The 142,222-nt window shown below is 38.8% G+C and overlaps 11 protein-coding genes and 1 long non-coding RNA gene across 17 annotated transcripts; 2 read left to right on the plus strand and 10 right to left on the minus strand.

Moving 5' to 3' along the window:
• Nucleotides 1–6,477: 6,477 nt before the first annotated feature.
• LOC134811289 (carbohydrate sulfotransferase 3-like) lies at nucleotides 6,478–10,505 on the minus strand. The gene is made up of 8 exons (XM_063818066.1): nucleotides 10,181–10,505; nucleotides 9,857–10,003; nucleotides 9,546–9,686; nucleotides 8,962–9,070; nucleotides 8,630–8,790; nucleotides 7,777–7,944; nucleotides 7,367–7,492; nucleotides 6,478–7,116 (listed from the first exon to the last, which is right to left on the minus strand). Exons 1-8 carry the CDS (start codon nucleotides 10,343–10,345, stop codon nucleotides 6,994–6,996), a joined length of 1,140 nt encoding a protein of 379 aa, XP_063674136.1. The 5' UTR covers nucleotides 10,346–10,505; the 3' UTR covers nucleotides 6,478–6,993.
• Nucleotides 10,506–29,656: 19,151 nt separating this feature from the next.
• On the minus strand, nucleotides 29,657–36,655 carry LOC134826417 (carbohydrate sulfotransferase 3-like). Its single transcript, XM_063838778.1, has 8 exons — nucleotides 36,179–36,655; nucleotides 35,855–36,001; nucleotides 35,558–35,698; nucleotides 34,977–35,085; nucleotides 34,645–34,805; nucleotides 30,798–30,965; nucleotides 30,388–30,513; nucleotides 29,657–30,138 (listed from the first exon to the last, which is right to left on the minus strand). The coding sequence occupies exons 1-8, from the start codon at nucleotides 36,341–36,343 to the stop codon at nucleotides 30,016–30,018; spliced, it is 1,140 nt and encodes a 379-aa protein (XP_063694848.1). The 5' UTR covers nucleotides 36,344–36,655; the 3' UTR covers nucleotides 29,657–30,015.
• An 89-nt stretch (nucleotides 36,656–36,744) lies between these two features.
• LOC134826414 (N6-adenosine-methyltransferase non-catalytic subunit-like) lies at nucleotides 36,745–45,329 on the minus strand. Its single transcript, XM_063838776.1, has 8 exons — nucleotides 45,207–45,329; nucleotides 44,815–45,016; nucleotides 44,096–44,199; nucleotides 43,006–43,194; nucleotides 42,257–42,466; nucleotides 39,586–39,713; nucleotides 39,180–39,308; nucleotides 36,745–38,207 (listed from the first exon to the last, which is right to left on the minus strand). Exons 1-8 carry the CDS (start codon nucleotides 45,315–45,317, stop codon nucleotides 37,919–37,921), a joined length of 1,362 nt encoding a protein of 453 aa, XP_063694846.1. The 5' UTR covers nucleotides 45,318–45,329; the 3' UTR covers nucleotides 36,745–37,918.
• A 398-nt stretch (nucleotides 45,330–45,727) lies between these two features.
• On the minus strand, nucleotides 45,728–50,759 carry LOC134826412 (glutamate--cysteine ligase catalytic subunit-like). The gene is made up of 10 exons (XM_063838773.1): nucleotides 50,534–50,759; nucleotides 50,209–50,373; nucleotides 49,835–50,047; nucleotides 49,378–49,527; nucleotides 49,013–49,177; nucleotides 48,610–48,827; nucleotides 47,987–48,289; nucleotides 47,703–47,832; nucleotides 47,292–47,444; nucleotides 45,728–47,061 (listed from the first exon to the last, which is right to left on the minus strand). The coding sequence occupies exons 1-10, from the start codon at nucleotides 50,747–50,749 to the stop codon at nucleotides 46,873–46,875; spliced, it is 1,902 nt and encodes a 633-aa protein (XP_063694843.1). The 5' UTR covers nucleotides 50,750–50,759; the 3' UTR covers nucleotides 45,728–46,872.
• Nucleotides 50,760–50,912: 153 nt separating this feature from the next.
• LOC134826413 (U3 small nucleolar ribonucleoprotein protein MPP10-like) lies at nucleotides 50,913–88,325 on the minus strand. Of its 2 annotated transcripts, XM_063838775.1 has the most exons (3): nucleotides 88,315–88,325; nucleotides 52,350–52,987; nucleotides 50,913–52,156 (listed from the first exon to the last, which is right to left on the minus strand). In XM_063838775.1, exons 2-3 carry the CDS (start codon nucleotides 52,983–52,985, stop codon nucleotides 51,224–51,226), a joined length of 1,569 nt encoding a protein of 522 aa, XP_063694845.1. In that variant the 5' UTR covers nucleotides 52,986–52,987; nucleotides 88,315–88,325; the 3' UTR covers nucleotides 50,913–51,223. The 2 variants fall into 2 exon arrangements, with proteins under 2 accessions (XP_063694845.1, XP_063694844.1); XM_063838774.1 differs by lacking the exon at nucleotides 88,315–88,325 and having other exon boundaries at nucleotides 52,350–52,988.
• LOC134826416 (KICSTOR complex protein ITFG2-like) lies at nucleotides 54,002–55,473 on the minus strand. Its single transcript, XM_063838777.1, has one exon. The coding sequence runs from the start codon at nucleotides 55,438–55,440 to the stop codon at nucleotides 54,241–54,243; it is 1,200 nt and encodes a 399-aa protein (XP_063694847.1). The 5' UTR covers nucleotides 55,441–55,473; the 3' UTR covers nucleotides 54,002–54,240.
• LOC134826418 (glutathione S-transferase Mu 2-like) lies at nucleotides 78,229–79,182 on the minus strand. The gene has a single exon (XM_063838779.1). It carries the CDS (start codon nucleotides 79,170–79,172, stop codon nucleotides 78,522–78,524), a length of 651 nt encoding a protein of 216 aa, XP_063694849.1. The 5' UTR covers nucleotides 79,173–79,182; the 3' UTR covers nucleotides 78,229–78,521.
• Nucleotides 80,512–81,302, minus strand: LOC134826419 (glutathione S-transferase Mu 2-like). Its single transcript, XM_063838781.1, has one exon. It carries the CDS (start codon nucleotides 81,198–81,200, stop codon nucleotides 80,646–80,648), a length of 555 nt encoding a protein of 184 aa, XP_063694851.1. The 5' UTR covers nucleotides 81,201–81,302; the 3' UTR covers nucleotides 80,512–80,645.
• Nucleotides 81,540–82,603, minus strand: LOC134811036 (glutathione S-transferase-like). The gene has a single exon (XM_063817743.1). It carries the CDS (start codon nucleotides 82,596–82,598, stop codon nucleotides 81,948–81,950), a length of 651 nt encoding a protein of 216 aa, XP_063673813.1. The 5' UTR covers nucleotides 82,599–82,603; the 3' UTR covers nucleotides 81,540–81,947.
• A 9,036-nt stretch (nucleotides 88,326–97,361) lies between the features above and the next one.
• On the plus strand, nucleotides 97,362–134,734 carry LOC134826420 (oxysterol-binding protein 1-like). Of its 5 annotated transcripts, XM_063838782.1 has the most exons (16): nucleotides 97,362–97,485; nucleotides 97,676–97,871; nucleotides 101,273–101,384; nucleotides 102,487–102,597; nucleotides 102,813–102,906; nucleotides 109,610–109,745; nucleotides 119,763–119,871; nucleotides 120,136–120,232; nucleotides 125,935–126,056; nucleotides 126,483–126,768; nucleotides 130,673–130,860; nucleotides 131,168–131,281; nucleotides 132,583–132,828; nucleotides 133,070–133,240; nucleotides 133,373–133,895; nucleotides 134,041–134,734. In XM_063838782.1, the coding sequence occupies exons 1-16, from the start codon at nucleotides 97,383–97,385 to the stop codon at nucleotides 134,199–134,201; spliced, it is 2,769 nt and encodes a 922-aa protein (XP_063694852.1). In that variant the 5' UTR covers nucleotides 97,362–97,382; the 3' UTR covers nucleotides 134,202–134,734. The 5 variants fall into 5 exon arrangements, with proteins under 5 accessions (XP_063694852.1, XP_063694856.1, XP_063694853.1 ...); XM_063838786.1 differs by lacking the exons at nucleotides 97,362–97,485; nucleotides 97,676–97,871 and adding an exon at nucleotides 98,443–98,454; XM_063838783.1 differs by lacking the exons at nucleotides 97,362–97,485; nucleotides 97,676–97,871; nucleotides 101,273–101,384 and adding an exon at nucleotides 101,778–102,090.
• LOC134826421 (centrosomal protein of 44 kDa-like) lies at nucleotides 103,981–105,711 on the plus strand. Its single transcript, XM_063838787.1, has one exon. The coding sequence runs from the start codon at nucleotides 104,015–104,017 to the stop codon at nucleotides 105,284–105,286; it is 1,272 nt and encodes a 423-aa protein (XP_063694857.1). The 5' UTR covers nucleotides 103,981–104,014; the 3' UTR covers nucleotides 105,287–105,711.
• A 3,649-nt stretch (nucleotides 134,735–138,383) lies between the features above and the next one.
• LOC134811980 (uncharacterized) lies at nucleotides 138,384–139,826 on the minus strand. The gene is made up of 3 exons (XR_010159878.1): nucleotides 139,740–139,826; nucleotides 139,499–139,580; nucleotides 138,384–138,844 (listed from the first exon to the last, which is right to left on the minus strand). It is a non-coding gene; the product is annotated as an uncharacterized LOC134811980 (long non-coding RNA).
• Nucleotides 139,827–142,222: the final 2,396 nt, after the last annotated feature.

Here is a 142,222-nt window from a genome sequence, read left to right on the forward strand (position 1 = left end):
ATTAATACGGGGCTAATTTTGCCTATGAGAGCTGGAAATTTGAAATTTAAACCTTACAAGTTACACCTGTTAAGTACTTGTACCCATAATTTAACCAACAGCTGTTTACTATGACTTGAAATTTTCCCACTACCCAGGAGTTTTCAGATTATGGGGCGCTCTCTTATTCTTAATTGTTTTTGATTGTTCGGTACAGAAACGTTTGTTCGCTGGCTCTCCTGAACTTGCTCACATTCAACTTGTTGAGTTTTTTCTTTGTCAAACACGTGAGTTCACTATAAATATATTTTTACGACCATTTAGGTCCATTTACGATAATTTACAACCATTTACAACCATCTGTCCGAAATTTTCTCTTAGAATTTTCTCTTAGAAAAAACAATTATAAGCGCGCGGTTGGTCGGTATTATATCTGTCGTTAGTCTTAAAGGGCATTCATAAACATCTGTTCAGCTCAGGACGAACTTTTCAAAAATCGATTTATCATTGACCACGATGGAGGTAACCGTTTACCGTAAAGCATGTTAAAACAATGCAATCGTTAGGTAGAGCTTTTTCTGTTCGTGAATTATCTGATGAAATATATATGAATTTTTCTATTTGCTCATTCAAATTCCAAGTTAGTCTTTTACAGTTTAAAGGTTTTTATAATTAACTTTATAGTTGGTGAACTATTTTTCAATTCGACGGGAACGGGGAAGGGAAGCTCAAGCATACCAGTTAAACTTAATCTTTGAAACCGTGATATCGACAATTGCGTTGCATTAATTTTCGGTATTCACCTACGGTAACTATTTTATTATCATTTATTGGCTTGAAATTAATTTAAAGCTTTTTAATTTTTATTAATTTATAATTTTCAGAAAATTGCGTCATGACTAACCAGAGCACAGCGTTTTCTAATACTGACGTTCAGAGTACTTTTTTGTATTCGCCTACGGATGAGTTTACCTTACTTTCAACCCACCTGGAGCCCTACCTCATCACCAGCGTACCAAGTATCCTACTCAGCATCATGACCATCACCCTCAACAGCTTCATTATCAACTACTATCGGAAAAGTGAACTCTCTCTAGTCCCCTTTCTCTACACAATGATAGCATCAGCTGATATCCTGACTGCAGTCGGGGTTATACATCAGTCTGTAGCTTTTCCATTGTTCATTAAAGAAGTCATCGGTACAAACTCCATAAATATGCACACAGTTATTTTCTACACGGTCATTCAAATAAGTTACAGATCGTCTGTATTCTACAACTTAGTGCTGGCTGTTTCAAGGACTGTCATGATCTTAAGACCCTTTCTCCAGATTAAGATAGGTGCTGTAAAAGTTGCATGTATCTTGCACATTGTGCCGTGGCTAATCCTAACTGCTTCAGATATACATCAGTTTTATTTTGTTGAAAACGCTTTTGTTATTAGAGTGTATATGGATTTGAATTTGCAAATGGGCGCCAGTATATATTTAAATATGGGCGCCAGAATAATAGGATTTAGGTCGGCAATAGGTTTGCTTTTTCTATCTCTACCTCAGATGATAGCCTTTCTAATACCGGTCTTCATAATCTGTATCACGTGTATTATCCAACTGGTATCACTGCACAGATCAAGTGAGTTTCCAGCCAGCAACAATCAACGTCACGTGACCATTACAATAGTCCTTATGTCAATCCTATTTGTCGTGTGTAACTCTGCCCTCGCTGGATTAGTATTATATAGCATTATCACCGATAATTATGAAGTCTTATATAACTATAGCTACTACTTCTTACCGGTGCTCGGAACTTTGCTGCCAATACTGAACGCAGCACTCAACCCTGTCATCATCATTACGAGAAGTAACGGATTGAGAGTAAAGTTCGTGGAGACAATGCGGCAAATAAAGAGCTTGGTGAGATGGCAAAGGTAAATGGACGATGTTTCAGACAAACCAGGAACTTGAAGAGTGGAAGACGTTTGTGAATGGAGCATTGCTTGGGTTGAACATTTTTATCAGCAATACTCAAATGGACGATTGTTCAGCTGAAAAGTATGCTACGCGAGTGGTGAGCCATTTAAAAAATAACTTCCCTGTTAAAATATGTTGACTGTATAGAGTTTGTAGTTATTACGCTGTATTGATTGATAGTGATATACGATTTCTGTTTTAGAGGACCTATTTCAGCTATATCTCCACAGAAACTGCACATTTAAATTGTCACCTATGAAAATAGTTTTATAACTTGATCTTGCTCTAACCAGAGCCCTCTCGCTAATGCAGTAGCGCGCGACAACAAGCGCGTCACGCAGTATAGTACGCGTAGACTCATGGCTAGGCTAGGTGAAAATACTTGATCAAAACTACTATTGGTATAGCCATAGGCACTGAGTTGACGTGTTGAACGTGGAATCGCGTTTAGGATAAATTTTGAGGAACTTCAACAAAAGCTGCTCACGCTAAATTATGTATTGTGCTTTTCATGACATGTGACACTGATCACAGTAGCACTAGCGTTACAGTAGCGTTATGTTTTTTACATCGTCATTATCTAGTTCAAAATTATTCAAAGAGATTTATATTTTACAGCATACAAATTACAAATGCATATACAAACTCTAAATACAATTTGTATTATTATTCTTTTGTATTACAAAAGATTTTATTTCGATTCATAAAGTTTTGATTCACGATGTCAATCCTTCGCATTTCGCCGATCTATGGTTGCGATAAGCATTATTGGATGCGCGCGCGACCCAATAGTGCATCGCGCTACAATGTCAATTGTACATTATAGTTATACATATTATATTTGATTTAGGACCGGACGCGCAATTGGCAATGATCAATTTCTGTGGAAATATAACATATAAATGAAATAATAAACTGCGCCTTACTTTATATTATACTTAATATTATACTAATTAATAACTTAAGCTTATAAATCAATATTAGTATTTAATAATATTATCAATATCATTAGCTTGCTTGTTTCTCTTCGTTGTACAAGAATTTAGAATTTATAGCTCGAAGTCGAATTAACGGGTGATACTCATAAAATTTATGAGTATCACCCGTTAATTCGACTTCGATATTTTACTAAAATATCTGTTCAATATATTGGACCGTCGACGAGTCCAACTCGGCGCGCGTCCTGGTAGGTTGTAACCTACAACTACAAGAAAGTCCGAAAAGATCGCTGCTGGCTGCGCAAAGCCAAAGCCAAAGCGTTTAATTTGGTCATGTGCCAAGTAAATTTGATCATTGATCACCGCGACCGCACCATAAAATTACTCAGGCTATTATATAATATTTATGTTCATAATCACAAATCATAAATTGTAGGTTTATAACCTACCAGTGACCAGGACGCGCGACGCGAGTATCACCCGCGCCTGTTAAAATCATAAACCGAATCGGAATAGCGAGATTAGGCGGAATGACAGGCTGAGCGAGGCCCGGGGGGGTGGGTAGGGGGTAGTCTAGGCTGGAATTTAAACTGCTCGCCTCCTCTCATGTATGCCATGCGAGAAGCTAGCGAAATTGTAATAAAATTGTATTGGGATTCAGATTGGGCATTGTATTACCATTGGGGTTGGCGTGCCAGGTAATAAAATTACTAATACTTATTTGAACGGACATTGATTGAATGCTGGAAGTCCTTAGCGGTTGCCCAAGCGTTCATTTTAATGCTCGTTCAAATAACAAATAATGTCTGTCCGTTGAAATTTGTCCCCAAAAGTATTCCAAGTTCCATTACACATTACGAAATTTAATTATTGTCAAGGATAATGATTTGTAGCGCGATGCACTATTGACCATTGTTAATGATCTGGCCCGGCGCGCGCTACTTCGTAACTCGTGCCGTCGGCCATTTCGAGAAGGAAAGCGGCGCGCGCTACTTCGAAGAAATTTAGACGAGTACCATCCGTCAAGATGCTCTAAACTAATACTATTACTGGCCGCACCGCGCATTAAATAATCTTCTCGCAATCAAAATAATTTTATCCCGGTAGATCGGACGAGAATGAAAGCAACCAAGCCATGGGCCTCCTGAGCTGCAATGATTGACATCGTGAATCAAATATGAAAATATAATATAATAAATCATAATGATGACTATTGTAGGACTTCGCCGCTTCGCCGCGCCGCGCGAACTAGCATTCTTGCTTCGCATCGTCGATCGTCGATCGTTGCTCTGCTTCGCAGAGCAACGATCTCGATGGGTTGACATCGTCAACCAATGATGACTACTTTTTTATCTCGGTAAATTAATCCAATAATTTCTGGATGATGATTAATCACTCTACACTCGACTGTCACGTGACTTTTTCAACCCGTTCTCTAGTTGTCATACGTTGTATGACCCGCCGCGCACGAAGTGCGCGGCTCCCCCTGTATCGTCAGGACGATAAAACGATAGTGAAATGACCGTGGGGGTCGCAACGTGATACAATTTTCTAGCTGGTCCTGAACGACTATTCGAAACCCTAACCCTCCAATCTGATCCCAACCGTAACCCTAACCCAATTCTTAACAAAAGCAAATGCTGAAACCCTAACTAGGGGGTGCACCATATATAATAAAAATAAACTTGCTCGGATTTTAAAATTTTTTGTACCATTGTTTTCTAGAGACTGTGAGAATTTTCACAATACTAAATTTGTCATACCTTTTTTGAAAAGATCAGTGAGTTTCGCCTAGGTGCCATATTTGATGGTGCGCGGCTTTTGGAGCAAAATTAGCGGTAAATGGTAAAACTCGCGTAATTTGATTCACGATGTCAATCCTTCGCATCTCGCCGATCTGCATACGTGGTTGCGAGAAGCATTATTTGATGCGCGCGCGACCCAGTAGTGCATCGCGCTACAATCGCGTAATTTGACCAAATTTTTGACCATTGTTAATGATCTGGCCCGGCGCGCGCTACTTCGTAGCTCGTGCCATCAGGCCATAACATTTCGAGAAGAAAGCGGCGCGCGTTGTAGCGCGATGCGTTACTGTGCCGCGCCGCGCACTCAATGAGGCTTCTCACATCGACTAGATCGGCGAGATACGCTACTGTGCCGCGCCGAGCTGCCATGAATTGACATTGTCAATTAACAATTAAGGCGCGCGCTACTTCGAAGAAATTTAGACGAGTAACATCCGTCAACCAAATTTGACCAAATTTGTTGATTTTTGTCGTATTATTTGGATATATCTTCAGTTCTTTGAATGAGATCATTTTGAAAATTGGTGGCGAAGACCTTCCAATATATAGGGCTTTCACAACTGTCCGAAAAATTTGGTGGATATCGGAGTTGATATAGTGATCAAAATGGAGCAAAATACGCTGCTTTTAGCTGTAACATAATGTCTGATGGTTGGATATGCTTTAAACTTTTCGGACACTTTCCTTGTAAGTCTATGAGTAAGCTTACCAATTTTTGTTGCAATCGAAGGTGGGGAAGGATACTTAATATCTATTTGTTTGAAGAAAATGGTGCTGGCCGAAATTAGCGCTAAAATGTAAAAAACCATCCTACAGTCGGCACGCGCGGCTCACTGTCGATGGCGCACTACCTACCCTGACCTAACGAGAAACTAGACTAACTTCCTTATTATAGTTACTAGCAGGAACCCGTATAACCCTAAAATAGTGTCAAGATTCAAGAGACTAAAATAATTATTACCTATTAATTCGCGTTTTTGACACCACTTTGGGGTTCAAATTTTGTGCTCTAACATCTAAAACTCCTATTCCTTGGCCAATTTTTTATTTTTTCATGCCGACTTGGAGGCGATTAAAGCATTTGACCCAGTCAAAAAAGTATCAGTTGTATATCTTTTACGGTTTTTGCGGAAAGTTGCGTTAAAGTTGATGCCGTGGTGTCAGTAAAATGGTACGGATAAACACATCCATATATATCGTCTCGCTTTATATATAGTAAGATACGATCATATCACGTGATCGAGACAGTTTTTCGCCAATATCTCGTCAGAGGAGCATTTTAACCCTATGTCATGGGGGGTGATTCGGAATCAGCGTCCGAAAATACATCGATTGATGAAATTGGTTTCAACTGTAGGGGCCCCTTTTAGAACAATCTCGAATATCGACTGTAGAGTGATTTAGCACGCTCGATTATTTCTACCATTGGACTAAATAACTTATATCAACATTTTTAGTTTTAATGTTTAACGACTGCTTTTTGATTCTTCATGTTGCTCACGCCTCACTGTATTCAAAATTGATTGGAAAATTAATATTTGCTAAAATTGAAAATAATTCCCCAAAAGATGCACAAATTTCAAAACGTGGTTTTAAATGCCTTCGATTGTTTATTTTAATCTCCGTTCAAATATAGAGTATGTCCGTTTACGGTCAGCTGAAGTTAAATGAGACCAAAATTGCTTATCGTTACATTTACACGATCATCAGATTTTATGTTTGATGTTTAAGCAGCCATCTAAACTAACCTAAACCATTATATCGGGAGCAGGGTAGAAATGAAATATTTACTTGATGGCGATAAAAATATTAATAAAATGAATTCTGGGAAGAAAGTTTTATCAAGAATATAATCTGAATATTACTTAATTTCAATAATCGAACTAGCATCTGATTCTGTTTATCGAAATGAAATTGTATTAAATTCAAACTGAAAGTCACAATAAAAACAGATAAGTTTAAAAATTGCTTTAATACACTGAAAATAACAACTAAAACTTTCTGCCAAATCAACCAGTTTTGTTATGGTGTTCAAGATAAAAGTCACCCCTCAACGATCTACACCTACGCCGGAATATTTGTGCATAAATATAAAAATGAAGAGATATCTACGTTTTTACAATAACCGTCGTTTCCAGACTCTGACAAAATATTAAAAACAATCCCAGTTCCGCTCAACAAAACATTCAAGCTTCATATCAATGAAATTTAAGCTATCAATGAAATGGCTGTTCCAAATCTTTGAGCTGTATTTTAAGAGTCCAGTCCCCTAATTGATTGAGAATCCCCTCTTATAAACCCATCACAAGTTTTTGTATCCGAACGTTTTAAACATTTTCTGGCACTGAAACTCGACCAGTTTGGCGTGAACTGGGTCCATAACGTTCTTCCAGTTGTCGACTACTTCAGCTGTATTTCTAACAACCTGAACAAAGAAGCTGTTAAGGAGACAACGTACACACAAAAAAAAACCAACTTAAAATACTACATCATATTATTATGTAGACAAATCAGAGACAAAGAATCTACAATATTGACACAGCTTGTGAGCTTGCGGTTTCTGTCTTTTAGGAAACACGAAGCGCAGCGTTTAGATAGTTTGAGCGAATCCCGGCTAATTCTCACTCAGAAACCCGGACAAATCTATAAAAATGGACCTAACAATTAAAACAAACCTCGTATTTTCCCTGTACCACAGCTCCAGTGGAACTAGCTATGATATAATCCTGCACAGATTTAGTGAGCTCCAGTCCGGTGAACTTGTAGAGTAACTTAGCGTACTCAATAGGAGCAGTGGCAATCTGAGTGGTATTATGAGGGGTGTTAGGAAAGATAATATGTATTATCATAACTCACTCATGATTATGAGCTCCACAATTTCTGTGTTCATTGATTGAATGAGTTCTAAGGAAAATAGCCAATTCTCAGCAACCCTTTCCACTTTCCAGTAGTAATTTCACAAATTATACCAACGAAAAGCTGTCCTGAAGCTTTTAGTTGAGTTCTATAGAAGTTTTGCGTTTTTAGCGGTCAGCTTTTCGCTACAGTGTTATTAGGTGGTGGTTTAAATGGAAATTATACTCACATCCTCATATTTGACGACCCTGTAACGATGCTTGAACTCCTCACTGAGTCCAACCTTGAGATTTTGCAAGTAAGTGGAACACATCTCAGCTGCCACTGCTGTTATGTCGTTCTCAGAGAACTTGGCGCTTTTCTCGGAGTTCCCCGTGTGAAGCTCCCCGAATGTGCTCTGCAAAATAACACTTTAGATTTACAGTTTGGTGAGTCTGACACGTGCAAAATGACACTTAGATTTAAAGTTTGGTGAGTCTGACACGTGCAAAATGACACTTTAGATTTAAAGTTTGGTGAGTCTGACACGAAGTTAAACTGCTGCTCGACTGTCTATTTATATAGTCCGACTATACTTTAACTTATACAAAATTACGTGGTAACTCTTCACTCTTCAGCGCAGTCTTAATCAGATTTACAAAATATTTATTATTCCGTCTATTGGAGAGTGTGAATTGAAACTATTTACACGTATCGAATTCAATTATACCCGAAACAAGGCCTAACTCAAAATTCCACTCCAAAACTTAAGGTCATCATGCACAATGGTGCACAATGGTTTTTCCATGGGACCAAGATTAAAAGCAGCTGATAGATTTCACTCCCCTCTATCAGAAACAACTAAACAATTGATTTTGAGAGAATTTTGATAAAGACCCCACCGGCCCCCTTAATGTGATTAGTTACGCAGGATCGAGCTGGACGATGAGAATGACACGTACCACTTTGAGAGTCTACATTCCCCCGGCCCAGCCCCCTTAAGGAATGGGAAGAATTGTGAGATTCCATCCCACTATAGCAGGGTTCCTGTGAGTTATTGAATCAAAGAATTCATATCTAAAATTAACATCTTGGTAACTTACTATTCTAGACTGTACGATAGGTCGTGGATCTCTGACAAGATGGAGAATTTTGTAGTTTTTGCATCCCATTTCAGGTAATTTGGACAACACTGATAGATCAGTGAGTCTGATTACTTTGGCAGATATCATGTCCATGGTTCTGCACATGATTTCCACCGCTCCTGGGTGATTTAGCACGGTTACAGTTGGAACTGCAAAAATATATTTGAACTTATGATACCCGATCGCGATGAAACAGGTACAAACGCTGTCCTCTCAAAACATCTTTCCTCCGAAATGACACCTCATTCGCAGATTTAAGTTATTTAAAAATTACCTCATTACTTCCCTACCTAAATCTTTAGGAGTAGCTGCTTTGAGAGTTGCTTTCAGCTCCGTGCCCCCCGACTTTCTGTAGGGCGGTAACACCTCACCATATTTGTCCAAGTAACCTTGCAACCTCTGGGGAGAAAATATAATTTAACTACATATATAATAATAATGAGGTTATAGATCTTGCAAGGCCAGGCTGAGCGTGAGTTTTTAAAACTATAAGTATATATAATATAGATATCAAGGGTAAGGTATCAGTAGTTTTAATTTTCACCAGTTATTTGCCTTGTCTGCTCCCTACTAAACACTACAACATAATAAGGTTAACAATGATGGCGGTATAGTAAATTGCAATAATAAATTTAAGATTTCCAGGCTTTTAGTAATACTGCAGCGGAAAGTGGGATTATAAATATTTGGCGACAGGCAGACGTATACACCATATTATTTTTATAAAGATCATTAGAACCACCGAATCAACAACAGTCACTGTTAACTAAAGGAGTTGCAGACCTAATTTAGCGAAATTCTTAAACTTAATTTTGTTAAATGTTTACTTCTGCTATAATATAATAACCAATAGTACATAAGTAGAGAGACTTACATGGAGTGACTTGCTCCAAGAAGCTCGTTCCCCCATAGAAGGGTACTTGACGTCATCAAACTGACACTGACACTCGTTACTCAGAATCTGTAGCTTGATATCCGTGTACTCGTCTTCTGTTAGTTTACTAGCGTCCACTACCTGGAAATAGGTAAAGTTTAGACTTTAGATGGACAACATTTGGATCAGGTCACAGTGGGTCTCCTACTTTGCCGGGCAATTTAAATGTCAAATTATTGGATTTAAAGCGTCAGCTTACCCAACCGCTCAAAACTGGGATAGGAATTCATAAATAAAGAGTAAAGACTCACGGAAGAAAAAGCTCTGGCGTCGAGCGGTTCGAAGAAGTCTAGAACATTCTCGTTCTCCTTGAAGAAGCTTTCTAACCAAGTGCTCCCCGACCTGGCCTCCGCTACTATTATCAGGAATGGGACACTCTGATTAGTTGCTGTCAGGTCCTGGAGAGTGGGGTTGGTTAGGACGGCTACACAATTAGTCTATAATCAACAATGTAAAATATGTGGATATTATTAGACAACCGGTTAAAGATCTGTAACATACAATCCCGCAATTTAATCTTTAAAAGTCGCCCTTTGTGAGTATGATGAGAAACCTAATTATAAAGCACGACCTACCTTAGTCATCTCAGCAGAAACTTGGCAACCAGGTCCTTCGTTGTGCACCACCATGCTTACAACAGTACATGAAACGACGAGGAGCGTCATCACCGCCACAACGATGGCCACCTGCTGCCTGGAGTTTGTCGTGGAGAGGAGACGAGACAGCTGCTGCAGCATCATCCCTCCTGACCTCCACCTTATAGTAGACACTGTGATGGTAGGGGTGGGGGACTATACCCAGAGTGGGCGGGTACAGAGCGGGAGTTACTGAGATAGGGAGAGAGAGAGGTTGTGGGGCGAGCTAACTGCTACTTCATATCATCTCTCCCTGCCATCACCTTAACAGGGGGGTTATCGTTACAGGGAGGTTTATCAGCACAAATATATTCAGAATATATTACTAATTAGATTATATTTCAAAATATTATTTACTATCCAAGTCGTATATTTAATTCAAATCAAACAATCTAACGATTTAATTCACAAAGGTTCCCTTTTGCAGAAGATTTAACATTCAAGGGGCGTCACTGGTAATGGCAGCTTGAATTTCAACAGAGCAGAGAAAGTAATCACACGAAAAACCTGGTCTCATCAACAAAACAAGATTACAAATACATGAAATAATGTGAAATAGATCATCGACACAAATAAGAGCAGAGATAAAACGTCTGTCCACAGCACAGACAGAACAAGATTATACAGATCATCGACACAAATAATAAAGCAACCTAAAGATAAAGGTGACACGGCGTGGTGTACACAATGCTCTCTATTACATCAGATGTAAACACATTAGCGGTCAACCAGACAATAACGATGTAGAACTTGTACAATAGGAACTCGAACAGTAGGAACAAGTGATGTTACAAATGACACGTGTACGACGTACGTAGCAACACTACATAAAGAGAGCGTCTTTTATTATTTACACAGCGGCAAAGCCTTAATGGAAAGAAGATTGTTAATCGAATGAAATCGAGTATTCCTGCAAAACTCAATTTGACGAGTAATTCTGATCGGTCATAACTCTGCAATAATACACAGCAGATCGGGAGTAAAACTAATTCCCGTAACTAGGTAACTACCATTCAACTCTGTAGGGAGTGTCTAGAGTTTCCTGTCACAGACCTAACTGAGAAAGGTCGATTACTTAACACGTACCACAAGTCTTCCCCTGTCCTGGTGATTTGTCACGTGATCAGAGATTAAAGGAGGTACTTAAATCTAACTCGTCTGGCAAAAAGAAAAATTACTCTGCGGCACAGTCTCCTCTGTGGCACAGTCTCCCCTGCGGCACAGTCTCCTCTGCGGCACAGTCTCCGTGGTGAGGGATAGTTTTTCAATATTCAATGCCATCTTCTAAAAATCCACATATTGGTACATTCTAGGCTATCCATTATCGGTATGAAATTTTTTATCTAGATAAACAGATAAAGATTTAGGTTTTATCTAGATAAAACCGATAAAACCGATAATTTTTCTGCTGAAGGCCAAAGCCAAAATATTTTCCAAATTTCGCAAAAACTAATTGTCGACTTTTATTACTGTTTACCAGTAATCTTGCTAAAGTACCACTTCCTTTCTTTTGAAAATATTAGAGCATTAGCTTTCTTCTCCGGGGAGCAGAAGTGCACCAGTTTTCTTCAAAACAGTAGACCAACGGTTTTCTTCTCCTAAGAACAGTAGTGTACCAGTTCTCTTCAAAACAGTAGACCAACGGTTTCCTTCTCCTGAGAACAGTAACGCACTATTTCTCCTTAAAACAGTAGACCACCGGTTTCCTTCTCCTGAGAACAGTAGTGCACCAGTTGTCTTCAAAACAGTAGACCAAGGGTTTCCTTCTCCTGAGATTTGAGAACAGTAGTGTACTAGTTATCTTCAAAACAGTAGACCACCGGTTTTCTTCTGAAAACAGTAACGCAATAGTTCTCTTCAAAACAGTAGACCACCGGTTTCCTTCTCCTGAGAACAGTAGTGCACCAGTTGTCTTCAAAACAGTAGACCACCGGTTTCCTTCTCCTGAGAACAGTAGTGCACCAGTTGTCTTTAAAACAGTAGACCAAGGGTTTCCTTCTCCTGAGAACAGTAGTGTACTAGTTCTCTTCAAAACAGTAGACCAACGGTTTCCTTCTCCTGAGATTTGAGAACAGTAGTGTACTAGTTATCTTCAAAACAGTAGACCACCGGTTTTCTTCTGAAAACAGTAACGCAATAGTTCTCTTCAAAACAGTAGACCACCGGTTTCCTTCTCCTGAGAACAGTGGTGCACCAGTTGTCTTCAAAACAGTAGACCAAGGGTTTCCTTCTCCTGAGAACAGTAGTGCACCAAATACCAATTCTCCTCGAAACAGTAAAGCATTTAAAGTGATTCAGTGAACCGTTTTCTTATCCTGTTGATAACTTGGAGCAACAGATTCCTTCTCCTGAAGACAATGTTTCACGCCCAGAACACTTACGAAATTCAATTGAGTGCCCTGCCGGTATTTTTGACTCTTGTTAACAGTAACATGCTCGTTCCCGTCTCCAGAATGGTTGTAAGGTAAAACGCCAGCACCCTCAAGAGAACAATGTCAATAACCTTCTCTAGATTTCTACAGTTCATACAGTTCTACAGTTCCATAGGTATACAAATGTAAATAAACCTCTTAAGCTCACTTCTAAGTAAACTACCTCATCTATCATACTAGAAGACGTTTGGGACTGTTTCTTGGATTACTTGGAAAGGCAAAAACACTAATATTTCTTTACAATTTTACGGTATTGTGGCAGTATTTTCGGTAATATCTAGTGAATTTTTATACCGATAAAAATATGTTTTATCTAGATAAACAGATAACTTTTTTTAACGAATTATCGGAGATAATTATCGGTTACGATTATCGGAGTGGATAGCCTAGTACATTCGATACCGGATATCGCAGAGTAGGCAGACAGTCGGTAAAATGTTTATTTTAAGCAGCATCTCTTTAAACTTTTAAAAGACGCTAGAATATTGTAGCAGCACTTGCCAAATAATATTTACTCACGCCCTAGATCAATGAAATTAACCGGAATCATATATAATTAACCGGAATCATATATATGAGGGATATATAAGCTCTTCTGCTGGAGGAATTTATCCTTAAATCGTCAGGATTTCTTGCAACCATACGTATTACATTTGATGTTTCCATTCTCACGACTTCGTTCTCATTGATCAAAACTTCTCAACTCTGATAGTCTGTCTCAACACATCATCAGGAAACTCATATTCATTTGAACTGACAGGGATTTGGAGTCCCATTTTCCAGGAAGTTCAGTGTCCTCCTCTGAAGCCACCACCTCCTCGACCACCCCTCATTCCTCCTGCACCCCTCATTCCCCCTCCTCCCCTCATTCCACCAGCCCCTCTCATTCCACCGCCTCCTCGCATTCCACCGCCTCCTCGCATACCTCCTCCGCCACGCATTCCTCCACCCCGCATTCCTCCACCACGACCACCACGGCCACCACGTCCGCCTCCTCGTCCTCGTCCACCCCATGATTTGGGGGATTTCGGACGCAGACTCTCAATGTCCTGTCTTTGTGGCAACAGTCTCGATTCTCTGAAGGTATAGGTTATGTTACATGGCGTGGTTAAATCTTACTTTTTATCATAAAAATAAGTTAATAAAGTAAATATAGTTCCCCATAATATCTTCCCATAATATCTAACCTCGATTTGGGAGAAGGCACGTCCATCCAGCCAACCCCATCGATGCCCAATCCCCATGCCCATTTGACCAAAAATTGAGGAATAAATGTGCACAAATATTATCAGTACTCCAGTAGACATAGATATTATCAGTACTCCAGTAGACATAGTCTAGTACATGGTGCCACCGGGTTTTAAAGTTCTAAAATAATTAACTTTAATTTCACGTCGAAAAGATACGCAAATCAAATGAACGTCTAGAAAATCTGCCGCTAGACACCTTAAAATCGACTCGAAATCACAGCAATCTTTTAAAAAAGCAACGGTAAAGCAAGTACTATAATTCTTGTAAGGCTGAGCGTGATTATTTAACGTTATGGTGTTTAGTAGGGAGCATTACGGCTAAGGTACCAAAACCGTAATTGAGTTTCAAGATGGTTACCCTAACTGCTGTAACCTCAAGGAAACAATACTGAGAAATGTGTTTTAAAATGAAAGCACTGTTTGTCACCTTGGTAATTTGAAATTGTTGCTAATCTGTCATAATCTCAAATTTTTCGTCTTAAAAGAAGAGCCGCAAATTCGAGACAAAATAATTAGGTAGGATATGCTTTCAGAAACTAACAATTATGCGGCAGTGGTTGAATTGTTCTATTCCCCAATATCTTATCAAATTACTGACAAATAACAGTGCAGTGGCTGGATTCTCCTTAGTCCTCGAAACATTGTGACCCTGAATCTGTGAATCTGCTTATACAACATGTGGACAATTTTACCTACAATCTGACCCTGAATCTGCCTCTGCTTATACAACATGTGGACAAGTTTCCCTACATTCTGACCCTGAATCTGCCTCTGCTTATACAACATGTGGACAAGTTTCCCTACATTCTGACCCTGAATCTGCCTCTGCTTATACAACATGTGGACAAGTTTCCCTACAATCTGACCCTGAATCTGCCTCTGATTATACAACATGTGGACAAGTTTCCCTACAATCTGACCCTGAATCTGCCTCTGATTATACAACATGTGGACAAGTTTCCCTACATTCTGACCCTGAATCTGCCTCTGCTTATACAACATGTGGACAAGTTTCCCTACAATCTGACCCTGAATCTGCCTCTGATTATACAACATGTGGACAAGTTTCCCTACATTCTGACCCTGAATCTGCCTCTGATTATACAACATGTGGACAAGTTTCCCTACAATCTGACCCTGAATCTGCCTCTGATTATACAACATGTGGACAAGTTTCCCTACAATGAGTTAGAATGCTTGCTTCTACGAATTTGCTCTTCTACGCCCCTACGTTTAATAAAATAGTTGAAGAAGATACTAACTTGAAGTAACTGAGGTACTGGTCAGGATTGTAGTTGCTGGCAGATATCTCTGGTCCTACTGTCACCCAGCCTGCCCTTAAATTAGCATCTGATCCGAACAGGTGTATCCTTCTCCTGCCCAGACAGAACCTGAACCAGAGACGTGTGTCAGAGCTAGACACGTGTGTCAGAGCTAGACACGTGTGTCAGAGCTAGACACGTGTGTCAGAGCTAGACACGTGTGTCAGAGCTAGACACGTGTGTCAGAGCTAGACTTTAGTAACACGTTACAATAAGTTAACATAGTAACCGTCGCGTGGTGACTATGATAAGTATTTTAAAATCAATTTATACAGTAGTTTATAATATGTAGTTGAAGTAGTAGTATTAAGCCCTGTATTCAGCTACAGAAAATATTATAATCAGTCCTATTTCCTAATTAGACAGAATGATAATACAAAAAGTTAGTATTTGACGTACCGCTCCATGATTTTGAAGATCTCCTCTGGTTTTTGAGTACTGCCGTATGGTTTCTCCTCCTCTATGATGATGTCAATATCAATGTTTGCGTGTATGATGTGCCCGTCCGTGCTTCTCCTCACCGTGCCCTGCAGTTGTTTATAGTTAATTAATGAATATATTTCAATAGCGAAGTGAGGTTTTCCACAAAGCAACTAAGGAAAAATTCAAATACTCTGAACAAATTGTAACATGTTAGGATTAGCCGCACATAGACAAGGTCATTAGAACAAAGCAATTCAGGAGTTCGCACTTTCCTATTTAAACACAAAAGTAATAGGCTCTTGAATTGAAACCATCAAACAATTTAAGCCCCGATATCGTAAAAATGAGTCATAGAATGCTCTCACGGCTTTCAGCAAACGATTTGTGAAGGCGATACAGACCACAGACATTGCCGACAATCAGGCTCGGGTCAAGATATCGGCTAATTCGATTGGGATCGAGGATTCACTCCTTAATTTGACTTGGTGATATGGTGATATATCTCGCCCCGCCTATCTGATATAATGGACTATGGTACATCTTTGCAGTGAGGAATTTCATCATGGATATTCTGTACACGTGTGTGGGTGCCTACATTAACGTGTGTGGTACGTGGTGCCACCATTCTTTAAGCTCCTACAGTCTCTCCTCTTTCTATAAAATAAGTTATTAAAACACGGTCCCCTGTACAACGCGGATATGTTACGATAAATCCTCCATCCGAATAACATTATATAGGGGATCACTGTACGTATAACTGTGAGACGGAAGCACAGTCTGCAGGAGCAAGTGCAGACACCACGGTAATGCTTTTGATGTTTATGTTGTTCCTATGTTTATGTAAAGTGTAAACTACAACTATTATTGACAGTTATCCCGAAACTCGTTCCAAACGCTATCACGCTCTACACGACCGACTGTCAAAACTCTAAAACAGGTCTAATACAAGCTGCAGAGTGCAGGGAGGATCTACCAAGTACCAGCTACCTATGTGACTTATGTTGAGTTTCGTCAAGACTTGACGGATCCATCACATCTTCTGACCACCCCATATTACGGAGTAAAGTCTCGCTCGTTGCGCCAGCACAGCAGAGAGTTCATATTTGGAGGAGTATATCCCCTGAACGGCGGCTTATTGGGGAGAGACAACATTGATTTTGTGAGCTTATCTTTGAAGTGCTCCAGATCTTGAAGGACATTCAGATGGTAGGGATTGCATTCCACAATTTAGGTCCCTGGACTGCAAATGAGTTGTCAAACATGGTGAGGTTTGCCGTTGAACTGGTTCTACGTTTTGATGGAATTACTGGCTACTGCAAGGTTTTCAAGCCTTGGGCGTAAAACAAATAGAACGTTCAGATCATTGCTGGTGTTTCCGTGGAGGATTTTCCACATAATATGGAGAATGATCAATCACTCCCGCCTTCGTTGAAGAGACATCAGAGATAGATAGACCAGGCGATCCCAGTAGTGGATATCGCGCATTCCTGATATTCTGGCGGTGAATGCTTTCTGTACACTCTCCAGTTCTTGGATATCGCTGATTTTTGAGGGATGCCATAATGCAAATGGCCAGCAATATTCAATCAGACTTCGAACCATTGATTTGTATACCTTTTTGGATGACCCACTGGATTCTTGCACGGATTGACCAGAATGACAACTTACAAACACTTCGGAACCGGGAGAGTTGAGGTGCAGCAGACTAGAATCTCGGGAACACAAACCCGGAATATGGTAGTCGTGTATGGCCCGGTTATTAAACCCCGGTATGTGTAAACAAAATCTGTGCAAGATAAACAGCTAGAATTAAGAGGGGTCGTGGTGCGCGCGGCATGGTTCACAGAGCGCGCACGAAATTTGTGTGCTTATTCGATACAAAATTGTACTTTGGACATTAAAACAACGTTTAGATCTAGCGCGCGCTGTACTTCAGGGAATAATTGCCCATGGCCGAATTGATTTCTATATTATTGATGTTTTGACTTTTAAGTGAACCCCTAAACAACTATTTGATAAACACGGAATAGAAATCAGTTCTAAAGCATCAAATTTATGTTATCGAATCGAAGTCAGCTCTCTTTACTATTAGCCTAATTTTGCATGGTGGCATGACAGCGGTGTGTTGATTGTTGGAAGTCGAACCTTATCTGATATCTCTTAACATAATATATCACGATTTTGAGCTGAATGTCGAACATAAATTGGGGGCATAATCTGTCGTACACAGTTGCGTTAAGGTTACACGTTGTACATCTTACGGTAGTGTACAATGTGTGGATTAACTGATGTTAGAATAATTTTAATACTGATAACAAAGAAAGTGCTCAAGATTCCCGAAACTCACAGCGTCCCAGAGGACAATTTTATACATTTTATAGGACATATTATACCACCATATTTAAGGGTGTGCAGTTTAAACAGGAACTTTTAACGTATGTGAATGAGTCACAGGTATTAATTCACATGAACATTTATCCATTATAGTCGAAAATATAAGTAGACGTTTTGTAAGTCTTAATTTTGTAAGTCTAGCAAAAGGGCAGTTAGTCCTATAAGTAGACAAAGCCCACAACAAGTTACTTGATACCCGTTTCCCTGACATGGTAACTGCAAAAAGTATTAAAGTCAAATCTCGTTAAAAATATTAACGAGGTAACCTTACCTTGATTCCCATAAGACAGTGCTCCTTGGTATGTTGAAACAGTGCTTTCGGCTCTAAATACGACGTATTTCCAGGTTTGTTCTTGTTGGTTTTAATCCAACATATATCTTCACACCTCCTGTAGCCCCACCTTCTCAGACACTCCCGGCCCTCGTCTAGTCCCTCCGCAGAACCACACCAGATAAAAACAAAGGACGGGTTCCCAGCCAGCTGAAATATGGAAAATATGTGGTTGAAAATATGAGGAGGATTGTAAATATGTCTTAGAGAAAGTTAACGTACGGTTGGGTAACATGTTTTTCTTATCAAAAAATAATATTGATAAAACTTTCCTTCCCATAATTCATTTTAATAATATTTTTTATCGCCATCAGTACATATTTCATTTCTAACCCTGCTCCCGATATAAAGGTTTAGGTTAGATTAAGACGGCTTGCGTATAAACAGTCCACCCTAAAATCTGAAGCAATCGATTAAATGGAAACAGACAAAATCAATATTCTGTATATCTCAAGATAACTTGCTAATCAGAACCGCAACGGACCTACTCTAAAATTGAACGGAGAAAAGAAATAAACAATCAGCAGGTCATTTAAAACCACGGTTTTGGTGTGACCTTAGTTCATCCATTGTGGGGAAATTATTTTTCAATTGTTAAATGCAAATATTACTTTTTACCAATCAATTTGAATACGAAGTGTGAGTAGCGTGGAAGCAACATGTAAGAAACAAAAAGTGCAGTCGTTATAAACATTAAAACTAAAAATGTTGATATAAGGTTTATTATGAGTCCAATGGACTTCCATAATCGAGCTTCTAAATCACTCTACAGTCGATATTCGGAGATTGTTACAAAAAGGGCCCCTACAGTTGAAAGCCAAGGTTGTCATCATCGATGTGATTTACCGGACAGCTGAAAATCCGTGAATCAAACCCCCCATTACATAGGGGTATAGAGAATGCACCTCTAGACTAGATATTGGCGAAAAACAGTCTCGATCTACGTGATAATGACGCTATCTTACTAAAAAAGAAAAGTCGAGACAGAATGCTAATCTTCTGCGGATGTGTATCTAACCGTCACTCATTTTTACAAGACAACACTTACGCGGCTCAACCCATTAACTAGCAGCCTAATTCCGCAAAAACATCCCGAAAAAAGACCATAATACACCCCGCTTGTATACTCTTTTTGCGACTGGGTTTCCCAGTGCTTTTAAATCTCTCCAAGTCGGCAGAAAACATACTAAAAATTGGCCACGGAATAGGAACAGAGTAGTGATGTTAAGAGCCAAAATTATGGACCCCAGAGTGGTGTCAAAAACGCAATTAATAGGGAATAATTATTTATTAGTCTCTTGAATCATGACAACTATTTTATGGTATACGGGTACCTGCAAGTAACTAAAATAGGAAGTTGAGTCAGATTTCTCCGTTAGGTCAAGGGAGAAGTTAGTTGCGCCATCGACAGTGATCCGCGCGTGCCTACTACGTAGTAAGGTTTTTTACAATTTTAGCGCTAATTTCGCCAGCACCATTTTCTTTCCAACAAATAGATATTAAGTATCCCTTCCCCACATCGATTGCAACAAAAATTGGTAATGCTTACTCAAAGACTTACAGGAAAGTGTCGCCGAAGAATTTTCAATGCTATCCAACCATCAGACATTATGTACACAGCTAAAAGGCCAGCGTAATTTGCTCCATTTTTGATCACTAAATCACTCCGATATCCACCAAAATTTTCGGCGGGGGGGGGGTGGGGGGGGGGGGGGGGGAGGGGGGGGGGGGGGGGGGGGGGGGGGGGGGGGGGGGGGGTGGGGGGGGGGGGGGGGGGGGGAGGGGGGGGGGTGAGTGGGACAGTTGTGAAATGCCTATAATTGGATAGGTCTTTCGCCCACCAATTTTTGTCAAAATTATGCTCATTCAAAGAACGAAGAATATATCCAATAATACGACTAAAAATCAACAAATTCTTGGTCAAATTTGGTTGACGGATGTTACTCGATCTAAATTTCATCGAAGATAGCGCGCCGCCCTTAATTGTTAATCTTGAGACATGTCAATTCATGGCACTCGGCGCGGCACAGTAGCGAAATCACGTCGATCTAGTCGGATGTGAGTAGGCCTCATTGATTGCGCGGCGCGGCACAGTAACGCATCGCGCTACAACGCACGCGCGCGCTGTTCTTCTCGATAATGTTATGGCCTTATGGCACGAGCTACGAAGTAGCGCCCGCCGGAGCCAGATCATGTAACAATGGTCAAAAATTTGGTCAAATAACGCGATTGTCAAGCGCGATGCACTACTGTGGTCGCAGCGCGCATCAAATAATTGCTTGACTACGCAACCACGTATGCGAATCGGTCGAGATTCGAAGATGACATCGTGAATCAAATTACGCGAGTTTTACCATTGTACTCGTGCTTAGATGGTTAGTACTTCAATTAAGCCGTCAGCACCCAATTCAAATATGGCAACCTATGCTAGAAAGCTCACTTTTATTAGCTTTTCAAAGAAGGGCGTATGGACAAATTTAGATCTAAGTGTGAAAATTCTCCCACAGTCTCCTAGAAAACAATGGATACATGTAAAAAAATTTGACCCAGTCCGTGCATGTATTTATTATTATAAATGCATTTGCATTACCCCCTAAGGTATAGGGATCGAGCGCAATTTGCTTTTCTATGAGTTAATAATTGGGTAGTGTTTACGGATTTGGTATCAGATTGGAGGAGTTAGTGGGTTTCTTCGAATAGTCGATTCAGGACGCAGGCTAGAAAATTCTTTGTATCGTGACTGTTTGCGACCCCCACGTCATTTCTCGACTGATCGATAATATATCGAACCTGACGATTACAGGTGGAGCCGCGCGCCCTTGTTCGTAGTGCGCGCGGGGTCATACAACGTACTGATGAGCCATTCCTATAGCACTTGTATGAAAGAAAATTCACGTGACAGTTCTAGTGTAGAGTGATTCATCATCATCCAGAAATTATTGGATAAGTTTACCGGAGAGTAAAAAAATTATTCATCAATGGTTTACGATGTCAACCCATCGAGATCGTTGCTCTTCGAAGCAGAGCGACGATCGACGTGATCGACGAAGCGAAGCAAGAATTGCTCAGACAGATATCGCCGCTGCTCGTGCGCCGGATGCCGCGTCCGAAGCGCGCGAATTCCTGCCAATAGTCATCTGCATTATGATAATTAAATATTAATAAAATTCTTAACACCTTCTAGTAACTACACAGACTCAATACAATCTCATTCGCAAGTAACCTACCACATTCCCCCGCGCACACGGGCCGCCAAGTGTGTCGCCTGTCAACACAAAATAAACCTCATATTTGGCATCGCTCGACCGCCAACCGGAAGGCAGATTATCATTAATCGAGCGCGGGTGTACGGACCCCAGCATAAAATTACAAACCCCTCACCTACTGATTACTCCCGCGTGACAGCCATCTTCTGACGGATATTATGCCCGTCATAAACTTATGCTTCTAAGTAGCCGCGCCCTTTCTTCTCGAAATGGCCCGACGGCCACGAGCTCGAAGTAGCGCGGCTGCCGGGCCATATTCAAAATTAATCAATGGTCAATAGTGCATCGCGCTTACAAGACTTCATTATCCTTGAGCAATACATTAAATTTCGTGAATGTGTAATGATGTAAAACCTAATAGCGAATATTTAATCTTATCTATTGGTCCAAAGTTTAATTCAAACGAAGACAGACAATATATTTATCTCTCTCTGCTGTCTGTTCAAAACTCTAATAGACAAACGCAATAGCAAAATGAACGTCTCTGGTGCATCACCCGCGTAAGTGTAACGTTACCACGCATTACAATCAATGTCCGATTCTCAAAGTAAGCTCCTTAGTAAATTTTTTAATTACAACATGGCGGCATTCACTTACCCAAAACCCAACTCACAGCGATAATAACAATGAGCATACCCATTATTAAATATCATCGATCTCACACTACCACACCAAACATCTGGTCTCTCTCAATTTCGCTACTTCTCTCGCGCACTGCATACAAACTGGATGAAGAAAAGTACAGCATTGCAAGACACACTTACACATATCATGACAAGACCTTAGCTTATATATCTCTAGCGTGGCCTCTCGCACAGAACCTGTCATTCCTGCGGACTAAGTCTCTAGCTATTCCTATTCGGATTTTAGATTTTAACATGCGCCGGGTGCAACATCACGAGTCGTCGCAGCGTCCTTGTTCCACTGTTGTTATTAAAACCTCACAAATTCCTGATTTTGTGCGATTAAATGAACAAAAACAATTATATAATAACGTGGCCTGATGTCATTATAATTGTGACGTCGCGGTGAATCAATTGTGTGCGATCATAATTTACTGGCACAATTGACCAAATTAAAACGGCTATGATTTTTGGAGCTTAAGGCGCGTTTGCGACAGCCAGCTAGCGATCTTTTGACTTCTTGTAGTTGTCTAAGGTGTTACAACCTAACCAGGACGCGCGCCGATGAGGTTGGACTCGATCTGCCGGGTCCCCACTTATTCAACAATATTTTCGACAATATCTCGAAGGTCGAAATTTAACGGGGTGAAACTCATAAATTCTTATGAATAATCACCCGTGAAATCACTTCGATCTATGACACCAATTCTAAAGTTCTTGTACAACGAGAGAAACAAGCAAGCTAGAATATAATGAAAATATGAAGTATAAAAATACTCGAATATTGATTAAAGCCATACATTTTATATAATTAGTATACTATCAAGAATAATAAAAAGTAATGCCGCGAGTTTATATATCTACTACAACTCACCACCATCCTATCAAGCTGTATATGAAATTCTTCCACATAAACATTGATCATTGCAATTTGTCGCGATCCGGTCCTTAAATCCCAAGTCTAAAATCCTTGTATATAACTATAATGTACAATATGACATTATCGTAGCGCGATTAGCCAATAACTACAAAGAGTGGTTACTCGCGCTACGAGCGCCATCCAAAATAAGCTTACCGCAACCTACTTATATCCAGTAGCGAAGACAATGAGCTAGAGCTTCAAAAGAGACATATCAAGTTTAACCCATCGCGAGAGCGAAGCGTCGTGAAACAAAACTTTCTGAAGTCGAAATAAATACTCATTTCTGGCTCATACAAAAGAGCGTAATCAAGTAATACAAACTTGATACACTTAGGCAGTTTTTTAGTTCCACATAGTTAGCATATTGTTAATTTTGTGAAGGCGTCTTAGTTTAAAAATAAAAACTCATTTGTAAAAATTTTGAACTAGATAATGACGATGTAAACAAAACACATAACACCATACTATTTTGTTCACAACTCTATCTCTAGGCATAACTTCAAATAGATAGCATCAAACTAACTGTCACTACAATGATAATCAGAATAGCAAATACGCTCAACACTACATAATATTTCTAGTCAGTCTACTCCAGATACTAGTTCTCAGTTGGAAAGTACTTCACTCAAAGATTTATCCAAAACGGCGATATACCTACCGTTAGTTCAATACACAGCATCACCATCATGTGCGCTTAGGCTATACCCAAGCAGAACAGTAGTTTATCTGAGCGAATCAAGTATTTTCACCTAGCATAGCCCAGTTGAGATAGTCCTACGCGTAACAATACTGCGTGACGCGCTTGTTGTCGCTCGCTTACTGGTAGATGCATAATTAGCGAAGAGCTGGCTACATGCGTGCTTCTTGACCGAAAGCACAAAATGCAAGTCTCGTTTATCCAACACTCTATTATCAAAAATAGGTGACAATGTTAAAAGTGCAGTTTTACTAGTGCGGAGAACTATCACATTTCATCAAAGCTTGGCAGAAATAACTTAGCCCCCTATCTTAGAACAAAGCATAAATCGTATATCACTACAAATAAATCAATACCGCCTGTAAACAAACCATAACAGCAAAAACCCCTATACACGATTCAACATTATTTCTTAATCAGGGTCGTCTCTGCAAAAACCAAAACACACAACCTGTCACGTTGAGCGGCGCGCTCTGAATAAAAAGTTAAGATGAACGCTACCAAAACCTTCTATTTGAAAATAATGGCGTTTGACTAAGCTTAAAATGCGAAGATTGATTATCGGAGATGCGCGTCGTCGTAGGATGCCAATACAATGGCTTTGTAGTCTATATTTACAGTAATATATAAAACGCCTAGATACCTTGGATTGATAGTAAGTATCAATTTTTACTGCGATTATTATAAGGACCATATTTTCCAGCTACTATCTCCACAGCAACTAGCACATCTTGAATGATCATAATGTGTCGTACTTTTCCAAACAAAAATATTAAATAACTTTAAATCTTTCTATGTCAAGACTAAAAATACAAATATGCCGCAGAAGCATCTCGCCTACAAGCGCCGTCACGCAGTATATAAACACACTTAACTCAGAGGCTAGCTAGGTTAAACTCAAAAACTGATTCTGCGCCACAAAAAAAACTCATACCCACTCCCTTGGATAGCCATAGGCAACTCGTCTTGATGACGATTGTTGAAAGTCGTCCAATCATCTAAAGAGTCGTTTAGGCTATACAAGAAATTTCTGTTTTATCGCCGAAACATGCACAAAGCTGCAATCTATCACAGATACGCAAAAGCATAAGTCTGAAACATGTTCTAACAAGCGCTTATACATATTCTAATTATTTGAGAGCATCTTTTATCATAGACACATCCTTGATGACACCACTGATCACACAAAAGTCTATGCACTTCTAGAATGCGTCTTAACAGAATAGCTGTTTAAGTTTATTTTTACATCGTCATATATCTTATATCAAAATTAATTCAAAGATTTAATTTTAACATCATCCAAATATACAAATGGAATTAACAAACTCTAAATACAATTTGGTATAATTATTCTTTGTATTACTAAAGAATTTATTTCGAGACTCATAAAGTTTTGATTCCACGATGTCAAAATACTTCGCAAATCGCACTAAATCAATTACACGGTAGACGAATAATCAGCAAATATTGGATGCGCGCGCGACCCTAGGTAGGTTCCGTCGCCTGACAATGTCATGGTTAGTACAGTTATTAGTTATACATATAATATTGCCTTTGAGTGACAGGACCGCGAAATTGGGCGCAAATTGATTCATTTTCTGTCGGAAAATAAACATATAAATGAAATAATAAACTGCGCCCTTACTTTACTATATACTTAACTATTATACTAATAGGATAACTTAAGCTTATAAATCTATATTAAGTAAATTTAATAATATTATCAAATCATTACTTGCTTGTTTCTCCTTCTTTGTAACAAGCAAATTAGAATTTATAAGCTCGATGTCGAATATAACAGGGTGATAACACCATAAAATTTAATAGTTATCAAAGACCCGTTATTTCAGACTTCGATATTTTACTAAAATTCATCTAGTTTCAATATTTTATTGGACCGTCCGTACGAGTTCAAACTCGGCCGCGCGTCCTGTAAGGTTGTAAACGCAACAGCAACTACAAGATAGGTCGAAGAACGAATGCCGCTGACTGCCCTGTCTGCAACAATCCAAAGCCAAAGCGTTTAATTTGGTCATGTGCCAAGTAAATTTGATCATTGATCACCGGACGCGACGCTTGGCACCATAAAATTACTCAGGGCGCTATTATATAATATTTAGTTCATAGATCACAAATCAAAAAGTTGTAGGTTTATAACCTACCGTGACCAGACGCGCGAACGCGAGTATCACCCCGGCTCCCTTTAAAACAATGAAACCGAATCGTAATAGCGAGATTTAGAGGTCGTAATTCGACATGCTGAGGCTGAGGCCGCCGTAAGCTAGTTCTATAGAATTGTACTGCTCGAGCTCCCACGTCAATGTATGCCATAGGTCGAGAGAGCTATTCGCGAAAGTTGTAAATCAAGAATTGTTAATTATTGTACTTTCAGCACTTGTTGCAATGTTTACTTACCATTGGGGTTGGCGTCCAGTAATAAAATTACTACTACTTATTTGAACGGACATTGAATTGAATTCTGTAAAGTCCTTAGCGGTTCCGCCAAAGCGTTTCCATTTTAATGCTCGTTCAAATACCAAATAATGTCTGTCCGTTGAAATTTGTCCCCAAAAGTATTCCAAGTTCCATTACACATTACGAAATTTAATTATTGTCAAGGATAATGATTTGTAGCGCGATGCACTATTGACCCATTTGTTAGAGATCTGGCCCGGTCGGCTCGCTACTTCGTGATGCTCGTGCCGTCTGGCCATTTCGAGAAGAATGCGGCGCGCGCTACATTCGAAGAAATTAAGACGAGTAACTCCTTCAATATTCACTAGCTATACTATTACTGGGCCGCACCGCGCATAAATAATTCTTCTCGCATCAAATATAAATTTTTCGGTAGATCGGCGAGAATGAGATGCACCACTGGGCCTCGCTGAGCTGCGAATGATTGACATCGTGAATCAAAATTGAAAATATAATATTAATAATCAATAATGATGACTATTGGAGGACTTCGCCGCTTCGACGCGCCGCGCGAACTAGCATTCTTGCTTCGCATCGTCGATCGTCGATCGTGCTGCTTCTTCGCATAGCAACGATCCTCGATGGGGTTTACATCGTCAACCAATGATGGCTTCCTTTTTAACTGTAAATTGACGTCCAATAATTTTCTGGATGATGAATCATCGCACTCTACACTCGACTGTCACGGTGGACTTGGTTCCAACCGTTTCTCTGAGTTGTCGCATAACGTTTGTTTGATGAGCCCTCCGCTCACGAAGTTGCGCGCTCCCCCTGTATCGTCAGTTGGGACGATAAAAACGATAGTGAAATGACCGTGGGGTCGCCAAACGTTATACAATTTTCTAGCTGGTCCTGAACGACTATTCGAAACCCTCACCCTCCAAACTGATCCCAACCGTAACCCAAACCCAGATCTTAACAAAAGATGCCAATGCTTGAAAAGTAGTCCCTAACTAGGGGTTTTGCACCAAATATAATTAAAATAAACTTGCTTCGAATTTAAAATATATCAGGGTTATGGAGGGGTACGCGACGATTGATGTAGGATCCTAGAACTGGTGAGATTTTTCACAATTGACTGAAATTTTTAGCATAGGTTAGGCAGACCCCATCTTTATGAAAATGATCAGTGAGTTTCGCCTAGTTGAGCACTATATTTGAGAAGGTGCGCGTCTATTTGAGAGCAAATAATAGCGGTAAATTGTTAAAAAACTCTCGCGTATTTGATTCACGATGTCAATACCAAGTCAGCAACTCGCCTATCTGCATACGTGTGATGCGAGAAGCCATTAATTTATTCGCGCGCGGACCCATAAGTGCATACGCGCTAAGCAATCGCGTAATTTGAACGCAAATTTTTGCCATTGTTAATGATCTTGCCCGGTGTCGCGCGCTAACTGTCGAAGCTCGTGCCATCATCCATACCAATTTCGAGAAGAAAGCGCGCGCGTTGTGAGCCGGGCCGGATGCTTACTGGTGCCGCGCCGCGCACAATTTGTCAATGGGCTTCTCACATCGACGTTAGATCGGCGAGATACGCTCCTTTTTTTCCATTGGCGTCCCGCACGCTGCCATGAATTGTACAGTTGTCAATTAACAATTAAGGCGCAGCGTTCGTACTACTCTCGCTGAATAAATTTAGTCACGAGTAACAGCCGTCAGTACCCTAACTTTTCCATCCAAATTTTTTTGATTTTTGTCCGTATTATGTTTGGATATATCTATCATTCATAGAACTGATATCATTTTGAAAAGATGATGCGCCTGCAAAGACCTTCCAAAATATGTGTCGTTTCACACTGTCCGAAAAATTTAGTGGATATCGGTAGATATATTGGATCAAAATGGGACAAAATTACGCTGCCTTTTTAGCTGTAACATAATGTCAGATTGTTGGAATATGTTATAACATTTTCGAGCACTTTCCTTTGTAACGTCTATTATTAAGCTAACCATTTTTTTTGCAATCGAAGGGGGAAGGATACTTAAATATCTATATGATTGAAGAAAATGTTGGCTCGGCCGAAATTAGCGCTAAAATGTAAAAAAACCGATCCAATCATGACCGCACGCGCTGGCTCACAGTCGAAGGCTCCCTAGCATACCTACCCTGACCTCGGTGTACGGGCGAGGAGAAGCTAGGTGTCGCACGACTCGCGAGAGGCCATAGGCACTACAGTTACTAGCAGGAACCCGTATAACCCTAAAAATAGTGCCAAGTCATTCAAGAGTACTACAATGAATTTATTACCTATTAATTTCGCGTTATAAGACACCATCATGAACGAAGATTCCCTAAAGCGTCCTCCAAACAAATTCCTAACATTAACAATATTGCCAAATTATAATCTATGACTCGGAACACTTTCAGAAAAGTTCAGTTAAATTATTAAGTATTTTGAATCTCACTCTTAAGATTTACAGGGTTCATTGTATATATTATATATTTTATGACTTTTGGGTAAATTTAATTTTTTATATCTGGTCAGACATTACCATTGTAATTTGACTTTTGAATCGTTTAATCCGTTTAATCCGTTTAATCCGTTTATAGTAAGATACGATCATATCACGTGATCGAGACAGTTTTTCGCCAATATCTCGTCAGAGGAGCGTTTTAACCCTATGTCATGGGGGGTGATTCGGAATCAGCGTCCGAAAATACATCGATTGATGAAATTGGTTTCAACTGTAGGGGCCCCTTTTAGAACAATCTCGAATATCGACTGTAGAGTGATTTAGCACGCTCGATTATTTCTACCATTGGACTAAATAACTTATATCAACATTTTTAGTTTTAATGTTTAACGACTGCTTTTTGATTCTTCATGTTGCTCACGCCTCACTGTATTCAAAATTGATTGGAAAATTAATATTTGCTAAAATTGAAAATAATTCCCCAAAAGATGCACAAATTTCAAAACGTGGTTTTAAATGCCTTCGATTGTTTATTTTAATCTCCGTTCAAATATAGAGTATGTCCGTTTACGGTCAGCTGAAGTTAAATGAGACCAAAATTGCTTATCGTTACATTTACACGATCATCAGATTTTATGTTTGATGTTTAAGCAGCCATCTAAACTAACCTAAACCATTATATCGGGAGCAGGGTAGAAATGAAATATTTACTTGATGACGATAAAAATATTAATAAAATGAATTCTGGGAAGAAAGTTTTATCAAGAATATAATCTGAATATTACTTAATTTCAATAATCGAACTAGCATCTGATTCTGTTTATCGAAATGAAATTGTATTAAATTCAAACTGAAAGTCACAATAAAAACAGATAAGTTTAAAAATTGCTTTAATACACTGAAAATAACAACTAAAACTTTCTGCCAAATCAACCAGTTTTGTTATGGTGTTCAAGATAAAAGTCACCCCTCAACGATCTACACCTACGCCGGAATATTTGTGCATAAATATAAAAATGAAGAGATATCTACGTTTTTACAATAACCGTCGTTTCCAGACTCTGACAAAATATTAAAAACAATCCCAGTTCCGCTCAACAAAACATTCAAGCTTCATATCAATGAAATTTAAGCTATCAATGAAATGGCTGTTCCAAATCTTTGAGCTGTATTTTAAGAGTCCAGTCCCCTAATTGATTGAGAATCCCCTCTTATAAACCCATCACAAGTTTTTGTATCCGAACGTTTTAAACATTTTCTGGCACTGAAACTCGACCAGTTTGGCGTGAACTGGGTCCATAACGTTCTTCCAGTTGTCGACTACTTCAGCTGTATTTCTAACAACCTGAACAAAGAAGCTGTTAAGGAGACAACGTACACACAAAAAAAACCAACTTAAAATACTACATCATATTATTATGTAGACAAATCAGAGACAAAGAATCTACAATATTGACACAGCTTGTGAGCTTGCGGTTTCTGTCTTTTAGGAAACACGAAGCGCAGCGTTTAGATAGTTTGAGCGAATCCCGGCTAATTCTCACTCAGAAACCCGGACAAATCTATAAAAATGGACCTAACAATTAAAACAAACCTCGTATTTTCCCTGTACCACAGCTCCAGTGGAACTAGCTATGATGTAATCCTGCACCGATTTAGTGAGCTCCAGTCCGGTGAACTTGTAGAGTAACTTAGCGTACTCAATAGGAGCAGTGGCAATCTGAGTGGTATTATGAGGGGTGTTAGGAAAGATAATATATATTATCATAACTTACTCATGATTATGAGCTCCACAATTTCTGTGTTCATTGATTGAGTGAGTTCTAAGAAAAATAGCCAATTCTCAGCAACCCTTTCCACTTTCCAGTAGTAAATTCACAAATTGTACCAACGAAAAGCTGTCCTGAAGCTTTTAGTTGAGTTCTATAGAAGTTTTGCGTTTTCAGCGGTCAGCTTTTCGCTACAGTGTTATTAGGTGGTGGTTTAAATGGAAATTATACTCACATCCTCATATTTGACGACCCTGTAACGATGCTTGAACTCCTCGCTGAGTCCAACCTTGAGATTTTGCAAGTAAGTGGAACACATCTCAGCTGCCACTGCTGTTATATCGTTCTCAGAGAACTTGGCGCTTTTCTCGGAGTTCCCCGTGTGAAGCTCCCCGAATGTGCTCTGCAAAATAACACTTTAGATTTACAGTTTGGTGAGTCTGACACGTGCAAGATGACACTTTAGATTTACAGTTTGGTGAGTCTGACACGTGCAAGATGACACTTTAGATTTAAAGTTTGGTGAGTCTGACACGTGCAAAATGACACTTTAGATTTAAAGTTTGGTGAGTCTGACACGAAATTAAACTGCTGCTCGACTGTCTATTTATATAGTCCGACTATACTTTAACTTATACAAAATTACGTGGTAACTCTTCATAGTACAGACAGATCCGTCTAAAAAAATCGATCTGCTGACACTCAAAGCTTTCAGAGGTTTTTTGACGTTTTTGAGTCCCATTAGGTGCCCTTTATGGCTGACCAACTTTTCCAAACTTTTCCACTTGTCTTAAGGCCACTTTTTGCCACTTTACCACTTTTTACCACCTTTTTTGTTTGACGAATATCTTTAGTTGTGAACATCGTAAAATGTTGCGGATCAATCGAGTGTGTTCATATTATCAGGAAGAAAAACTTTTGTTCAAACAATTTTTACGTCAGATAATAAGTTAATTGGATAATTATCAATTAACTAATTAGCAAAATTCTAAAAAATTTTTATTGGCTAAAAATGATCGAAATAGCTTAAAACACGGAGAAAAGTAGTTTTTAGAAAAAATTTTAAAATTTTTCACTTACATTTTTTTTTCGAGACTAAGAAAAAATTTCGAAAATTTAAAAAAATTTTTCCGCCAAAAGTGATCAAATCGCATGAAACACGGATAAAAATGCCTTTCTAAAAAACGTAGTGAATTTTTCGTTTCAAGAATACTTAAATCGCCAATATTTGTAGTTGGAGTTCAGTAAATCTCGGCAGATTTTAGTAATCAGGAATTAGTATTACTAAGTGAAGAGGTCTGAAACTGAAAAACGTTAACCATACGATCGCGCGGCGATATAAGAGTTTCATAAACTAATTTTCACAGAAACTGCACCAATGGCACAGTCAAGATCGAAACGATAGCCTGCTGTACTGTCATTTTATTGATTTCAATGATGAATCAGTGGGGTTAAGATAATCACATTTGTAATAAAATATAAATAAAACATCTCTGTACCGTCAATTGTGCTAGTCTAAACCAGCCTACCTGTATTACCAGACCTCTTCTTTTCCTCGACAATCAAACCAAGTTGCTCATATCGCATTTGGTGGGTGATGTAAGTAGTAATGCGCTTAGTCAATAAAGACACCGTGATTTTTATTAAAAGGAGATGATGAAGCAAGTATTCATGACACAAAGAAGAATGGTCGGTGGGGATTGGGACCCACTTAAATCACCTTAACACAGTGCCCTCGGTAATCCATCCTGTCATTCAAATCACCTTAACACAGTGCCCTCAGTAATCCATCCTGTCATTCAAATTATTTGTTATATAGTAGTGTTGTAGGTATTGAAACTTATACATAACGAGCTGTATTCAATCAGAATACGACACAATACGTGTATATTATATGGCTCTTAATGAGAAACCCGGTATAGAGACGTTTTAATGTTTATCACGAAAAAGTATACTTGGCCTCATTACATGGCTCATTTACAGTTCGAAGAAGGCAAGAACAGATCAAGGAAACTAAGGAACAGCCAGATCCAGAAAGCAAGTGTAAATACACCTTCCAACATCAACTGTGACTTGTTTTGTATTGTTCTGCATACCGCTTCATTTGCTATGCTGGATACCTCAAATCACCCCCATATGTCAGGGTCGGCTAAACGTAAAATCAGCAAGGGTAACATACTGGCAAGGGTAAGATGTAGATACGAGTGACGGGCAAGGGGTAGTAAAGAACCGGTAATAAATAATTCAGTGAAATATTCCACGAGAGTCAGGATATTTTGGAAATTGCTAATAGAGACAGATTCTGATCAGGAAGGATTGTTAATGTTATTGAGGGTGTTGATTTGAAATCCGGACGTCGTGAGGTAAAAATACAGGTTCTTCCCGTAGGATATTCGGGGCTATGATGATCAGCTCAGGATTAATGTGGGACAGATGGACGGGCATTGAAAAGAGCGAGTTGAAAGCTTTCTGGTCTTTTCTTGCCTTCTTTGAGCCATGAGGCCAAGTAGACGTTTTCGTGATAAACTGTAAAACCTCTCCATACTGGGCCTCTCACGGGAGAAACGAGAAGTGTACGATATAGAACGTTTCATATACCTCATTAAGGGCCATAATATAATATACACGTATTGCATTGTGTCGTTTTGTGATTGATTACAGCTCGATATGTATTACTACTTACATCACCCACCAAATGCGATATGAGCAACTTGGTTTGATTGTCGAGGAAAAGAAGAGGTCTGGTAATACAAGTAGGCTGGTTTAGACTAGCACAATTGACGGTACAGAGATGTTTCATTTATATTTTATTACAAATGTGATTATCTTAACCCCACTGATTCATCATTGAAATCAATAAAATGACAGTACAGCAGGCTATCGTTTCGATCTTGACTGTGCCATTGGTGCAGTTTCTGTGAAAATTAGTTTATGAAACTCTTATATCGCCGCGCGATCGTATGGTTAGACCTCTTCACTTAGTAATACTAATTCCTGATTACTAAAATCTGCCGAGATTTACTGAACTCCAACTACAAATATTGGCGATTTAAGTATTCTTGAAACGAAAAATTCACTACGTTTTTTAGAAAGGCATTTTTATCCGTGTTTCATGCGATTTGATCACTTTTGGCGGAAAAATTTTTTTAAATTTTCGAAATTTTTTCCAAGTCTCGAAAAAAAAATGTAAGTGAAAAATTTTAAAATTTTTTCTAAAAACTACTTTTCTCCGTGTTTTAAGCTATTCCGATCATTTTTAGCCAATAAAAATTTTTTAGAATTTTGCTAATTAGTTAATTGATAATTATCCAATTAACTTATTATCTGACGTAAAAATTGTTTGAACAAAAGTTTTTCTTCCTGATAATATGAACACACTCGATTGATCCGCAACCTTTTACGATGTTCACAACTAAAGATATTCGACAAACAAAAAAGGTGGTAAAAAGTGGTAAAGTGGCAAAAAGTGGCCTTAAGACAAGTGGAAAAGTTTGGAAAAGTTGGTCAGCCATAAAGGGCACCTAATGGCACTCAAAAACGTCAAAAAACCTCTGAAAGCTTTGAGTGTCAGCAGATCGATTTTTTTAGACGGATCTGTCTGTACTATCACTCTTCAGCGCAGTCTTAATCAGATTTACAAAATATTTATTATTCCGTCTATTGGAGAGTGTGAATTGAAACTATTTACACGTATCGAATTCAATTATACCCGAAACAAGGCCTAACTCAAAATTCCACTCCAAAACTTAAGGTCATCATGCACAATGGTGCACAATGGTTTTTCCATGGGACCAAGATTAAAAGCAGCTGATAGATTTCACTCCCCTCTATCAGAAACAACTAAAAAATTGATTTTGAGAGAATTTTGATAAAGACCCCACCGGCCCCCTTAATGTGATTAGTTACGCAGGATCGAGCTGGACGATGAGAATGACACGTACCACTTTGAGAGTCTACATTCCCCCGGCCCAGCCCCCTTAAGGAATGGGAAGAATTGTGAGATTCCATCCCACTATAGCAGGGTTCCTGTGAGTTATTGAATCAAAGAATTCATATCTAAAATTAACATCTTGGTAACTTACTATTCTAGACTGTACGATAGGTCGTGGATCTCTGACAAGATGGAGAATTTTGTAGTTTTTGCATCCCATTTCAGGTAATTTGGACAACACTGATAGATCAGTGAGTCTGATTACTTTGGCAGATATCATGTCCATGGTTCTGCACATGATTTCCACCGCTCCTGGGTGATTTAGCACGGTTACAGTTGGAACTGCAAAAATATACTTGAACTTATGATACCCGATCGCGATGAAACAGATACAAACGCTGTCCTCTCAAAACATATTTCCTCCGAAATGACACCTCATTCGCAGATTTAAGTTATTTAAAAATTACCTCATTAATTCCCTACCTAAATCTTTAGGAGTAGCTGCTTTGAGAGTTGCTTTCAGCTCCGTGCCCCCCGACTTTCTGTAGGGCGGTAACACCTCACCATATTTGTCCAAGTAACCTTGCAACCTCTGGGGAGAAAATATAATTAAACTATATAATAATAATGAGGTTATAGATCTTGCAAGGCCAGGCTGAGCGTGAGTTTTTAAAACTATAAGTATATATAATATAGATATCAAGGGTAAGGTATCAGTAGTTTTAATTTTCACCAGTTATTTGCCTTGTCTGCTCCCTACTAAACACTACAACATAATAAGGTTAACAATGATGGCGGTATAGTAAATTGCAATAATAAATATAAGATTTCCAGGCTTTTAGTAATACTGCAGCGGAAAGTGGGATTATAAATATTTGGCGACAGGCAGACGTATACACCATATTATTTTTATAAAGATCATTAGAACCACCGAATCAACAACAGTCACTGTTAACTAAAGGAGTTGCAGACCTAATTTAGCGAAATTCTTAAAATTTAATTTTGTTAAATGTTTACTTCTGCTATAATATAATAACCAATAGTACATTAGTAGAGAGACTTACATGGAGTGACTTGCTCCAAGAAGCTCGTTCCCCCATAGAAGGGTACTTGACGTCATCAAACTGACACTGACACTCGTTACTCAGAATCTGTAGCTTGATATCCGTGTACTCGTCTTCTGTTAGTTTACTAGCGTCCACTACCTGGAAATAGGTAAAGTTTAGATGGACAACATTTGGATCAGGTCACAGTGGGTCTCCTACTTTGCCGGGCAATTTAAATGTCAAATTATTGGATTTAAAACGTCAGCTTACCCAACCGCTCAAAACTGGGATAGGACATTATAAATAAATACTTACGGAAGAAAAAGCTCTGGCGTCGAGCGGTTCGAAGAAGTCTAGAACATTCTCGTTCTCCTTGAAGAAGCTTTCTAACCAAGTGCTCCCCGACCTGGCCTCCGCTACTATTATCAGGAATGGGACACTCTGATTAGTCGCTGTCAGGTCCTGGAGAGTGGGGTTGGTTAGGACGGCTACACAATTAGTCTATAATCAACAATGTAAAATATGTGGATATTATTAGACAACCGGTTAAAGATCTGTAACATACAATCCCGCAATTTAATCTTACAAAGTCGCCCTTTGTGAGTATGATGAGAAACCTAATTATAAAGCACGACCTACCTTAGTCATCTCAGCAGAAACCTGGCAGCCAGGTCCCTCGTTGTGCACCACCATGCTCACAACAGTACATGAAACGACGAGGAGCGTCATCACCGCCACAACGATGGCCACCTGCTGCCTGGAGTTTGTCGTGGAGAGGAGACGAGACAGCTGCTGCAGCATCATCCCTCCTGACCTCCACCTTATAGTAGACACTGTGATGGTAGGGGTGGGGGGACTATACCCAGAGGGGGCAGGTACAGAGCGGGAGTTACTGAGATAGGGAGAGAGAGAGGTTGTGGGGCGAGCTAACTGCTACTTCATATCATCTCTCCCTGCCATCACCTTAACAGGGGGGTTATCGTTACAGGGAGGTTTATCAGCACAAATATATTCAGAATATATTACTAATTAGATTATATTTCAAAATATTATTTACTATCCAAGTCGTAAATTTAATTCAAATCAAACAATCTAACGATTTAATTCACAAAGGTTCCCTTTTGCAGAAGATTTAACATTCAAGGGGCGTCACTGGTAATGGCAGCTTGAATTTCAACAGAGCAGAGAAAGTAATCACATGAAAAACCTGGTCTCATCAAACAAAACAAGATTACAAATACATGAAATAATGTGAAATAGATCATCGACACAAATAAGAGCAGAGATAAAACGTCTGTCCACAGCACAGACAGAACAAGATTATACAGATCATCGACACAAATAATAAAGCAACCTAAAGATAAAGGTGACACGGTGAGGTGTACACAATGCTCTCTAGTCTCTATATCAGATGTAAACACATTAGCGGTCAACCAGACAATAACGATGTAGAACTTGTACAATAGGAACTCGAACAGTAGGAACAAGTGATGTTACAAATGACACGTGTACGACGTACGTAGCAACACTACATAAAGAGAGCGTGTTTTATTATTTACACAGCGGCAAAGCCTTAATGGAAAGAAGATTGTTAATCGAATGAAATCGAGTATTCCTGCAAAACTCAATTTGACGAGTAATTCTGATCGGTCATAACTCTGCAATAATACACAGCAGATCGGGAGTAAAACTAATTCCCGTAACTAGGTAACTACCATTCAACTCTGTACGGAGTGTCTAGAGTTTCCCGTCACAGACCTAACTCAGAAAGGTCGATTACTTAACACGTACCACAAGTCTTCCCCTGTTCTGCTGATTTGTCACGTGATCAGAGATTTAAGGAGGTTAACTCGTCTGGCAAAAAGAAAAGTTACTCTGCGGCACAGTCTCCTCTGCGGCACAGTCTCCGCGGTGAGGGATAGTTTTTCAATATTCAATACCATCTTCTAAAAATCCACATATTGGTACATTCGATACCGGATATCGCGGAGTAGGCAGACAGTCGGTAGAATGTTTATTTTACGCAGTATCTCTTTAAAAGACGCTAGAATATTGTAGCAGCACTTGCCAAATAATATTTACTCACGCCCTAGATCAATGAAATTAACCGGAATTATATATAATTAACCGGAATCATATATATGAGGGATATATAAGCTCTTCTGCTGGAGGAATTTATCCTTAAATCTTCAGGATTTCTTGCAACCATAAATATTCCATATATGTTTCCGTTCTCACGACTTCGTTCTCACTGATCAAAACTTCTCAACTCTGATAGTCTGTCTCAACGCGGCTCAGCTCCCCTGATACCAGCTCATCATCAGGAAACTCATATTCATTTGCACTGACAGGGATTTAGAGTCCCATTTTCCAGGAAGTTCAGTGTCCTCCTCTAAAGCCACCACCTCCTCGACCACCCCTCATTCCTCCTGCACCCCTCATTCCCCCTCCTCCCCTCATTCCACCAGCCCCTCTCATACCACCACCTCCTCGCATTCCACCGCCTCCTCGCATACCTCCGCCGCCACGCATTCCTCCACCTCGCATTCCTCCACCACGACCACCACGGCCACCACGTCCGCCTCCTCGTCCTCGTCCACCCCATGATTTGGGGGATTTCGGACGCAGACTCTCAATGTCCTGTCTTTGTGGCAACAGTCTCGATTCTCTGAAGGTATAGGTTATGTTACATGGCGTGGTTAAATCTTACTTTTTATCATAAAAATAAGTTAATAAAGTAAATATAGTTCCCCATAATATCTTCCCATAATATCTAACCTCGATTTGGGAGAAGGCACGTCCATCCAGCCAACCCCATCGATGCCCAATCCCCATGCCCATTTGACCAAAAATTGAGGAATAAATGTGCATATCAGTACTCCAGTAGACAAGCGACCATAGTCTAATATATGGTGCCACCGGGTTTTAAAGTTCTAAAATAATTAACTATAATTTCACGTCGAAAAGATACGCAAATCAAATGAACGTCTAGAAAATCTGCCGCTAGACATCTTAAAATCGACTCGAAATCACAGCAATCTTTTAAAAAAGCAACGGTAAAGCAAGTACTATAAATCTTGTAAGGCTGAGCGTGAGTTTTTAACGTTATGGTGTTTAGTAGGGAGCATTACGGCTAAGGTACCAAAACCGTAATTGAGTTTCAAGATGGTTACCCTAACTGCTGTAACCTCAAGGAAACAATACTGAGAAATGTGTTTTAAAATGAAAGTACTGTTTGTCACCTTGGTAATTTGAAATTGTTGCTAATCTGTCATAATCTCAAATTTGTCGTCTTAAAAGAAGAACCGCAAATTCGAGACAAAATAATTAGGTAGGATATCCTTTCAGAAACTAACAATTATGCGGCAGTGGTTGAATTGGTCTATTCCCCAATATCTTATCAAATTACTGACAAATCACAGTGCAGTGGCTGGATTCTCCTTAGTCCTCGGAACACTGTGACCCTGAATCTGTGAATCTGCTTATACAACATGTGGACAAATTATCCCTACAATCTGACCCTGAATCTGCCTATACAACATGTGGACAAGTTTCCCTATAATGAGTTAGAATGCTTGCTTCTACGAATTTGCTCTTCTACGCCCCTACGTTTAATAAAATAGTGGAAGAAGATACTAACTTGAAGTAACTGAGGTACTGGTCAGGATTGTAGTTGCTGGCAGATATCTCTGGTCCTACTGTCACCCAGCCTGCCCTCAAATTAGCATCTGATCCGAACAGGTGTATCCTTCTCCTGCCTAGACAGAACCTGAACCAGACACGTGTGTCAGAGCTAGACACGTGTGTCAGAGCTAGACACGTGTGTCAGAGCTAGACGTTAGTAACACGTTACAATAAGTTAACATAGTAACCGTCGCGTGGTGACTATAATAAGTATTTTAAAATCAATTTATACAGTAGTTTATATGTAGTTGAAGTAGTAGTATTAAGCCCTGCATTCAGCTACAGAAAATATTACAACCAGTTACCAGTCCTATTTCCTAATTAGACAGAATGATAATACAAAAAGTTAGTATTTGACGTACCGCTCCATGATTTTGAAGATCTCCTCTGGTTTTTGAGTACTGCCGTATGGTTTCTCCTCCTCTATGATGATATCAATATCAATGTTTGCGTGTATGATGTGCCCGTCCGTGCTTCTCCTCACCGTGCCCTGCAGTTGTTTATATTTAATTAATGAATATATTACAATAGCGAAGTGAGGTTTTCCACCAAGCAACTCAGGACAAATTCAAAGACTCTGAACAAATTGTAATATGTTAGGATTAGCCGCACATAGACAAGGTCATTAGAAAAGAGCAATTCAGGAGTTCCCACTTTCCTATTTAAACACAAAAGTAATAGGCTCTTGAATTGAAACCATCAAACAATTTAAGCCCCGATATCGTAAAAATGAGTCATAGAATGCTCTCACGGCTTTTAGCAAACGATTTGTGAAGGCGATACAGACCACAGACATTGCCGACAATCAGGCTCGGTCAAGATATCGGCTAATTCGATTGGGATCGAGGATTCACTCCTTAATTTGACTTGGTGATATGGTGATATATCTCGCCCCGCCTATCTGATATGGACTATGGTACAACTTTGCAGTGAGGAATTTCATCATGTATATTCTGTACACGTGTGTGGGAGCCTGCATTAACGTGTGTGGTACGTGGTGCCACCATTCTTTAAGCTCCTACAGTCTCTCCTCTTTCTATAAAATAGGTGATTATAACACGGTCCTTCTGTACAACGCGGATATGTTACGATAAATCCTCCATCCAAATAACATTATATAGGGGATCACTGAACGTATAACTTTGAGACGGGAGCACAGTCTGCAGGAGCAACTGCAGACAACACGGTAATGCTTTTAATGTTTATGTAAAGTGTAAACTACAACTATTATTGACAGTTATCCCGAAACTCGTTCCAAACGCTATTACGCTCTACACGACCGACTGTCAAAACTCTAAAACAGGTCTAATACAAGCTGCAGAGTGCAGGGAGGATCTACCAAGTACCAGCTACCTATGTGACCTATGTTGAGTTTCGTCAAGACTTGACGGATCCATCACATCTTCTGACCACCCCATATTACGGAGTAAAGTCTCGCTCGTTGCGCCAGCACAGCAGAGAGTTCATAGTTGGAGGAGTATATCCCCTGATCGGCGGCTTATTGGGGAGAGACAACATTAAGCTTGTGAGCTTATCTTTGAAGTGCTCCAGATCTTGAATGACATTCAGATGGTAGGGGATTGCATTCCACAATTTAGGTCCCTGGACTGCAAATGAGTTGTCAAACATGGTGAGGTTTGCTGTTGAACTGGTTCTACGTTTTGATGGAATTACTGGCTACTGCAAGGTTTTCAAGCCTTGGGCGTGAAACAAATAGAACGTTCAGATCATTGCTGGTCTTTCCGTGGAGGATTTTCCACATAATATGGAGAATGATCAATCACTCCCGCCTTCGTTGAAGAGACATCAGAGATAGATAGACCAGGCGATCCCAGTAGTGGATATCGCGCATTCCTGATATTCTGGCGGTGAATGCTTTCTGTACACTCTCCAGTTCTTGGATATTGCTGATTTTTGAGGGATCCCATAATGCAAATGGCCAGCAATATTCAATCAGACTTCGAACCATTGATTTGTATAGCTTTTTGGATGACCCACTGGATTCTTGCACGGATTGACCAGAATGACAACTTACAAACACTTCGGAACCGGGAGAGTTGCGGTGCAGCAGACTAGAACCTCGGGAACACAAACACGGAATATGGTAGTCGTGTATGGCCCGGTTATTAAACCCCGGTATGTGTAAACAAAATCTGTGCAAGATAAACAGCTAGAAGAGGCCAGGAGTCGTGGTGCGCGCGGCATGGTTCACAGAGCGCGCACGAAATTTGTGTGCTTATTCGATACAAAATTATACTTTGGACATTAAAACAACGTTTAGATCTCGCGCGCGCTGTACTTCAGGGAATAATTGCCCATGGCCGAATTGATTTCTATATTATTGATGTTTTGACTTTTAAGTGAACCCCTAAACAACTATTTAATAAACACGGAATAGAAATCAGTTCTAAAGCATCAAATTTATGTTATCGAATCGAAGTCAGCTCTCTTTACTATTCGCCTAATTTTGCATGGTGGCATGACAGCGGTGTGTTGATTGTTGGAAGTCGAACCTTATCTGATATCTCTTAACATAATATATCACGATTTTGAGCTGAATGCCGAACATAAATTGGGGGCATAATCTGTCGTACACAGTTGCGTTAAGGTTACACGTTGTACATCTTACGGTAGTGTACAATGTGTGGATTAACTGATGTTAGAATAATTTTAATACTGATAACAAAGAAAGTGCTCAAGATTCCCGAAACTCACAGCGTCCCAGAGGACAATTTTATATATTTTATAGGACATATTATACCACCATATTTAAAGGTGTGTAGTTTAAACAGGAATTTTTAACGTATGTGAATGAGTCACAGGTATTATTTCACATGAACATTTGTCCATTATAGTCGAAAATATAAGTAGACGTTCTGTAAGTCTTAATTTTGTAAGTCTAGCAAAAGGGCAGTTAGTCCTATAAGTAGACAAAGCCCACAACAAGTTACTTGATACCCGTTTCCCTGACATGGTAACTGCAAAAAGTATTAAAGTCAAATCTCGTTAAAAATATTAACGAGGTAACCTTACCTTGATTCCCATAAGACAGTGCTCCTTGGTATGTTGAAACAGTGCTTTCGGCTCTAAATACGACGTATTTCCAGGTTTGTTCTTGTTGGTTTTAATCCAACATATATCTTCACACCTCCTGTAGCCCCACCTTCTCAGACACTCCCGGCCCTCGTCTAGTCCCTCCGCAGAACCACACCAGATAAAAACAAAGGACGGGTTTCCAGCCAGCTGAAATATGGAAAATATGTGGTTGAAAATATGTGGAGGATTGTAAATATGTCTTAGAGAAAGTTAACGTATGGTTGGGTAACATGTTTTTTGTTCTATAATCGACATTATATGGTCGCCAAAGTGAACACATCCGTGATATGTTTCTTTAGAACTCTATACATGTGTTTTTGGGTCAGTTATAATGTTATTTGCACAAATAACATTTGAAACTCCACTTTGATCCGTAATAAGTTAATAATCTCCAGCAAACTTCAAACACTAACTCAATAAACTGGAAAGAGTTTCTCTAAATCTTATTACTTTTATCACATGGTGGTCAAATTCCAGTCGTATTCTACTAGCTGATGATTACTGTGATTAAATCAAATGCTCTGCAATTTAAAAGGGACACCGCACACCAAGTCAACAAAATGTTTCCTTGAAAATCAACAGATCTTCTCACCAATAGATTAGCCCTACAATGTGAGGACTGGGAACCTATACGGAACATTCACCGATACAAATTAATATTATGATTCACAACAAACACTTCTCACCTCATCAATTTTAAGTTTAGAAATGTCCTCCCAGTTCCAAGTTTTACTATTGTAAACACCAGGAGCCCTCCGCTCGTATTCCTCGAGAGGTGGGTCTATGTAGATAATATCGAAATCTGTCTTGAGAGTGGATCTCAAATCCAGGGTGTGGAGATCTCCGGGTAGATATTGTGGCGGTGTAGCAAATTCCTGGAAATTGTATTGTGTTGTCTGGTGTTGAAGTGAAACGTATTAATGGAATTTGGAATGTTCGGTTTTACAAACTTGTACGTGTGTTTAAGAGTCTAGAATCACGATTGCGGTTATGAAGAGAATGGCTGCAGATTGCAGATATTGATTGATGGAGAAATCTTCATTTCTGATACTGTGAAGATGGAATGGTTTTCTTTTTAATGGTAATACCACCATGTACGTGTGCATGGGTGTAGGGAATGATGATCCAATGAATTCCACGAAAACTTTAGTGCACTGATTTAGAATCGGCGGTTTTAATAGATTCTCAGAAAGGCAAGTCAGTCAAAATACACATAAAAATCAATCCAATCATAACCAGACCACTTTTATTCGATTCTACAGCCACAACTAAGTTAAGTATAGTATGCTGAGAGTTCCTAGAGTATTCAGTAGAAATACCACTCCGATATGATTAACTGAGATCTCAACCGCCAACTTTAAAATATAAATCGGTGCACTATTCGCAGGATTTTCCGAAGCTTAATATTGTGTCACGTACAGTTATCAGTATTTCATGACGTTTGTACATTAATGACAAATCGGAGAACTAAGACACATTCCACGCTATCTGAAGATTTATCGTATAGAATCTCTTCCCACAGCCGATCTACTGACTACTGCTAATGCAATCACCACAGTTTTTCCGTTAAAAATACTGAAGTCCTTCATAGTAATGAATAGAGTTTTAAATTTTAAACATAGACCAAACCAGACTTCTGAGTAGCGGTTAGAAACTAAGATTTAATTAAGATTACAAATCAAAATATCGCTACTAAGCTTGCAAGAAAGGACTAAGTAACCATTTAAACCTTTATAAATATGTGTAATAATAGCATTGTTAATTTATCACACATACCGTAATTTGCTCGTCTTTGAGTCTGATCAGTTCCTTAAGTTTAGGATACTCCTCAAATCGCTCCTGAATACCTGTGTCTCTTATGTAGTTCTGGGGCCTGTTTCCTGGGATCAAGATAAGGTTATAGAAGTAATTAACTGTAGAAATGTAATATTGTTATACAGCTCTCTTGTCGTACTACAGTACGTGTCGAACTAGAGGTAATTACATAATGTAAAGTAATATAACATAAACAATGCAAGATCATGTAACAAATTATGTTTAACAGGAAATTATATTACAAGCATTCCTGGACACTTTGGGCCTTATATTTTTGAATGTACTATTTTGCGGTAGTCCTACGGATAAAACCCCCCGAAGAAGATCATTCCAGAACCCATCGTTTTTAACTTTTAGGACATGAAGGTTTATTACTGTGCACTGTGCAGAAAAGTTATCAAATTACATGCCACATACAGTTCTATTAGATCTAGTAATCTAATCCTGTACTCTGGTGGTTTTTTTAAGAACTCTAATCGCAGATAATTAAATCAATGAACTAATCAAGTTCCTTTTCATGACCTTGACAACACAGTAACATATGCAAATCACTAACTGCCAGACTCTTTGAACTCTTAAAACATTTTTAATTTCAGTTATATAATATATAAATAAACTGACCCAGAAATTACAGGTTTAAGTCTGCACATGCTACTCAACCTAACCTACTATAATCTAACCTGTATCTACGAAATGTTGCTGGTAATCATTGTGAGGATTAGCTGACTGAGTCCCCTTCAGGAATATCTCACTCCCGATATAAAGTTTCTGGTCGTTGTCTTCATCGTCCTGTTCACCTCGCGAGCGCTTTCTACTGTTGCGCTCCCAGCGCATCTCACCCATCTTTCGGCGCGCAACCATCTCCATCTGAGTATTCAGTACCTGCAATGCATTTGTTATGTTAATACTAGTTGATAAAGATAAAAATATCAAATTGGTTAGACTGCTTAGTAAATGATAATAAATATTTTTAAAGCAAGAGATTCAAAAATGGAGATACAATTTTAGGGGAAAAACGTATGATCTGAACAGCATAATATAAATAATAAGATATAAAATAATTGACACTCACCACCCCGATCCTGCGGCCACTAGATACTCCCAGAACTTCAGCCAGCTTGTCTCTCCGTTTCCGGGATCTGACCTGCAGCTTGTGGAGGATCTCCATATTCTGAGATACCATCCTGACTAATAAAAGGTACACTTTTTAAAGCTAGTTTATTGCAATCTACAAGGGATGGATAACGATATAATAGAGAAGAGTTTGGATTATAATTTTATATATTAGTTATTATGTAAAGCACCGAAATTAAGCTTTCCTATGTTGATCGTTAAAATTGTTTTCTTATATTTTCTGTAATAATAGGTAACTTGTTATACACAACTTGTGTTATTTATCGGTATTCAGTCAAAATATTCTAAGGTCGACTCGGTATTAAGTCAAAATATTCTAAGGTCGACTCGGTATTAAGTCAAAATATTCTAAGGTCGACGCCATGTTGATATTTTTATACAACTAATATAATACTTCCCTTACATTATATTATTGCGGTAATTTTATAGTTCATCGCATTAGTCAGTAAAACAAAACAATAACTACATAGATTTTAAGCTATAATAAGCAAATTATTACTCTTTAATGCTTAATGCTAATATCAAGTATGTAATAACAAGTATGTAATAACATTTTCTAAGTTTTAATTGATAGCATTAGAGTTAATTGATAGCATTAGAAAACAATTAAGATACAATATCAATCTTTTTGTTACTTATAATAAATCTTACACCTCCTGAATAAATGGGTCACGCCAGCGTGAAAATATTAGAAGATCACTGATCAGAGGTTTAAAAAAAAGAAATTAGGGCAAGATGCAAATTGTAAAAATATCAAAAACGTAGATACAATATAATATCGAAACATATAAAACTCAAAGACAAGCGAACTATAAATCTCACGAAACTTGAAGTTCGCTAGTCTGTGTGTGTTATTTGTATATCTCTCCAACTTGTTCTGTACAATAATTCTCCAATCTAATTTTGTTATGGAATTAATATTTGTAATATCATGCAATATTGAATAATTGATAACCGAAATTCTCGAGATAACAACGGCTGTATCTCTGTATGAATTAATAATTATGTATCGAAATAATGCATTAAACTAATTAAATAATGCATTAAACTAATCGAAAAATCTTCTGTGGTCTTACCTTCCGACCAATTTACTGAAAAAATCATACTTTTAAAAATACACAAAACATCTTAGAAACCTCAAAGCAAATAAAGCGGTGAAAAAAGTTATATATAAACGTTATATAACACCAAAAACAGAACAAAGTGATAAAATGATAACAACACTATGACGCGAATGAGTGAAACAATTCCAAATTATTGTAGACTTAACAGTATCACGTACTAAAATACTCTGTATCAAAACACGCACTGCCAAAAAAATTAAACTCCAAAATATCATGTAATCTATACTGTATAATAACTTAATAAACCTAACGGCTAACGGTTAATAACCCATATATCATATTCTGGTACTCCATTAATTCAAATTACAAATTTCGTTTTCATTTGGATAGAATAGATATATAGGCAAACTAAAACAACTAAATACTACTAAAATGTCTCCTCCATTTCAAAGAAGTCAAAAACGATTCAGAAAAAAAGCACAGTATTTTGCACGTGCAGAAAAGTGCGCGCATTTACACGTGCAATATGCCACCAGCAGATTACCACACGTGATCACTGTTAGCATCAAACACGGGGCTGATAGGATCATCATTGTCATTGGTCTTATAGCTGTCTCGTCTGAAGTGCTTGTTGTTGTGGTCGCTGGTCTGACGTAGTGTACCAATCAGGTCTGGGCATTCCTTTCCGTTAGTTATAGCGTTACACTCCATCAGCATGTCGTATGTCATCTAGATGAGTAGATAATCATTATTATAAGTATAAGAGGTGTAGCCAAGTTCCTGTGTTGTTGATGATTATCAACCTAAGTATAATGTCCTTCTAATTTTCAGTAATTCCTGATCAATACAAGGACACAATTTAGCAATATTTACTATTTAGAAGCAATCGAAAATCCTCATAATCATATCAATCCAACAAGAACAACAAGTATTAATATAACGGCTGAAGTAAAGATTACCTCCTCAGATACCACAGAATCCTGCTTATAGAGAGGATGGTTATGTACAAACTCTCTCAACCACGCAGCTGTTGTCTTCAACTCTCCACTGGCTCTCTTCTGTATCAGACTGATGTATGAACAGATCCTTGTTGCTGTGACAAACTCCAAATCCTGAACAATAACAATATACTAGAAACACAGCGTATCTGACGATCTTAAAGTTTAAGCAAATTGAAGTAAAGGCAAAATTGAAGTTAAGACAAATTTCCAAGGATTTAAAAGTACTTATGTAAGACTGGTCAGCTGTGAAACATCAGGTCACTGTCTAAACTTCTGCAATCATACTTTCAGTGGTGGCCGCTATATACTATATACTAGTGACTAACATAGCAGTGATCTAGACTCTAGAGGTGAGCTGGTAAAACTAACCATGTTGTTAACGTATGCTCTGATAACTTTGCAGATTCCCGGAAAGTCGCCGTTTCCGTTGATAATCTCATCAATCGTCATCTCAACTATTTCCGGTTCGCACTCACACTTACAACACTGTATGTTCTTCCTGCCAGGGTTGCAGATGTTATCTAGCGCGTGCAAATTCACAAAATTTGAAGACTGAATCTGATGAGTATACTTATTTAAATATATATTTTATAAAACCGATATGTAATATTATGTAGGATACGTCAGACAAAACAGACAACTGTGAAATTAACCTGAAGTAGAACTTCTCATCAAGAACAGCGTTCCTCTTCTGGGCTCTCTCCATGTTGATCTGAACGAGGGAGAGCGGCATATAGAAGTTACATTTGAAACTGGCCATGGCCCTGCTCAGTAGAATGCAGAAGGACACAAATGCTGCATTCTCAAAGTCAGTTATCTGGGCCTCAATGGTCCTGAACTCCACTCTCCATCCGATGTCTGATCCAGGGGGAGGTGGTTTGAACCGCATGTTCTGCCAGTTGGTAGACTGTAGACTTTCAAAGTGGTCCGTGTCATTCTCATCGTCCAGCTCGATCCTGTGTAATTAATCAAATTAATATTATAGATTACACAGACTAAATTTAAAAATTTGGCAAGGTACTCGCGGCATGTTATGAATAATAGTGTAATGGCGTACGCATACCGCCATAAATATTTTGTAAAATATGGATAACTTAAAGAATCAAAGAGGATTATAAGATCTGTACTAAGTCTCTCGGAGTCTCTCGGAGCTGTAATTTTTTATGTCATTTACGAACTGATAATGACCAGGTGGAACCCCGATTTACCAAAAACCCGATTTACCGCGGCTGTTTCCTTCCCCCTAATTCCACAGTAAATCGGTGTGTTTCTGTACCTGTTGCTGAAGGCTGAGATGGGATCCCTAATAAAGAGATGAGCGATATGACGTGCCATCAGCGGGTCGATATTCTCCACATTAGCCTCTATAAGAGTCTTGTAAACCTCCTCATTGTAGGGTGGGTTCACATCACTGAACTTCTCGGAGCGCAGGAAGGAGTTTATAGTGGAGTAGCGGGAGGAGCGGGCTTTGTTCTTACCAGGATCTGCTATCTCCTGACAAATATTGTAGTTTGTAGATCACCTTTATACGAGGAAGGTTGACGAGAAGCTGATCTTCAAACAAGGGGTAATATTATGTAAAGTACGTTTTTCTGAACACTCAAACAACAGTGAGGGGGTTTATAATATTTTATTCTTAATGTGAAGAATAGCCTAAATTGATAAGACTTAAACCGTACATCATCAGTTCTGTCATCAACAGAAGCAGAGATAACATTCCACCTGCAGTCCACATCACACAAGTAGCCCCTGTAGATAGGGGCAGCTGCTGACAGAGCCATTACTATGGGGGTCACTACTGCTAGCTGGTCGTACAGCACCTTCGCTTCACATAGGTTACACGCCTGGGGAGGGGAGGCTATGTTACATGGGTTGTTATTTAGCTGGGCTACTTTATTAATTATTTCGTTATGTAGTCCTGTAATTCTACATACAGCGGACCTGTAGACTAAGTATAGACAGTCTGATATATAAATTACACGAATTATACTGAACATCGTTAAAATACCGCGCATTTATGAACATAAATTATGTGTACACATACCTGGAATGTCATTTGAATGCAACAGCAGCCCATGCCGAAGCCCATAGCGTCCATGTAGACATGGTCCGGTTTAGCAGCTGGAATGTCAGGGAACTCAATAAAAGGGCTGGGAGTGTTCTCGTCTTTGAAGATAGGAACATTAATCTCAACCTGCAGGGACAACATGCTGGTTAATTAGAGTCAGTAACACCGGACACTGATAATTGTTAGCAGGAGCTTTTTGAGAATTTAGTTGAGAATGGAGTAGATGTTTTGAAATTAACATGACGTTCGAACAAAGTATTAGTAAGAAGTGTTCGATGTTAATACAGTTCCACTTTTTTAACAGCATGCCATGCAGATTGCAGACCCAACATAATTTCAACTGCAGACAATATTAGAAGATTCAAGAATACAGCTTGTACGACAGAGCACATGCAACTTTAGCGCATGCAAAAAGAGGGGAAAGAAATTTTACCTTTTTACCTCTACGCTGCCTGATGTTCCTAGTCAAGTTGGGGAAGCGAGGGTGAGGGTTGATACATTCGTCCGGGAAGAACATGCTCTGAGAGACATTGCCGTGAGGAGAGGGTTGGGCAGGAGGCCAGCAGAAGTCAGGGCAGCCCAGACGAGGGAAATTAGTCAGTGTCAGAACTGTTTCTGTCTCGCTGTCCATCAGCAACATCAACTCCTGGGACATACATTTGGTAACTTATGCACAGAAGGATACAATGATAATAAGATCTCATTAATCAACTTGTAAATTTTCCAAAGAGGGAAATGAGCTGTAAAATAGTAGACCAACAAAGAATGTGGTAAATCTAAAGTTATCCTAATTCTATAAAATCTAACCTTGCGCCTGTGCCTCATGTCCCTTATAACATTGTTCAGCTCCTCAAAATCCTCCAAGAAGGGTTTGTTAGGAGTAGATTCAATCTGGAAAGATCCGTACTCCTCCACAAATGTGACTGGCATCTCAAACTTACAGTTATGTTTAGCTAGTCGCTCCAGGTACTCCTAGGTGTTACCAAATTCAATTACATGCTTTTACAATGTATCATTTAGCGCATGAATATAATGCTGTTGTAATTTTACAATATTGAAACTTCCACTTTTCACAGCTTACTGTTCCTGCAGACACTGAAGATTTCAACAAAAAAAGATAAAAAGTAATCACCTGAGTTTTACAGTGCAGATAAACACGTTTTTTCTCGTGGTCGAACTTGAACAACAAATACTCAATCTCATCGCCCCACTTAAGCTCCTCGTATTTCCTCTGCTTCATCGTCTTCATCAGGTGTATAAACTGCTTTACTCCATGATCCTTTATGTAGTCCGACAGTTCTTTCGTTTCCTCCCAGGACAGAGGCTCTCCTCGAACTAGTATTCCCATACTTTACACTAAGCAACACAGGAATTATTAAATGGAATATCAATAATTCATGAACACAACTTTGATGAAATCTAATTTTCTGCTTTTTACAGAAGCCTTTTTCAGCTGAATTTACAAAATATCATGAACGACATAAATCAAAAATGAAACTTGTACGTGTTCAAAAAAAGTGTTAACATTCAGTCTGTTATACCAGTGCAGCATAATGAATTGTTTTAAAAAGTTCAGCTTTTCAAATGAATCATTTCAGTAACGATATAACGCCTGAACAAAGGATCTTTTTAAAACGCAACTTTCGTTACGTTTCATAATGTGGTAGAACATATTTTTATTGTATGTCAAAATTAAAACTGTGTTTTTCTGTTGAAAATCACCGAGTAAAATGTATGTCTTTAAAGTCTATCTAAAACCACAACATAAAAGAAAAGTTTCCTTCAAATAAATTAGTTAAAAAGTTATATTTGAAACAATATCTCAGCCAAACTTATTGAAATTTTTAGTTTTAGCTACTTTAGTCTTTTTCTTCCGTTTCCCAGGATCACTTGCAGCTTCCTGGTTTATCGAGTCCTGAAGTTTTGAGAAAAAGTTTGAGTTGATCTTCTCTGAAGATTTCTTTGCTAAGGTGATACCCTGCTTAACTTCTTCACTCACTGCAGCAATTGTATCCTTTTTAGTTTGTTTCTTTTCGCCAGATTCCCTTTCTAATCGCATCTTCTTAAGATCTCTTTCGCTTGCTTTTAAGGACTGAGATTTCTTAATCTTCCTTCGTTTCCTCTTTTTGTCTGTTCCAGTTTCTTCTACACTCGTTCTCAGTTCTTCCTTCTGCTTCGCTTTAACCTCTGCAGGAGCCAGTATCTGAGTTTCAGCTACAGCAGTAGGTATTGCCTCTTCAACACTTATAGCTGGAGCATTGACTATTACTTTCAACTCCTCGATCACTCCTTTAGGAGCAAAACCGAAGTTAGACAAAGCGTCCAGTTTCCTGAATAAGTTCGTCAAATCGTTTTTAATCGTTTCCTCGGCTTCGTTGATTTCTTCTTTTTCCACCCCTTCTGCTTGCTCCTGAGCAGCTAGATAATCTTTTTCGTATACCTCCGCTAAACTAAGCTGACTCTTCTCCTGGTTGAGGGGCACTTCTCTTTGCTTCATTATATCTCTACCAACTGGTTTCTCTTTCCGTTCAACATCATCAAACAGCTTAACTTTGATTCTTTCAATTAGCAACTTCTCGATTTTACTCGTAGTTTCTATAGTTATCTCAGGGGCAGGACGAAGTCCATGGTCAAACTGCAGGTGCTCTTCTAGCAGAGCATTGTTGTCTCGATCTCTCTGGGAGCTCTCTCCCAACATTTGCCACGTCTTCGGCTGCATTGACTGCTCCTCGTTAGCGGAAATCTTTTTATGTATCTGAAATAGAGTAATATAAGGAGCGAAAACTGAGAGTATGATCCATAAATAACGACTTTTTTGAAATTAAGGTGAAGCAACAATCACGGCCTTGGAATTATAAATAAATAATATAATTATTCGCTGCTCATTCTTGAAATTTCGCAATCAACAAATTTGCTATTGACACCAAAAATCAAGTTTATCAAGTAACCTTTTTGAGCTCCATCTCAAGTTTTGATTCAATCTTGTCATCTTCATCATCTCCATCATCTCCATCATCACCTTCGCCGAATATATCAGCTTCCATTTCTTCTCCTGATTCATCTGCTTCTTCGTCCGGTTCTTGCTCTACCGCTTCACAAAACTTATCCATATCTGCTAAATCAAATTTTGGAGTTGCCTTACCATCCCCGGATTCAACTCGAGCTTCAGTATCAAGATCTTCGTCCATTTCATCCTCAGAATTGTCAGGCTCTTCAGAATCTGGTGCATCGTCAGCAGGTGGTGGTTCTGCTTTTTCTGGAGAGGGAGTCTTCTCAGACAATTTTTTGTTAATCTCACTTTGAACGTTTTCCACCAAAACACCATTCAGCAACTCTAATTGTTGCCAAATTTGTTCTTCATCAAAATTCTCGACAAGAAGCTTCGGTAGCAGGATCCGAGATTTTAAAGACTCATCATTTGAAGCAATTTCAGAAAGATGATTGTACACGTTTTCTAGAATATGCTGCCATTGCTCTTTCTGTTGCAAGTTGGATGAGAGACCGTAAAGAAGAGGATCTGATAGAGAAGAACAGTATTCTTCTAAACTTGATTCAATTGGACTAACATCAGGGGCACTTTCCATAACTGAATATTGGAGATTAGTTAGTATCATTGATATTAATAGAGCAATTAACTACCAAAACGCTATGAAATAATTTAATTTCATATTTAAAGCATATTATGAAAAAATGGAACAGAATAAAACAATTTCAATCGCATTATATACGTATTCGAGTTATTTCTCGTTTAAAATTAGTAAAACAAATAATTTCAATCATCACAGTACAGGTAGTTTAAAGCAACTGATATGAAATCCACATCATACAAGAAATTAAATACACGAAAGAAGAAAGGTATAGCTATTATAGTAATAGTTCATAGACAATGCCCAGCAGAACTGCACAATCTAATGTTGATTTAATTTTTGACTGATAAAAATATTATAATGCCCATCAACTGTCCAGACCAGTACTTTGAGATTGAACAGAATCCGAAACAAAGTCTCTAGGCTTACTCTTCTCGTTGAGTGCCTCTAATCGATCTAGAACCAGTCTAGATTGCTCATGAGCTAGTTGAAAGTCTTTCTCTGAGTTGTAAACACTACCGCCATGAGGCACCGCAGTGGACACCTCCCCAAGATAGCTAATTGTCTGTAGAAGTTTCTCATTAATCTGCTGCACTGATTTCATGAACAGTTGGGCATCTGTTTTTACTTTTTGAGTGTTGATTTCCGAGTCTCTGGACATTTCTTCCAGGGTTGACTGAGCATATTGAACTGTTTGAATTACTGCAGACTCAAGATGCAGAAGGTTTTGAAGTTCTCTACTTTTCATTGCCATGATCTAGTAACATCAAGTCCTGCAAATAATAATACACTAATAACAAATATTGGTACTGAGTCTATTGAATTTCAACAGCAGTTTGCTGCATATTTAAACAAATCTGTAACAGAAGCATTGGATCATGTAAATTACTCAACATGAAATTTTTTCAATTTGAATAAGGTACAACTATTTTTACCCTACTGCAGTACTGATACATATAATAGTACTATGGTTGAATAACATTCTTGGTCAATCAGAAATATAAAATTAGCAACAGAAAATAATGATTATTAATGATCACACAAAACATCATTCAAGATTAAGTATAGTTTCAAAACATGATTCATAGCTAAGTCCTTTATATACAGTAACAAAGAAATTCTTCAATTAGAAAAAATTAAAATTGACAGACAAACATTTTACATTTCTTCCCTGGCCTCGTACTAAGCAGCTTTTTTGAACAATTTACTCAACATATTACAACAAAAGAGATAACCCTCATGAGCCTGTCTTTTAACTGCTTGTGTTCTTTAATAAGTTTCTGATAATTTTGGCTCGATGTTTGGAGGAAGGTGGAATATCTGAGTCACATATTGAACTAAAATCTAACGCGTAGTCGTTCAATGTTTGTACACCCAAGCTTGTTAGTTGCACATCATAGAATATCACAACATCCCCACTGAAGGTAACATAGACAAGAGCAGGTTTGTTGTCACTTCCTTCCATGGCATACTGCCCTGCACAGAAAGCTCTGATAGGAACAGAGGCTTCAAATTTGAACTTCACACAGTTTTTGTTGTGATCAACAAAGAATGTGACGCCATCCCAGGAACAGGCTATCACCTCATCTGTATCATCATGATCGATATCTGTTTTAACAAGAGCAAAGATGGGATTGTCCAGAGGTAATGTCCATAACTCTTCATCCTCATGGTACATCTTTAGTAACCCATCTAATGTAGCAAAGCATACCATATTGTCACCATCTCCAATACCAGAACGCACGTTACCAATTGCATCAGTGACTGGAGAAGAAAGTTTCACATTTTGAGCAAGAGGATCCCACTGAATAAACTTATTTTTCTCTGTCCTGGCAGCTTTTAAAATTCTTATCCCTTCACTTGGAATACACACAAATATACTCTGAGATCCATCTTTGGATGTATTGACAGTTATGGCATCAATTTGCCTTTCAAAATTATATATTTCTCTGTCTTGATGTTTCAATTTTTCATCAGCATCATCATCCCAGGAATAGATTCTCACAATAGTGTCGAGTATAACAATTAAATCATTAGCGCCTCGATTTGTGACATCTGCAATAATACATTGTTTGATATTAAGAGGAAATCGCTGTTTATAAGTATGATAAAGAATCTTTTTATCTCCCTCTTGGAACATTTCCGGTGATTTGATCTCGTTACTGTAGTCATGATCATAAATGTAGCACAGGCCCTCTCCAGTAATTACCACTAAAGAATTGTCTCCTTTGTTCTTTATGTCCCCAATGCTAAGACAAGTGATCATGCCAAGATTATGAGCATCCCATTCAAGGTGGTTTTCTTTGAACACAGCTAAATCTCCAGCTACGTTCCCAATACAAAGTTCATTAGTACCATCATTGTCAAAGTCTGCTAACGTTATAGCTTCTTGGAAAAGACTGCCTTCAAAGTTGAATGTGAGGCTTTGAACAAATGAAACTGTCCTTACCATAGTAACATCTGTCGTTTACAAAATTAGCATCTGGAAATAGGAAGTAATGATTGATTAAAATTAGGAAAGAAAATTAGAAGAATGATAAGAAAACATTATTTGGCTACAAAACTTTTATTGAATTAATATATTACTATTATAAACAGTACACTAAAATGTAGATGTAAAGTATATTAGTACAATGTTTACAGAACACTACAATGTAAATTGGTGCAGTATGAGACTCTATGGGTTGCCTGAAAAATATATCAGAATATTTCAGTCATTTTTTGGGGGTACTATGAGTGCAGTGAGGGTTAATGGTGAGCTGACAGGCTAGTTTGATGTTAACTCAGGCGCAGGTCAGGGTGACATTCAAGCACCTCCTGTCTTCAATTTCTGCCTAAACTTTTCTGCATTTCTGGCTGAGACCAACAAGACCATCAGTCAAGGCGCAGTGCTGCAGAAGGAGATGAAGACGGTTGAGGAAAAGGTCATTCTGGACACCGATTATGCTGATGACATGGCTATTATGGACAACTCAGGGGAAGGCCTACAGGAGTCAACTGATCCACTAGTTCACTACAGTTCCTACGCTGGGCTCAGAATAAATGCAAAGAAGACCCAATGCATGGCTGTAAGCAAGTGCGCCTCCCAGCGACCTTTCATCAAGGATGACTGTATTGAGCTGTCGGTTGAGGGTGAACCCGTCTACCTGGGTGCAACTATCAGTGGGGTTGGGATGATCGACAGAGACCTGGATGTCCGTATCCAGAAGGCAAATGGCGCCTTTCATCAGCTCAGGAACATTTGGAATAGCGGAACTATAAAGACTCCAACCAAGATCAGGATCTATAAGGCTGCTGTCCTCACCATCTTGTTGTATGGAGCTGAAGTCTGGAACACCACCAAAAAGCAGATGAAACGCTTTGAGGTCTTCCATCAGACCTCCCTAAGAAGGATCCTTAGGATTAAATGGTTCTTCCATGTGTCCAACGAAGAAGTTCTTAGGAGGGCTGGCATCAAGTCAGTTGAGACTTTCATCAGTGCTGCCAGGCTACGTTGGTATGGACATGTAGTAAGAATGCCAGACTCTAGACTACCGAGGTTTCTGTTGAACTGGAAGCCAAATTATGGAAAGAGGTCAAGGGGCAGACCCCGTAAGAACTGGAAGGCCTGCGGACTCGAAGATGCTGCTAAGTTTACACGTGTTGAAAACATCGACAACAACAGAACAGAAGCTTTGGCTACCAACCGAGTACAGTGGAGACATATGTTACGCCGCCAACGCTATGTGTGTGATACAGGCCACTCCAACGACTAGGAGGAGACCTTACCATGTAACATGTATGTAACTATGTAAATGCACTGTATTATTTATTCATTTGGCTGATTTAACCAAGGAGACATTGGATTTGAATTATAAAATGATTACACAGATGAATAATTTCATTTAGATTCAACATCATACTTACCTATCTCCCTATTTGATAAATAAATAATGTTGGTGGGGCCGGGGATAATGAATATATCCCCACCAACATTAATTATTAATCAAATACAATATTTTTTTTTTAATTTACCAAAACTGGAAATATTATTTTATTTTGAATACAGATTTTCAAAACAGATTTTCAAAACATTAGAAAGCGCCTTCGCTTTGAAATCCTAAGAACAACAGTGATTTCTCTCCGTGGAGACAGAGGTGCGAGAAAAAAATTGTTGATATAAACAGTCTAGATCTTAACTTGGAGCCACAAGGCCAAGGTAGTAGAGGCTCTTACGGGCAAATAAGGCACTCTTCTGATGGAGCCCCTAGGCTCCTGGGATGATTGTTTTATGGACTAGTAATTAGTGCCGCATCGATAGCCGATCTCAGATGCCACTATGGAGGCTGTATGGCCATGTGCTGACGGTTATTTGCTTTTTCCCGCGCACATTGCTAAATCACAAAGTAAACGCTCGAATTTGATTTCAAAATATTCACACAACTTCTAGATACCTACTTGACAATATTACGTAGCCAGATTTACCTCTGTTGCTTATCTCTTGGTGTTATGACCATTCAAAGTTTCAGATTATCACGTGACACATTATGTCACAGTAAATGCGCGCAAGAAAAACTTTCACACATATTTTTGATTCGGCGCAAGCGCGTTCCGCACAATTACTACAAAAAGGACCAGGAATCTTCCGACGAGTTACACTACGTCATTAAATAGACATTTATTATTATGTGTGATACGAATGGTAACGACACTTGTATCATAAGAAACAATGATTTAAAAAACAAGCTGCTATGATAAATGTTGCTAAAAATCAGTAAGAATTACCTCGATGTAAGCATATTAGGGGTCGCGGTCGTTCACATAATACGGAATCACCGAGAGGGGGGGGGGGGTTAAATTAAACGTTGTTCAGGACGTGATTACGTAATATGTCAACGATCCTGTAAGAGCTTTACATTGGCTGTTACATTCCATACATTGAGTTTTACAGGGCTAAATTTGAACTTTAACAAGTTCTCTGTTTTAGTGTTCTGCTCTGGTGTTAGTTGGCATAACAAATACACCATTCGCAGCTTTAAATGTGACTGATCAGTGACGGGGAAGATGTAATTGTAAAATAGCATTTAGTCCGCTGCATTTCCCTAACACCCAATTTGGATCTTATGTCATGGTTGCAGTGTAATGAATTCCAACGAATCTTTAGACTAATACCCACCAGGTTCTGAAAATAGCACTTTCAACTGCTTTTAAAAAATAAGCTATTTCTAATTTTCGATCTGACTGTAACTTCGTCGATTAGGCGAGGTTTTACAAGATAAAAAACTTTCATATGCCCCGTTTTAAACATCAAACTGTATTTTAATGTAATCAACGCCACAATGTAATAAAAACTATTTGTTTGATCAAAACTAAAAATGTCATAGCTGAAATCGATAGATCAGTTTGATAAAAGTTGAAACTAGTATAACGTGCTTCAAACCCCGGGTTGACACTTGGCCGTAAATCTCTGTTTGACATCTAGAGTTCTAAAGCTTACACACAAGAATTCTAGCAAACGTAATGTATTAAGAGAATACAACGTTAAAGAATTAAATTACAAAGAATACAAAAGTAATTTTCACAATCATTGATATAAACAAGATGGATGTTGACGTCTTATTTCGCTGAAGGTACTTTTGTAGAGTATAGCTGTGAAGTAGGCTTAATTCTTATATCTTTCCCTAGACCGTCCTCCAATCTGAAGTTATACAATTGTTATGCAATCTGAATTCTGAAGTTGTAGCAATTCGACTCCTAAACACCTTTCCTTTCTGTCAATATTTGAACAGCAGGATAATTCTGTGATTAATAATAGTATGAAACCCTCAGAATTGTAACCACAAGTCTAGATTTATGAAAAGAATTTAGACTTGTGGTTACAATTCTGAGTCTCTATCTGTCCTCTGAAGCATGTCGGTACCACGTGCCCCCACAAATTATGTTTTAAAGACCCGAGGGCCACCCTTAAGGGCTTTGGAACCGGTTTATTGAATACAATATGATATACAAATAAACTGCAATCGTAAAATTTATGTCGATACTAACTGAAATAATATAATCTGTAGTTAAAATAATAATACTGTCACCTAATTAAGATATATGATATAATTTATAAATAATAAAATAAATATCTCTTTTATTTCCACACTAATTCTAACATCAAGCTTTAATTCACACACAAAAACTTTAAATTTTATCAGATTACAAATGTCCTAATATATGCGTCTCTTATCTTTAGCTAAGAAGTTAGGGGTGCAGCCGTTGTACTTCAATTAAAATAATTGATCACGCCGGATCACGATGTTATTTTATCAAAATCAGCTAGCCGTTTAGAATTGATTGCTGAGCTCGGTGCAGGCTGTACGTGGTACTGTGAAGTGGATGTGTGTCTGAAGTGAGCAGTGACAATCCTTGCGAGTGGTTGTTATTATGATGCGCAGAGATCAAGTTGATGGTCAAGAAAGCTAGAAGCACACTGTCATGGGTGTTTAGTGTCTTCAAACTCGTGATAGGACCGTAATGACTACCCTATATATAAGTCTTTGGTCAGAAGCCTACTAGAGTACTGTTGTCCGCTGTGGGACCCTGTTAAGGTGACTGAGATCCAGCTTTTGGAGGGGGTCCAGCGAACATTCACCGATCGTATATAATGCGGCCTGGAAAATATGAACTACTGGGAGAGGTTTTCACATCTAAAGCTAATGTCACTGCAGCGCAGAAGGGAACGGTACACTATTCTGATGATGTGGAAGATCCTTCACAATGTTGTCCCCAATTGCAGCAATATAAGGTTCACAAAAACATCCAGACATGGTACCCGAGCAATCATCCCTTCCCTGTCTAGGTCGAGTTCCTCGAGCAACCAGACACTCTATGACAGCTCATTTGCTGTAAGAGGACCAAAACTGTGGAACAAAGTGCCTGATAATATTAAAGCTGAAGCTACGTTTGAGTCGTTTAAAGTTAGTTTGTCCAAGTTTATTGCTTTGATACCGGACAACCCTCCGACTTCCGGTTATAGCTGCAGCTGGTCTAATTCCCTGGTAGACTACTTGCCATCGAGGTGGTCAGAAATCTGATGACCCTTCCTGCTACGAGGATAAACACAACCAAAGTAACAAAAGTTAGTACAGATATGTGATTGTGCGTGTTGTGCTGATAAGGCTTTGATTGAGCGATGTTACAGTTTTTGAAAATAAACATATTGCATGTGCACATAAAAACATTTGATAAACATTAGCACACTACAGTAATGTGTACCTTTTTTCGCTCTTGTGAGTGGGTGCATCATATTTCATTTTTGGAAGTCTCCTAAGTGAGAGTCTCCTACAATCAAATATTAGCATATCGCATTAGGCACTGGATGATATCAGAGTTGAAGTATTAAATCAGATTTCAGAGCGTACAGATTACAGGGTGTTCAAAAATATTGCAAGGATGTACTTTTGAATAACTCTTTTTCCACTAGGATTGCCGACTAGATCAGCTATTACAAAAGTAAACTGCAGTTAAGACAAATGACTTGATTTTGTGAAAAGTTATTGGTAGTTCTAAGGTTTAATGGCTAATTTTGAGTTATATTTTTCTCGAAGAAATATGGGCAATTTATTCCTTTGTCCTATAATATGGCACACCAAACCATAACGTTTTCCTTGGAATTTACTTTGGAAAAACCTGCATGCGCAGTGAGCTAGTAAATTGACGATGATTGAAGTCAAAATTGTGAAACAGTACCAAGGATTAATTAGGTAAATCACCCAAATTTGCCTCGGTAGCTAGGGCACTGATTGTGGTTACTATGGGGCCATGGCAACGTGTTATCGAGTTACAAGACCTTGATTTTAGAATTAAATCCCACCAAACTTGCATAATATCGAAGATCCCCTGTACTTTAAAGTAATGCTTACGACGTTTGTGAAATCATTCTTAATGGTGAATAATGGAATTATCAAATAAATGAAATGAAAAATGGTCTCAAAAAGTCGAAAAATGTGACTAAAATTGTTGTAGACTAAAAATTTGCAAAATTTGTGACTTAAATTATGGTAACCAAATTTATTGTGAACCAAATTTATTGGCCCTAAGGTAATACGAGCAGAAGGCTCAGTCTGCTCAATAATAAAAAATACTGACAATAAATCATTGCTTCAAAGTTGGTTGTAATTGTGGAAAGCTTGAAGGTACACAATTAAGAATAACTAATTTTTACTAACCAGGTTACACTGTTACAGGTAAGACTGTCAGTTTGTTGCAGAGGTACCTGGTACATTAATCAGCCACAGTCATAGTACATGAACTAAAGCATCTGGCTCTGGTGTTCATCGCACTTGTCCACCGACCACTGTAGATTATAGCCCCGCTTCAAATCATCTCCTAAACAGTTTAAAGCTAAAGCAGTTTAAACGAAGAGTAGCGCAATATATTTTTATCAAGAAAAGACCACATTAAAATCAATAAAATCTTGGGCTGCAACTTCAAATTGCCACCTCAATCAAAATGAGCACTTGATTCCTACGTGGATAAGAACAATATCTTTTGAGGAGCTATAAAATAATGACATTATACATCTTACAATATCATACATTTAAAACACTGCGTGGGGAAGTTAAACATAACTTTCGAGATACAAATCGAAAAGTTCAAACATCCAGACAAGATATATTACTTACTGGGGGGGTGTCATGTCCGTCTATGTCCGCCTATGTCCTGTCCTTTTTGGATTCTATGAGACAACGGACGTGTTTTTTGGGACATTGGCGGACACGGACGGACATTGGCGGACTCGGACGGACATTGGCGGACTCGGACGGACATTTGCGGACCCGGACGGACATTGGCGGACTCGGACGGACATTGGTGGACATTAGCGGACATTGGTGGACATTAGCGGACAAGGCCCCAGGAGGAGGAGGAGGACTGGGGAGGAAGAGGACTGGGGAGGATCAGGGAGACCCAGGAGGAGGACCCAGGAGGAGGAGGAGGACTGAGGAGGACCCAGGAGGAGGAGGAGGACTGAGGAGGACTGAAGAGGAGGACTGACGATGACTGAGAAGGAGGAGGACTGAGGAGTACTGAGGAGGATGGCTGAGGAGGATGGCTGAGGAGGATGGCTGAGGAGGATGACTGAGAGGGAGGAGGAGGAGGACTCAGGAGGAAGAGGAGGACTCAGGAGGAGGACTTAGGAGAAATGAGAAGGAGGACTGAGGAGAACTGAGGAGGAGGAGGAGGAGGAGGACTAAATAGGAGGAGGAGAAGGAGGGGGACTGGGAGAGGACTGAGGAGGAGGAGGACTGATGAGAAGGATGAGGAGGAGGACTGAGGAGGAGGACTGAGGACCGAGGAGGAAGAGGAGGAGGATGAAGAGGAGGAGGATGACCCAGGAGGAGGAGGACTGAGGAGGAGGACTGAGGAGCACTGAGGAGAATGGCTGAGGAGGATGACCGAGAGGGAAGAGGAGGAGGAGGAGGAGGAGGAGGACTCAGGAGGAGAAGGAGGAGGACTAAGGAGGACTGAGAAGGAGGAGGACTGAAGAGGAGGAGGAGGAGGAGGACTGAATAGGAGGAGGATGAGGGGGACTGGGGGAGGACTGAGGAGGAGGATGAAGGACTGAGGAGAAGGATGAGGAGGAGGACTGAGGAGGACTAAGGACTGAGGAGGAAGAGGAGGAGGATGAAGAGGAGGAGGAGGACCCAGGACGAGGACTCAGGAGGAGGAGGACTGGGGAGGAGGAGGACTGTTGAGGACTGATGAGGAGGACTGAGGACGAGGAGGAGGAGTAGGAGGAGGACTGAGGAGGGGAGGAGGAAGAGGACTGAGGAAGATCAGGAAGACCCAGGAGGAGGAGGAGGAAGCATCTAAATGTTATTTCCATTTTTGTCCGTTTTCGTCCATTTTTGTCCGCTCTATTTTTTGTCCGTTTTGAAAATATAGGGTACCGAACGGTGGAGGACTGAGGAGTCCTGAGGAGGATGGCTGAGGAGGATGGCTGAGGAGGATTGCTGAGGAGGATGACTGAGAGGGAGGAGGAGGAGGACTCAGGAGGAAGAGGAGGAGGAGGACTCAGGAGGAGGACTTAGGAGAAATGAGAAGGAGGGCTGAGGAGAACTGAGGAGGAGGAGGAGGACTGAATAGGAGGAGGAGAAGGAGGGGGACTGGGAGAGGACTGAGGAGGAGGAGGACTGATGAGAAGGATGAGGAGGAGGACTGAGGAGGAGGACTGAGGACCGAGGAGGAAGAGGAGGAGGAGGACCCAGGAGGAGGAGGACTGAGGAGGACTGAGGAGGATGGCTGAGGAGGATGACCGAGAGGGAAGAGGAGGAGGAGGAGGAGAAGGACTCAGGAGAAGGAGGAGGACTAAGGAGGACCTACCTACCTTGGGTACCTTGGGTTCGTTTCGGGCTAGCACGCCCAGGCCAAGACATCTTGCGTCTCCACCACCGGTGTCTCCGTTATCATGTCTTGCTCACAGCCCATTCCAAGATTGAATTGCCATTAGCCCCTGTATATCCAGGGGTAGGAGGGGTGTCGGGGACGGTATGGAGAAAGCGATCAAGTGCTGCCTTGAATTTTGGCAAGGTTGGGATAGACTTGATGTCGTGGGGCACAACGTTATACAAAGCAGAGGCCACTGAAGGGAAAGAAAGGAACCTCATGGTGTTGATGCTTTTGTATTTTGATCCACCAAGAGGACGAAGACATGTAACTCCTCTTCTTTGAGAGTGTTGGAAAGAAATGTTTACACTGTTGGGAATCTCACCGTAGTAAATTTTCCAGACAAGGATGATCATGTACCTCTCGCGGCGGCGCTGTAGGGAGTAGAGATCAAGCTGCTTCAGGCGCTCCCAGTAGCTAAGATGCTTGTATCCTGCTATTTTCGCAGTGAATGAGCGTTGGATCGACTCAATCATGATTATGTCACACTGCAGGTGAGGCGACCAGAGAGCACAACAATACTCGGTAATAGAGCGGACGTATGTCTTGAAGAGCATCATCATCGTGTCTTTGTCTCTGGTAGAGAAAGTTCTCAGTACCCATCCAGCTTTGCTCGCTGCCTCAGAGGACTTTCTTGTGATGTGTTGACGCCAGGAGAGATCACTGTCAACATACACACCGAGATCTTTCACGACATCATCAGAAGATATCGATGCACCAGATGGTAAAATGTAGGGTTTCTTTAGCTCAGGGTTCTTACCATGCTGGAGAAGTTGGAACTTACTTTCGTTTAGCTCCATGTTGTTTGCTACTGCCCATCGCACTACTGCACAGAGATCTTCCTGGAGACATTTGCAGTCGGACGGGGAGCTGATGTTTTTGTGGAGCTTGGAGTCATCAGCAAACACTTTTACTTTGCAATGTTTTACAACTAGGAACAGGTCGTTGATATACAAAATAAATAGCAGTGGGCCTAACACAGTGCCCTGTGGTACCCCACTTAGTACCATTATGACGAGAGATTCAATACCATCGACAACGACATGTTGGGTTCTTCCACTGAGGAAGCTTTCCAGCCAGCGGTGGGCGTTGCCCTGGATACCGTACATATGGAGCTTCTTCAATAGTATAGCGTGATCTACCTTATCGAAGGCTTTGCTGAAATCAAGATACAGAATATCAGCATTTTCGTCACCATCTAAGTCATCCATGATGTCTTGGACGTGGTGAAGAAGTTGAGTAAGACAGCTTCTTCCAGCTTGAAAGCCGTGTTGATCGTGGTTGATGATGTCTTGAGCTACAATGTAGTCAACCAGCTTAGCGCGGACGACCCTCTCGAACATCTTTATGAGGTTGGATGTTAGAGATACCGGTCGATAGTTGGCAGCAATCGACCTTTTCCCCTTTTTAAAAAGGGGGATAATACTCTGGTTCTTGAATTTTGTAGCTATTTCACCAGAGCTTAGCGAAGCTTTCCAAAGCTTGGTTATCACAGGAGCTAGGACAATTCCACATTCCTTGAGGATTAGGACTGGGAACTTGTCAGGTCCGACTGCTGAGAAACGATTCATCGCTTTGATGGCGTCGAGGATATCTTGCTCATTAAAGTCGATGTCTGTGATAGAATGAGGTTGCTCAATGACCTTGGACGTCCGGACTTCGGCTAGATTTGCCTTTTTGGGGTCGCTGAAAGCACTCGAATATTGATCCTGTAAGATATTACCCATAGTGGCTGGATCAGACTGGAGCTTGTCATCGCTATCCAATAGGGGTCCGACAGATGCAGCAGGGGTTTTAAACCTCTTTGCGAAGGTATAAAACGCCTTAGGATTAGTCTTGATCTTACTAAGAGCAATAAGTTCTTCTCTGGCTCGCTGCTGTTTAATGTCCGCTTTAAGGAGCATCTCGACAGCAGCCCTCTCTTCATCCAGCTTGCGAAGCTTGACATTATTGCGAGGCGGAGAAGGGCCACAAAAACTGTATTTAATACAGTTGATCCTGGCATTAAGGCGCTTTTTCTTTCTAAGGAGAGCCACCCTTGACCTTGGGATTTTTGAAGATGCTGCGGCTTGACGATTGTGGCTATGAGAAGGTGCGTGTTTCTTGCAGATCTGCACAAGGATCCCTTCAAACATATCCCATGCAGCATCTTGGCTAGTTGAAGGGTTGGTTACTGTCGACCAGTCTACAGTAGTGAGTTCCTTGTTGATCAAGGCCCAGTCAGCAGCATTGAAGTTGATGTCATCAAGTGCTGTGGCAGGACTGTACTGTTTCCTTGCTGGTTGCTCAAGTAGGAACTGCGGGTGGAGGAGAGTACAGGTCACTATGTCGTGGTCTGATTTCTCCGTCTTTGACACTGATAAACCGTGGATTAAGTCGGTGTTGTTGGATAGGATCAGGTCAAGGATGTTTTGGTCCTTCCTAGTGGGTTCATCGACTAGCTGCTCTATGAAGTTTGAAGATATGAACTCCATAAAGGCTAGTCCCGAGTTCGTGTCGGAAGCCGATTTGCTGGAGTTTGGTTTGATCGACTTACTGGACCAGTCTACAAACGGCAAATTAAAGTCGCCTGCAATGTAGAGTTCAGGAGAGCCAGGGAGGTGGTCTATAAAGTCTTGGATCACACACAGACAGTCATCAAATTTGTCGAATGGTGCCTGTGGAGGGCGGTACACGCCAACAAGGAGAAAGTTACTGCTAGCGATGTGAACCATTGCAACTTCACAATAGGAGTTAGAGTACACTTTTGTCGTGTCAGCAGGTATAGAGTGGTGTAGGAAGATAGCTACACCGCCTTGAGCACGTTTGTCTCGATCAGCTCTGATGGTACTGTAGCCAGGGATACACGTCTCTGCTTCAACATGGTATGGCTTCAGATGAGTCTCAGTCAGAATAAAGAAGGGAGTGTGGAGCGGGCTGGTTGCTAAATTCTCGTGGAGAGATTTTAACTTCCATTGCTGGTTCTTTATCCCAGGATTCATTCCTTGTATGTTAAGAAGAAATGTTGAGGAGATCGGGAGTATTGATTTGAGGTCTACTTTCCCAGCAGCGGTTGGTAGAGAGCAGGCTGTTGCAGGTGCTGTGCAGGGTAGCCCTGGGGAAGATGAGGGGCTTGTTGGTAGGGTTGCTGAACTGCAGTTGAGTACTGAACACCCGGACGAAGATATAACTGGGGGTTCGGGCTTGTTTGCGGAGGTAGATGAGAGGCCATCATTGATTCGAGTGATTTCTGAATCATGCACGACATCTCTTTCGACCAATCCGCTTTCAACTGGTCCAAATGCTGGAGAAAATCCTTGTTGCTAAAATATTGCGAAGCATTTTTCTCTTGAGGCGGCTTCAAAGTTGATGTATTCTTCCTGCTGCGCTTGTGATTGACTGAGAAGGAGGAGGACTGAGGAGGAGGAGGAGGAGGAGGACTGAATAGGAGGAGGATGAGGGGGACTGGGGGAGGACTAAGGAGGAGGATGAAGGGCTGAGGAGAAGGATGAGGAGGAGGACTGAGGAGGACTGAGGAGGACTGAGGAGGACTGAGGACTGAGGAGGAAGAGGAGGAGGATGAAGAGGAGGAGGAAGACCCAGGAGGAGGACCCAGGAGGAGGAGTCAGGAGGAGGAGGACTGGGGAGGAGAAGGAGGACTGTTGAGGACTGATGAGGAGGACTGAGGACGAGGAGGACTGAGGAGTACTGAGGAGGATGGCTGAGGAGGATGGCTGAGGAGGATGACTGAGAGGGAGGAGGAGGAGGACTCAGGAGGAGGACTCAGGAGTAAGAGGAGGAGGAGGACTCAGGAGGAGGACTTAGGAGAAATGAGAAGGAGGACTGAGGAGAACTGAGGAGGAGGAGGAGGACTGAATAGGAGGAGGAGAAGGAGGGGGACTGGGAGAGGACTGAGGAGGAGGAGGACTGATGAGAAGGATGAGGAGGACTGAGGAGGAGGACTGAGGACCGAGGAGGAAGATGAAGAGGAGGTGGACCCAGGAGGAGGAGGACCCAGGAGGAGGACCCAGGAGGACTGAGGAGGATGGCTGAGGAGGATGACTGAGAGGGAAGATGAGGAGGAGGAGGAGGAGGACTCAGGAGGAGGAGGAGGAGGACTGAGGAGGACTGAGAAGGAGGAGGACTGAGGAGGAGGAGGAGGAGGACTGAATAGGAGGAGGAGGGGGACTGGGGGAGGACTGAGGAGGAGGATGGAGGACTGAGGAGAAGGATGAGGACGAGGACTGAGGAGGACTGAGGAGGACTGAGGAGGAAGAGGAGGAGGATGAAGAGGAGGAGGAGGACCCAGGAGGAGGACTCAGGAGGAGGAGGAGGACTGGGGAGGAGGAGGACTGTTGAGGACTGATGAGGAGGACTGAGGACGAGGAGGAGGAGTAGTAGGAGGACTGAGGAGGGGAGGAGGAAGAGGACTGAGGAAGATCAGGAAGAACCAGGAGGAGGAGGAGGAAGAGTAGGAGGAGGAAGCATCTAAATGTTATTTCCATTGTTGTCCGTTTTTGTCCGCTCTATTTTTTGTCCGTTTTGAAAATATAGAGTACCGAACGGACAAAAAACATGATCCCCCTATAACAGCAAAAATTGAACATTTTATTTAGCAATTTAGGTGTCCATTAATGTCCGCTAATGTCCGCTAATGTCCGTTTATGTCCGCCTATGTCCGCCTATGTCCGCCTATGTCCGCCTATGTCCGCCTATGTCCGCCTATGTCCGTCTATGTCCTGTCCTTTTTGGATTCTATGAGACAAGCGGACATAGACGGACGTGACACCCCCCCCCCCCCCCCTTACTATTAAGTATCTGTGCTCCCAAAAATCTTAACACCCCTCTAACACCAGACTAGTAGCAAGCTGTTACGGTAATAGCCCAGCCCTCTAACACCCCTCTAATAGCCATAACACCACCAGTAGTTATCACGTATAATCCACGATTCTGCCTTCACTGATTATCAGCCAGTGTCCACAATTATTTAATAAAGGATAACACTACACAGTGTAACTGTATATATATGATATTGATATTATATTTATGATAAATACAATGTATAAATACATTGTTTAAATTTAAACATAAAATCTAGGGTTTAGCTGACACCTACATTTCCCTGGTATCATAAGCCACAATTATTTTTTTACATCACACCAGTTATCCCCAATCGATGAAGATCATTTTCCAGATGTCTTGAAAAACTACAGACCAGTGTCAAACCTTGGGAAAACTAATTAAAAGAGAAGGCTACAGGAGCAATGAGCATGTAATGATAACCTCAATTGTCCTGGACAATATGCTTACAAAAGAGATCATATTTCACTTGTTATTAAGATAGTGTTAATCATATCTTCATAGCAGCTGATGAAAATATGAACATATTTCTGTTCTTCAGATTAAGTCAAAACCTTCGTCAACCAACCGAGAAATTGTTTCTTGAGGACAAAAAACTGGATGTTTAAATAGGTACCGCGACAACCCCCCCCCCCCCCCGACAATTGACCCCCTGACAATTGACTTCCCGACAATTAACCCCCTATGTAGTTACAATGGGGTCAATTGTCTCGAAATCTAGGGTTTAGTACGACAATTGACCCCCCGCCCCCGACAATTGACCCCCCAACAATTGACCGCCCGACAATTCACCCCCCGACAAGTGACCCCCTGACAATTGACCCCCATGTAATTACACTGGGATCAATTGATCGGGTCATGGTCAGGGTCAGGGTCAGGATCAGGGTCAGGGTCAGGGTCAGGGTCAGGGTCAGGATCAGGATCAGGATCAGGGTCAGGGTCAGGGTCAGGGTCAGGGTCAGGGTCAGGGTCAGGGTCAGGGTCAGGGTCAGGGTCAGGGTCAGGGTCAGGGTCAGGGTCAGGGTCAGGGTCAGGGTCAGGGTCAGGGTCAGGGTCAGGGTCAGGGTCAGGGTCAGGGTCAGGGTCAGGGTCAGGGTCAGGGTCAGGGTCAGGGTCAGGGTCAGGGTCAGGGTCAGGGTCAGGGTCAGGGTCAGGGTCAGGGTCAGGGTCAGGGTCTGGGTCAGGGTCAGGGTCAGGGTTAGGGTTAATTGTATTAAATTATATTGTCGGGGGGCCAATTGTCGGGGGTCAATTGTCGGGGGATAATTGTTGGTGGGGGGGGGGTGGTCAATTGTCGTGGGGGACAATTGTCGGGGGTTAATTGTTGCCCACCCGTTTAAATACTATCTGCAGCTAATGTAGTACATGATTCTAAAACTAATATAAATAATTCTAAAACTCAAATTAAAGTCTTTCGGTCTAATATAGTACTGCTCAATGGGATGGTGTGGAAATCGCTCATAAAACATTAGTAATGTTTGCGCCTACTATTAAAAGCCAGGGAGTGTTTTAGACGAGATTTGTAGTGAAATCAACAAGAAAATGTACGAGGAAATTCAATCTTGCAATTTAATAAACAAGAGATCAGTAACGAAAGAGAAACCATGCGAATGGTTGGAAACTGTCTGTTGTATATTGGACCAGTTCAGTATCACCTGGCTATGGAAGGCGATACCTCTTGCAGAAGAAATTGACAAGTTGAAAAGTGAGAAGATTTCAGATCAGAGTATTATCATCGATCTTCAGAATAAGGCTATTGAAAAAAGCAACAAACAGCTCAAATCAATGCAGAATACCGTGCAAACGGAGATGAAAAGCTACTTTTCAGTCGTTAGAAAAAGCATCAATGCTGCTTGCGCCCCAAAGAAGATCCACGCTGCAATTAAAAAAGTAGAAAACCAGATTGAGTGAAGCAAGAACGCAATCATTTATGGTCTATCAGAATCAGAAAACGAGCAACTGCTGAGTAAAGTTGAGGAGGTTCTGAATGAAATTAGTGAGAAGCCTTTAGTCAGGGACTGCTGCTGTATTGGAGCTCCGAAAGAAAATGTATCCAGACCAGTAAAGTTCACATTGAGCAGTTCTGACCATGCAACACCAGTGATCAGAAACACCAGTACACTACGCTCAAAGGAGGGGAACAGCTCAGTTTACATCTGCCCTGATAGGACTGCCACGGAACGAAAAGCTTATAAAAAGCTTGTAGAAGAACTGAGACTAAAACGAACTACAGAGCCTGACAAGTTTCATAGTATTAGGAACAATAAGATAGTCAGCTTGTAGAGAGTATAACTAGAGGCGAGACTGGCTAAAATTATTATTCCTACTTATCTAAATTAAAACATTATTGTTGATTTTGATCTTGAAGGGACCATCATTTTTGAGGCCATTACTTGCCGATGATGTCAATGTTTATTTCAGGATTACCACTTTTGGAACTCAATAAATGTATCCTTGTATCCTTGTATCCTTGTATCCTATCAGGTCCAGTTATAACAAAATGCCGTAGCCAAAGCTGTTGATAGGCAATATAAACATTACTATCTTGAGGATGAACTGATTAATCTTTACTGGTTGGATAATGGATATAGAGAAGAGGATTGAATTCAAAATCTTACTGCAAAATCTCACAAATCCATACTAGGATTGGCTCCAACTTATCTGCAAGATATGTTCGGATTTATGTTTGGTGTGGGTAGCCTCTCTGTAGTAGCTTCTAAGATGTACAATCAATTTGCTAATTCTTTGAAATCGTTAAAGCTCTTCTAAAAACTTTGTCGAAAAACTATTCAAGTCATATTTGGTGAAAGACCTTTAATTTAAAAAATATAACCTCATTGAATATTTTGAAATGGCCACAACCCATTTAAATATTTTAGTTTCTCTTATTCCGTCACATCTTACTATACATTTCTAACAGAGTAATCGTAAAGTATCAATTAAACCAATTCAGTATCAACAAACTACGATAAACTATGTAGAAGATAAGAGGTATGTCACAAATAGAGCCGACTCTAGAGGGAAAAGCATATGATAAAAATGATAGGAAATAATATGAATGGGTACTCCACATCAAAAATAAAACATTTAAACATAGTTAGTAATCAAATTACACATCAAAAAGATAACCAAATAGGGTGAAAAGGAGTTTCGAAATGCGACAATAATACTGAAAAACAACCTAGGTGTTCTTGTGACAATATGACAGTATTTGCTTTAGCGCTCGATTTTCATATCACGGTGTAAATTTTCGAAAATATGCGCGGCGCACCTACAATTTTGGTTTTATTAAAAATAAATTTTTTTGTCAACATTATATTTAATATATTTAAATTAGTTGTTATTACAAGATATATTACTAAAAATTTCCAAAATATAGCATATAAGTACCAAAAATAAATTGCGCGCAAAAAAGTCAAAATTTTTACCACTTTTTTGGATTTTTACCCCCAAAAAAATAGAGGGATTTTTCAAATTTTTATATCATCTTGTGCGGCTGTGTTTTAGCTATCTCCATGCAAGTTTTGCTGATATGCCAATAAAATTAACTTGTTCAAAATATCAAAAAACATGGTTTTTTGGCCTATTTTTGGCCCAAAAATCGGTTTTTTGCAATTTTACCCCCAAAAAGTCAGTCCAATCATCTTGAAACCACTTTTAATCGATTTTACGGTCAAAAATACGTCTAGTAAGGTGTATCTGGGGTCCATAGCGTATCGATCAGACAATGCCCGTAAGAGCCTCTACTAAGGGTAACTTTTGATTGTTTAGGAAACTTTTTTAATTCTTAAAGGGTAGATTTTATATAGGGTCATTGCTATATCATGTGCAGTATATTGTTTGAATAATTATATTTATTTTCAAAACAATTTTCATGATATGATGGTAATTTGGTTGCTGAAGCACCACAATGCGATGATTTATCATATTTACGTGGCACTGGCTACTTAAATGTTTAAATGTGAATTCATGATGGACTGATTCAGTGTGGCCTACAAAATAATTTCCAAAGGTATTTTGTTGAGCTGAACATCGGCGAAATTAAATTAGATTTAAATCTATCACGTATCTTATCCGTGTAGATACATATAGATTTATTTACGAGCACGCCTTCCATTGGCGGATGATACTCTCCTAAATTTATTAGAAGTAGCGCGCGCCGCCGCGCGCTTTCTTTTCGAAAATATTACAAGGCAAGTGTGAAGTGCTTTATTTCTTTTTGAAATATTACGAGGCAAGTGCTACAAAGTAGCGCGCGCCGGGTTGGCAGGTTAGTTCATTAACAATAGAAATTTGGACAAGCCTTTTCCTTTGCACGAATCTTACGGGGATTTTCTGCTCGATACACTAGAATCACCAGACCCATCTTAAAAGACGTATTTTTGACCGTAGAATCGATTAAAAGTGGTTAGAAATGGATGGTACCCGGTCTAGTTTGGAAAAAAACCGTTTTTGGACCAAAAAATGGCCTTTTTTTGAGGTTTTTCAAAATTTTTGATAAGTAAACTTAAATTAAAAGTGTAGATATTCTGGTTACTAATACCATCAAATGAGCCGCACATGTTGACATCAATAAAATAACAAAATTGATAATGGTACCCGGTCAAAATTTCGAAAAACTGTCAAAAAAAAGTTTTTTGCGCGCAAAATTTTATTGGCTTCCTAAGGCAATATTGAACAATATTTTTGACGAATAACTTTTACATTTTAAGTGTAAATAAGGTGCAAATTTACCTGGGGACCTCAGGCTATCATGTTCATAAACATAAAGATTAGGCAAAATGACAGGCTGAGCGCGGCCTTGATTGACGATGTCAATCCTTTGCATGTCGCCGATCTGTGGTTGCGAGAAGCATTATAATTAGACTTAGAGTAATTCAGTGATAATTTTGGAAGAGGGTTAGAGTTCAAGTTGTAGGTTTATAAGTTATAACCTACCAGGACGCGCGCCGAGTTGGACTCGTAACAAATATTTTACGAGTATCACCCGTTAAAGTATTTTCCTACCAAAACTTGTAACACTTACCGCAAAATAAACGAAATCGACAATAACATACACAGATATGTCAAAATCTAATCCATAATCTTGTCCTATCCAGACGTTTTCAATTGTTTTTGTTAGATTGTAGATTTCGCTAGAAAAATTAGAAGTTAAAAACAATTCTATTCCGTTTAAATTTAATAAATGATTGACAATCACCGACAATTAGTTTTACTCTGCGAGCAGAAAACTGTAATAAATTAACACGTGAAGATTACACCTCATTATAGCTCATACTATATCAATCATCTATAATCAATGATAGTAAATACTAGTAGTAGTAAATACTGTTGTAAATGCGATAAACTCTGTCATATACGTGTGTGTAGGGCACATTCAATTCCCTCAATATACGAATATACTGGTAGTGCTGCTTTACAAAACCATCTTTATATTTAAGTAACAAATTTAAATCGTAACAGAGGCACTTGTATCTTTATTATTACTTTCGATACAATTTTAATAACGGTGCCACTGCCAAAAATATTCATTAATCAATTTTCAATCAACACCCTTAAATTCCCACTAGCTATACTGTAAACTGATTTAACATTAATTAATTGTAACACTTCTGACTAATCGTTTAGATAATCGTAATGTGCGCCGACACTGCGATCTATAAAGAAAATTATAACTTAACATTCTATAAACCAAATGTGACAATGTTAATTACTGTAAAACTATAAATTTAGCAACGCCCGCGTTCGTCTGATAAAATCGTCGTGTCACCATAGCAACTACCTTCATATAATGTTTAATGTTAAACACTTTTAATGTGGATTGAAAGTTTAATATAAAACTGGAAATTTAAGTAAACAGTATGTTAATTAAAGTTCAACAATCAACATACTTTGTATATAATCAACTGTAAACGTCTTTTGTAAACATTATATATATGTAACATAAATTGTGTTGCTATGGAAACATCCAGTGCCTAACAGTTGGTATGACAACCGTAGCTGAGTTATTGCAGGTAACTTCTAATCGTTGTGGTCTGTCAGCCTCTTGTCTCTTAGAAGAACTGTACACACCATCGCATTACCTGACCAACAATATACAGTGTTCACTAATACATTTTAGGTAAAAATAATAAAGCAACTTGAAATTGTTATCCAATTTAAATTTAAGATTTTCATTTCAAACAATAAGTTGCATCTGTGGAATGTTCTGCTACAAATTACAGTAAGGTTACAGTTAGGTTAAGTATGATATAACTTACCGTAGATAGCAGCCATGATAACAACACCCAATGATATTCCAAATATTATCAGACTCAACTCAACCTGAAGCGAATTTGAAGTGAGTCCTTAGACACAGTTCAACTATTTAAAATATTTGGTGGAAATTGTCGGGATGGATAGTGTCGGTATGGAAAGTGGGTTGCTGAGACAAGGATGAATATTAGTGAGTTGTTAGACTTTACCTCATTAGGCGGAGGAAACGTGACCTTCATTTACCACTAGCAAAGGACAAATCAAGCAACTTAGTACAAGAATGTACACTAAACTCGCATCGGTATAATTTCAGTAAAATAAAACCATATTCTAATATAAAGCGAAAATTCTAACCTCAAACATGAAAGTCTAGGCTTATAACTCCCAACTATTTACTCACTAATTCATCTAATTCCACGTCAACATGAACAGTCGCTACAAAAACTTCTAAACATAAAACTTTCTTCGCCTATTTTACAATCCTTATCAGCACTAAATACTAAACATGGACCTGTTATATTCAGTATTGTTGGGCATTAATAGCAATCTCAACATGTAATAATATATCTACAATTTTATTCAAATATGTCCAGTATAATATGCGTTCGTGTCTAACTGTGTCTAAGTGGTTTGCTGGTAACTTTATTTTAAAGAAACAGTTAAACTTGCTAAGGTTGTATACTTAGCTATGTATGATGTAAAGCGTTGGAAATAATTCATACTGTCGGGGTGAAAACTGTCGGTATGGAATGTGGGTTGAATATTTGTGAGTTGTTAGACTTAACCTCATTAGGCGGAGGAAACGTGACCTTCATTTACCACTAGCTCACTTGCAAAGTACAAATCGAACAACTTAGTACAACGTTACTCGTAATGGTATAATTTAGCGATAAATTCAGTTAAATAAAACCGTATCTTGATATTAAGCGACAATTCTAACCTCGCACACCAAAGTCTAAGCTTATAACTCCCAACTATTTACCTACTAATCTTACTATATAAAAAGTGAAACGATATTATATCTATGACTATATATATATATTTCATGGCTGGACTTCTACACAATAAAAGAAAGCGGTTGTGATTAGATCTTCGAAAGTCTTTGCATCGTTTATTTACATCAATTCTGAGAAATTATATCATTAAAGTAACTACAACAAATACGAATCATATACAATTGAGAATAAATACAAACTAAAAGCAGTGGGAAAATCTGATGAACTGAAATTTAAAAAAGAAACTGAAAGCCGTTAAAAATGTACTCTTATCTTATCTCTTATCTAAATACTGATAACTGATTCTCGGAAAATCACTTAAAATCACAACAAAAAACCTGTAAAATTTATACTTAAGTAAAAAATGTAATATGCACGTCTCTGGAATAATGGTATAACTAAATAAAATCTACAAAATATACTAAAACTAAAACTAAAAAGTATATGGTTACTATCAAGGGTGTTCATACCCCCAAACCGTTCAAGGGTTTTCAATTGGGTCTGGTAGAACCCCTCTCTAGCTTCCATAGCCTTTTCTTTGTCTGCTTTACTAATATTAGGCTCAAATACTAAAGCGTCTACTATAATGACAGAAAGGTGCTTACTAAGTGAGGAATTATAGGAGGCTATGGTACTAAAATCTAAATCATGATCAATATCTAAAAAATGGTTAACTAATTTACAACTTCTTATACCTTTCTTTATGTGACTCTTATGGTTAGAGAATCTCTTAGGGAGATTTGTATATATATATATATCTATTATATAAATTTTCGTTGCCATTTTACTGACACCAAGACATCAACCTCAATTAACATGTCTTCTGTGAAATACGTGAGAAATTGAAACTTTTTTGGCTAGGCCTTTCGATCAGTATGAATAAGTAGAACTACAAAATTGGCCACGGAATAAAAACTTAAGGTCCCAAAATTTGGACCAACAAGAGATACTAAGATCCAAATAAATGTACCCATTCAACTGATTACATCCTAGGAATAGAGCTTTTCCAAATCATATTGTGACAAATTGAATAAGTATGTCTTTAAACCAATTTTAAACATATCCACTGTATAACACATTTTAACTGATGGTGGTAGAGTGTTGTAAGTTTTTCAATAACACTGAAAAATCTTTGCTCATCATGTGATGATGAGGAACAAGAAGTTTGAGAGAGAACCATTTCCTGTAGATAATACAAATAACAAAACTGATAAAAATAAAACTTTCTTCGCCTACTTTACGATCCTTATCAACACTAATTAATACTTTATTCGGTATTGCTGGGTAAGAGAGAGATGAATCGTTTTTAAGTATTAATATCAATCCTCTGATCTAATACATATAATAATATATCTACAATTTTAATGAAATATGTTCAGTATAATATACTTTTATAGTGGTTTGAGAACCACTAGTCTGATACCAGCAAAATTATATTAATGTCAAGTCATGCCTGCTTACAATCTGCTTAGTGCAGATTATGTTCGTAAATGTGATGGCTTTGCAGACTGTTAAATGTTAATACTATCAGTGCTAAACTATCACTACAAGCTGTGGTCGTGATGGTAACCTGGTCGTGATAATTGAGAGGGCGGTTGTTGTGGTTATTAACCTGGTCGTGATAATTGAAAGGGCGGTTGTTGTGGTTACTAACCTGGTCGTGATAATTGAGAGGGCGGTTGCTGTGGTTAAATGAACCTGGTCGTGATAATTTAGAGGTCGGTTGTTGTGGTTAAATGAATCTGGTCGTGATAATTTAGAGGTCGGTTGTTGTGGTTACTAACCTGATCGTGATAATTTAGAGGTCGGTTGTTATGGTTACATACCTGGTCGTGAGTATTAGCGGTGCGGTTGTTGTGGTTACTAACCTGGTCGTGAGTATTAGCGTTGCGATTGTTGTGGTTACTAACCTGGTCGTGAGTATTAGCGGTGCGGTTTTTGTGATTACTAACCTGGTCGTGAGTATTAGCGGTGCGGTTGTCATGGTTACTAACCTGGTCGTGAGTATTAGCGGTGCGGTTGTTGTGGTTACTAACCTGGTCGTGAGTATTAGCGGTGCGGTTGTTGTGGTTACTAACCTGGTCGTGAGTATTAGCGGTGCGGTTGTTGTGGTTACTAACCTGGTCGTGAGTATTAGCGGTGCGGTTGTGAGCGTTGACGAGATTAGCTAAAGCAGTTAGGATAAACATCAGCACCATCTTTCATCTTCACATCCTATCAAAGATTTTACAGTGAAAAATAGTCTTGTGATTGTAAAAGGTTGTTATAAAATAATGTGGTCACATAATCAGTGTAGCCACTAATCAGGTTTGATAAACATCTTTTAAGTTTTAATACAGCCAAAACCCAGTCACGGTTTACCGTACACCCCGATTTTCAAGTCTTTTTCCTTTCCCGAATCCTGTGATAAATCACTAGGCGGAGGGAAGGTGAATATAAACTTTGACCCTTCGATAATTTTAAAACTACAGACTAATCAGCGCACATAAAAAAAATCCGGCACATATAGACCGGAACAGGATGAAATTTAGAAGGTAAATCAAGCATGATGATGCGAATTATAACCAATAGGCTAATTTAGAAAAGCGTTGAACTTCTCTACTAAATTGATGGAGTTATCGATAAAACACTCTGAAGAAAGATTTGGGTCTATTCCATGAGATGACAATGTCCATATTTTTAAACAAATTCAATAAAACAATCAAATATACATCAATCTAAATAATTTATAAATACTACAAAATGAAAAGTCTCATGACTTAAACATTAAACCGGCAGGAAATAACAAAAATTTTAAATGAATTTTGAATAAAAATTGTTAGAAAAAAAAATTCTACAGTTACAATGTACATTAAATAAATCAACAAATCACCCATCTCAATAACAAATAAATTAAGTAACATAATATAAACCAAGAAAAAAACAACTTAAAAACTAAAACAATAATTTATCCCCAAGATGAGCTAAGTTAATGATATTACGTTCTGCTATTCATTGTATCATTAACGAAAATTGCAGTAGCATTAATAACTAACTAACCAGGAAACGCAGAGAAAGAAGGGTTGATAGGGACTTCAGCTGCCAACTTCTCACTGTTGAAATAATCCTGAAGTTGAGGAAGTTCCTGGAATATCTGAAGAAATCTCGCCAGGTTTTCAGCTTTATCAACACGTTCCGCTGTGAGTTTCCTGATCTGGCTCACGAACTCATACAGCATGAAGTCAACGTAGGTCAGTTTCTCCCCCAATACGAAGGGTCCGTCTCCGATATACTTGTCTAAAATCTCCAACTTCTTTTCTAAGTTCTCAAAGTAAGCGGGTTTCTTTTCTTCAAACTGGTCTTTCTTAAGTATTTCTTGGAAAGCAGCGCGGAGATCAACAGCCTCTTGTTCTATCATCTCATTCTTCACAATATCTTTCTCGTCATCTCCTGGCACCAGTCCAAATTTCCTACCAAGATATCTACAGATAGCCACACTTTGTGTAATCTTGATATCTCCGTCTATAAGATAGGGTAAGTTGGGCAAGTCCAACCCCAACTCCAACTTCTCAGAATACCAACTTTTGTATCCTTCCTCTGTCATCTCTATCCGTCTGTCTGTCCAATCCACTCCCGAGTACCGCAACAAATACCTACATGCTTCACCTTTCGCTCTGATATCCCAGTATCCCAATGTTATCGTCATGTTGCTCCTTCCTGAACGTAGGGGTGAGGAAATGGTGTATGTTCGTTATTTTGAACATGTGGTCTAATTGGAAAATTGTGGATATAATAAACTGGCCCAAACCCAGTCGCTATTTCGATTATCGGCACTGTAAATAAATCTTAATATTGGAATGAAAGTTATGTGCTTGTTTACCGCCTATATTAAAACAACTATATCATCTAAAAACTAAATTGTTCTGACTATGATAATGATACAGGGTGGCCCATAAAAGACTACCCATCCTTATCTCTTAAAATTGTAACAGGTCGTTGAGATCTTGATAATTATTTAAAAAACAAAAAGTGGCATAACTTATGTTCTGATAAATATTTTTGCTTCTAAATTTCACAGAATGTTAATAAAAAGTAGCTAAACCTTTGTGGCAAGTTTTGTGTGAGTGCGAGCTTCACTGCGCTTATTTGACCAATTTAGCCCCTGAGCAAGCTAGCTTGAATTTCTCACCCAGAACTGTTTACATTGGTTAATAGGAACCACCAAAAAATCCTGGGTAAAAAAAAATCAAAAAACCAGCGATTTATTCACGTTTTACCAATTCTATTCACCATGATCCATCGGACATTCCATTCTCTCTATATTTTAACTGATAAGGACTATCACAGATGATCCTTCCTGCTTGTTTATATCGTTCTTCTCACATGGAATGTGCGATGCATCATGGTGAATAGAATTGGTGAAACATAAATAAATCGGTGGTTTTTTAATTTTTTTACCCAGGATTTTTTTTGTGGTTCCTATTAACCAATGTAAACAGTTCTGGGTGAGAAATTAAAGCTAGCACGATCAGGAGCTAACTTTGTCAGACAAGCTCAGACTCACACAAAACTTGGCACGAAGTTGTGTCTAATTATGAATGACATTCTCTAAAAATTTGAAGCAAAAATATTAATCAGAACGTAAGTTATGGCGCTTTTCCATTCTGAAATAAAATAATTAGCAAGATCTCAGCGACCTGTTACAATTGTAAGAGATAAGGATGGGTAGTCTTTTATGGGCCACCCTGTATATTACATCAAATTACGATAAATGAGGTTTACAACAATTACGCTACATAATAATAAATCGCGAATAAAATGCAAACCAAGAGCGTTACAAACATTTTATATAATTAAAAGTCTGACCATTACAAATTAAGAAATCACGAACCCAAAGCAAAGATACTGTGTTAAAACTGTATAAAGATGTAAGCTAATTATCTGCTCTAAAAATACATTTACAAGACCATGATAATAAAACTTATCCTAATAATAAAATATCGTATCATGCATAAGTAATGACTGTAGATAACAAGTTTAAAAAAGTTTGATAACATGTGAAGGGTCAGTAGTAACTTAACAACGATGGCAAAAACCATGTCCTAAAAACAATCAATACAATGATAATATACCCCTAAAATCTAATAAAATTCTAAGAACATTAGATATAAACATTTTCCTATTCTAAGCCTGTAAAATTAGCGAAGGGAGGATGGATTGGTCCGGTTTTGTAGAGCTCACTGTTGAAGTGATCCTGAAGTTGAGGAAGCTCCTCAACAGCCTTCAGAAGTCTTCCAAGGTTCAAAAATGAATCAACACGCTCTGGGGCCATCTTTCTTATCTGGCTCACGTATTCATACACCATGAAGTCTACGTAGGTCAGTTTCTCCCCCAGTACAAAAGGTCCGTCTCCGATATACTTGTCTAACATCTCTAATTTCTTCTCCATGCCATCAAGATAAGCCGGTTTCTTCCCCTCGTAATCCTCCTTCTCAAAACATATCTTTGTAAAAGCAGTACGGAGATCATGAGCTTCCTGTTCTATCATCTCACACTTCACAATATCTTTCTCGTCATCTCCTGGAACCAGTCCAAATTTCCTACCAAGATATCGACAGATAGCCACAGTCTGTGTAACCTTGATATCTCCGTCTATCAGATAAGGTAAGTTAGGCAAGTCCAACCCCGACTCGAACTTCTCATCGGCCCACCGCTTGAAACCCTCATCAACCATGGCTATCTGTCATCCTCCCAGTCCAGCCCGGAGTACCGGAGGAGATAACGTGAGGTGTCCCCCATGGCACGTACATCCCAGTAGCACAGCTTCAGAGACATGTTACCTAGTGAGAGTGGAATGTGGTTAGATAATTAATTGAATCAATTGAATTAATTAATTAGATAATTACATCAGACAATGAACTGGAGACACAACGAGAAGTGCATCGTTTTTAAGTGATGAGTAAGCAACACATTTTATTTGCAAATTTGAGTATAATTTGATGCGAATTTCCGATTAACGAGGTTGACACTTGACATTTGTATCGCTACACAATAATAAATCGCAACTAAATGTAAGGTAGTAATACAATAATATATAATATCAATCTACATGTAATCTAAATCTAGTCATAAACAACTATGAATGTTTATAATCTAAATAATATAGTCATAACAATTAATATGAACACAGCCAAACAATAAAACTTAAAAACAATACACAGATAAAAGCTACTAAAATAAAAGACACATAGTCATAAGTAACGATACAAATTATCCTTAATACAACACTATAAAACTTATTAATCTACAAATCTAACTTATCATGCACAAACTTCATAACTGTGGATAAAAGTTAATAAACTTAAAGAAATGTTAAATATCATTATTAAGTATTAACTTGACAACGAAGATAATAGTTTAGATCGTATAGTAGATTAAACAGCATGCTATGAAAACTTGAGGGCACAGTCAAAGTTCCATTCTATTCCAAGCCTGTAAAAGCAGCGAAGGGAGGATGGATTGGCTTTGTTTTGTACAGCTCACTGTTGAAGTGATCCTGAAGTTGAGGAAGAGCCTCGATAGCATTCAGAAGTCTTCCAATATTCACAGCTGTACCAACACGCTCTGGCGACATTTTTCTTATCTGACTCACGAACTCATACAACATGAAGTCAACGTAAGTCAGTTTCTCCCCCAGTACAAAAGGTCCGTCTCCGATATACTTGTCTAAAATCTCCAACTTCTTCTCCATGCTATCAAGATAAGCCGGTTTCTTCTCTTCGAAACCCTCCTTATCAAGACACAGCTTCTGAAAAGCACTACGGAGATCAACAGCTTCCTGTTCTATCATCTCACACTTCACAATATCTTTCTCGTCATCTCCTGGCACCAGTCCAAATTTCCTGCCCAGATATCTGATAACGGCCACACTCTGTGTAACCTTGATATCTCCGTCTATAAGATAGGGTAAGTTAGGCAGATCTAGTCCTAGAGTGAACTTCTCCGCTTGCCACCTTCCAAAATCTGCCATTCCCATCCTGTCATCTACCCAGTCCTGTCCAGAATACCGGAGAAGATGTCTGGGGATCTCACCCATAGCACGTACATCCCAGTAGCACAGCTTCAGAGACATGTTAACTAGCTGGAGTGGAATGTGGTTAGATAATTCAGATATTATTAATTTCTTATCATAACCGTCCTTAAAGTTAAAACTATAAAGTTACCAAATCTTAATGGAAGATCGCTCATGTACAGTAAACCCCCGATTTACCGTAAACTTTTATCACAGTACGTCCAGTGTTCACGAGTATTCGCCGTTTAGTTAGAACATGTACCGCAGTAGGTACTTAAGTATGTACCATTAAGGTATGTACCGCTTGGTTACTTAAACTGGTTAGATGATGTACTCGAGTAAGTCTTTAAACATTATAAGTAGAGAAGTAGGGTTTAAGCAACAAAACCACAAAACTTGATAACAGGAGCTCGATCGTAGGAGGAAGTGCCTGAACCAAATAAACTTGTTGTGTAACCGATATATCGAAACGTAGAGCAACAGCAATCAGACAGAGTAGAGCTGGCAAGATAGTGTACAAGCCTCATAGAAAAGTTGTAAAGCGTCTTAGACACTCAAATGTTATCCAGTGTAAATCTTAAATAAATCATGAGTGCCAACACTTAGGCGAAGGCGCGGGTAAATTTGCGGGTGATTTGTGATGAAATGTCCGGCATTTGGTATCACATTTAATGTTACTAGCTGAAGACCTGGCCTTGACATCAAATATTTTGAAAAAACTAAGAACACGTTTTTAAAATTATATCTGATTGACGATAACATAAATTACCCCACATAAACATAATATATCACTAAACAAATACATAGAAAACGTTGGGGTAGAGTAAAACAGATGTGAACTGTACACTAACTAATTACTGATCACATACTAGTAACACGCCAGGGTTTTGAGACTTGTTTTATCGCTCAATCCCCGCTTACACTTGTGTGACCTTGGAGAAGGATCATGAGCGGGCGTTGCCAGGTGACTGGCTATCCTGTGAATGGAACATAGTTTTTTATCGCCCAATAACAATTTCTCCCCCTCTCAGTACTTAAAATAACGGAGAACAATCGCAAGGAGCGGAGCCGCAAGTATGAACAAGAGCTCAGAAAAGGGTTAAACAAAACTAGTAACAGAGAGAACTGGACGCTGGATATTTACTGGGCACAATTAACCCACTTAAGGTACTGATAATAAGAATAGCGTCCATTATGCAACCAGATAATTGTCCTGGACTCACAAATTATGCACTCACATGGTCACACAATATCGTATTAAATGAAGATATTGTGTACATTTTGGCGACTTCTCGAATGACAATGTCAAGCAACAAACTCTAAACAAACTAGTCCACATTAACCATGACTCTACAGAAACACAGTATTACTGATATTTCCATGATTCTTCAGAAACACAGTATTTCTGATATTTCCATGATTCACTCCAGGACATTACGAGCAACGTTACACGCGGAAACATGATATGCTCCACACCACTTTACAGCAGAAAATCAAATTAGTATATCTCTGGAAATACGGGAGATTGGCGGTATCAATATGGAGTAAATGATATTTTACAGCAAGCAAGAAAGGTAGGATTACAGGGAATGTGCAGTATAATGAGTACTGATATGTAATAACTAACATGCCTAACACAACTAATAATCAAGTACACACAAGAAGGCTGGCAGTCAGCACACAACCAAACTACCGCGTGTAAATCTGCCAAACTACTGCATTTAAATCGACCAAACTACCTACAATTGACAAGATAACACCACCACAGCAAGTGAGCGAGCATGATCATGACAAGCCAGAGATCTAGCTGCGAAGAGAATATTGTTCACAAGCAGCAGCAGCAGCAGGAGAGAAATAGATTAATGAGCAGGACTGGAAATGTATGTACAGTGTATGTTATAATATCTCCTGTGAGTGAGTGCGTGTCAGTGTATAGAGGGGGGATTCAGGATTCTATTGGTGGACTGGGAGCAAGAAAGAGGGAGTGGGGGAAGGAGGAGAAAGGGAGTAGAGAAAAGTAAACAAGGGAGGAAGAGTAATAGATATCAAGTTTCTTGTCTTGATTCTCAAACAAAAGAAATACAAATAACAAAAACCAAGTAACAAGGCTAGTTAAAAAGTAGAACAAGCAGTCAGTTAGTCGGTGTATACACGTAGCAAATGAGTGGCACACAGTCAACATAACTGTAGCATGAGATGAGATGGTTGTACACAATGTACACGGATGTACTGTGTACACAGTGCAGTTTCCTAGTGCGGTGTATTGAATGTGGAACTCATAACTTTGTCTCTTAACTTTTAACTTTGTCTTTACTTTGAATGACTGTGCCTGATAGGACTTTATGATGGCCGATGCTTTAAAATAACGTTTTACGTACGACTTTGCTTATTTTTTAACGTTTGTTAGCTGACGCTTACCAAAGTAGCAGTATCAGTATTATGGGAATTTAACCATTTTGAAGTGAGGCCCAGGACGATGGTTTTTGTTTCAAGGCTCAGTGGTGCCAAAGAGGATTTTTGGGCATCTGAAGATGGAACATTATATATCCGTAACAAATTATAGCTAAGGATAAGTGCCAAGGTACAATAACAGAGTGTAGGACGGGTAGGACTGTAATAACAGAGTGTAGGACGGGTAGGACTGTAATAACAGAGTGTAGGACGGGTAGGACTGTAATAACAGAGTGTAGGACGGGTAGGACTGAACGGTAAAAATGTTTAGATCAAAATGTAACGAGCAGGTTCAATAGTTTCAAAACGCAAATTCAGGACAAGTAAAACAGTGTGAACTTTAAGAACGGCCGCCCTGGACTTGCCCAGCAGTCGGACACGTTTATGATAGGTCAGACTAACCGTGGCGGCCCTTGCAAAGTAGCCTAAGAAACCCAGGAAAGGTAAGTCAGGTTAAAAGGTTTCAGACAGGGACAGCCCAGTTTTAGATCGACCGGCACGTGAAAAATAACAGTGTAACTAGTGCTATTAGTAATTAGTGCTGTTAGTGATTAGTGCAATTCGTGTAATTAGTGCTGTATCTGTTAAAAACATGATTGAGCTTAACGTGCGTTCTATCGGCAGGTCTTAGTTTCCCAGGCCAGATACACGTTAAAAGCTTGTCAAAAAAATAAGAGGCAATATCGGCATTATGTAATTATAACGACTGTCATTCAATGAAATGTTGATGCCATAAAACATTTATTCTTAGATTTTCTAGCAATAATTTTGTGATATTGACATAATAATTTATATTATAATTATAATATCATTACAGTGGAGTCTTTAAAATTAATTGTTCGAGTTTGCAACACTGGCAAATTCCATGGCTCCTAATTACAAAGTTTCTGTAAACCTCTCAGAGCACGTGTATTGGATAATTAGATAAGCTTTATGATCATTAATTACTGCACTGAGGCCAGTGTCATGGGCAACCCATATCACTTACTATTTGTTCTCCCACGATTGTTATTAACTGACATTACCAGTTCTCGCATCTGCGTTAATGCTTTAGAATCGTGAATTATTACAACTGATTAGACGCTAATGAGTGAACGCTCTAACGATATTACGTTGCCAAATTTAGACCGATTTTTGTTACTTGAAATACTAAAATTCCCAACCAAGGAAAAGAATACGCAGCGGTACCGAAATCCCTAAAATTGGCCGTTTTTAACCGGAATCTGGACTATGGCGGGTCGCTGTTCACATTGGAATTTGGCTAGACTTGGTTTCTTAAAGGCGACACATGACTGCGATTAGCCAAAAGTATTGCAGATCCTCCCAGAATCGCTGTCACGTACCAAAAATTCACTGCCAAAACACTAAAACACGTGGATTAGCTGCAAGTATAGCCGCAGACCAACGACGAATCTATCGAGGGATACAGACAACTAACAAGACTTTACTGTACCTACAACAGATACAAACTAAAGCAATCAAATTAACACTCAACAACAAAATGAAATCAAGATTCCACCACGTACAGAAGCTCTCTAGACGAATGCGGGAGTAAGGACTGCCAGTGCTGCAATGTAATCTAATTTGTAGCCTCTAATCGTGTAACGGGGGAATATGTACAGGGTAGGAAGCTGAAGACTAATATGGGTGAATACTCAACAGTCTTCATCATGCCATTACCATGACTCGCGAGAACTAGAGAAACCACAGGTACTAGAAAAACACAAGGACTAGAAAAACAATTAATTAGTCTAACTGGCTAACTATAGAATTCAAATTTGCAAACAACCAGTCAAGAAACAATTGTATCATCTTTTCAAGGTTATAATTGCGTTCCATTTGACACGGATTGTAAACAAGAGACCTGGTTAAAAGGAATTTATTTACATTCCCTGCTGACCTATTGCCCTAAATAGCCCACGTGATTCTCGGTCCATCGTAAGCGAAATAATAAAGCCTTACTTGTGTGATCGAACTGCATGACACACGATCTCATAATATAATAATAATACAGGATCATAGACCATAGTTCGAATTTATCTTGACAGGCTCCTATATTCGACAGAATAAGCAAGATATGAAGATAAGGTGAGAGGAAGCATCAAGGTGACACGTTCCCAGATGCTTGATGCTCATGGGTCGGGTAGAGGTCACACGATTGTCTATCTTCGTGACGATTGGTTGAAAATAAACGGCTGGTTTTTATCTTGCTCATTTTTATCTTGCTTCTATGCTGCTAGTTTTAGTTTACCACGAGGTAACATCACTTGATGCCAAGTGGCTAACTCATTGATGATATTTATTGTGCGACGCCCATTGCCTCTCAAGAGGGTCACGTGATTGAGCAAAGATCCAGTCAAAGCAGTCATGCTCAATCCCGGGAACCTATCAAAAGCCAGGACGATTTCCACAAGAATAAAACCTCTGTTTTTAGTTCACTGTCAGTTTGTATCGACCTAATTTATTGTTTGATTCATATTCATCATAAATAGGACACGTAAAATTATGCAATAACACTATTAGTTTAATTGCGGAAATTTCGGTTGTATGTCCACTTGAGTGCTTCATAAGTATTATACCAAGAGGTCATCAACGAATCATCACGAACAGTTTATGGTGTACATGACTCCATCTTTTCATTTTAAGAGGTCGATGATATACAAGGCCTAATTCAATCACGAAATTCTTTTTCTTTGCGTAGGTAGGTGGTATGTTTTTATTTTCTTAAAATCGGTATTAACCGCTGATCTTAATTTCGATCTTGCGCACGTTCCTTGCTTCCGGTAAAGTATAATATTTGCTGCATTTTGCCATTTAGACTACTATTAGCGAACATGAATGGGAACGGCAACTTGTCTTCGTACCCAATCTGTCTGGGGATTCTTAGAACGCTCCCCTTTTAAGGAGATATTTTGGAGTGAAGATGTGGCACCAGGGTCACAACTCAGTGGTCACACACATAATAGTATTCTTGTTCTAACACAAGGTCCCACATTTAACCGTTGCAAAAGTCGATATAAATTAAATAAAGTAAAACCACAACATGAATTCATGAAATCACACCAGATTGATATGAGAGTAGAGCAAATTGGGTTATCAAAGAATATAATGTAAGATAAGTAATGTCACACTCGGCAGTCTCTAATTAAAATTGTGATTTTTTTTCAAACAGCCACTTGTACCAGGCCAGGGTGTGTAGTGTAGACAATTTGATAAAATATTGATGAAACCCGCCTGTATGTTAAACTTGAAATGTTTTAAGAACTTGCAATAAAATATTGATAGTCGCCGCTGCTGCGAAGAAATACAGTAAAGTACTGACTACGTCAATAAATGACCACTTACGAGACGATGAGGAGTTGCTATAACTTATCATCGTCTCGTTTAGTTTTAACTTTAAGCTAATTACAACACTACAAATCTATTACCTACATTTATTGAGAATTATGTAATGTAACGTGATGGAAATATTTTAAACGGGCATATCCTGTCCAAACCCAGGATGCACTACATGAAGAATTCGTTGTAACTTTGTTTGAAAAGCATTAATTATATAACTTCCCATAACTTATATTTAAACGTATGTACATCTGAGAAATACTGTGGGCTCGGGGGTTTAAAGATGAACGCAAAGAAAACAGAGATCATGGTCATTGGGAAAGATACATCGCAGCACCCACTCCCAGAGAATAGGACCATAGATATAACTGTCGATGGAAACTCTGCAAAGCAGGTCACTCAATTCACTTATTTGGGTGCCAAAATTACATCAGATGGCAAGATTGATAAAGAAATAAGTGTCAGGATTGGAAAAGCAACTGGAGCTTTTAACCAACTCAACAACATTTGGAAGAATAAGAACATAAGCATTAACAACAAAGTGCGAATCTACATCGCAGCTGTTCTTACCATTCTGACCTATGGATGTGAGATATGGAACACGACTCAAGTGCAGACAAGAAGATTGGAGTCTTTCCATCAGTACTGCTTAAGAAGAATCCTGAGAGTGAGGTGGTTCCATCGAGTAAGTAATGAGGATGTTTTAAGAAGGGCATCAATAACTGCTCTTGCTGACATAATAACAACAAAACGGCTGCGTTGGTTTGGACATGTCAGTAGAATGCCTGAAGATCGGTTACCCAACTATTTACTTGAATGGAAACCCAAGCATGGGAAGAGGTCAAGAGGCAGGCCTAGGAAGAGCCTAAATGATGTATTTATTGAGGATGCTGAGCAGAGATTGGATCGGAATGGACTCACGATTGATTGTATGAGAAGATTAGCTGCAGACCGAAAGGGATGGAGAAATGTTACCCGCCGAAGTTGTATAATACAAAGTAATGACGCAGTCGACGCAGACTAATCCTTTTGGATGGAGATCTCGCCATGTAACATGTATGTAACATCTGAGAAGCTAGAACTCTCATTTTTCAGGGCAAATATAATTTGAATGGTCAAACAAAATCCAATACAATTTGGCTCGATCCGATTACTCAATCGATAAAATAAATGCGAAAATGAACCTTCATTTGAAAAAAATGAACATGAATATTCTTTGATTTAACATATTCCTTGAATGAGTGGTGATAGTAAATCATACCGAAATAAATTACCTCAATCGGGCAATCAGTGACTGAGCTATAAAGGCCAACGTATGTAACGTTACTTTGCAGTTGCAGAAATTATGGTCCGTAATATCGATACCTTATAATCAAGATCTGAATTGTATAGTAAAATGTTCGGATGAATGTTAAGGATTATCAATGAAATGCCTCAGCTATTTTAATGAAAATGATAGGTCATGTTCCACAAAACATTGAAACCAATTTTAAAATAAGGCTCTGAAATATTGAGCAGTACAAACTGAGTAAAAGACAACAATAAAGGTAGCAGCGGCGGCATTTCAACAGTAGTGTTATTTGTACCTTGTTTAAGCATTTCGCACGGTGTAGTGTTAGCTTATAAATATACAACTATTAGTTATCATAATATATATGGAGTTAAAATATAGACGTGCTATGTCCAACAACTCACCAAACAGCACCAATCTAAACTACCATCAATAATCCCGCCCACTAAGGGAGTAGAGGGTAAAGTAGGAAATAGAAAAATAATAATAATAAAAATAAAATGAGTACACACCATACCATATTTTATGCTGAATAATATATTTACGACCATAGCCTAGAAGCAGTAATAACATGTGTAGTGTGTACATACGGACCCTAACACCCTGTATTTCGATCTGATACCTTATCAGCCCATATTTGGCTGGCCCTTATATTTTCGTCGGAGGGAATATTCATTTAATCAAGAAGCTTGAATATGTAGGTTATGTGAATATGTAGGTTATGTGAATGTAGGTTACATAAATGTGGGACGTAGAGTTTCTCCTCTGTCAGTATATTTTTTTGTCGCTACTCTGTTGTTTATCTCGGAATCTTGTGACAGTACCAACTATCCGTCCATGCATGGCATGCAATCTCATTAGATGGAAAAGTTCCAGAGTTTTAATTTTGCTGGAGCAAAGAGCAAAACTAAGATAGCTACGAATCACATTTTTAATACGAAACGGAGAGTAACCAAAGAATCGTTCGACAGTTCTCGGACATGAAATTTACAGAAAAATGTGAGATTCAGCAACAAATTTTGGTTAAATCAATGTGGCAACAACAAGGGCCGGGCCAGTATATAAGTGCAACTACTTGGGTGGGATTCTTGCAAAATTTCGTAAGCCTTTTGACGAGGTCAGTTTTAGGTATTTGAAGTAGGTATATCTGCTCACCGACTTAATAACATCAACAAATAAGTAATTAAAAAGACGGCGGAAAAATAGGCAAGAGCAAAAAAGTCTTAAAAAGAGAGTTGGCGAGAGCACGAAAGAACTAAACTTGTTGCACATAACTTGATATGAGGGCTATGAGGGCTACACAATGTAAAGATAAGGCAATACTTACAATGAAAATTAAACATTGCTAAAGATTATCGCTACAATCAACGTAAATTGCAATTTGAATCACAGCCAGAATTCCTTCTTGGATCATTGCCAAAATTGCAATTAGTAATATTACCAAAACTTCTTTGAATCAAATCTTTAGTCAATCTAATTATCTCGAAACTTAGAAGATCGTTGGAAGTTTGTTATCTGCGCGTCAAGCTCTTAAAAGATCAAAAACATTCCTTAATCTTAAAGATGACCTGGTATGGTTAACTCTAAAGGCTACTAGGTGTTTTAAGTTTCTTTCACTTAATTAGCACAAATAATGTATTAAACGCATAATATTATCATATTCTTTTGAAGTTGCCTTCTTGGTTAAATTCGTTGGTTGCGTTAGTTAGATAGTGAAGATTATCATTAAAGGGGAAACAGTATACTGTATAATATAATAAATAGATGCGAAACTTACGAGAATAACAAACTTGTAGTTAGTAAGATGTATATAATATAATAGTAAAGAATTGTGGTAAAAGTTGTATGTTAATCTGTCATCCTTGTAAAGTATTTAATGCCAATAGCCTAATCGTTCATCAGTATTTGTCAGTTTTGTCACCAGAGTTTCCTTCAAAATCGTAGAAATAAATATTTAATGACTTTTATTTGTATCAAAAATGTTATAATATTAAAACGGGCAGCATAGTGATCAAGACAACATCGAGATAAGCAAAGTATTAATGATCCCTGACGTACAATTTAAGTGACATAATTCAAACTTCAAAGGCCTTGCAGTAATATGATCAATAAATAAACGGGACAAGGGTGCAAAGCTTAATTTAATACCTTTCAAGCATATAATATAGATTTTATACGCTCTAAAAGTGATCAATTAAACTGCACCTGTGACTCATCTATTTATCATCACAGACGTTGACTTTTCGAGTTCTGCACGTTAAAAGCTCTGGTTTTAATCCATAAACTTTTTAGAGATTGGCAAAATTTGTGGATAAGTCTAATTTCCGCACTAATGCCAACTACAGCTCGATAAAGTTAACGATTTGTATTCCAGCTGTGATCAACTTGAGAAGGAACATGTTGTACATATCATACCTGACTAGCGAGTAGTTTCTTACTTACTGAACATAATAATAATCACATACATACTCACAGCTTGAGTTATAATGATACTTAAACAGCAGTGTTATTCAGTGAAAAAGCAGTGCTCTGGAAATAATACAACATTATTTTAACTGTTAGTATCAACGTAAAATAAAAAGAGATCCAACGAGATTACTACTACCAATGTTAGTGTGAGATTTTAAAAAGAGGGGGTGGCATGGGTGGGTGGCACTATCGGAACTATTAAATGCAGTACGAGAAGAGAACTACTGACTACAGTGTACATATTGTGTATTGCGGTGTGAACAGCTGCGTGCTGTAAGGAGTGTACCATATTGTTATGTTCTAGTAGTAGTATTGTAATAGTATATTGTAGTAGTATTATTGTATCATATATGGTTAGATTAGTATGCCCTGGGTTGAGTTTGTTTGTTCATTTCAACTTTTCAACTGGAGGTGGTTAAACAAGCGCATGCAATTCTAAATCCTTAATTTCATTAATAACGTTTCCGGGAAAATTGTTACACAAAAGATTAAAATTAAGAATGTTTTTATGTTCAAGGCACGTCATCTCACCATTTCACGAGATAACTTTTCGTTAAAATTCAAAGTAGAGGTTAGGGAGATGAGATTTTGGGTGTGAGTCGAGCGCACACACACACACACACACTATCAGACTAATTTAATGGGTGGAGCACCAATTAAACATTATTGGGAATCCCTCCAGTGAAGATTATGATATCAGAACTTTAGAGCGGTGTTCAGACCCTAATGTATAAGCTCTTACGTTAAGCCTGACACTGACAAGTCAGAGTTTTAAAAAGCTCCGTCACATGTCAGATAAGATGTGAAACAAGCGAGAGAGAGAGAGAGGGAGAGAGAGAGAGAGGGAGAGAGGGTAACACTACACTCCTGCTGATAACAAATGGGTGCTCTCTCTCTCTCTAGAGACATCTCAGTAACATATGATAAGTTATCAAATGTTATTGAGATGATAACTAGCCTAGCTCTGTCACCCCATATCTCTCTCTCTCGTCCTCTCTTTGTGTTACGAGCTATGTGGCTTGTTTCTTTAATTAGGTACCGGAACCATTGCTTGGGACTCAATAGTCTTACTTTCAATCGTGTGATGTCAGCTTATTATTTGTATTTATAACCCGATGTTAAGTCTATGGTTACCGGGTGTGGTATTGTAGCTCTGTCGTTTGTTGCGGGTAAAGAAGTAAGCGGTATTCATCAGATGTTTTACTAAGGTACTTTTATTTCAGGATTATTGCAGCCCATCCTTATTATCATTTCTTGTGTAGATTTAAAAATCATGACTGATTCCGGCATAATATATTACTTCCTCTCTTTATTAACCGCTTACATATCATTTTATCCTTAAGCTTGTTCTTTGATCCAACTTGTTGTGCTAAATGTTTATTATAACATTAGCAGTCCAGTTGTAGAAGATATAATTTTATCGTGTAATAGTAATACAGTTCTTCTGAAAAGTTGATACGACGCCTTAATTGGGAGCATTACCATCAATCTAATTACGGTGTCGTAGGTATCAACTGTGTAACAGTTTAGATGTTAGGAAATACAATAAACATTCAAACATTCTATGTAGATAACAAACGCTCGTTAGATCTTCCAAGTTGGCTCCTCTTGTTTATTGTCAGCTTATTATTCTTTACTTGGTGTTGTCGTAGTCACATGGTGTTGAATATCAATTATCCCCTTTAAAATGATAGTACCAAGAATTATGCTATTGCTCTCCTGTTTAAGTTAAACATTAAAGCGAATGAAGACATATTAAAAATGGATCGCAATTCCCACTGGCCGTTTTCTATCGCAAACCCTCTTGAAAAGGCATTTTTAAATATATTCCCACTGTTTTTTGTTATAACAAATTTCTCGATTAGTCGATTAATAACGTTAGAGTATTTGACATTTCATCGAACAACCTAATAAAAAATCAAATGAAATCGACGAATTGATAATTGACATGTCAAATTCTTTAAAATAAATCGAAGGAAATCGTGAACAACGAACCGCGAACGGCCTACGATTTTCAATATGAGCTTATATTTTCGAAAGAATTTGACACAGCGATTTAGTATAAGACATTTCCGACAGAAGGTATTCGCACTATGTCGATCCCTCGACAGGTCGAGCTATCCTTGTTGCTTTTACCGATTTTTTCATTTCGATCAGCACGAAATGTAGGTGGTGCAGGGTTGTTCTTTCTCTCTTGATACAGTACTTAGTACTTGAACATTGAGGGCTATTTTGAGCTGCATTGGGAAATTGTGCAGTTTAAACCTGGAGTTCGGTTTAAAACTGTAATGTGATCGTTTAAATGGCAATTTTGAGCATTGTGTTTGGGGGATTAACTGTTGTACTGTGCAGGGAAATTCAAACTTATTCCTTTCCTGTTGTTAATCACTCTACAATTAGAAAAAATTAATAGAAATTAATTAGAACCAATAAAATAGTTTGAGTACTTGCACGCTAGCCTTGAGAAGGAGGGAGAGAGGAGGGAGAGAGAGCAAGCAACAGCATGGACATAAGTCATTTATACATTTAATTGTTTGTACTGGTGCTGTGCTGTTTAGTGTACCAAGTGTACCACGTGTGTACCAGGTGTACGATGTACATTGTACATTATCGTATAGTGTACTGTGTGTACCTACTGCATATAGTGGCTACACTCCTCGTGTAGAATTAACAGAGGGTACGAATTGTAACAAGATTAAATGGGTCCATTTACTTTTAAACAACGAGGTATTTAACCACGTACGGACTTGAAAATCTAAAAAAAGTAAAATGTGAAATTTCATCAGCTAAGATTCCGCAGAATAAAAGAGTAGGATTCCGAAGAATAAAACAGTAGGATTTGAATTATGTTTGACACTAGAAGTAGAGATGAGCGAAAGATTTTAAGATAAAACTTAGCGTCACCAATATTGTAGTTAAGTTACATGATGACCTCAAAACTCAATTTATCTGCGCCATGTGTGAGCGTTCCTATGATGAAAACAACATATTTAGGCATATTTTACAATATTCATATTTGTATAAAGAGTCCCTTTTGTGACCATGGACATGTCTCACGAGTAAATGTGTGTACAATGTACATCTTCATTCGTACTGGCACGTGTTTAGCCTCTCTAAACTGTTATAGTGCACTTATTACTTATTACGTATATCAGTTCCTTACATCGTCCTTTCTAAGAGGCTATCTCTTGGGTAGTTGCTGACTGCTGTTGATGATATGTTCTCTTGAATGCGTTTCACTTCGGTATTTACAAGCAGATATAATTCATGACTTAAATTGATTCTCTTTTTAGGATCTGTTTCTACTCGATCTGTGAAGTAAGAAAGTTGATAAATTTTGTTTGAAGAATAACACAGAACGATATCACAATGTTGTGGTGTATGAAAATACAAGTAGAAGAGCACAATAAATATATAACATAGCTTCACCAACGTTTGAGTAACTTAACGTCCTCGACGCCGAAACACCATTAATTTGTACGTGGTAGATCAGTTTCTTAATAATGGAAAATATTTTGGCATATTTTGCAATGTACGTATTTGGTATACCTGAATAGTTAAAATTAGATTTATGATGTTCAAAATCTTGTTTTCTCCATGCTAGGTCATATTTGGATGACTAGAATATATTTTCTTGATGTATGCTTTTCCTAACGAAATGTGACATAAATACGAGAGTTTTTATTTATTTGTATTATTCATATTTGTACGAAGAGCTATTTCTCCCCCACCGGTTGCGTGTTTATTCTTTATACTAAAATTGTAATGTTATATTTGTCCCTTACCTTGATTCACAATACACTGATCAATTTAAGAGGCTAATCTGAATCTAATCTTTCCGATAAATCCTGTTTTCTTAGATTCTTTCAAGTTTCATTTTCGATATTTTTGAGTGCCCCCAAGTTTTTTAAACAATGACGTTTTGTAAACCTGTCCGTGATTTAATCAGTTTTTTTAACTGAATATTTAGGACCCATAACCTCAATCAGTAAAAACTGAAATAAGATAGTCGATCGATATTGGACAATCATGCCATTTTGCGAACATTAATACTTTCAATATTTGTTTTTTGTTAACACCGCTGTAGTATTAATAGAACCATTTTACTGCTCACAAAAGGGCCGTGAAAATTGCAGAGGAGCTGAGATACCATTATGTGCTGCACTAACGATGTTATTAACTTTTAACTGGATTTTTAAAGCACTTCCCTCGCTCTCTCTCTCTCTCTCTCTCTCTCTCTCTCTCTCTCTCTCTCTCTCTCTCTCTCTCTCTCTCTCTCTCTCTCTCTCTCTCTCTCTCTCTCTCTCTCTCTCTCTCTCTCTCTCTCTCTCTCTCTCTCTCTCTCTCTCTCTCTCTCTCTCTCTCTCTCACACACTCTCTCTCTCTCTCTCTCTCACACTCTGTGTGTGGTTTTTGCTCTCAACTTCTACAGTACACTTTGCACAACAAGCACAATTCTATCAATTGTTAATCTCTTATTTTTCTTTCTCTGTCAGGCGAAAATATTACAAAACTTTATCTATTACTTTGAAAATAAAAAGAACTAGTACAATAAAATTCCTTGGACTGCCAGTTTGTAAATTCTTAGTGTCATCTTGACATTAGTGTCATCTTGACATCAAGAAGTTAAAACGATGGTTCTTCGGAACCATTCTCTCCGTCAAAGGTGCATGACGTCACAAAGGTGCATGACACAATCACAAACAAAATCACAAACATGACAGGTTGTAAATGGTTCGCATTCTATTTTTCATATATTGTTGTATGCGTATCAAAGTTGTATGCGTTTTAAATTCTGTCTTTTTTTTGATGATCCAGAGTACCTCAGTACAACAACTACTAGTATAATAACTAGTAGTATTACTAGTAGTATTACAACAATTACTAGTATAATAACTAGTAGTATTACTAGTAGTATTACAACAACTACTAGTATAATAACTAGTAGTATTACTAGTAGTATTACAACAACTACTAGTATAATAACTAGTAGTTTTACTAGTAGTATTACAACAACTAATAGTATAATAACCAGTTTAAAATGCGTTCAGCCGGTAATTACTATAATAAATGAAAATGCAATCCTATATTTTATAGTCCTATGACCTATATTTGCTGAAGACGATTTACACGTGTATTTTGCAAGCTCCTGCTAAACAGACATTTCGTTTGACTTTTATGTTTTAAATAATCCCCCTCCAGCAATATTTTAAAGTCCTATGTTTTACAGTCCTATAATTTGATATCCTAAATGTTATAGTCTTATATTTAATAGTATAATATTTTAAAGTCTTATGTTGGAGGAGTCTACAACCACAGACACTACACAAAACGATACAACAGCACCTGATACCGCAACGGGTGACACTGCAATACCAGAGGGTACCAGTAAAGAAGGTTTATGCAAATCAATTATCAAGTTTATCTAACTTAATTTCAAACAGAAACTTATTCATACTCACAATCATTCCAATTACATTTCCACCTCCCACTGAATATTCCATCATTAAATATACTATGAATTTAAAATAATTAAACTTACAGTATTCCTATTTAATAATGCTATCTATAACCAGTAAACTCCCAGATGAGGTAAGCAGCGCGCAAGGAAGTGAAATAGTGAAATGCGGAGGATTGGGAGAAAGTGACACACTGAAAAGCGCAGGATTTGTGGGAAGTATTGCAGATCTAAAGGAAAAGAAGGATAATATGGTGACCCTGAAAGTGGACGCATGTTCTCAACATGATTTTTCTACGGACCGGGAAGTGGAGCAGGCCTTCAGGTTAGTCTCACTAAATCATAACCCCATCAAAGTGGAGCAGGCCTTCAGGTTAGTTTCACTAAATCATAACCCCTTCAAAGTGGAGCAGGCCTTCAGGTTAGTTTCACTAAATCATAACCCCTTTAAAGTGGAGCACTGAGCAGGCCTTCAGGTTAGTTTCACTAAATCATAACTCCTTCAAAGTGGAGCAGGCCTTCAGGTTAGTTTCACTAAATCATAACCCCTTCAAAGTGGAGCAGGCCTTCAGGTTAGTTTCACTAAATCATAACTCCTTCAAAGTGGAGCAGGCCTTCAGGTTAGTTTCACTAAATCATAACTCCTTCAAAGTGGAGCAGGCCTTCAGGTTAGTTTCACTAAATCATAACTCCTTCAAAGTGGAGCAGGCCTTCAGGTTAGTTTCACTAAATCATAACTCCTTCAAAGTGGAGCAGGCCTTCAGGTTAGTCTCACTAAATCATAACTCCTTCAAAGTGGAGCAGGCCTTCAGGTTAGTCTCACTAAATCATAACCCCTTCAAAGTGGAGCAGGCCTTCAGGTTAGTTTCACTAAATCATAACTCCTTCAAAGTGGAGCAGGCCTTCAGGTTAGTTTCACTAAATCATAACTCCTTCAAAGAATTTAAAATATAGTAAGAGCAACAGTTAGACATCACACAAATCAATGTAATCAATCTACGATTTGAAAGTCTCTTAGACATTCCGTCATTGAGAGTGAGTCATTGTATTGAGAGTCATTGTATTGAGAGTGAGTGTAAAGTACTGCGTGGGAGCCAAATTAGAGTGACCGGTCGAGCTAGATCGACAAACACCAACTTCCTAAAATAAAATCAGACTCCAAACTTACCAGTATATACTTAAATATTATCTGATTATCAACATTTAATCAATTTTACATAATGTCTGCACCCGGACTCTTCATGAAAGTTATCCCACATAAGTACGAAATAACCCCAAATATGTAAAAAATAAGCAACTACACCAGTGGAGTGCCGGAGCCCTCGTTTCAATGAAACTTCCGCCCCTTTTGTTATTTCTATGTGTAATTGTGCTATTTAAACGTTCTGGCATTGTAAGTAAGATTATTTGCGAACGCTACCACTCACAAGAACAGTAATAGTGGTAATGTGTGTTGGAGAACACCACACGACTGTGTTAAGCTGCAATTCAAGATAGAATTACCCAGCTTTACTGGACCATCTGGACTGGAATAACAGCAGGTGTTTGCCATCTCCCATTTTATACTCGGCTCTAACAGATTATATTATCAGACTGCAATTTCACGTGAGCTAATATTAGATAAGTTAAAAATATCCTAGTAACCTCATGTACTAGATCCAGGAAACAGTATGACATAACAAATAAAGATATACGCCATTTTAGATTAACTCAACAATTACAAACTTACTCAACGGTAAAATTCAAAAACATACCTAATAAAGTCCTAAATTGCAGGTTATTTCAAGTCTAAACAATTTCCCGTAAAGCGGTATTACATAGTAAATTCTCTAAAGTGTTGTTTCCGAGGACCATTTTATGGACCGGCGTCTGGCGAAATCGTCAAATAAAAGGCGATACCGCCAATTTTCGGTCTACTTTGAAAGTAACATATGCACATAAAAATAGCATTATTGTTACGCATGTTAATGAAATTGAAACTTGTTGCAAAATTGTTAATGGAAAGGTCGCAACAGAATGGGAATGCTGTATTCAAGTTTACGGCCTAAACGATCCGTTTATCTAATTCTGTTTTACTTTTACGGAAGGTCGATCTTTTAAAAAACCTTACTACCTAACTAAAGCTTAATACCTAACTAAAGCTTACTACCTAACTTAAGCTTACTACCTAACTAAAGCTTACTACCTAACTAAAGCTTACTACCTAACTAAAGCTTACTACCTAACTAAAGCTTACTACCTAACTAAAGCTTACTACCTAACTAAAGCTTACTAACTAACTAAAGCTTACTACCTAACTAAAGCTTACTACCTAACTAAAGCTTACTACCTAACTAAAGCTTACTACCTAACTAAAGCTTACTAACTTACTGCAGGCCCTTCATTTTAAACTATATTTAGTTGAGACCACTTACTTCTAAGTGCACTGGGATACTGTTATAATATTCATACAACTAGCCAAGCAAAATGAACCTCATCAACATGAACAGTTTAAAATTAAACCACGATAAAAACTCTTAAATTCTCTCTGAATCACGCTACGATCATTAGTTGGAGGTAAATATTCGTCACTAGTGTCGCGTGAAAGAACACATAATTCATCTTTGTAAACTGTGTCGGCATTCACTGTTTTGAGTAAAAAAGAAAAGTTGTTGATGTTAAAGGTCACACCTTTCTGCACGACCCGGCTTTATATCACAGCAAAAGATTGCCACCAACACCGCTAATATATCACTAACAAAAGGCATTGCAAACAAAAGTAGAAAAATGTACCATATTTCAGCAGTCCGTACCGACTGCCTGTCGGAACGGACAACAGAATAATAGTGATCGTTCAGGGCTAACTGTCATACAATATCAATTAGCATGAGGCATTTGTAAGTGTGAGCCTGTTTTATATGTGTGCCGTGCATTCCACAGCATTACAGTTGTTTTTATCATTACTCCTGGAGTGTAGTATTAGTTGTGTGGAGTATATAATATAATAGTATTAGTTGGACTAAGTGTTCATATTATCAGCGGAGGATTACACCCGTCCAAATTAATTAGTTGAGTAGAAATAAGTATTATTCATAATATGATCATGAGTCTAGAACAGAAATGCAATCGAAGTTGAAAGGATCCCATCATGCACACTTTAAAGATTACTTTTTGCAATAAAATTATGTGGCCAAAACTTATCAGTAACCAATGTTATAATTCCATCCTCGAAGCATAACATCCAACCCTACACCATATTTTTAACATTAACTTCAACTCCTCCTCGCGACTAAAAGTTGCTGCAACCTTCACCCCACATGTAATTAAGCCTAAAATACAAGTAAAATGCCCGGCAGATATTCCGTATAATTACCAACAAATTACCACGTGCGACCCTGCGATCAGGACTAATAGTAGCGACAGTAGTGTAGAGTAGATAGGGGTAACTTACTAACTTACTTCGACTCATTATACTATATAAGGGATGATGCTGGTATAATACTAGTTTTACTGCGCAACTGGACCTTTCAAGACAGTCGACACACACGGTGACGCTATAAAACGGAATGGACAGCGGATTTATTATCTCCGCCGGACAGAGATTTTTTGCCGCACTTAAATTGTATCTCCGCTACCGTGTCTTAAGATTTGAAGACAGGATCTACTCTAACTGGTAAAACTAATAGTAAGCTATATTAATTATTATCCTAAGGTTAAAGTAATAGTAAGCTCACTTCTCTCCTTCAGGAAGACAGACACGTTGTCTTTGGCGGGAGACAGAGTTCACATACTCTCTAAATCAGCTCCCAGCTCGCGATGCTGCTCTCCAACCCCATCTAGCAACTCTTATAATGAGATAGTAGGTAGTGTGTTCGTGTGGTTTTCGGTCTGTTTGTCGGTCTGTTCGTGTGTTTGTCCGTGTGACCGTGACTGTGTTCGTGACTGTGTTTTTGTACCTGCAGTCTGTTACTATGTCCCTATGTCTGTTCGTGTTCATGTGTTCTTAACAATTCTTTTAAAACATGTCATAAAGTTTGACAGTGTTGCATTGCATCTTTCTGAATAATGTGTATTCCAGTTCAGTAGTTCAGATTTGTGTATGTATTTGTGTAGTTCTAAGGGCAAGTTGCGATGTTATCGAATTTGTATAATTAATTGTACAATCTAATTAATTGCGCTTAGTGTAATTAGTAATGTGGTTTGTGTCATAAAATGTAGACGGTCAGATCACAATCACAATGTAACCGGAGCTGGAAAAATAAGGAATGTCTACATTTTCTGACCGGGCTGGTGACGTGTCTTTAATATAATCGGTACTTGGATTACGTGCAAGTCATGTGACTCTTCTGTGCAACGGTCCTTACTGCAATGCACAGCAAAACTCTTCTTCAGATCTGTGCGTTGAATTCGGATTTAATTACATATCAGTCTAAACTCCTAACTTCCGTGTTGGATTGTTTTACAGTGTTGGATTGTTTTACAGTTTAGTGTTAGATTTATTTAGTTCCTAGTTTTAGCAACAGTTGATGGTAGAGTGTCTTGCTATGTTGCCTCTACAGAGACGGGTAAGTTAAAGCAGTCAGTCAGTTATGTTGTTAACTAGTACATATTTGTAGTGCTTTTTGTCGGCACTTTTTAAAATACCAGTGACATTTTTTTAGAACCGGCAACTGTTTTCTATTTAAGGGTTAAAACAATTTTGTTTACAGGAAGCTATTACGACTCTAGCTTTTCGAGTGTGGGCCGTTTAATGGCTGTCAACATTTTAAAAATAACGATAATCAGTTTATAACCAAGTGGTTGCGTTGTTTTTTAAAAGGCACTAACAATTTAAAATAAACCAACACGTACAGTTTCAAATAACTAAATATACATTTCAGAATGTACAAAATTCGCATGCACATTACACAACAATAACTATTGAGTCATGAGTGTATATATTTATGTACTCACTATTTCAGTGCGACGAAGTTAGACCACTAGATCTGGAGAGAAGAGGTATTACCTTGCCTCCTCAGTTCAAATCTGGAACACCTGTCCTCAGCGGAGTAAAATCTAGAACTAGTTTTAAGGTACGTAGTTGTACACGTGTGTTTAACCAAACGATCGAACATTGAAAAGTGAGACAGCAGCAAACTGAAAACAAAACACCAAATTACAGAGGGATCTAAGAACAAAAGAACAGCTTTAAATTCGACAGGTGTATCTCTGCCGCTTACTGTATCTCTGCATCTTACGTTATTATGATAATTTTGTGTTATGTGACTATGTGAATACCGAATTTCAGATAAAGAAGAAGCGGTTTAGTGTAACTAAGAAGTATACTGAAGAGTGGACCGTTATAAAACCTTCAGAGGGACCAGAAAAAATCACATCCAATGGTTTGTAAACACTAATATACACTTTCAAAGGGATCATCAAGTCAAATAAATGCGATAAAACACCAAAAGTACCTTTAGAATGTATACTGATAGGGAACGGAATAAATCTGTTGTCTGTTGCTCAAAAATACCGATTTGGTGTGATAAAGCCGGTCTAAACAATACTCTACACCTGTGAGTTTTGCCCACTCCTATTTTGGAATTCGGTTGGCCTACAAACAGGAATGCAGATAATTACAGCAGTTGCCACATGTCCGTAGATAGACAGGTTAAGCTAAAAGAGAGAGAGGCTAGGTAACCGCAAGTAAGCGTGAGGGTAACAAAGGAACGCAAAACATTATTAAACTTACAGTGAATGCGAACGTACGTGTACATTGTAGAATGAGCGCCATTTCATTACGGTTTCGTGCGCGGCTCGCAGTAGCACCGGAGATACTCAAATAATATGTTACTAAAATTTACTAAGATGGAAGAACATTTTTTTTAGGAATTCAGATTTTCAATTAAAAATAAGACTGATTAACAACTATTTATTAAATTTTTCTATCAAACATTCTTTACAAATATCAGCCATATGCTAGGTCGAATTGTTACCGCGCCGCGCACAAAAACTATCATTCTCTCTAAATAACCTCGATCAAAGAATCGAGCGCTACTCACGACGTTTCGGTTTGACCATCTTTTATCTCCGCACTTGATCGTTACAGATGAGTGTTATTGTACCTAAAGGGATACATATGACCTTTCCGATTCAAATTTGCGATTTTTTGCGTTTGTTGGGTAAAGAAATCCGCACATTTTGGGCTTGAAGTTTCCTCATTCTTTTCCCTGGTTGAGCAGGAGAGCTTTATAATGCTTCGATTTACCATTCATATTTCGTATTTCTTGCCTTTTGCTATTTCCTTTGAATGCAGCTAACTTGATATGTAACTAGTTATTATTTGAGTTTGAGCTTGTGACGTGCTTTTTTCACTCTGCGAGTCTCGTCTGTTGTGAAGTTGTTGTCATCCAAACTGCTTTTACCCTCTCGAGTCTCTAAAATTAAACACTGCCCTCCTAATAATCCACCTGTTGAATAACCTTTAATTTTAGGAATTCGGTTTATCAAATGTCCACTGGAGACCTCAAGAATCATGGTACTAGACTACAGTCTTTACTCCGAACGACCAAGTATTCTACTGACATCAATTACCAATCTTTGTTTTACGGATGCCCCCAAGAGTATCTTCCTCTACTCCACTATTTGTTCCAAGATTATTCGCTATCCTTTTCCAAGTATCTGTTAAAGCAGGGTTACGAAATGAGTGGTAAATCAGATAAACAGTTCATTGATGTTGTTTACAAAGTGCTTCGGGATGAGTTTGAATATGTCCCAAGGCTAAGCAAAGACAAATTCTTCAGTAACGGATTCACAGAGCAAAAGCTCATCCTCACTAATTCAATTTATCAGTATGTCATTGACAAGTGTAGAAGTTTTAGAAAACAGAAGCCCAAGAACGTATCCAACAAGGAAAATGCTAATCCAAACAAAACGAGATCAGTAAACAAGCAGATTCCTAAATTTGATCAGTCATCGTTAGTTGCAGTCGAACTGCCTGATGAGACTGTTGAACCAGAGGAAGTTCCACTTCCCTGCCCCGAGCACTCCCCCATGAGGAGGGCTCCTCAACCCAACATCTCTCAACCCTACGACTTGTCTGATGTGATTGATGAAAGTATTATTGAGATTCCCATAGAAAACATACAGAGCATACCCCCTGCAACTCCACAGACCAAAGTTTACAGCGAGATGGGAGCCAGGGAGGTCTTTGCACTTGATCATTTGACTGCTAATCCAATGGAGATTGTGGACAGTACGCCCCACACAGTTCTGAACAGTGTTCAGTTAGTACCTGTTGGTGAGACATGTGAGATGATCCCTGTTAGTGTTACTAGGGAGGTCGAGGAAAAAGTATCTGTTGAAACAAAAAAACAGGAATCTGGTTCTCTAACCTGTGCCACCCCATGCTGCCATGCTGCTGACATAGCTGACATTAAGAATTATCTTGTCACTATCAGTGCTAGACTGGACATTTTGGAATCCAAAGCAAAACACCCTGGGAAACAGAATTTTATCCCTGCTCCTGAGATGAGCTTTCCTGTAGCTTTGAACAATGTACATGTTAAAAGTACCTTTTGTCCTGCTCCTAATGACTCACAATTTGACGAATCCCTTCAAAAATTTGTAACATTTGATGAATCAGTCACCAGTAATTCCTCCACTTCCTCTGTTTCTACCTCAGCAGAAGATAATGAGGATGCCATTAAGAATTTCCTTAAGACAGTTCAAGAGAGGTTACATGATACGAGATCTTTTTTGAGAACATACGATACATCTTAACTTAGCTTTTCTTGGTTATGAGCTAGTAGAAAATATTCTTTATAGAGGAACATATAATTATATCATTAAATTATGTTATGACACTGTAGCTGTAGTGAATAAATTTGACCAAATTAAAGTAACGTTATCTTTAACAAGCAAATTCAGACAATATTTTTCACATTATTATGTATTTTTATTTATAATATTTTCACGCCTGTAGCACCTCCTTTGCCTGGTTGACGATTATATCAATTCAATAAACATGACTATTTTGGTGTGTTTGTTTTTCTTAAATGTATAGGGAAGGTGCTGATTTTATCACACAGTTTGTTTTTATTATAAAATTGTAAATAAAGCTTGCACATCACCAAATCAGCTGTAGGTAATGTGTACAGGATCATAAACATGTTAAATGTAACTTTGACCAGACTTTCTTTATTTCAGATAGCAAATTTAGCGTTGTTTCACTGAACTACAACTAACAAGATTGTATACTTTTAAAAACTCAGTTAATATTCTGTACGAAAGAACTAAGCTTCATGTTAATTATATTTGTAAACACCTATTAGGGGTGTTTTTGGCAGTAAGGGTGCACATGTATGGCCCCTGTGTCCCTTAACTCTAGCTGGCGTGCTGTGTCCAAGAAAAAGAAGCGATCTAATAATAACGACGAAGAACGTAGGTTGCCGCGTGATGTGTTTCGCTGTTCTCTTTTTTTGGGTGCTAATTTTAATGTTCTCACTCTTTCGTAGCACTTTGAGATGGAGATTGAGTATATTTATCTCGAACGTGAGTCTAGCCGTTTAAAGCATGCTGTCCCAAAAAACGTAGGTGTTAAATTTTGGAGAGCATGTTGCGCTATAATAGCTAATCACAATTCACAGCATGAACCATCTGAGATATGCTGGGCTCAAATGCTGGGCTCTATATTTCCGGCTTAGTATAATTTAATTAATTTCGGTCATGGAGAGCCATGGACAGTAGTGGAGAGCCATGGACGGCATTGTCTACATATTAAGTGGGGTAAGTGTCTATAGAATTAGCTTTTAGTGTAATTCTTAGAAATTCTGATCTTTCAGCGGGCTGTTTTCAGTTGTGATATCAGATTAAATTGGCTCGTTCTATTCAATAAATCTGTATCAATAGGTGGCCATTAAACTAGCTGAGTTGAGACACAGTTAATAAACTGCGGAGTGACTAAAATGCTATACAGCAAAAACAGAAAGCTCCAACCAAACACTCCACCTACTGATCCTAACCACCCTAACAACTCTCAAGCTCTCTCTCTTCAACCCTCATTCCCTCACTCCTCTTGGTGCACAAAACCATTCCAACCTATGTATGTCCCCCTTACGGGTTCCACAAGCCCAACGGTACATAGTTAGACGAAAAACAGAGAAGCCTTGATTGCCAGATCAAGGACTGCATCAGTAGCAGCGAAATACGGATATACCTTCTCCCTTACAGTCAGCGAGCTGACAACTATCTGACTGTGTCTTTTAGGCCTTGCCACACCACCTTCGCTATTGCATCCGCTCGCCCGTATTCACTGACACATGCCACACCTGGGTTTAGTATGAAGATGTACGCATATTCACCCAAGATGCGGAGATGCCTCAGTTTAGCAAGTTGAGATACAACAGCAAACTCACAGGAGCATGGATCAGAATCATCAGTTACCAACCTGACACCGTTTCGGGGCTTTAATCGCAATACGGTTTCCTGTCAGGCGCCCCAGCAGTCCACCCTTGAACCACCATCTGATCCGAGAGTCACTTGAGGAGACCCGTTAGAGCTCGCAATTGGCGACGAGATAACGTTTATGGTTCCTCTAGATGTTATAGTGAACTCTCAATATACATAATAGCTTGTAAAGTATGTGATGCTTTGTACGGTGCATTGTTCTAGATCTCCCTGGAGCGAGCTCTCACATTGGGGATAATAAAAGAGTTATGCAGCAATGGAATCTATCAATATCAGCTGCGCTATGAGTGCACACCTTTACAAGTTATTTTTAGCGTGCACAATGCACATTATTCAACATGAAAGGAATTGTCACATGTAATATTACATGTTAGGCTATAAAATAATAGAATACAGGTAGAATTCAGATGATTCAGGTTAATTTGCGAATGTATCGGTAGACGGCTGAGTTCTAATCTGGCGGACTTTGGTTGGCTGCTACTATTATCACGTGACTTGTACAATTTAATCTAAGCTGACGACGATAATCATACGATTTTAGAAGCTCCCAAACGAAAGCTTTATCGTATAAATGATACTTATCCAGAAGCCTTCTCACAGTAATCTAAATCGAGTTCCATTGCAATGAGCTGAGAGGGAGTCAAGTTACTAGGTTGTCTTCTACTTTGTAATGTTCCCGTATTTGGGTCTGGCTAGTTAGCTGTTGTGTAGCTTATCTGAATACGTGCTCTTGATCTGTAAAGTTTGTGCTTTTTTAAAAACGAGACTTTCAACTGGAGCTGTGCGCTCTTGAAGGTTGAGTGGAGCTACAAGACCTTTTTTCATGTTGTAGTTCAACACAACTAAAATGTCAGTTTCGTTTTTCAGCCTTTCGTACAGTGAATGTGTGTGGATTTGGTACGCGGGTTTTGTGATGATTTCTTCAGAACTGAGACCAATAGAGTTGCGCAATGAAGTCCATTTAATTTTCTATTGAGTTCTTTCACTGCGGGCTGCAGTCTCATCAAATCAAGGGATTGAAGATCCATGTCACGTGACCTTCACAGTGTTTACAGTTCTCATTATATACCTGCTCTGTCTCTCCCTCACTAAAGCTGTTTAACACTTTACCTTCGAAGCGTTAATGTTATTCATCATGATTGGTTGCTGTACGCTCTCAACATGTATACTACTGGTTTGTCTTGTTACGTAGAGTGCTCTGACAGTGAGGTCTACTGTATGCAAATGCAGCAACTCCTTAGTTTCGTTTGCAATGATTAGACTCTGTCCTAGCTAGAAACAAGTGTCATTACGCTCTCTCTCTCTGTGCTCTCTACTCGATCTTGTAGAGCTAACGTTTGACAAGTAAGGTTAAGGTATCCAGCAATGTATTATAGAGTGTATATATATATTACACTATGTATTCACATGGTTACATCCTTACTACACCGAGCAGTGGTAACAGCTGCTCAGCCTGTTTAACACTATGTCCACTTCCCTGGATCTCTCGGCCGAGTGCCAAGTTTTCAGACATGTGTAATCACCAACCTTCCCCATATAAAGTTACTTACCTAGTGAACTGTAACCCAAGTTCCGGGTGTTAGCTCCAGATGTAAACAATTGCAATGTATAATGTTCACAATGTACAGTGTACACCCAGTATACCCAGTGGAGTATGAATGACAGGAATGCATGCCATGACACACTATAAATCTTTACTAGTTACGTAACTCTTGTAACTTTTACTTATGATAATTTAACCATTTCTTTAAACATTACACCCTTGAACATACTTGAACACACTTGAACACACTAGAGCACACTTGAACACACTTGAACACACTAGAGCACACGGTTAGAATGTTAGATGGCTCAGACTTTTAAGTACACACTAACGATCCTGATTGTGTAGAACTGTCGTGTGAAATTAGAGGAAGGCAGATTAGGGAGATCTAGTTTAGGTATAAGTGGTACAGTAATATCAGCTGCACTAAACATACCATGTAATAGATCTCCTGGCAAGGGATCATCTTCTTAATCGAGTTCATAGTTGAGAAACTTGCATTTAAGAGCGGTTAACTGGATTGCTGCAGCTAAGCAGCTACTACAATGGTTTTACTTTTAAAATGTTTTAGAGGAGTGACAGTGGGAGTGTCGCTAAAATCTCTCTTAGCTACTACACGTAATCATTATTTAGGTATTTTAAAGTCGATAATATGCTTATCTTCTAGTTCTACATATAATTTGTCACAAGATTTACCTGCATGATGATAATACAATGTTTGAATGAGTTGAATCTGCTTTTGTTTGTGTGCTTTTCTCTTATTTTGTATGTTGCATGCCCTTTTTTATGTGAGCCTGTGTTTCAACAAAAACCCTGCTGTTTAAAACTTAAATGGTCTGCAGAATTTTCTTCTGTACATGTACTGAAGCCCTATGAAGGGTAAATATAAATTTCACAAAACCTAAAATCAAATTAAAATTAACATTAAGGAAAATATGACTTGATGATCCCTATTTCTATTAAGTTGTGCTATATTGCCTGAGTCAGAAGTTATCACCACTTTTGTTAATGGATATTGGATATGTTAGTGAAAACGTCGTGGTAACCAGTGTGATGACTTTATGGTAACCATGGTGATGACGTATAATATTCAGGGATGAGCAGTAGCGGCGAAGCTACAGGATCTGATAGCTCTGAGTACAGAGGCTGGCTGCTAAAATGGACTAATTACATTAAGGGTTACAGACAACGGTGGTTCGTTCTCAGCGATGGGCTCTTATCTTACTACAGGTTATTTTTGTTGAATTTGACTCAAATACGTAATTGTGTTATTGTATAACTAAATCAATAACTTTTGGTATTTTTTACACGCTTCAAAAATAAATATGTACTCCAAATGTGTTTAGGCCATACAAGCATGTAGCTATTTTATAATATGTCTTAGAAGACCGAGTTGCATGGTTCGCTTTATGCTCTGCTAAACTAATATTTTACCAATTCAAACTCAACTACAGAATGCTGCTCACGATTATGATACATACATTTAAAGATTAAATACTCGTAATATGTATACACTATACAGTAGTGACCATTGCAGACTGTAACTCTACCGTAATGGTTACTCTAAATATTTTATCGTGTTCTATCGACCTTATTGTCTTAATTTGCTTCGGACTGCATCATTAACTTGCAAATAAAGACCACGTGGGTATTCCAGATATGGACTGATGTCAGTCCAATGACCATTGCATGAGCCATATTGATAATGATCAACACTGGTGACCACCACATATTTTGCTTATATTTTGTAATTTTGACTGCGCGCGCGAAAACATTAGGGTTATAGAACACCTCTTATTAAAAGTGTTCAGTGCAGTCACGCACTGTCTCTTTTAAGATCTGTAGAAATTAGCAACGTAACGATATTAAAATGAGTTAAACGATTTAAAATGATAAGGTAAATGGCAATGAGTAATCGACTGGCTTCCGAGATAAGTATGGGCCATGTGTAGTATCTTATTTGAAAATGAGTATCGTATTTAATGTAGAGGCATTTTCTGCTAATTCTTGCTGTGTTTTTATTGTAGATTTCACACAGTTAGATATTCAGTTGCATTGGCTGTTCGGTTTACTGTGTTTTTGTGTAAAACATGTTCAAGGGGGCAAAGTATTGTAAGAATAGTTGTAAAGAATAGGTGCATGGTAATGAGTATTGTAAGAATAGTTGTAAAGAACAGGTGCATGGTAATGAGTATTGTAAGAATAGTTGTAAAGAACAGGTGCATGGTAATGAGTATTGTAAGAATAGTTGTAAAGAACAGGTGCATGGTAATGAGTATTGTAAGAATAGTTGTAAAGAATAGGTGCATGGTAATGAGTATTGTAAGAATAGTTGTAAAGAATAGGTGCATGGTAATGAGTATTGTAAGAATAGTTGTAAAGAACAGGTGCATGGTAATGAGTATTGTAAGAATAGCTGTAAAGAATAGGTGCATGGTAATGAGTATTGTAAGAATAGTTGTAAAGAATAGGTGCATGGTAATGAGTATTGTAAGAATAGTTGTAAAGAATAGGTGCATGGTAATGAGTATTGTAAGAATAGTTGTAAAGAACAGGTGCATGGTAATGAGTATTGTAAGAATAGTTGTAAAGAATAGGTGCATGGTAATAAGTATTGTAAGAATAGTTGTAAAGAATAGGTGCATGGTAATGAGTATTGTAAGAATAGTTGTAAAGAACAGGTGCATGGTAATGAGTATTGTAAGATTTACTCATTACCATGCACCAATTCTTTACAACTATTCTTACAATACTCATTACCATGCACCTATTCTTTACAACTATTCTTACAATACTCATTACCATGCACCTATTCTTTACAACTATTCTTACAATCAGTGGCGTAACGTTGCCTGTTGGCGCCCCCCTGCCGAAAAGGCGCCCCCCTGTTGGCGCCCCCTCCCCTTTTGGTGCCCCTCCCTAAAATTGAACAAATTAGGTGATTTTAGAAGATACGCCGGTAAAAATCTCTAAAAAAGTGTGTATCTAGAGCAAAACGCGCAGTTTTGCTAGTACTTTAGTTAAGTTTTCGAAATTGTCCCACATTCAAACGACGATTTGGCGCCCCCCTAAGACGGCGCCCCCCTGCACAGCGGGGTCAGCAGGGCCCTTCGTTACGCCACTGCTTACAATACTCATTACCATGCATGGAATCGACTGGCTTCCGAGATAAGTATGGGCCATGTGTAGTATCTTATTTGAAAATGAGTATCGTATTTAATGTAGAGGCATTTTCTGCTAATTCTTGCTGTGTTTTTATTGTAGATTTCACACAGTTAGATATTCAGTTGCATTGGCTGTTCGGTTTACTGTGTTTTTGTGTAAAACATGTTCAAGGGGGCAAAGTATTGTAAGAATAGTTGTAAAGAATAGGTGCATGGTAATGAGTATTGTAAGAATAGTTGTAAAGAATAGGTGCATGGTAATGAGTATTGTAAGAATAGTTGTAAAGAACAGGTGCATGGTAATGAGTATTGTAAGAATAGTTGTAAAGAACAGGTGCATGGTAATGAGTATTGTAAGAATAGTTGTAAAGAACAGGTGCATGGTAATGAGTATTGTAAGAATAGTTGTAAAGAATAGGTGCATGGTAATGAGTATTGTAAGAATAGTTGTAAAGAATAGGTGCATGGTAATGAGTATTGTAAGAATAGTTGTAAAGAACAGGTGCATGGTAATGAGTATTGTAAGAATAGCTGTAAAGAATAGGTGCATGGTAATGAGTATTGTAAGAATAGTTGTAAAGAATAGGTGCATGGTAATGAGTATTGTAAGAATAGTTGTAAAGAATAGGTGCATGGTAATGAGTATTGTAAGAATAGTTGTAAAGAATAGGTGCATGGTAATGAGTATTGTAAGAATAGTTGTAAAGAACAGGTGCATGGTAATGAGTATTGTAAGAATAGCTGTAAAGAATAGGTGCATGGTAATGAGTATTGTAAGAATAGTTGTAAAGAATAGGTGCATGGTAATGAGTATTGTAAGAATAGTTGTAAAGAATAGGTGCATGCTAATGAGTATTGTAAGAATAGTTGTAAAGAATATGTGCATGGTAATGAGTATTGTAAGAATAGTTGTAAAGAATAGGTGCATGGTAATGAGTATTGTAAGAATAGTTGTAAAGAACAGGTGCATGGTAATGAGTATTGTAAGAATAGTTGTAAAGAAGAGGTGCATGGTAATGAGTATTGTAAGAATAGTTGTAAAGAATAGGTGCATGGTAATGAGTATTGTAAGAATAGTTGTAAAGAACAGGTGCATGGTAATGAGTATTGTAAGAATAGTTGTAAAGAATAGGTGCATGGTAATGAGTATTGTAAGAATAGTTGTAAAGAATAGGTGCATGGTAATGAGTATTGTAAGAATAGTTGTAAAGAATAGGTGCATGGTAATGAGTATTGTAAGAATAGCTGTAAAGAATAGGTGCATGGTAATGAGTATTGTAAGAATAGCTGTAAAGAATAGGTGCATGGTAATGAGTATTGTAAGAATAGTTGTAAAGAATAGGTGCATGGTAATGAGTATTGTAAGAATAGTTGTAAAGAATAGGTGCATGGTAATGAGTATTGTAAGAATAGTTGTAAAGAATAGGTGCATGGTAATGAGTATTGTAAGAATAGCTGTAAAGAATAGGTGCATGGTAATGAGTATTGTAAGAATAGTTGTAAAGAATAGGTGCATGGTAATGAGTATTGTAAGAATAGTTGTAAAGAATAGGTGCATGGTAATGAGTATTGTAAGAATAGTTGTAAAGAATAGGTGCATGGTAATGAGTATTGTAAGAATAGCTGTAAAGAATAGGTGCATGGTAATGAGTATTGTAAGAATAGTTGTAAAGAATAGGTGCATGGTAATGAGTATTGTAAGAATAGCTGTAAAGAATAGGTGCATGGTAATGAGTATTGTAAGAATAGCTGCAAAGAATAGGTGCATGGTAATGAGTATTGTAAGAATAGTTGTAAAGAATAGGTGCATGGTAATGAGTATTGTAAGAATAGTTGTAAAGAATAGGTGCATGGTAATGAGTATTGTAAGAATAGTTGTAAAGAATAGGTAATCCTGTATCTGGTCAAAACCTGGCACAACTTAGCGAGTTTAGAAGGTTTGAGATGTTATTTGTGCTCCCTAGGGTCTCTACTTCAAAAAAAATTTGGGTGGATAATTTTTTATGTGTCTTTAAACCCGTGACCACGCCCTTTTTAAAGCGTGGGAAAAATTTGACCAAAATTATTGAAATTTGCCTAGAATATTTGATGGGGGTCTCTAAATGGCTTGTTATGATGCTACCAGTATTACTAGAACATAATAAAATAAAATGTGGGTAAATAAAAGTGGAGTTGCACCCTGACCACGCCCATTTACACAATTTTTGGGGGAAAATTCGGAAAATTCGAAGTTGTCTACTCTAGCAGCAGGGAGGTGTTTAGTTTGTATTTACACTGCTGAATCGAGTTAAATAGGTTATATAAGTCACTAAATTCAATTAATTGGGCATGTTGAGCCATTAGTTCAGCCTTGGGGAACCACGCCCATATTTCATATTAGGCGTGTATGTGAGAAATTTTTATCTCAGCTTCTGAAGGCCGTAGAAACTTAATCTTTGGCTTAAAATTACCGCAATATGTAAGTTTATATTGACACTATTAAGGTGCTGAAGCTCCCCGGGACTCACTTTTGGATAAAAAAGAGAAAAACTGATATTTACTGAGTCTGAAGCGCAAGTTACAAACAAACAAGAAAACTACCCTAGCAGCTAGGTTAAGTGAAATAAGCACTTCAATGTATACAATTTTACTCGACACAGTGTCCTTCGTAAGGTCTAAAGGTCATTCTGTCTTCTGAGCTAGAATAATTTGATTTTGAGTGCCAACTTTTATCAGTAGTCCAACCCTGGCCTAGGTGATAACATTTCTAAATTGCCCTCAGGCGCAAATATATGATTTTTCTATCCATCTCAGCTCCTAAATATTATAGGACATTCAAGATAACCACAACAGCAGAATGGCCATATTTATATACAAGCTATGAAGCAGTATGGGGTCTATATTGCATAGTTTTTGAGATATTTATTTTTAAAACATGATTTTTAAAGATATCTTGGGCTTAAAAGATATTAACAATATAACAAACGTTCAACACTACCGCATTTATGTAATTTCACATCTCCCGAGCTACTGCATCTCTCAAGCTACTTAAATTTGAAGCTTGATGCATCAACTACCGTCTAACAGCACCATCAGGTCATCTTAGAAATCACAGGCAACCCGCCGGTCAGCTATCTCTAGCTAAGCTCATTTCAGTACCCGTTGACTATAATATATGCCCACTTTTATGGCAGTACAACCTCATCTAGCAAAGTCCAGCTGAAGCTACTAACAGTTACCTCCAGCCATATCCTATTTTTACTTTTCCCTCTAATTCTAGCTCTCTCCACCGACTTCAATCTCATTTAGGAAACTCCAGAGCTCCAGCACTAGCTAACTGCAGCTCTAGCTATCTTCTGCTATTATCCTTTCCCTTCTTAAATTTGATCCTTCGAACAGATGTTGAGCAATGAAACGCAAACATAATCTTAGCATCCTTTCCCTCCATTATTAGCTCTTTTCACTGACCTCAATGAGTCAATCTCATCAAGCAAATTCCGGCTTTACCAACCTTCATTTACCTCCAGGCTCCAACTCTTCCTTGTTGCTGTCCTCTTCAACTAATTGTAGCTTCTAGCCTGCTAGCTATCACCAGTATCACCATATCACCAGAATTTGGCCGGATATTCAACCGGAAATTTCTTTTTTTAATGTTCCTAAAATGTATATTAGGACGCAATAAAACTACCGGACCACGATGTATGGGGACTTGCCACCCCATGGCAACATTAAAATATATTTAATGTTGTTACATCGTTTCCTGTTAACATAAAACTCCGTTACAAAATGAACTGGGATCTGGCAATACTACACCTTAGTTCGATAAAATATGATAAAGTAATGTATAACTAGACTTAAGTAAAAGTCTGAAAGAATATAGAATTCTTGCTAAAGGGCATCCAGTCAGTGCTCTCAGTGACCAGTGAATTCCACGCCTCCACGGTCGCTTGTTATCTGTCAGCGAATGTTCAAGATCAGTTGATGTGAGATTTTGTGTAACACAGAGAGTCAAAACAGCTATCATTTATGTTTTATTTATGAGCATTTCAAGCAGAGGGTCCCTGCTTTATTGTGGAAAGCAAACCCGGCCCGTGGCTATAAAAGGTTGCTATAAAATCTAGATTGGATGATACTGGTGATAGCTAGCAGGCTAGAAGCTACAATTAGTCGAAGAGGACAGTAACAAGGAAGAGTTGGAGCCTGGAGGTAAATGAAGGTTGGTAAAGCCGGAATTTGCTTGATGAGATTGAGGTCAGTGGAAAGAGCTAATATTGGAGGGAAAGGATAATAGCAGAAGATAGCTAGAGCTGCAGTTAGCTGGTGCTGGAGTTTCCTAAATAAGATTGAGGTCGGTGGAAAGTGCTAGAATTGGAGGGAAAAGTAAAAATAGGGTATGGCTGGAGGTAACTGTTAGTAGCTTCAGCTGGACTTTGCTAGATGAGGTTGTACTGCCATAAAAGTGGGCATATATTATAGTCAACGGGTACTGAAATGAGCTTAGCTAGAGATAGCTGACCGGCGGGTTGCCTGTGATTTCTAAGATGACCTGATGGTGCTGTTAGACGGTAGTTGATGCATCAAGCTTCAAATTTAAGTAGCTTGAGAGATGCAGTAGCTCGGGAGATGTGAAATTACATAAATGCGGTAGTGTTGAACGTTTGTTATATTGTTAATGTCTTTTAAGCCCAAGATATCTTTAAAAATCATGTTTTAAAAATAAATATCTCAAAAACTATGCAATATAGACCCCATACTGCTTCATAGCTTGTATATAAATATGGCCATTCTGCTGTTGTGGTTATCTTGAATGTCCTATAATATTTAGGAGCTGAGATGGATAGAAAAATCATATATTTGCGCCTGAGGGCAATTTAGAAATGTTATCACCTAGGCCAGGGTTGGACTACTGATAAAAGTTGGCACTCAAAATCAAATTATTCTAGCTCAGAATGACCTTTAGATCTTACGAAGGACACTGTGTCGAGTAAAATTGTATACATTGAAGTGCTTATTTCACTTATAACCTAGCTGCTAGGGTAGTTTTCTTGTTTGTTTGTAACTTGCGCTTCAGTAAATATCAGTTTTTCTCTTTTTTATCCAAAAGTGAGTCCCGGGGAGCTTCAGCACCTTAATAGTGTCAATATAAACTTACATATTGCGGTAATTTTAAGCCAAAGATTAAGTTTCTACGGCCTTCAGAAGCTGAGATAAAAATTTCTCACATACACGCCTAATATGAAATATGGGCGTGGTTCCCCAAGGCTGAACTAATGGCTCAACATGCCCAATTAATTGAATTTAGTGACTTATATAACCTATTTAACTCGATTCAGCAGTGTAAATACAAACTAAACACCTCCCTGCTGCTAGAGTAGACAACTTCGAATTTTCCGAATTTTCCCCCAAAAATTGTGTAAATGGGCGTGGTCAGGGTGCAACTCCACTTTTATTTACCCACATTTTATTTTATTATGTTCTAGTAATACTGGTAGCATCATAACAAGCCATTTAGAGACCCCCATCAAATATTCTAGGCAAATTTCAATAATTTTGGTCAAATTTTTCCCACGCTTTAAAAAGGGCGTGGTCACGGGTTTAAAGACACATAAAAAATTATCCACCCAAATTTTTTTTGAAGTAGAGACCCTAGGGAGCACAAATAACATCTCAAACCTTCTAAACTCGCTAAGTTGTGCCAGGTTTTGACCAGATACTCTATTAAGGTGCATGGTAATGAGTATTGTAAGAATAGTTGTAAAGAATAGGTGCATGGTAATGAGTATTGTAAGAATAGTTGTAAAGAATAGGTGCATGGTAATGAGTATTGTAAGAATAGTTGTAAAGAATAGGTGCATGGTAATGAGTATTGTAAGAATAGTTGTAAAGAATAGGTGCATGGTAATGAGTATTGTAAGAATAGTTGTAAAGAATAGGTGCATGGTAATGAGTATTGTAAGAATAGCTGTAAAGAATAGGTGCATGGTAATGAGTATTGTAAGAATAGCTGTAAAGAATAGGTGCATGGTAATGGCTTCACTAAATATCTTTCACTTTGAAAGTATTAAAGAAAAAGGAAACACCCTTGGCGAGGTAACTTCAATAAACTTCACCATAAAAACATAAAGTTTTATAGCTAGTACTAGGTGCTCAGCTAGATTTTGAGAAAAGCAAATAACAACATAATACAGACACGAGTTAGATAACATAAAATGGCAGAGTTGTGTCAAATAATATTATCATATAATTATGGATAATATGCGGAGTATGTAGCTTGGACTTCCACCATATCGGATATTGATAAATTGATACTGCGATGACTTTATAAAATAAAATGTTTGACATGATTATAAAATATAAAACATCGTTAACAGAAAGCTAGTATGTCGGCTTTATTGAGAGATTTTGTTTGCGTGGGATTTTTTCTGTGCGGGCTTTTCGCCCCACACCGACAAAAAATAATCTCAATCTTCTTTCCTGGGTACTTGATATTAAGATATTCTTTTATATTTATTTTGGCGAGATAAGAAGAGCGGTTTGTCTGGAAATTAACTACCAGATTTACGCGTGTCACGTGACACTAGATCAGACAACTCATTGGTTGTCATGGTTACTACACCTGCTTACACTTACTCTCGTCTCGCTTGCACATCTTTAACAATAGTTTTCATAACTGACTTTAATAAGTTACATCAACTCTGATTAATCGTCTGTTTCGTTTGACTTTTCTCAATATTTGGCTTTTATTCAGATAATGTTTCTTTGTTTGTGTATTTTATGCTATTTTATTCAAGATATTTATGTATGGCAAGTTTCTTTAGTTCGCAAGTTTCTCTAAGAGCTTAATATTATATCTAGAAGTGAAGCATATTTCATATCTAATAATTATGGAGCTTATTTGGACTAGCTACACCTGGTTAAGACTTATTCATCCCATTCATAATCCCATTGATAATGCTCAGTAAATGTAATAGATTCGTAGTGCTGTAATTAGTTCGCAAGTTTCTATAGTTTGCAAGATACATAGCATGAATAATGAACAGATCACTACACTTATTTCTCTACACTTATATATATAATAATATTACATTATATAATGTGTAACTAAACAATACATCTCTGTGTAGCTGAACGAGTGTAACAATAAATCATCGAATGTAGAATTCTACACGTGCTAGAGTGCGTGTAGAATGAGCACGTGATACGTCACGTGGTAACACTGCACGTGACATGGCACGCAGAAACACTGCACGTGCAACGCCGCGCATTACCCCCCTCTCCACCCTCAACGACTCGTCCCTTTCTCTGTGCGGTAAACTAAAGAGACTTTGTTTCAACTTCCGAAGAAAAAGAGGAGACGGTTCATCATGTGTGGACAGTGACACTACAACAGAGTATGCAACAGAGTATGCTACAGTAAGCAGTGAGAGGTATGAGGACGCCCCTGTCTCCCCCGACCGGCCCACTTTCCTGGGACTCAACTGTATAGCTACACCGGCCCACACTCCTAGTGATGGGACAGAACCTATCGTTCTGGATATGAACGACTTTGAGCTGATTTTTGACACTCCAGATGCCTGCGAAATTTGCAAAGCTGGGTACTGTTACCAAAGCAACTATAGCATACAAAGCACTGCCGCGAAACGCTGGCCGTTACAAGCTCGAAATTGTAATAGAATAACTCTTAGAGGTCATTATACATACTTTGTAAGCCAGCTTTTCGTGGTATATGTTGCACTGTTACCAATTTAACCACTAGTTCTGACTGTTTCTACTGTTATGATAGCAAGGCTAAATTAGTAAATACTACCGCTATGTTAACTTTTATTTACTGTAACTACAGGAACCACCGTGTCCCACCCATACCTTGAAATTATTTTCCTGTGCTCGTATTTATACGTTTATAAACGTTTATAAATCAATAGTCTCTAATTTCCAGATGTGTGGCCCCTAACATTATAAATACTCTCTGTGTCGCGTATTTTATTGGAGAACAGTAGTATAACTTCAATTCCTGAATGTTGTTTAACATAATAATATTCGCCGATAACCAATCACATGATGGGAAATGTTTCACTGTCCAATCAAATGATCGGAAATATTTCAGATCGCAGGCTGAGATGGCCCACACTTGCAGGGGTACAATAAATCTGGCAGGCGCCTCCCTGGAAAGCGAAGATAGTTGTAATTTCGTTATCAGCAACGGAGGAGCACAGGTTTTTATTCTTATTTTCATGATTCGTGATTCTCCCTTTGTTAAATCAGATAATTCTCCAACTTTGTCTAATCGACCAAGTTAGAGTCACGCTTTATAGTGCAACCTCAGTAATTATGCCATATAATGAGTAATAATAATTTTATTCGCTCCATCGTACGAACTGACGCCGTATCTTATAATCCCATTGCTGTTCACATAGTAGCGACTGCATTGCCGTCTAGTTACGTGTGTTAACTTGTGTTTACTTGTGTCGTACCTGCAGGTGTTCCACCTCAGAGCGAGGAGCGAGGTAGACCGACAGCGCTGGATAACAGCCCTCGAACTTGCTAAAGACAGGGCTAACAAGATGAGGGAACGAGGTGAGATTTACGGGACTTTTGGGATTTACGGGACATAGGGGCCTTCACATATTACGTAATCACTGAGGGGGCCGGGGGCTCCAAATAGCTGTGTAAAACTGATTACAGAGGGGGAGAAGGGTAAAAATTGTTCAAAAAGTGATTATGTAATATTAATATTATGTGAACGACCCCTTATCTCAATTTAACTGATAAAACTTGTTAAACATCCGGGAGGAAACAGGTTATCTAATCTGGTTTACTTTTGTCCTAAAGCCAGCCTTTTCCTCAAATGGCCATGAAAGTTCCTTATCGTCAGCCATGCGCACTGATCATCTCCTTCTTTCAACCTGAGTTGAATTTGTAGTTTGAGTAAATACAAATCATTATAAAATAGCGATACATTGGTATAAACTGTAATCTTTCTTGTTATGTCTCTGTTTCTTTTGTGATGTTGTATACATATTATTATTGTACAGTGTGTAGTGGTGTTATACAAGATAGGTTCCTTCACTCACTACGATACCAGTTATCACCTCCTAACTTCAAGATAAAGTAGCTTCCTTTCAGTTTTATTGAGATTACCTTCTTAGGCAGGGCTGAATCCACTGACACTGAGTGTGGATTTCTCAACAGAATAATATGGTGCTTTTTAGTGATCAAAAATTGGAAACAAGTGTAGTTTGGAAACAAGTGTAGTTCCGTTGAAAAATGTCTAAAACTTACCATATTATTCTGTGGAGCCAGCGAACCTAAAAATTCGACTCTTCCATCCCTGACTATATTCTCCTTGTCGAGAGACTTGTTGTCTTCACAGCTGCACTGTTTTATGACCGATACCATATTTATTGAAAACAGTTCAGATTAACAGCACAGTTACTGTTTTCATGTGGTTACATGTTTTTTCTGTTCGATAGTTACTTGTTAAGATAAGTTGCAGTCGATCAAATTCCGATAGTCCGATCTATTCTCCTTGTTTGTTTACATAGTCTACATAGTTTGCATAGTCTACATAGTTTATCATTTTATTTTAAAGACTTGAGCACTGATCGGAATATGGCGTACAGATCACAATTGGTACAATATTTATCTCCTCACCAGTTATCAATTCTATTGCTGTTAGTATAACTTTATTACATTACATAATATTAGCTATAACGTAATAGAGTACGCTACAAGCTGATTTACCTAGTTATCTTACACGTACTGCATTAACAAGTGGTCTCTATTAGTATTAGGAAGATCGTATCATACTTTAAGAACATGCAGTTTAGTTGTATTTTTTACTGTAAAAATTGAATGTTTTGTAAACAATCGTATTTGAATTTTAAATTCTTACACTTGGAACAGTAATTGCTGTATTTTCTATTTTGGTACTATTAATAGATTATTTGCTCTGGAGCATGATGTAATGCGTTAGTTAAGATGTAATTCTCTGCTCAGTTGCTCACTCTCTAACTGTATTCTCTTTGCTAGAGTGTCGTAAAACAATCAGCATTGCTTTAACAACTTAACTTCTTGTGGTTTTAGTTGTAGAAACTCCACTTTGACCACTGAAAGAACAGTCTCCTCGATTTATACAGAAAAAAAGTGGATTTATACAGAAAAGAAGTGGATTTATACAGAAAAGAGGGATTCGTTAAACAGAAAAGAGAAGAAGAGTTCCACGTAAAGAGATAGAAGTGATGTGATATAATACACGATGGAAAGAGCCACCAGTTCAAGAACCTACGATCTGAGCACCGCCGCCCGACAAGCAGCAACCAGGTCACGTGATCAGACCTTTCTGCAGGGAATCAGCAAAGTGGGCCAGTTCAAAACTAAGTCTGCTGCTAGAATACCTACTAACGAGTTGGTTTATACTCTCCTCCAACATCCGGGTTAGTCCTCCTCCTCCTCCTCCTCCTCCTCCTCCTCCTCCTCCTCCTCCTCCTCCTCCTCATCCCTCTTTCTCCCTCTTCCTCCCTCCTCCTTCTCCTTATCCTCCTCATCCCTCCTCCTCCTCCTCCTCCTCCTCATCCTCCTCCTCCTCCTCATCCTCCTCCTCCCTCTTCCTCCTCCCTCTTCCCTCTTCCTCCCTCTTTCTCCCTCCTCCTTCTCCTTATCCTCCTCCTCCGCCCTCCTCCTCTTCCTCTTCCTCCTCCCCCTCCTTCTCCTCCTCCTCCTTCCTCCTCCCTCTTCCTCCCTCTTCCTCCCTCCTCCTTTTCCTTCTCCTTATCCTCCTCACCCCTCCTCCTCCTCCTCCTCCTCCTCCCTCCTCCTTCTCATCTTCCTCTTCCTCTTCCTCCTCCACCTCCTTCTCCTCCTTCTCCTTCCTTCAATATTAGGGTTGTTAAAAGGAAGTAAAATGAATGTTCCCAGACTTATGAGTATTGCTGAAAGCACAGTGTAAGGCCTACACGGACCGCCTCTAACTAGCCAATCCCTGCTTACATGCCGTGTAGCAGGGGACTAGAAAGAGCTAAACTAGTAAGCGGGGCATAGCCAATACACTATACTTCCATCATTGAGTATATTACCAACCAGAAGGAAAATTTCCTTGTGTTTGAAATCTACCAAGACGAAAGTTGTACAATCCAGCGAAATTCCGAAGAATCATTCCAGTAGACTAGGCGCATTGCAACCACAGCCACGGAAATACTTATGAGTATTGCTGAAAGCACAGTGTAAGGCCTACACGGACCGCCTCTAACTAGCCAATCCCTGTTTACATGCCGTGTAGCAGGGGACTAGAAAGAGCTAAACTAGTAAGCGGGGCATAGCCAATACACTATACTTCCATCATTGATGGAGGACTGTATAGAGTTCTAGTTTCAAGTATTTGGTATGTTTGTCGGTGCCGTATACCTGTATGAGAAGAATGCACCTTATTATTGTCTCACACACGAAACTTAGTTCATCTATTCCCACCACCACCTGTACCATCTGAATCTTATATCGTTCCACTGTTATGTATCTGGTTTCATCGAGCCGCAAGTTTAATCTCATAACAAATAGCTCCGGGTGCGGTATTGATTAACCTCGTGCACGTCATGTGGCCGGAGCACCTGGATCCAGCTTTCTGTGCGATTGTAATGGCTTTGGTCGCCGTACAACATTCTAATTCCTAGCTTGCTTGCTTTTAATGTCCGTGTTTCACCTGTTGGACAGGTTGAAGCTGTGCCATGTCGTTACACAAACTTTGTTGTGTGAATTCGGTTAAATTAATAACTTTAGTTTTCGTCACGTACAAAGTTAGTTTTCGTCACGTACAAAATCTTCTTGCTCTCTCAGTTTGCAATATTTTTATTCGCAAAAATCTTGTCAGCAGGCTTGCCTTTAGCCAGCTTGTGTGTCTGTGTGTCTGTCTGTGTGTCTGTCTGTGTGTCTGTCTGTGTGTATGTCTGTCTGTCTGTCTGTCTGTCTGTCTGTCTGTCTGTCTGTCTGTCTGTCTGTCTGTCTGTCTGTCTGTCTGTCTGTCTGTCTGTCTGTCTGTCTGTCTGTCTGTCTGTCTGTCTGTCTGTCTGTCTGTCTGTCTGTCTGTCTGTCTGTCTGTCTGTCTGTCTGTCTGTCTGTCTGTCTGTCTGTCTGTCTGTCTGTCTGTCTGTCTGTCTGTCTGTCTGTGTGTCTGTCTGTCTGTCTGTCTGTCTGTCTGCCTGTCTGTCTGTCTGTCTGTCTGTCTGTCTGTCTGGCTGTATGTCTGTCTGTCTGTCTGTCTGTCTGTCTGTCTGTCTGTCTGTCTGTCTGTCTGTCTGTCTGTCTGTCTGTCTGTCTGTCTGTCTGTCTGTGTGTCTGTGTGTCTGTCTGTGTGTCTGTCTGCGTGTCTGTCTGTCTGTGTGTCTGTCTGTGTGTGTGTCTGTCTGTCTGTCTGTCTGTCTGTCTGTCTGTCTGTCTGTCTGTCTGTCTGTCTGTCTGTCTGTCTGTCTGTCTGTCTGTCTGTCTGTCTGTCTGTCTGTCTGTCTGTCTGTCTGTCTGTCTGTCTGTCTGTCTGTCTGTCTGTCTGTCTGTCTGTCTGTCTGTCTGTCTGCCTGCCTGCCTGCCTGGCTGTCTGTCTGTCTGTCTGTCTGTCTGTCTGTCTGTCTGTCTGTCTGTCTGTCTGTCTGTCTGTCTGTCTGTCTGTCTGTCTGTTGCTCAATATGTCTCTATAGTCTATATCTATCAGTCTTTTTGTCATTCATCGGAAAGAAAGCACCGTAAAGAGGAAGCATTGTCCACTGTGATGTATATTAGAGACTTACTAGAGAACTTGATGTGAAGCGTAGAGACAGTCCTTTATTTTTTAGAGGAAGATATTACACAATAAGGCTCGGTACCCGCCCACTAAATTGTCATGTTTAGAGCTCACTGACAATATACTTTTACATAGTATTATTTTGTTTATTTAATTACGATCAGTAGTATTATACTATTTTCCTCTGTCCGGATCTGAAACAATGCAGCGTTATTTAGTTTGTTGTCATGTTGTGTTTTAGCTGTTCTTCTGAAACTACACTAGATTTTATAGCATATGTTCTCTGACTGTTGTCCGCTTGTCGACCGAATAAAGAGTGTTTATTACCGTGGGGCGGTGCCCCCACTCACCGTAAAGGAGGAAGAGCCCCTCGACAAACTAACAATCACTGAGGCAGCGACCCCAAATCGTCCTCCAAAACCTAGTGCTGTCGTGAAGCCTTCACAACATATAGTTTCTGTCGAGGTGCTGTCTGCACGAGGAGAATCTATACTCTCATCTGCTATCTACCTACATGGTACAGGTGCTTGGATCGTTTTCACTTTCTCTTTCACTGTGTCTCTTCTCACTGATTAACCACCTATATCAGTCTTTTTAACACCATAATCATACCACCTGTAGAATATTGAAGTGGTCCCTGAGATCATAAAAAACTACACATTTCTTTTCTTCATTTTTAAAACAATTAAATAAAACAGCTGGCACATCTCGATCTCAGACGTCAATTTTATTTGACTGAATTGAAGACTCAGACACGACTGACAGACGTCATTTCATTTCACAACTACAGCTATAAAACAAAAGAAAGTCTCAGTAAAGTTACAACTACAAGATGAGAATAGTTGAGAACATAGTTGCAATGTTACATGTTGATGGGGTACTGTATTGAGGGTACTGTATTGAGGGGAGTACAACACACTGGACCACTCAGCACAGGTTCCCTCTCAGTTACCATCTACCTCGTTTCTGTGTAACGCGTAGTCTCAGTTCCTTGCTTTGTTCCTTCTGTACTGTCTTCACTTGCTGTGCACCGCTAGATGTAGACTACTCTTTATGTAGAATATCTTGCTACTAGTCGGAGTACATTATATAGTTCCAGTAAGGCTAACTGTAAGGCTAACTGTAAGGCTAACACAGTTAGCCGCTAACTGTGTTGTTAGTACCAGTGGGGAGCCGTTGTTTGGTAACGCTGGAGAACTGCCTGGCTGTAGCCAAGGTGCCTCGTCGCAGGTTTAAGGAGGTATGGGGTAATCTGACTCCAAACCGCTGTCTTAACAGATCTACCAGGACACTGTCTTTAACGAGTTCTGATTCTGAACTTTCTGATACGTGGCATGTGTACAGTGAGTCACTTTCACTTTCACTTTCACTTTCACTTTCACTGTCCACTCCCAACTAGTGTCCGTGGATCTCAGGATCTGCCCTGTATCTATACTGTTAATGTAAACCGTGTAAAATCCTGTGTTTAACAGTGCTGTAACGGAGCGGTGTTCACAACTATGTCTTGTTTCAGTTGACGATGAGGAAGACTTCGTGGTGTCCCCGGAAACCACTGCCACAGCTCTACGACAGAAACTAGATCATCTTAACACGTGTCAGAACCTTGTTAACCAGCATGGGCTAGCTTTACAACAGGTACTTGGTTTTACTTGATGTTAGAGAACTCGTGATATAAAACTCATATAAAATCATGATGTTACGCAATGAAAATGGAAAGTTATTTGGGTAATTTAAGACATAAAAGTTCATCGTTATGTAATTCTAATATTATCACGATTGGATACACTATATTATTTTGTATTGAATTGCATCACATCTATTAATATTAATATTATCTATTGTTTTTGTGAAATGTGATTAAAAACACACAACATTGTGAGTGCATCTATTCAGTGAGCAGACTAATTCCAGGTGACAAAAGCAATCTCGTGATGAGAAAACTAGCTTGTAATTGAATATTACCGCCAAATCAGAAATCTCTCTAAGTAACTCTAAGTAACTCTCTCTAATCTCTCTAAGTAACTCTACTCCGGTCCTTGTAACCACTGTCTCCCTTTACAGGCGATATCCCAAATAGAAGACAGCGCCAAGTTAAAGAGTCTAATGAAGGACCCAGTGATAGCACACCTTATAAAGAAAACAGCCGAATTCCGGGTAGCTTCCAGCAGCATGATAAAAGCTTGCAGCACGTTCGTAACCTACGCCGCGCACCACGAGAAAGAGTGGCAGATGGCGCGCGAGCAGCGGGAGCGGCTGGAGGAGACGGTGGAGAGTCTGGCGCGGCAGCACATGTCCCTGGAGAAGGCTATGACGAAGAGCAAGCGCAATCTTTCAGACATCAAACAAGGTCAGCTGAGTTTAGGCTGCTATGTAGGGTTTGTAATTGGTGAAATGTAATTGGTCATACATTATTTTAAATTCTGAATGTTGTCCAATATTTTTAACTTCAAGGTTTAATTCATAATTAAGCATAGAAAGTTATAGTATTCCAGCGTACTGAAGCTAGCTTGAGGGGTGTCGAAATTTGAGCCAACATCCATATTTCATCACATATCAAGTTTAATTGTTATATCATGTTGCTTCGTTAATTTGGAGCGTATTGAGCTGTCATCATTGTACCCGTGTATACACGACGTTAATCTTGTTGTATAGTGTTTGTTTACCTTACTTATATTGAACATGCCTAGTGCCTACGACTTACTGTGATTGGTTGTTTATCCGCCATCAGACCGCCTTCTCCATTTTGGGTGGCTGTTGGATGTGATGTCACTTCCCTTATTTCTTGACACGGCACTATCTAATATACTCTTTGCACTATTGTATGATTTGCGTTGTTTTATTGTATGACATTTCCTAGATTTCAACCAAACCAAGTTGTAAATTGCAACAAATACTGTAAGAGATGACAGAGTTAGCAATAACAGACACGTCTGCCAGATTGTTAATCAGATTACCATTATTAGATTACATATCACAAATCATTCTAGTTGTATCTACACATCAGCTGGCTAATTGCGTGTGTTTTATCTGATGTTGCAGTATATATACATTTTCTTAAATCAAGGCCAGGATATTAATAGTGGGATCTGATAAAGGCTCTGATATTTGCCAACATTTTAATCACGTTAGTTCAGAGTTACAATTACAGAAAAGTGTTCTATTGTACATCTTGTAGATTGTATGTTATTGCTAAAATCTTATGACATTACTTCGAGTGGTTGATATGAATCAGTAGCTGTTACTAAATAGAGTCATCAAAGCAAGCAAAGAGTTATCATCAATCGTACAATCCCTTGTAGTTGTAGTAAGCTGTCCATCATCTAGTAGTAGAGAGTCTTTGACTAGTGTAAGAACCCGAAGAGACACAGTAATCTCGTCTTCTTCAGCAGATCAGTAGTATAATATCAGGGCCTTAACACTGCACCGACGTGACGTATTTTAAATATCCATTTTCCGTTTGTCTTCACAATAACTTTAGTTAAGTCTGACCTGAACTTGTCTACTGGCAACTGTTGACAGTGTGTACTGATAGTGCGAATAAGTCAGTACAATAGTAGAGTAGTACCACGTGACATGAGTCTGTGAGCTTTATGACAGGGGAGGAGGACAATTTATAGGCGTCGCACAGGCGTGGGGGTTAGGAAACTCACTCAATATCACTCTGCCTTCCTGCAGTGAAGCGGAAAATGTTACAGTTACGCTCGACCACCCATGCCCATATAAGGAGTTATCTAGTTACAGGTGTTGCCCATGTACGGTATAATAAGTTCTCCCCGGACTAGGTTAATAAGCTGCACAGCTAAATTACCCATCACTCCTTATACGGTATAATCATTGTGCCGGAATGTGTTGAAATACTGCTGTTTTATTTGTTACTGTATGTTGAATTACCCGCTCTTAGTTAGCCTTGATCTAGCAGTACATTAGTTGTACAGCTTACACCGCGTGTGTGTGTTGTGTGTACCTATTACTTCCCAGAGATAGAGCTACCTTGTTTCTGATTGTTCTTGTTTTGTATATTGTATTTTCACATGAGTTGTTGCTCGCCAGACGCCGCCCCACGACTACATCCCTTACCCAGTGCCTCCTTGGTGCCGCCCAGAGCGGCTACTTCAGCTTGTGTGGCTGCCAACCGACCTTCCGACTACTTGGACATGACTGAGAGTACGTAATGTGTTACCTTAGCAACAGTAATGTGTTACCTTAGCAACAGTAATGTGTTACCTTAGCAACAGTAATTTGTTACCTTAGCAACAGTAATGTGTTACCTTAGCAACAGTAATGTGTTACCTTAGCAACAGTAATGTGTTACCTTAGCAACAGTAATGTGTTACCTTAGCAACAGTAATGTGTTACCTTAGCAACAGTAATGTGTTACCCTAGCAACAGTAATTTGTTACCTTAGCAACAGTAATGTGTTACCTTAGCAACAGTAATGTGTTACCTTAGCAACAGTAATGTGTTACCTTAGCAACAGTAATGTGTTACCTTAGCAACAGTAATGTGTTACCCTAGCAACAGTAATGTGTTACCTTAGCAACAGTAATGTGTTACCTAAGGAACAGTGTAATGTGTTACCTAAGGAACAGTGTAATGTGTTACCTAAGGAACAGTGTAATGTGTTACCTAAGGAACAGTGTAATGTGTTACCTAAGGAACAGTATAATGTGTTACCTAAGGAACAGTATAATGTGTTACCTAAGGAACAGTGTACTGTGTTACCTAAGGAACAGTATAATGTGTTACCTAAGGAACAGTGTAATGTGTTACCTAAGGAACAGTGTAATGTGTTACCTAAGGAACAGTATAATGTGTTACCTAAGGAACAGTATAATGTGTTACCTAAGGAACAGTATAATGTGTTACCTAAGGAACAGTGTAATGTGTTACCTAAGGAACAGTGTAATGTGTTACCTAAGGAACAGTGTAATGTGTTACCTAAGGAACAGTGTAATGTGTTACCTAAGGAACAGTGTAATGTGTTACCTAAGGAACAGTGTAATGTGTTACCTAAGGAACAGTGTAATGTGTTACCTAAGGAACAGTGTAATGTGTTACCTAAGGAACAGTGTAATGTGTTACCCTAGCAACAGTGTAATGTGTTACCTAAGGAACAGTGTAATGTGTTACCTAAGGAACAGTGTAATGTGTTACCTAAGGAACAGTGTAATGTGTTACCTAAGGAACAGTGTAATGTGTTACCTAAGGAACAGTGTAATGTGTTACCTAAGGAACAGTGTACTGTGTTACCCTAGCAACAGTGTAATGTGTTACCTAAGGAACAGTGTAATGTGTTACCCTAGCAACAGTGTACTGTGTAGCCGTAGATACCTATGTCCTATAGCACCACTTCTTTTGTCACCGTAGGAACCGTTACGTGGGAACCGTAGCAACGCGTACTGTATAGCTGTAATACTAATACCCATGGCAACGTTTTATGTGTCTGTGACTCTGTATTAACGAGTATTAACCATGGCAACGTGATATTTGACTGTAGTAGCCATGTAAGCGCTTTATGTAACTATAGTAGTTACTATGGTTACTATGGTTATTACGAAACTGTGGTAAGTTTCTCTGCAATATGACTCTAGACTCCTCAGTTTGTGTAAACTGTGTGTACCTCACAGGTATCCGTAGGTGTTGTTTGTACACTTTGTTTGCATATAAATGTCACAATGTAGCTTAGTTGCGTTTCACAGTACACACATACATCAGTGTTGCTATTCTCAATTATTTGGTACTTGGTTCCGTAGTTGAAGTCAGTATTATTCAAAGTGAAAGTGATGTGTATTCATATAATTATGAGGCTGAAATACGGAAGAAATTCGCGTAAGACTGCTTGAAATTTAAATCGTACTTCTTACGTAACATTTTTGGTATTAATGTCAAATGTCAATGCTGGAATCTGATTAGTCGCTTGTCAATGCTGGAATCTGATTGGTCGCTTGTCAATGCTGGAATCTGATTGGTCGCTTGTCAATGCTGGAATCTGATTGGTCGCTTGTCAATGCTGGAATCTGATTGGTCGCTTGTCAATGCTGGAATCTGATTGGTCGCTTGTCAAAACAAGGATTCACCTCCTTACCAGTACCAAAATTCCAAGTTTACTGTTCAAGGTTGTCTTTAAAACAGTGAAGCATAGCTGAAGTTAAAATAATAGTTTGAATAATGACGTCACACCACGTGTTATGACGTCACATCACGTGTTATGACGTCACACCACGTGACTTCACTAACCTTCTCCTCTTCAGACAGACCGCCCGGGGAGGGTGTAGTCGGGATATTCGACAGTGACGAGGAAGATGAAGATTTCTACGATGCAATGGACAACTCTGAAGCGAATAACGGAAACGTGGCGGCTGTGGCAGCCGCTCCCAAAGTGGAACCACCCACAGCAGTGGCACCGCTAGACACTGGAAAGTCTACACTCTCCACCAGAGTTAGTAATTCTCTGTAATTTGGCAGTGTGTGTGTGTGTCTTAATATGACTTGTCCGTGTCGTTACGTTGTTTACTAAGTAGTTTTCAGTACATCCTAGATTAAAAACGTATAAAAACGAGAGGAAGGCGCATTTTTGATGATGTCACAGGTGCCAATTTTATCTAACCACACTGCACCTTGTTAATAATGCCAGTATTGAATGCTCGAAATCACAGCCTGTCATCCGGTTCTCGAGATAGCCATGTGGCTACAAAAGAAATGAACCTTTTATTGCTACTCCATCTTTAATATTCTCAATATTACAGACAACGTCTCGGAAGAGGAGACTGCGGATACCTGACAAACCTAACGATAAAGCAAATCTGTGGAACATTATGAAGAACTGTATTGGGAAGGAGCTATCTAAGATACCCATGCCAGTAAGTATGCCATGAATCGCGTGATATGGCTGTGCGGCTGGTGCGGAGTCGCATTTTTAGCTGTTTTCTGCTCAAATTCGCATTTCACACAAACAGTCGTTTTCTGTTATTTTTCGCACAGTTGGGAGATTTTGGAACTTGTTATTACGTCGTACAATTGGATCATTGTGAATTAACATTTCTTGTCAAATATTCAACACAAATGTATTATGTATCTACCTATTATGCATATGGATTAATCGACTGCTTGCACGCTAATTGAACCAGCCAGCAACGCCACCAACATCTCCTAGTCGTAGTGTTAGAAATGCTTCAAAATGTAATGGCTTTGTGCCCCTGCACCCTTTGTTCCCAAACACAGATTGACATTCCAGTGATTAATACCGGGAATACCAACAGCCATTATCTTGATAATGTTTTAGTTGTTGTTATTCTTTAATTGTGTTTAGTTAAACTACGTTTAACTAAAAAACCTCATTTACTTGCCGCTGTTTTCTAGATAATAAATTACGATTTGTTCACCTGTTCAGGGAGACTATCAAGATCTATTGCAGAGTTGAATAACGTGGACTATGATAAGTTGTGTTGACTAGAATATGACCTAAGATAACAGTTCGAATTACACTTATAGGCCGTATCAATTGATGAATCATCCTGAGCAGCCTGACAAAACAGATTATTTTCCTGCACATTTTTCAAATAATCGCTGTGCTTGAAGTTGAGCCGCACAATTCGCAAACTTTTGACGCACTCCTACCAACTTTTTACTTTGAGCGATCCTCTATCTAATAATGGCACTCATATGTTGCCTCAGTAATATGATTTGACGTTGAACGCATGTCTTAGATTTAATTGTCACGTGAATTGGGCAAGTCGCCTGATAAACATCTTCTTTTTCTTTCTGATATCGGGTTCAAATTTCAGACGTAAGTAATGTTATTGTCAACTCCCAGTTATTGAACTGCGTGCTCAGTTTGTTTTGAATTGTCACTTTCTCTCGAGATGTTCGCTATATCATCTTTATTTGGAGACACTGTAGATGATTACTGTGGCTCAATTCTAGACAAGTTTGACGATGTATGTAGTTGCTTAGAGTATTTATTTGTTAATGAACTCGAAAACTTAATTTAAGGGAGATGGCGCGCGAAGTTGATTGGTTGCCAAGTCATCTCATAAGTTCAATCAAGTCCATCAAGGAGTGGAGTAGTTTCCTATTTTGCGGTCCAAGTAGAGTCTTTCTAAACTGAAATTTATTAATATGATCGCCGTTTGCATAGTAACTATAACCAACTCTACCTCAGGTTAATTTCAACGAGCCGATATCATTTCTACAACGTTTAACTGAAGATATGGAATATGGAGACTTACTCACCAGAGCAGCAGAATGTGCCACCGTTGAAGAATCGTTAACATATCTTTCTGCGATTGCTGTGTCTTCGTACGCCACTACAAGCTGCCGAACCAGCAAACCTTTTAACCCTCTATTGGGAGAAACTTTTGAGTACGATCGAACAGATGATATGGGGTGGAGGAGCTTTGCAGAACAAGTAAAAATGAAAAAGCTTGTTAGATCTACTAACTAACTGCCTATGAACGTCAATTTAAATTATAGATGTTCTTCTATTTCTGCTTCGGTACCAAGTCCAAAAACTCAATCCTATATTGAGACATTTTTTATCAAAACGTATTTTACTTTTCCTCTATAAAAAGTACGTTAACTTAATGTTAAGTACTGTCTATAAAGCTATAGGTAATAAGTATCTGTGTTTACAAGTATTCTCTGTTCAGGTATCACATCACCCGCCAGTATCAGCATTGCATGTGGAACATGATAACTGGATCTACTACCAGGATTTCTCAATGACTTCCAAGTTTAGAGGCAAATATCTGCAAGTCTTCCCTATTGGTACTACTCACTTTATTGTGAAATCTACAGGTCATCATTACACCTGGAATAAGGTACGCATATTTAGTATTTTCTATTGAGTTTTCTGTTGTTGAATGTTGAGTAATAGTGGAAGAACAAAATGTAAGGCTAAATGTTTTTCTCTCATCTATCTGCAAGCAAAATTATCAACAATTAACAATCAGGTTTGTACGACAGTTCACAACATCATCGTGGGAAAACTGTGGGTAGATCAGAGCGGAGAGATACTAGTTAAAGAACACAAAACTGGAGCCAGCGCGCGCGTCAAGTTCCACCCCTACTCCTACTTCTCGCGGGAGACGCCGCGTCGTGTGACCGGTAGTGTTCTTTCCCCGGACGGTTCACCAAAGTTCGAATTACAAGGAACCTGGGATAGCTCTATGTCATGTGCTGAGGTTTTATCGAGTGAAGGAGATAATTGGGATACTGCGGAGCATCAGACTCGGTGGGTGAAAAACACCCCACTTGAAGACTCAGACAAAATCTACAACTTCACTGCTATGGCTGTTACACTGAACGAGCCTGACGAGGAAGTTGCACCCACGGATGCGCGTAGAAGACCTGACCAAAGACTGATGGAAGAGCAGAAGTTCCCCGCAGCTAACAACATGAAGCTGACGTTAGAGGAGGCTCAGCGCACAAGACGCAGAGCTCGGGAAGCTAAGATAGCTGCAGAGGGACCCTCAGGTTAGACTTTCTTTCACTCCGACCAGCTTTTTATATGGTTTTCATAAACTTTGATCGCTGAATCTAATGTATTTTTATCATTAATTAGGCATTTTATGATTGTACCATTAAAATTATCAGACTAGTAAACCCTTCTACCTTTCAGCAAAATATGTGCCGAAATGGTTCGCAAAACGAGAATGCGAGATAACAGGAGAGGAGATTTGGAGGTTTACTGATGAGTACTGGCAGTGCAAACAATCTCAGACTTGGGATAGGTGTCCTTCACTTTACATGGATGACGAGCAGGAGGAGGACGCCACGTGATAACGCGTGACAATGCGCGGCTCACTTCGCATCACGTGACAATGAGCCGCTATCCTCACATCACGTGTCACTGTACATATCGCATCACGTGACACTGCGCTGCTCACATTACAGCACGTGCAAATTGTTTATCATCTCACTAGGCTTGTGATTCGTCCTCACTCTTATGTGACACAAAAAACAGATTTTTACAAGAAATTTGTTAGATTAGATGGCAGATGATATTGACTATGGGTGCGTTCTAAGTTGAGTATAACTATAAACTGAGTATATAATGAGATAATATTAATGTTGTTTCGGAAAGATCAGTTTTTAATCATCTTCTACATCGTTTAATAATAAATTTGAGATTGTTTTGATGGGTGAGTTTGTTGAATAATTTATCGTAAATATAATTTTCTCTGAACTGCTAATCTCCCAATTATATATGAAGAAAAGAAAAATAAATGAATTTGTGATTTGGGGAGAGTGAAGTTGTTTTGATAATGATCAATTGTACAATTGAATTTGAGTCTATTTTTATCGTGGTCTAATCTCAGTATTATCTATTGTTTTTATGACAATAACTCTTAAAAAACACAAAGAAATAGTACACGTCAAAATAATACACGTCAAAAAACATTAAAAATTCCAATATTCAATAGCTTTAGTTTCTATGGAAACAGTCTGGTGTGTTCTTTCTCTTAAAATTTTCTCTTAGGTATATTGTTACCAGACCCTCGAACTAGAACTACAGATCGTCGTTGTTGATGTATCTGTAAAATTGCACGTGTTATTTAAAATCTGTAACTTTCTTGAAACCATGAACTGTCAGCGGATAGGTTTTCACCATTCTAAATCTAAATCGCAGATATCACAATTCAATGGATTTCCGATTTTTTGTACATTTTTTATGACCAATAATGTACATGGCCATCAGATTTTTACCAAATGTACGCTAAATTAGTGTACAAAAATGTAGTTGGACCCCCCCCCCCCCCCAATGACTCACACATTGCCCTCCTCGTCATCCTTTGTCCCTGTTCCACTGGCACTAGCCGCAGTTGCCACTACACTTGTTTCCTGCTTCTTCATCAATGTTCCCTGTCTCGCTGTACTTGTTGTTACATCTCGTTCCGCAAAAACTGAGTAGTCTGAAACAAGAAACTGAAAACGCAACAGCAAACAAATGTTCACGGATCAGCAACGCATGTCTGGTTTCGACGGTTTATTCATTCCCGGCTTAATACCGGGATACAATCGATTTTCGCCCCACGCTGTGGGCCCACGACCATATCGTGAGGATCGTGACATGAGACAAGTCGATCTCTGACAGGGACAAAAGGATTTCGTGATTATTTTGGCCAAAAATCGCGGTACCGCGAAATTTAACAGGCTATACATTAAACTATACATAAAATTTGTCGCGGAGAATGGGAAATTTCGCGATTTCGTACATGCCGCGAAATCCTTTTGTCCCTGATCTCTGATCAATTAGATTGTAGATAAATATCATCTCTGTAGCAGTGGTCGGGAGAAGGAGAAAGAATGTCAATTTCTAGTTGAGTTCTACTACTACTACTAGCTAGTATTCTGGTGGGGGGGGGGGGCCAATGGCATAAATGGAGAAAATGGAGAATTACTCATAGGTTTTTCCATTTTCTCCATAGAAATAGTCTCCATTTTATGCCATTTTATGCCATTGAAAACCTGAAAAATTTAGAATTTCGAGAAAAATTATTTAAAAAAAAAGATATTTTCGGCCAATAATGAACATGGTATCATGAAACGTGGAGAAAAGCGGTTTTCAGAAAAAAATTTGAAAAATTTTAACTTTGAAAATTACCCCTCGGTACACAATTTTGGACTCGAGGCTTCCCCCTGGTAATGCGATCTCGGAAGGCAGGCCTCCCCTTTGCGACACGAGCTCGGAATCGGGGGCATTACCAGGGGGAAGCCTCGAGTCCAAATTTGTGTATCGAGGGGTAGGTGCAGACTTCGATAAACCGAAAAACCAAAAAAATATTTTCGGCAAATAATGAACAGGGTAGCATGAAACGTGGAGAAAAGCGGTTTTCAGAAAAAATTTGAAAAATTTTAACTTTGAAAATTACCCCTCGGTACACAATTTTGGACTCGAGGCTTCCCCCTGGTAATGCGATCTCGGAAGGCAGGCCTCCCCTTTGCAGTGCGAGCTTGTTTCGACTTTCGAGGATGTAGGTCTCACTTCTCAGTGCCTATTACTCTCCCCTATTACTGACTCCTGCTGTAGCCTGTAGAAATAACGTTACACTAGGGTTGAGTATTTATGATTTTGCCTGAAGTGTGCTAACCTAGTATAAGCATCTAGTAGCCTACTATGAGCTTTCATAAGCTTGTTACGCCCCTAGTAAGCGTAAATAAACATGTTAGGATGTCCAATTTAGGTGTTAAATGGTGTTTAAGATGAAATTCCGAAGACAAAATTCATGGCATAAAATGGAGAAAAGGGAGAATTACTCATGGGTTTTTCCATTTTCTCCATAGAAAAAGTCTCCATTTTATGCCATTTTATGCCATTTTATGCCATTGGCCCCCCCCCCCCCCCCCCCCCCCATTCTGGTAAGATCACAACAATAGAAATGACTTCATTCTTCAAATAATTATAGTTATACAGAAAATCTCCTGGCCCTGCGAAGGTAATGGTATGTATAATATGCAGCACATGCTGTCCTCGGAGTAGGAAGCAATGAAAAAAGACCGAAGCTATTGCAAAAAGCATAGCGGTAAAGTTAAGCGGTAGGTTTGGTGCAAACAATTCCAAGGATTGGCCTAATTTCTACTGGTCATTTTAGACCCCTTCATAAGCACATAAACTGTAAACCACACTTTGCACAAATGTGTTCTAGTAGTAATAGTACTACAGTAGTAGACTAGAGGCACAGTGCTTTCAAGAAAAGATGAGTTGATAGAGTAGGCTGATGGTTGAAATGCTTTAGAATTAGAGATGTTACCAAACAAACGAGTATTCTTTGGTGCAGGCCTTGTCTTTCGAAAAATAAAGATATGAGAGACGAGAGTGGCCTACGAGTAGGCATAAGACGATATCAAACATATTGAACACTTGCCTGTGGATTGAGTGGGAGGAGCTATGACGACACACTCCTTTTGCTCGTCAAACCACGTCATTCCTACTATAAATTGTTAGAGCGTAATCATATTTATAAAATAGTAGCTGCTTCAATAAGGTCCGGTAAGGTAACTGAAAGGGATTGAATCCAATATCCATGAGTCGGTAAATTGTGATGCCAGGTAAATATTCAAATGTAGTTAGGCACCGTATAACTTTATCGAACTCGAGAATATTTTGTTTTGAGATTACCGTCACGGTCATGGTATGGATAAAGTCTCACAGTATAATGTTAAAATTGAACAATGAAACACTTACGTTCTATTTCACAAAACTAGAAAAAGACAGCTAGTATCAATATCTGCTTATAGCTTCAAAACGAGGCCCAAAAACTTAAATACATACTGTCTTGAAATGAGCTAAATTTACAATACACAAACATATGAATTCAAACATTGAAACGGATATGAATTGTCACGAACATCAGTGGAACATGTAATTCTAGATGAGTAGATTCACCGAGTACATGCCAAAATGTTCTATGTTTGTGATAAGGTAATCATATTTGCGCTTCAAGGCGGCCTGACATTTTTGTGTGTATAATTACACAAATGAACTGTAACTCCTGATCCATAATTACTACAGAAGCAGAGGGACTGAAGCAAGTGTGAACTGTGAAAAGGAAGTTTAAATGTGGCGATCGAAATGTTGAATTGATGGAGCAAGGCTTCAGAGAGGCTACAGAGAGGTTTAAGAATACAAAGAGGCTTCAGAGAGGCAGAGGCAGAGGCAGAGGCAGAGGCAGAGGCAGAGGCAGAGGCAGAGGCAGAGGCAGAGGCAGAGGCAGAGGCAGATGCAGATGCAGAGGCAGAGGCAGAGGCAGAGGCAGAGGCAGAGGCAGAGGCATTTACTTTGAACAATCTGTATGTAAATTGTAGAAATAATATTCATTATTTGAATTTATTTGTTAACCACTATAACTAAAAGAATAATGGTTCTTACTCATTATTAATCTTGAAATTATTAAAACTAAGTTATAACTAAAAAATACTTGAACGACATAATTGAAAACAAAAAAATTGCCATGTAGAAAGTTCCCCATAACTAATTCCTCAAATCACAGCTATAATGGTCCATCTAATCGTGCATCATTGATATGATCGCAATTCGTATAGGTACATCTAGTCCTCCCTGATTTCTGAACCAAGCTGACCTACGACTAAATCTGAAGATACATTATTTTGGTTGCGAACATTCAATCATTTATAGATATCTCCACCAATATCTTAATATTTCATCCCCCGACTTCACTTCCCCTTCTTTTTCTTCTTGCCGCCTCCCTTTTTGCCTCCTTTGCACAATGTACCGGAGTATGGGAACCCCCTTATGCTAAGAAACTGTTCAGCGGAATGACAGACCAACAGGGCGTTCTCCATCGCCACCTTACTAAAGGGGTCAACAACTGGAGCTCTGGTTGGGGTCTTGGCTGAGCGTCTCTTCTTCTTTCCGCTGCCCTTTTTGCTTTTTCCTGACCCAGCTTTATGACTGTTAGTACCTGGAGTAGAAGATTAAGAGTAATGTAAGGGAGTTGACTATAATTGCGTGCAGTAATATATAGGTAGTAGGTACAGCTGTTGCAGATTTTGGGCGAATTCTACAAGGCTGAAGCACTGATGTGATTGTGATAGTAATGAAGTTATTGTGGTGAACTGGATCCTACTAGTATTACTGTTATTCAAATCCTAGTATCATATTATATATACTATGCTACTATTTGTAGACTGTAGAGGCTGTGATGTTGAATAAAACAAGCTTCTGCTATAAATAATATTCAATTCAAGTTGGCTATCTAAGTTGACCAGTATATCAAATTATCCAGTGCTAAGTTGAAGCTAAGGAGCAGTGAATTGAGGCAGATGTGAGCTGACTAATGATGTTAGGAAAGATGTACTTAAGACGAACAGTATATAATAATGTATATAACCTAGACTACAGGTGCAAACAATAGGTGCTAAAATAATCTGTGTGTGGAGAATTGAAAAGTCACATTGACATACATACGATATAAAATTATGCAATATACAACACCATAACAGTTAACCTTTGTGTTGTTAAACACGGTACAAACTTGAAGCCAATTCTTGCTGGTGTCCTGATACTCTGATAGTATTAGTTTTAGTAAGGTTTTGTTCTTCAGACATTTACTTACTTTTTGCTCGTGTCTTTGAAGGGCTTTTGCTTGAGCTTTTGATGGTTTTATTGGGAGATTTGCCTCGACCTTTCTTAACCGGCTGAATACACAACATATCAATCATTATTTCAAATAAATGTTAAGTTTTAACTTTTATTTTTCATGAACGCAAACATAAAGTTTCTGGAATAAAGTTACTGGAATGAGGTCCTGACATATTTTACGTAGTTGTAAGTTGGCCGATTACCACCTTTCTTACCATGGAAGTGTTTGGAGTCTATCTGAACTATAAAGTTGCTCCAGCCTAGCATACAAGTATGTGTCTTCTCCTTTTTCTAAAAGTTTTAAGGTTGTCAGACTTAAGTAAAAATATCAGAGATAAAAAATGTGTCTAGAGTTGAAATAGAAATAGGGTTGTAGGTACATTTACAACTTTCCAATCTTCGACTTTAAATGTCACGAAGATTTTAACCAGGAGTATAAAGAGGGTTGAAATGTCGAGAAATGAAATTCCGTACTGGCATCAAGAAGCCTGAGTTCGATAAGATAACAATCAAGATAAAGAGCTAGTTTGCTGGGGCATGCTCGCAACTAAAATCGGACGAGAAATGAGCCTGTTAATAGTTAATACCCCTCTCGGTTGCCTGGTGACGCTTATTAAGGATAATGTGTTTGCTTAGCAAAGTTGTGACAAATTGTGTTTGGTAACCATTCGTAAATGTATTTATGACATGGGATATGTTGTTTAGAGAGATTATATTAGAAGTCACAGAAAGATGATCATGTCCCACGAGAATGAGTGTTTTGTGATCAATATTTTAAAAATCCATCAGTGCAGTGCCACCCAGCCACCAACCGATTCCTTCCTCTTGTGAACTGATCGACTTAAAACATCAGAAATACTTTCCACAAATCGACAAACTATTGAAAAAAACGACAATCGTGTATCACAATATATCAGAGCAGCTAATTTACTGAAGCTGTTGCCAGGGCAACCAACATTGAACATGCACCCAGAACTGACAAGACTTTATTGTGTAATTCAAACCGTAGGTAATGTGATAACATAATTCGAGATGTTGCTAGGGAGCCTTAGGTTGTTGCTAGAGAGCAAGTCCTGCGTCCATGACGAGACCAACTCGGATATAGCATTCAGTGACCAGGGTCGGGTGACAATTGTATGGACAGCATTATTCAATTAATAGCGTTTAGGTATCTAACCGACATGCTATACGCTGGCTAATGGTACTGATAAATGATATGGATCAATGATCTGGATAAAAGATGATGTCAAATCTCACATCCTGAAGGGTGAAGATAGAATGCTTACAAGTTTCTTGAGTTAAATTGCTATAGGTAAACCTATTATAGCTTGACAACACCAAATTGAAAGTATCTCAGTCGTTTATTATCGAATAAACGCTTTACTCAGCTGAAAGCCGATGTTTTGGCTACAAGAACTTTATATCAGTTACTTTACAGAGTCATACCAGAAACAACTTCTCTAGAGACTAAAAACAGCATGCACGACGAGATAAGCGAAATTCAGTGAACAAAGAGTCAAAAACACATACGACAATTATTAATGAAAACAAGAAACTCACCAGTGTGCAAGGCAAGCAATTTCATCCCAGACCGGAGATAATATCTGTCAGATGTTATACTCCATGACTGCTATCATAACTCCCATATTATCAACAATAATATCTCTGCAACGTATTATAACGATGACAATGCCAAACAATCACAGTATAATGGCGGACGTGATCCGCTATAAGCTGTTGTACACAAATAGGAAGTTTAGAGCTGGCTTACTAGTGTTGTGTGCAGGGGGGTCCTTGTGTGATGCTAGTGCCAACCTTCTTCAGGTACTTCCAAATAGATTGATTTATCTCCATCTGCTATGTTGATTAATCGTGTAGTGGAATGTCAGCTGGGGTATCTATATTGATCTTCATCGTTATGAGCTACCATCATTTGAACCATATCTAGGATATGGTGTTAATCAACTTGTTTAATGTTCATGCATTCCTCAATATCTTTCCCCGATGGTTTTTGGTTGTGAGCGATTAGCCCATAAATAGTCGATACATGTCACAAAGATTTTAAAAGCTCGGCTTTTTATATAGTTATATCACCAAGCATATCATCCAGGCATTCTTTTGTTTGAATATTTTGTTGAACCAGAATATAAATATCAAATATTTTTATAGGTATGTATGTACATAATAATTGTCACAAACAGGATAATAAAAGAGCTGGAGGATTGATTTGGCGTCAAGCTCAGGTCGTCCTCCAATCCCATGATAACAGTGACCTAAGGCACTTGTCACCACTTCAAGCCTTCAATGATTTAAATAAAATGTATCATTAAGAAAGATCAATAAATGTACTTGCAATATAATTTTTTGACTTTTATATGGCTATCGTTTGATTTTTCCGTAAAAATATTTGATATTTTCATCAATTGATTGTTCATTTTAGTTTTACATGGTTTGAATTATTTACGTTACGGTGTACAAAATCGTGAACTCATGTTGTGTATTTTGCAGTATCCTGCCCCGGCCACAGCTTCCACAAACCATTCCTAAATCGTTTATTTAATCATCAGAACCGTCCTATTTCAACCAGTTAAATCTCTCAGTTAATTGTTAGAAACGCCACATCAGAGGGTATCAGATTTAATAGCTGGTTATTACTTTAAAAACTTCCATTTTCCCGTCCATTGTTCTCATTCCTTTC

Source organism: Bolinopsis microptera, chromosome 2 (assembly GCF_026151205.1).
Source record: "Bolinopsis microptera isolate Bmic1 chromosome 2, MBARI_Bmic_1.0, whole genome shotgun sequence".
Classification (NCBI taxonomy): domain Eukaryota; kingdom Metazoa; phylum Ctenophora; class Tentaculata; order Lobata; family Bolinopsidae; genus Bolinopsis; species Bolinopsis microptera.

Bases quoted from the DNA above. Each gene is read 5' to 3' on its own strand.
- LOC134811289 (XM_063818066.1), bottom strand. From the start codon at position 10,345: ATGATGCTGCAGCAGCTGTCTCGTCTCCTCTCCACGACAAACTCCAGG. The intron at 10,004-10,180 runs GTAGGTCGTGCT...CCCACTCTCCAG, and splicing joins TTTCTGCTGAGATGACTAAG to GACCTGACAGCAACTAATCA. The intron at 7,493-7,776 runs GTGAGTATAATT...AATACCACTCAG, and splicing joins GGGTCGTCAAATATGAGGAT to ATTGCCACTGCTCCTATTGA.
- LOC134826412 (XM_063838773.1), bottom strand. From the start codon at position 50,749: ATGGGAATACTAGTTCGAGGAGAGCCTCTGTCCTGGGAGGAAACGAAA. The intron at 50,374-50,533 runs GTGATTACTTTT...GGTAACACCTAG, and splicing joins ATCTGCACTGTAAAACTCAG to GAGTACCTGGAGCGACTAGC. The intron at 48,290-48,609 runs GTACAGAAACAC...TTAATTACACAG, and splicing joins ATCTCAGCCTTCAGCAACAG to GATCGAGCTGGACGATGAGA.
- LOC134826414 (XM_063838776.1), bottom strand. From the start codon at position 45,317: ATGGTATCTCAGAATATGGAGATCCTCCACAAGCTGCAGGTCAGATCC. The intron at 44,200-44,814 runs GTTAGATTATAG...TCTTGATCCCAG, and splicing joins GCAACATTTCGTAGATACAG to GAAACAGGCCCCAGAACTAC. The intron at 39,309-39,585 runs GTACGTCAAATA...TGTCTGGTTCAG, and splicing joins ATCTTCAAAATCATGGAGCG to GTTCTGTCTAGGCAGGAGAA.
- LOC134826421 (XM_063838787.1), top strand. From the start codon at position 104,015: ATGTCCACTGGAGACCTCAAGAATCATGGTACTAGACTACAGTCTTTA.
- LOC134826417 (XM_063838778.1), bottom strand. From the start codon at position 36,343: ATGATGCTGCAGCAGCTGTCTCGTCTCCTCTCCACGACAAACTCCAGG. The intron at 36,002-36,178 runs GTAGGTCGTGCT...CCCACTCTCCAG, and splicing joins TTTCTGCTGAGATGACTAAG to GACCTGACAGCGACTAATCA. The intron at 34,806-34,976 runs GTAGGGAATTAA...TAAATCACCCAG, and splicing joins AGCTACTCCTAAAGATTTAG to GAGCGGTGGAAATCATGTGC.
- LOC134811036 (XM_063817743.1), bottom strand. From the start codon at position 82,598: ATGTCTCTGAAGCTGTGCTACTGGGATGTACGTGCTATGGGTGAGATC.
- LOC134826413 (XM_063838775.1), bottom strand. From the start codon at position 52,985: ATGGAAAGTGCCCCTGATGTTAGTCCAATTGAATCAAGTTTAGAAGAA. The intron at 52,157-52,349 runs GTTACTTGATAA...ACTCTATTTCAG, and splicing joins TTGAGATGGAGCTCAAAAAG to ATACATAAAAAGATTTCCGC.
- LOC134826418 (XM_063838779.1), bottom strand. From the start codon at position 79,172: ATGACGATAACATTGGGATACTGGGATATCAGAGCGAAAGGTGAAGCA.
- LOC134826416 (XM_063838777.1), bottom strand. From the start codon at position 55,440: ATGGTAAGGACAGTTTCATTTGTTCAAAGCCTCACATTCAACTTTGAA.
- LOC134826420 (XM_063838782.1), top strand. From the start codon at position 97,383: ATGTTGGAGGAGTCTACAACCACAGACACTACACAAAACGATACAACA. The intron at 102,598-102,812 runs GTACGTAGTTGT...ACCGAATTTCAG, and splicing joins AATCTAGAACTAGTTTTAAG to ATAAAGAAGAAGCGGTTTAG. The intron at 109,746-119,762 runs GTTATTTTTGTT...GAAATATTTCAG, and splicing joins GGGCTCTTATCTTACTACAG to ATCGCAGGCTGAGATGGCCC.
- LOC134826419 (XM_063838781.1), bottom strand. From the start codon at position 81,200: ATGGTTGATGAGGGTTTCAAGCGGTGGGCCGATGAGAAGTTCGAGTCG.